A 126966-nucleotide genomic window follows, 5' to 3' on the forward strand; every position below is an offset into this window, starting at 1 on the left:
TTCAGAGAAGGGAAGAGCCGCGGCCTTGCGCACCCAGCGCACACGGACGGGCAGAGCCCGCGTCCCGCCCCGCGCCCCCTCCCCGCGCACAGGGCCTCGCAGGGCCGGTCGGACGGAAAAGCGAACGTTCCGAGGGGGCGCCGCAGAGCTTCAGCCCTGTTCCCCTGAGCCGTTAACCCACGCAGCGGTTTGTGCAAGGAAACAAAATAAACAAGAAAAGGGGAAAAAGGAGGGAAGGGGGAGAAACATCATGAATTTGTGCACAGATAACAAAAGCGCTTTGAACGAGCAAGGGCACGTGCAGGCGGGAAACACGGGCCCCTCCAGCAGCGGATTGTTCCCCTCGGGAAACCTTTAGTTGCCGTGGAAAACTTTCCTGTTGAGGTTTTGGATTTATTTTTAATTGAGTTTTGAAAATGTTTACTAATTATCATGCTTCAGAATTTGCATTTCTGTTTTAAAGGGTTTTTTAATGGCACTTTAAATACTGTGTTTTTAAAATCAGGATTGTTTGGCAATTTTGTTTACGCCTGTCCATGCCCCAGCCCTGCGCGGTCTCCCTCAGGGGCGGCCACTGCCTGGGTGGGCCTGGCCCAGCCCGGTCACCCGGGACCCCCCCAGCGCTGGCCCTGACCTTTGTAGGATGACGACCCAGTTCTGACCTTGTGCAGCAAGGAATGACACCACTTACATTAAGCTCTCATTCTGCTTGGGGGAGAAAGGCAGTAACAAATAATTTGGGTAATTTCAGATAGATGCAAGTTCGTTCCTTTCTAGTGATTGATAGAACTATTTAGCACCCCAGACTTTTCTCTGAACATTGTTTTAGCTGTTTCTGTAACTTCTAATGTGGGGTGTTGTTATTGACATTTCTCTAAATGTTCTGATGTTTAAAATTGAGGTTTTAACACAGAGCTCTGTAAGAAAATTATTTTTAATTTTCAGGTCTATTACTTTATTTTTTAAAAGATTTTTTGTTGATTTTGGGAGAGAGAGGAAGGGAGAGGGAGAGAGAGAAAAAAACACCCCTGTGAGAGGAAAATATTGATCGGCTCCCAACAGGGGATCAAGCCCACAACCTGGGCATGTGCCCTGACCAGGAATCAAACCAGCAGCCCTTTGGTGCACGGGTGATGCCCAGGGCAGGTCTATCACTTTAATTTCATTGAATTTATTGGGGTGACATTGGTTTGCAAAACCCTACAAGTTTCAAGTGTACAACTCAACAAAACGCCCTGTGCACACTGCCTCGTGCGCCCGGTGCCCCAGGCAAAGTTAATTTCCAGGGATTCCTACGTTGACTTTTTTCTACCTCAATACTGAATGTGTAGTTTTGTCGACTTGTGATCAGACCATTGTCTGTGCCTTTCTACTCTGGGGACTTAATTGATGTTTTACCTGTGGTCTAAATACATGGTCCATTTTTATGACTGTTTCACAGACTTTTTTTGCGTAGAGTTCAATGTATATTATTTAATCAACATAGGTTTCTCCATCCTTATGTGTGTTTAACCTACTTAAACTGCCTTGGCCTGAGAAAGGTGAGTTAGTGTTTCCACCCGTTACTTCTCGCATTTCTTTTCTATTTTGCTTTATGAAGGTAACGCTTTGTTCTTGGGTATATGGATATTCCGAAATGTTAAATTTATATTTTAGATTATAACTTTTAACCCTTATTCTTCTATCTCGGTTTGACTTCTTTAGACCTGTGAGATACTAAGATTGGGACCTTTCCTCTCTTATCGGCCTTTGTCCGTTTTCCTTCGATTCCCCCACCCGTGCTTTTCCGTTGCATCCCTCACGCCCTTCCTCGGCGTGGGTCATACGGACAGTGCGCCTTCAGGGGCTGCTTGAGATCAGCCTGAGAGCCTTACTGTAACGCGGTCATGTCTCTAGACTCTAGACTCTAGGGATGCCAGTCTGATTGTTCTATGGAGAAAAAAGGGGTTGGGGGCGGGCACATAGCGGATACGTCCAGCCAGAGCTCACAGCAGGCAGGCCATGGCCGAATGAGGGGGTCAGACCCTGTGACTGTCCTGCCCCCTGCTCAGCCGGCCTCAGACCTGTGGGGATCTGCGCCCCCTGTGGTGTGGGGGGGATGTTTCTGACACCAGGTGAGGACACTCGTTTGGACACCAGTGCTGACTGTCTGCACGTCTATTGTCTGCATTTCTCCTAAAACTTTGAGAAAAAGGTTAACATCTCCAAATCTAACTGTGGCTTTGTCCACTCCTTTAGTTTTCCCGTATGTATTTGGATGCTCAGGATAAAGCTGGAGCTAACTTTCCACCACACTGTCAGAAGTGTTTTCATGTATGACTGCTGGCTTTTTGAGGGTGTCTGTGTGTGCGTGTGTGGGGGTGCATATAGTGTGTGTGTGTGTGGGGGGGGTGCCTGAACCTTTTATGGGCCATGGACAACGTTTAAAATTCCCTTCACAATTTTTGGTTTCCACTGGTCTTCTACTTCTAAAATAAATTTCAGTAATTTACGTTTTCAAAAAAATATATTATCATTTCAATCCAGATTTTCACATTTTCTTTATAGATTTATTTGTAATAGCCTCCTAATAACCTTTAAAGCCCTGTGCATGATAATATATCTCCTTTTTTATCTCCAAGATAGTGTATTAATGCTTTAAGTTCTTTTAGCTTAATAATCAATGCTTCCTTAAGGTGAATTTTATAGCAATATGTATTTACCAACTCTTTGTTTATTTTTAATTATTTTTTTATCTTTTCTTAAATGTAATCAGTTGTTAGTTTTGAGGCTCTTGAATTAAGACTTAGTTCATTTATATTCATTTTCAATTATAATTTTATCGTTATTAAAAGGTATGAATTGTATGATAACATTTTATGTTGTATCATCATTCTCTTAGGAAAACAATTTTAAATTTTCCACATGGTTAAAATATTGATTTAATTGCATGTGGCCAAATGAGACCTTTATTCTTCTTACTTTGAAGAAGCTATCAAGGTTTTATTTGCGGCTGACACATAACTAATAGGATTCATTCTCTGCTAATAGGATAAGATCTTTTAAAAAATATATATCTCTTCATTGATTTCAGAGAGAGGGAAACATCAATAATGAGAGAGTCATCAATGGGCTGCCTCCTGCACGCCCCCTCCTGGGGATTGAGCCCAAAACCCTGTCACATGGCTGACCGGGAATCAAGCTGTGACCTTGTGGTTCATGGGTCGATGCTCAACCACTGAACCTTACCAGCTGGGCTGACCAATCTTTAACAAACATTTTTTTTTTTAAATGCACACTCAGAAGGCAGAACCATGAGCGGAAATTCACTACTGCAAAGAGCACTCGTGATGTCAAAGCCACCAGAGCTTCATTCCATGTGTGGCTCTCCGAGAAAGGACACACGGTTCCCGCTGCTCCTTTCAGCCTCTCCACCACGGCTGGCATTCTCTGACAATGGTGCACACTGATACAATCCACTTGCCTTCGCCTGTTATGTGAATGTTCTCTTTGACAAACTAAATTTCAGTCGGAGCAACACAGAAGAAGCTCATTCTAGGTCTTTTTAAAAAGTCAAGCGAATAGAGGAAATGGTTGGCTATTAATGTACTTACAGGTTGTGCAGGCATTGGCTTGTGAAAAAAAAGTATTTTATATATTTTGTCAGTAGCATTGCAATGCTTGTTCTGAAATAATAAAGAGCCAGGCCTGGTAAAAGACTCCAGAACCTGGAAATGTGAGATCATTTGAAAAAAAAGGATCTTTGCAGAGATAATCAAGTTAAGAATCTCGAGATAAAAATCATTCTGGATTAGGGTGGGTGGGCCTTAAACTCAGTAAGAAGTGTCCCCCCAAGAAAAGAGGAAAGAACCCGGGGAGGCGAGAGAAGGGGAGGTATCAGAGTTATGCTGCTCCGAGCCCAGGCAGGCCTGGACCCATCAGCAGGTGGAAAAAGAAAGAGAGCATTCTCCCTGTAACTGTCAGAGGGAGTGGGACCCTGCCCACACCTGGCATCCAAAACCATGAGAAAGTACATTTCTGTTGTAGTGATGTTATGGCAGCCCCAGAAAAACACACACAGTTGGGAATGTTTCCCTGTCTTTTCTTTCTCAGAATGACCTGGAAGGGGCAGCCGATAGGATGGGAAGGGTGGGACAACAGGCCAGAACAAGAGGACTGGCTTAACCTACCTAATCCTCACGGGGCACTAGCATTGTCCCGAGGGCACAGCCAACGGGGCCTAGCCCAGGATTATAAAACCTTCCTGCCCGGTGTAGTATTTCAAAGAGAAACTATGGCCTGGGCTCTTGTAGACACTTGGCTCTTGAGAGACTTTTGTTTTAAGGCTCTGATTTCCTGGTTTTCCCATCATTTAAACGCCCCACAGTAAATCCCTCAGGAAAACGGGTTTTCCTTTTGCATTGCCTTGTTTTGTTTTAGACACCTGCCCAGCCCCTGCAGGATGCTGTCCACCTAGGGCTTCAGGCACCCCCAGGCCAGACTCCCCAGAAGAAGAAGGGTTTTGCTTAGGATGCGAGAGCAGAGTTTTCCACTCCAGCTCCCTGAAGTGGCCTCTACCCCAAAGGAACAGACATCACGTTTAAAGCGGCCATAATCCATTCAACTTGCAATCCCCGTTCTCGCCGGCTGCCCTCGGAGGACTCGGTGCTCCTCTGGGAGCCCACCAGGGAGCTTCCCTCTGCAGAGACATGAAAGGGGCCTCAGACGCAGCTTCTCAGTGAGGCAGGGGAGCTAGATTAGGGTGCCGGCCCCTCCTGCCTCCCTTCTCTGTGGGGACAGAAACAGGCTTGCAGGAAGCCAGAGACAAAAACCAGCTCTGTCCAGCCCAACCAGACCCCCCCAGTCCTCTCCTGCAAATCTCAGCTCTACCATGAAAGGGAAGGGGGGAGCGGGAGGGGAGGGAAAGGGGAAGAAAATGAAAAAGGAGGGAGGGAAGGAGAGGGGAAGGAAGGGGGGGGCCCACCGTCACGGGGCATCTGTGCTGGGCAAAGTGCTCTCCTAGGGGCTGCCCTGTTGAGTCCTCGTGGCAAACTTGTGAGACAGCTCTTACCAGGACCCTTCCTACATGAGCAAACCAGGTTAAATGACTCGTCCAATATCACACAAGCTTAGCCTCTGCTGGGTAGATGCTGCTGGAAGGGTGTGTCCCAGGTAGACACCATTTTGGTGCTCAGCCCAACCGTGTGGCAAGAGATAGGTTTGTATTTGGCTGTTACCAGCATTAATTATGCTGGTATTTCATTATGCAAGAATGCAAGATCGCAAGAGAACCATCTTCAGGGACAGTTCCTTGTTGATAAATGTACCCCAGGAAAATTCTGAAGGCTGTTCTCTCTTTGGAAGCAACGGCTGTGAAGGAGAAACCATCCCCAGCAGGGTTTGGACTCTTTCCTGAGCTGAGAGCTTCTCTCCGGCTGCAGCCAGAGTCGCAGGGACAGTTTGCAGAGAGCAGAGCGTCCAGGCTCCCACCATCTCAATCAACTCCACTAATGGGCTGACTCATTTGGAGAATGACATGTTCCTCTTTTTAAAAAAGTTTCATCTTTCCAACTGCCTGACATAAAATGGGGGGGCAGCAGGATCAGCCAAAATATTATGTGACGTTGGATATGGAAGGACAAGATGAGCCAAATAGGCTCTCTGCGGAGCGGATGAAACGACAGAGAATGAGCTCACGCGACTCCTCCGTCACCCCCGCATTTCCATAGCTCCTGCCCCCCCCCCAAACACGTGAGCATCGCATCCAGCCACGACCACTCATTTACCTGCCTGCCTGACACATCTCAGTCCTCAAGAATTCTTTTTAATTTTTTCCTTTTATATCAGTCATGGAGCTACATTTCCTAACCCATTTCATCTATGCATGACTGAGCAAATAATTATTGCAAAGAGAAAGAAAGTAGAAATTGTGTTGCAGGTTCTAGCACCTTCCCCATGCCCTCTTTTCCCTCCTGTGGGCTGGATCCACACAATGAGGAGGCCCAGCGGGCCCCCAAATCCCCAACAGGGGAAAGCTGCCTGCTGTACGGAAAGACACGCCTCAAACCCTAATGGAAAGAAACCTACTTTGGTATTTACTGTGTATTAGTTAACGTTACCCGGCCTCCTCGAACTCCTAACAGAAGCACAGCCTACAGGTGAAATCTGGACCCAACGGCATCGCTCAAACGCCAGCGAGGGGTCATCTCCATGGAACCCGGCCACGCTGCTGGAATTCTAACCCGTAACTCTGCACATCAGCCTTAACTGGGCCCCAACGTTTTATACCATGGGAGTTGTTTGAATTTCACGTAAGTTTGCAAAGAAGCCATTAAAGCATTTTAAGTAGGGGGGCGACATGACTGGAGTCACCCTGTAGAATAACCAAGTGTGTGAGGCCCAACGCAGGGAGCCTAGGTCGGATGCTGCTGCTGGGATCCAGGTTCCCGGCAGTGTAGACGGAAAGGGGCAGGTGGGGGGTGGGCACAGAATGAGTGGGAACAGTTGAGAGCCGGGTGGGACAGAGAGCCTGCTGGGGAGGCTCAGAAGCAACTAAAGGCGCAGAAAGAAGACACAAGGATGTTTTGTGCCAGGAAAGGAGCCAAAGAGAGAGACTTTCCGGAGGCAGGTTGGACATAAAGCCATGTAGCGCTTAGGGGCCAGTGAGCCAGGTGGGGGAAGCAGTGCACCTGCATCTATGAGGGGGGAGCAGGCTGGGGGGGGTGCGGGGAGCTGAGCACATTTTTAAAGCTTGAGGAATGGGCATAGCACGACATGAGGGGGAAAATTACAGAACTCCCTCAGGAGGGTGGGTTGTGACAGGAGAGATAGGCAAGGAGTCAGAAAAACACGGTTGAAGGGGGTTGCTTTTTGTCTTTGTTTTAAATGGGAGAGAATTCTCCGCAGGCCCTGGGAGGCCACATCAGAGAGGAGGGGGAGCACCGGAGCGAGGCCTGGTGGGCGAGCCGCGGGGAGCACGGGACAAGGGGAGGTGGAAATTAGCTGCTGGCAAGATGAGGCCCCTCTTTCATTGTAAAAATGAAAAGGGAAAAAGAAGTACAAATGGAATTAATTTATGTTTGGCAGATTAAACATAAATGGATAATGGAAGCAAGGAAATTTATGTTTTTTGCAGGAAAGAAAAGAGAAAACATCTATTAAGCCTATTAGAACTTCTATTAGTTGAAGGGATAGCAAAATGGCCCTAGATAAGGGTGATTCAGAAAAGAAATACACGTGAAAATGGTCTAGGCAGGATCCAGAGTGAAATTTTAAGAAACTGCGTCATCATATAATCTCATGATTAAAAACATGAGCTTTGAAACAATAAAACCGAGGTTTTGCATTCCAGCTCCATTATTTAATAACTATAAGAGCTTGTACAGTTTGCATGACCCTCCTAAGACTCACATCCTAGCCCCTGCCATGTGATTATGTTATAAAAAACAATGACTGCAGAGGTAGCACATTATTAGTTATCAAAATACTTTTAGCATCATCATTATCACCTGTGCAAAGCATTTAAGAAGCTATGATCTTCATGAAACAAGCACAGAGGTGCAAGAATCACAAGTCATGATGGAGAGATTAATGGGACAGTTTCTCTCAGAATATTCAGGAAATAAACAGAAATTTCAACAAAAAGAAAGTTGATGACGATGGGAGACAGATACGAGTAACTGATGTTCCAGAATGAAAGGCCAGACAAAGAGTAACAGGAGTTCAAAGATATACGTCCATTCATCCGCTGCCTTTATGCTTCACACAGTGTGCCCACGGATTTATAAACCACCCACGTTTGCTATCCAATGCAAGATTTTTTATTGTTTTATTTTTTACTGCTACAATGCTGAATCTGGCTGTAGTCAGCTCAGAGGCATGTGACATAAAATTTTGCTCATGCATTTTTCAATTTTTAAGGTTAAAACAGAGTTTTCTCTTTAACGATATTGTAATTTGTAACAAAACTGTGTCTCAGACACATTTAACCATCGCTTGTAATTTGCACAAATACTCAAAACAAAACGAAAAAAACTGGCAGAACAGCAAACACTGATCTTACCCCTATTACCCAAATCCCTTTTGCTTTAGGAGTATTTTAAGTTTAATGGCATAATGATAGATTATCATTAGCTACAGTATATAATTACCGACACTCATTATTGATATTAACAGCTTAATGCTTGAACTTTCTTTTCCATTAATAGAAGCACAGCAGTTTTCCCATTAACATTAAGGATAAAATGTATGTGTTTTTTGCCCACCACCTAAAAGTTCGGGGCTGGTGACACTTGTATGTCAGGAGCTCGCTGTATCAGAACACTGGTGACCCGGAGACGTCTGTCTGGAATTAAGCAGCTCTCTGCAAACAGACAGGATCAATGACAAGGGTCCCATGCTAGAGCTCATCCTGGCAATTTTTCTAATTATGCAGATAAAGGAAAACCCTCTGAAGTGTTGAGGTTTGAGGGCATGGCAATGAATCAAACCTCTTCCCTGATCCCCAAACCTAGGTTGAGAAATCAAAGGAGTCCGGCCAATGGAGAATGCAAGAGCCCTACTGCTGGGAAAGCTGACCGAGGGATGCAGCTCAGACGGGCGCCCCAGGGGCACCCTGCGCCAGGGACTTCACTCCCTGCTCCTCTCGGGACAAAAAGTGAACTTACCAACCTGGCCACCAACAGAGCTGGATGACTTCATGGATCCCCAACAGAGGTAGATACTTTATACTTGGCAGAGGAAGAGAGACAGGATGTGCTAGGTGGCGAAAAGTCACACGTTGGGCATCTCAGTGCCCTGGCACAACAGCTCCTCTTTGCAGAAGACTGGCTTGGACTCCCCGGGCAGCCCAGGGCTTCCACAGGGAGGACGCAGAAACTGCCAGTCCCCTGAGCCGGGCCCATCGCTTCTACCATGTTATTGTTCAGAGCATTGTTCAAGGCCCTTCCAGAATCGAGTGGGGAGCAGAGTCCTTGCTCAGTGGAGAACGGGCCGAGTGTGCAGGGAGGGACATGACTGATGGCAGCCGAGCTAACACCCTCTGGGAACCTGAGCTGCCCCACGCTGCCTGTGACCAGCTTCAGGCCCGTCCTCGGCCCCCGTGTTTCCATGAGTGACGCTGCCCTGGGTGTGGCCTGGAGCCTGGTGCGCGCAGGGCCCATAAACCTCTCCCCGCTGCGCTCCTCACTGCTCCTCAGCCCACAGGATAACCAATGCCGCTTGTTAAGCTCGGCCGAGCCCTTGAAAAATGGGCCTCATGAAAGGGGAATCAGCACGGCGTGAAGATTTATTTGGAGTAAGAGTTTCAGATTCTTAATGCCTAAAATAATCTCATGAGTTTGAAAAGCTGTAGGAAAACCACCTTAATATATGTCATGAGTTCTTCATTTCTACATTTTAAAAAGGTGTTTTCTCATACATTTGAAACTCATCAGTCCTCTGAGATAAAGACACAAGACGGGTCGGCCCTGGAAGAGAAATTTAGGTTTCCTCCCTTTAAAATGGAATGTTTTGTTTGTAAAAAATAATAAATGTTGTAGAAAATCTGGCCATACCAAATGCTTTAAGAATGGAAAAATAAAACTTCCCCATGAAAGCTATCTGAGATAAGCATTGTTGCTCTTATGATTTAACTTCCAATATACCCTTATCAGTTTCTCCTTACCAGCAATGAAAAGTTTTTCATACATGTGAAATCACATATGCTGCTTCTCAGGGGTAATCCTATCATAAAACGACATCGAGGTATAGCTTGTTTCCCCCCCATCATTAAATGCCCTTCAAAATCTCTTCAAAATTATTTGTAAATAGGTTTTTAAATCTGGCTATATAAACTGATACAGCATAGAATATACATCAGGTAAAGAGAAGTAATAACAAATTATTTCAATATTCTCTATATGCCCACTACCCACCCACATCTAACAATTGCTATATGTTTGCTGGTTTTCCTTCCAGAAACAGAGGTCAAGGAATTGAAAGTGGCATACACATAGCTATATGTCTCTCTTTCTTTATATGTGTGTACATATTCTTCATATATGTGTGTGTGTATATATATATATATATGCACTTTATATTTACAAAATTATGATCATAGTCCACATTCTTTTATAATCGTCACTTCACTTTGACTGAACATATGGTGAATATTTGCCCATGTTTTGTCTTCCATGATACTATCGCATCTAACATATTATAAAAAACTTCAAACATTCAGAAAAGTAGAAAGACGGTGCACTGTATGCTCATGTGCCTGTCACCTAGATTCCTCAACTGATGACGCCAGTTCTCACTGTTCTTTGAGTGTCATCCCAGGAACTCTCCCTGGCACTTCCAACCCGCCGGGCAGCAGGGATGGGCGGGTGCAGACGGAAAAGGCCCTCAGGGAGCACAGGACCTCTCTTTAAGCGACAGTGGGGCAGGCAAGAGTCTCCGGGCAGGGCATTGCCAGGGTCGGCTCAGAAAGAAATGATCAATGGTTAAATGGCCCACAGTCAATACTCTACTCCACACGGTTCTTTGAAGCCCTTCTGAGGTGTGCATAGCTCTGACTTTTTCAAGGCAATTACAGCGGAAAGGTTTGCTGGTTCCAATACCAGTCAGCATGAGACCTCATTCCCTGACCTACCCGCATTCATTGTACTGCAAAGAAGCTTTTTGTTCTTGAAAATGGTTGGGGTTGGTCTTTTAGCCTTCCCACACACAGTCAGAACCCCCAAACTCCCTTGCTCTTTAAGAATGTGATGATCCACTTAAAAAGTACAGACGTTTGTACCAAAAAATACACATATGGACCATAAAAAATCCAACAGCTTGGGAAAAACACTGCACTCAAATTCTCTAAGAAATTGCCTCAGTGCCTGTAGTCCAAGTGACACCTGCGAAGAGATGGAAACAGAGAGCTGAGCTGTCTCCTCTGGCCATCACTTGCCACCAAGTGTAACTCAGGGACTCCAGAGCTGTGCTGTCGCTCAGACAGTGAGAGTCCTTACACCCTCGACCTTGACCTTGCCAATCTTAACTCCTCTTTCTCAAGGGTAAGGTGCAGCAGAGGAGAACTTTGAGCTTCTCCTTGGAAAAAACAAGTAATAACTGAACATTTAAACATCCCTTTCAACAGCGCTGTCCCTGATATTATTTCATTTACGTCTCACCACTGAGAATGTGAAAATACACTCACTGCCCGCGCTGGAGATCGGGAGACAGAGGCTCAGACCCAGGTCTCCTGACGCCCCACCTGCTGCTCTGCCCACCCCAGCACCCTCACCCCTACTCACAAGCATCTAGGAAACTGGTCAAGACGCGGGGCTGACCAATAGCAGGCAAAGCGGATTTATCCAGAAACTACTCACTGGGCAGCTTCCTCGCCCCCCAACACGGTGTCTACAGGATGCGCGAGGCCGCCAGGAGCTCGGGAAGCTCTGGCCGCCTCCTGCTCCTCACTCAGCTCCCTGCACGTTGAAAGCTGTGCTGATGAAATGACTGAAGGGTGCGGGTGTCAAGGTCCCTTAGCTCTCATTCTGCTAAAATGGAGTTACGAGGTAACTGCCCACCTGAGAAACTTCAGACAAAGTAATGGGGCAGGGCCCGTTCATCAGCGGGGCATTTGTTTACCCCCGTCTGGTTCTGGCTCTCTGAGGACCCCCTTGTCTGCCTTCGGGCCACGAAAGAACCTCAATAATTTATAGTCATAAAAATGAAAAATCACTGCATGGAAGTGAAGTAAATGAGTTCTGGGCAACCAATATGAAGGGATTTTTTTCCCCTCCCACAAAGCACTCATATCTAAGGAAAGGAAGAAATCATGACATTTCCAAAGGGCTGCTCTTACACAGGATGTCAGGCTGGGTATGGATTGACTCAGGACCCTGTCGCCTGGCCAGTGCCTGCCTCTCATGGAGAGTCCCAAGGAACCCTGTGAGGATGTTGCCAGAAGAGCCAGGGATGCCATCACATTCGGCCAGAGAGATTTTGAATCCCTTCTGCCTTAACTGTTCCTGCGTGTTTTATCTCCACAGCGGTGTGCCATCTTGATTTGGATATTAATTGGCATTTGAAAGATTAAAAGCTCCCACTTCAGCCTCTGGAACTCAGCAGCTATTCCTCCCGAGTGAAAACTCTAGTCATGAGACCACAGGTTAGACGGACAGAGACGCAGACCTTGTAGGATCTGGCTACCCTCCTGGCTCTGGGAAACGATTAACCTTTAGAAGCCCCAGCTTTCTCATCTATTAAATGTCATGAAGGACTTTTATTGGCTTTGTTGCTAAATGTAATATCTGGGGATTGTAAGTGTGCACTGCTATTATTAATATTTCATTTTTAAATGTATTTTATTTAACAAACATTTATAAAGTCCTTACTATATGTAGAGACTACTTTAAAGCTCTATAAATACTGACTTATTAAATGCTCAACCCTCTGAGGCAAAAATACCCCCTTGACAGATGAGCAGACACACACAAGGGAGAAGAAATTTTCTCAATCTCACACAACTAGCGAGCAACAGGGTTGAAATTCAAACCCAGGTATCTGGCTCCAGAGTTCCCGTTCTTACCTATTACACTATGCTGCACCATGGGAAGGAAATTATTTTTAAAAAGTTTCTTGACTTTGTATAAATTGGAAACTAAGTCGCCAGCCTCAAAGCCAACAGCCAAAGGACAGAATGCTTGCCCTCCGTTCCTCTCGATGCTGGAACTGGGAAGTCCTGAACCCTCTTCTTTCTGAGTATTAATCTTTAGCAAGTGGGAGCCTCCTAAAAATCCTGAGGGATAAGCTAAAGTGGGTTTTACAGGCGAAGCTGTGCTTTAATTGCACTCTGGGCCCTAGCGGAGTGGGGGCGAGTTAACTCGGGGCTGCAGCCCCCCCCTCCAGGGGCACAGGCTGTTTGAGCAGAAGCCACCGGCAACAACATCAGTGTGAGGTCCCAGGGTCGCAGCAGGCCTTGGGGGGGAATCTCTTGGACGAGGCCGAGGCCCGGGCGGAGTAGGGCTCTGAAACCCACCCTGGCTGTTTCCTTTGCTCACATTAACAAGGACGGCCCCTCCCCACCACGCAGGCCTGAGAACCCCAAATCATAAAACACAACAAGGCAGCAGACCGCGGCCCCGCCTTCACACAGGCCAGGTGGGTAGTCTACGACACCCGGGTGCTGGGGCCCCCCCAACCCGAAAATAAGCCAGAGTACGCAGGGCGCCGTGGTATTGGAGCTGGCGCCTAGGGGCAGGGCTGGAGCGCAGAGCTTCTATCTGATCAGTGGGCTTCCCGATAGAGAAGTCTCTGGAAGTCAGGGGTCTGCAGGAATAGATACTTTTAAAACAGGGAGCATGCCCGACTGGTGTGGCTCAGTGGTTGAGCACCCACCTAGGATCCAGGAGATCTCGGTTCGATTCCTGGTCAGGGCACAGGCCCGGGTTGCGGGCTCGATCCCCCGCAGGAGGCGTGCAGGAGGCAGCTGATCAATGACTCTCATCATTGATGTTTCTCTCTCTCTCCCCCTCTCCCTCCTTCTCTCTGAAATCAATAAAGATTTTTTTTTAAAAACAAAATAAAACAGGAAGCATGGAAGAAAGAAACAGGATCCATGTTCCCTGCAGGAAGGTCATCTCCCAAGAGAGTTCAGAGGGAGGGAGAGATAAAGAAAGTGACTCGAAGGAAACAGGTACCACTCTTGGCTCTTCCACAGACTAGAGAACAATTTCCCATACCTTTTATTGGACTGTTTATAATTTTGATTTTAAAACTTTTCCAAAAATGTAGTATTAAGAAAGAAAATCATAGAACAATCTCTCTCATGAGTCTACAAGCAAAAATTCTAAACAGAATAATAGCATTGTGTCCTGTTGGATTTACACAGGATAACCCATTGTGACCACCGTGGTTTATTCCACAAATGGTGCGTTGGTTTAACATCTGGAAAGCAGTGTAATTCAATAGCAAAGTGAAAAAATTATATGATAATTTCAGGTAGCAATACTGGAGGAGAGCAGGGCTCCTGACACTGCCTGTGGATTCTCGGTCCTGCTAAGGGGTGAGAATTACACTGTTGCTTCTAGGAAAAGCTTATCCCAAGAAGGAGAGAAGAGACTGGGCATGTGTCCCCTGTAGAACTCACTGAGCAGGCGAGTTAGTGCAGAGGCCAGGAGAATTGTGCCACTGGGTGTCCCCCTGCATGAGGGAGGGGGGCACCAGCCCCACGTCCTTACGTTGCCCGGGCCATCTTTACCTTTGTCCATTGGCTTAAGCTTCCCGCCAAGCAGGGGTGTGGCTGCTCCCTTGGGGCTGCAGGGAAGGCCTGCTCCCACCTTTATTAGCCCCTGTCCAAGCACCCACTTCTGCTTCTTGCATCCTCCTAAGACTGCTGGTGGGCAATATATAATCTGCCTCCCTAAGGCTCAGAAATTAGTTTATTGACTAGGACAACCTCAAGGTCATTCAGCGCCTGAGACTAAAATGTGGCTCTGTTTCATTTCCCGTGCCAAATTACATCCAGTCAGCACACCCGAGCTTCTGCAATAAAGACAAGTGAATAAATTTGCCAACCAGAGAGACACACCCCAAATTTGATAATTCCAACGTCTCCCTTAATCAAATTCCAGAGAGAAATTAAAGTTCAGAGATTAACAACACCCTTGCTTTGTTAACGTCTAAAATTTATTTTCTCTAATTTCAGATTCTGCGCATCTCAGCCCAAGGAGTCCCCGTTAACCTTCACCCATCTTGGCTTCCTGCCGAAGACCCCAGAGCAGTGCAGTGGGAGGGGCCCCCCCAAGCTGACTCCCTCCCTCCCACCCCCCGAGCCGCAGGGCAGCGCTGAGGCCCAGGGTCCATGGTTTGGGTCCCCACTACAGCAGGTCCCCGGGCTCTCTCGTTTTCTGTGTCTCCCCTGCCCATTCCAGCTCCCAGCTCCCTCCTTTCTTACCCCGAACACTAGAGTTAGGGTGGAGCTGGGATGCTCAGGTGTGACCCCGTCTCACTGCTTCTGTGTCACAGACTTCGCTGGATATTCCTACTTGCTCAGGAAGAACTAGCAAACCGAACATACGATACCCAGGTTTTCTGTCACCAAATAAAGATAAACCCCAAAAGTTTCTCCTTCACTTTCGGAGAAGCACAGATCTGTATGGTCTGTCCCTCCGCCAAGATGCGCTGACGTCTCCTAGCAAGAATCTACCCTCCAGCCTTCTGGAAATTTCTGAGCATTAAATATGTCCGGACCAAACACTGACCATTTTTGCTCCATGCTTCATTAAGAGAACCTTGGTACCACTGTCCTCAGGGGCCATGCCACATAATGAGACCCACTTGGTTTTGGAACATAGCTTCATAAATAAGGAAAGTAGTTTAACTTACCTAAAGCTATAATATCAATTTTTTTACTTTTCTAATCATCACAATCAATTTTGATAAATAGCTTCTGACATTTAAAATACAGCTCTCAAATCTCCCTTCTCATTAAACAGAAAAAAAGAGGAAGTTGTGGAAATAGCCATCCCTCCTGGTCCTATTAACGATGGCTCACTTTTTAAATAAATGCTTTCACTATAGAACTAAAATGTCCGTATTAAAAATCATTTGGAAAACCCAGAAAACTAGACAGAAGGAAAAGAGCACACTTAGCCTCATTACCCAAGAAAAAAACATAGTTAACATTTTATTGTTTTCATTTATGATTCTTTCTTCCTTTTCATGCTTATAAAGTATTTCTTTGGATAGAAAATAGGTCAATTACCCCATTAAATTAAGCTATTCATTTAATGTAATTCTAAATTGCTACTTTTTTTTTTTATTAGAATGCAATTCTAATAAAAATTCCCATGGGTTTATTTTAGAACTAATTCACTCTAAATGTAACCAAAAGTATAAATGGATCAGGCTACATAAGAAAAAGTTTTGAAATGGCAAAAAAAAAGAAGCAGCCTGGTAATATATATGTGTGTATATATTTATGTGTGTGTGTGTATACATGTATGTTAAAACTAAAAATGCATGTAATCTTTGACCTAACAATTCAACTTAAGGAAGCTTTTTTTTTTTTTTTAAATACATCTTTATTGGTTTCAGAGGGAGGAAAGGAGAGGGAGAGAGAGAGAGAGAAACATCATGATGAGAGAGTCATTGATCGGCTGCCCCCTGCACACCCTCGACTGGGGATCAAGCCCGCAACCCGGGCATGTGCCCTGACCGGGAATCGAACCCCAATCGCCTGGATCCTAGGTCGATGCTCAACCGCTGAGCCACGCCCGGCCGGGCAAGGAAGCTTTCTTTTTAAAGTATAGCACCATGCCCTGGCTGGTGTGGCTCGGTTGTTCGGGCATCATGCTGTGCACCGAAAGGTTGCTGGTTCGACTCCCAGTAGGGGCACGTGCCTGGGTTGGGGGCTCAGTCCCCGGCAGGGGATGTGCAGGAGGCGGCCGATCAATGTTTCTCTCTCCCTCTCTTCCTCTCTAAAAATCAATAAGAAAAAGAGCTACAAATATATATTTTAAAAATACTTTTTAAAAAAGAATAACACTAGAATGCAGAGACACAGGTCGAGGGTATTGGGGCGGCCCGTTTGTCTTGTTTGGGAACCGCAGGTACAGTGTTGAACCCATCACGCTTCTCCGTTCACGGAGCATTGAGTCGCATCGTCGCACACGGAGGGCCGGTCTGGGTTTTGGTTTTCTTACTAGTTTGTTTCCTTTAGGGCTCCAATCCTCATCCCCTTCTCCTCCTTACCCAGGAATCACACACCGTGTTACAATAACCCGCGCTTTCAGGAAGGGCACCCAAACTGCCTGCAGAACCTTTTCATCGCGAACAGCACGCAGCGGACATCCGCACAGGCCCCTCGCGGGTCAGTGAGGAAACGACACAGCAGAGCGGAGGGGCGCAGCGGAGGGGAGGGCTCAAGGGAAGTTATATGTGGGTGAAGAAGGAAGTCTGAAGAACCGGTCACTAACTTCCGAAGTTCCATCTCAACAAGCAAAAAACAAAGACAATCAGCAAATCAGACCCAGTGAATGAAAATAGAAGAAATCATAAAGATAAGAGCAAAAATCAATGAAACGCGCCCCAGGCCGGCCTGGTCCAGTGGCCGAGAGTCGGCCCATGACCCAGGAGATGACAGTTTGATGACGGTCAGGGCACCTGCCCAGGCTGCGGGCTCGATCCCCAGGAGGCAGCCGGTCAGTGACTCTCCGTCATCGACGTTTCTATCCCTCTCCCTCTCCCTTCCTCTCCGAAATCAATAGAAACGCGTGTGTTTGTTTTTTAGATCAACGAAACACACAAAAAATACAACGTAGGAAATCAAGAAAGTCAAAGCTAGTTATTATAAATGCATAATGAAATGGGAAAACTCTTAGGAAGACTGATAAAAAATAGAGAAGACACAAATCACCATTATTAGGAACAGGAAGGTGGCGCTTCCACAGGTTCGATATGCGTGAGGCAGAAAGCGTCACACGGGCAAAGATGGTACCTTCCTATAAAGAAACTGTTCTTTAAAGATCACACACTAGACACACAAAAAGTAGAAAATCTGAATCGCTTCCTATATCTCAGAGAAATCTGTTATTAAACGTATTTCCACAAAAGCCACATGGTTTTACAAGTAGATTCTTCCAAATACTTTAAAGAGAGAACACAAATTTACACAGACTCTTCTAGAAAATAGAGAACAATTTCATTTACCTTTTATTGGACTGTTTATAATTTTGGTTTTAAAAATTTTCTAAAAGCTTATTATTAGGAAGTACACGTATCGAACATTCTCTCGTGAGCATACAAGCAAAACTTCTAAATAACAGCACTGAGTCCTGTTGCATTTACATGGGCTAGTCCATGTGGCCACCTGTGGTTTATTCCAGAAACAGCCTGTTGGTTTAACGTCTGGAAATCAGTGTAATTCAGCACATTAACAGCAAAGTGAAAAACGATATGATCATTTCAATAAGTGCAGAAAAAGTACTTGATGACACAAAAACAAATTATAATAAACTCGCTTAGTAAACTGGGAATAGAACTTTCTTAATTTGATAAGAAACACCTGCCAAAGCAATCGCACAGAAAACATCAATCATAGAATTTGATAGCTTTTGCCTTGAAACTGGGAGACAAAGATATCGCGCGCACACACACAAAAGGACAATTTTTTTTAAAGAGCTGTTCTAGGTTCACAGCGAAATTGAGAAGAAAGCGCATAGATTTTCCATATACTCTCTGCCCCACCAAAGCATAGCCCCCCATTATCAACATCATCCACCAGAGGGTCCGTTTGTTACAGCTGATGAACCTGCACTGACACATCGTAAGCACCCGAAGACCATAGTTTTGCGTTCGGGTTCGCTCTTGGTGTTGTACCATCTATGGGTTTGGAGAAAGGTTTATAAAGACACGAGTCCACCATTACAACATCACTCAGTGTAGTCTCACTGCCCTAAAAATCCTCTCTGCCTCTGTGCTTTCCATGGTGGGGTTTCCACCAACCGCTTCTGCATTTTCCCAAGGCTCAGGCCCTTTGCGAGGCTCACTGGGAGGGACAGAGACATCATCAAAGATGGGTGACAGAGAGAATGGGCTGGATTCTGCCACCTGCAAAGTTGAATACAGAGAGTAACTGGCTTCAACTTTCCAGAAACCACTAGGCCAGGAATAACGACCTGGGCAGTCTCTTTCCTAGGAAAGTTCTAGAAGAAGGCCGAAGGAGATCCCTGCAGTGGAGGAAGAAGGAATGAAAGAAGCCCCTTCAGGAGAGAAGTCCTTCCCTGGAAAATAAGCCTTGGGGATACTCAACAAGGCCTGGGATAGACACGACTGATCCAACCTGGGGAACAGAGCCGGGGGCACGAGCCACTGAGCTGGCAGGTGTCCCCTGCTTTCTTGTTTACCCGTCATCTCTCAACTTTCAGCGACAGATTCATAATGAGACTGGTGTACTTAAGAAAGACACAGGTGGCTCTTCTCCAGTTGAACACCATTTCTCATGAAATGGTTCTTGATTAGGCTAAAGCCCGAGACCCCTCTGCATTTAAAAATGTGCTCCAGACCACACTGTTCCCTTTCCTTTGGTTACTTGAATCATCCAGGAACTCAGCTCTTTATCCACAAAAGAAAACTAAAGATTACGGAGATTTTTAGCCTGGTAAGACAATTCTACTCACATACCTCCTTAGGAGAGAAAAGAAACATTTTCCCTGAAACTCTTAAAAAAATTATTCCCTAGTCTCAGTAAGAAACAAATGCAAAAACCCATTAAGAACTATGTTCCCTCTTTATACAAAAGGTTACTGTAGAAAATACTATAATAAGAAAGTTGCAAATGAAAGAGAGCTCGAGATTCCCCTAATACATATTCAGTTAGCAAACTACCCCCATTGCCAGAGCCCTGTCTCCTTTATTTCCTTGCAATAAAAACTGAAACAGTAGCTGGATGAAAGTGGAGATGAAAATGAATTGCTCTGAAAGATTACACAGCCATCATCTCTCATAGAGGTCACAAATCACAAAAGGGACATGTTCAAAGTGAGTTGCCTGTACTCAGCCTGACAATTTATCATCCGTCTTAATTATCTTTGAGAAGAGAGTTTTCAAGAAAACAATGCCTTTAATGGTTTGCACGGTTCTCCTTTTTGTTCTGGTCAATATTTCTGTTAGTGACTGGGATGTGGATAGAAATACATGCTGCTCTGATAACCCTGACCAGAGATGATGGGGTGAGGGGTGTGTGGGGGCTCAGGGAGAAGCAGAGATTGTTACTACATCAGAGGGCTGAGCCGGGGCCCAGTATGGACCACCAGTCGGCTGGGAGCTGTTCCCTATCAGCCACGTGTGGGCTTATTTAGTTTCAAGTTCAGTAGCAATCAACAGTTCTGTGTGGCTTCTTGTGTGGCATCTGGAACAAGGAAAGTCCGAGCCCCAGTGTGTGCTGGGCCCATCACGGACTTCAGCTGCATGACATGGTTCGGTTCTAGATTCTTCTCACTAACAACTCAACACAAACGCTCTGGACCCACCTCAGGAGGACAACTGAGATGCGCAGAGCACCAAAGTACTGTCACCTGGGGAGCTAGCAAGGAAACAGAAGAACCTGACCAGTGTGGCTCAGCGGTTGAGCGCTGACCCGTGACCCGGGAGGTCATGGTTGGATTCCCGGTCAGGACACAAGCCAGGTTTGCAGGCTGACCCCCAGCAGGGGGCGCGCGGGAGGCAGCTGATTGCAGATGCTCTCTCATCCATGTTTCTCTCTCTCTCTCCCTTCCTCTGTCTATCAATAGAAACATTTTTAAAAAAGAAGAAAAGATGTACAGAAGAAATAACGTGTCCTCAAACGCTTGAAGGACTGTCACGCAGTGACAGGACCAGACTGACTGCTGTTGCCGAGGGGGGCTGGCCACCCGTGGGTGCGAGGTGGAGCTCTGAGCAAAGGGGTGCCCGAGTAGGAAGGGAGTGCCCCCCGCTGTGGGTTCAGACAGACGAGCGGCTTTGGGGGTCCACGGGCACTCCTGGGTTAGAAGTGGAGGCCGGGGTGCTGGGGATCGGGGGCCTGGCCCCGCCGCAGCTCCAGGGGCTCTCGGGGAGCAGGTTTCCCCCGCGCCCTCCGCCTTCCTCTCCCGGCTGAATGCAAGTTCCTCTTGCCGTGAGCCGCCTTTCTCAGTGACGCCAAGAGCTTTTTCCTCTTAAGATCCTTGACAGCGCCCCCACGTCCTGTCTTTCTCCCCAGGGGACCCTGAGCGCCGATGAGGGGGAGGGGCTCTGACTCCCTGCCGATCGCACCCCCTCTGCCTTGTCAGGAGCATGTGCATCGCTGTCAACGCCCGTAAGCAGCTCGGGAAACAGGAGAACCTGCTTTTAAGCGAAGGGTGGGCGACCTCAAGTACTCAGAGAACAAGCCGAGGCTGAAACGCTCCATTATATAAGCAACTGGCACTGCACTTACATAAAATAATTTCCTCTGAACTGGAAAATATCCTTTACATGTTGTCAGCCACACGATGGCCCAGGGATGGAAAGAATAAGAGTTGGGAATTCAGACACACAGCCTGGGGCTCCTCAGATCATTCTTGGGGCCCAGAGGTCTGATTACGCCGAGCCTCGCATATGGGACAGCCAAGCCCACAGCTGAGTATTAATTTTTCCAGAATCAGTAAATGGGACATCTTGTCTACCTGTTTCCTGGATGTGTAAGTGTGTCTACTGGTTCTGCTTCGCTGTACCTCAGGCCAGAGTTAACTTGCAAATTTGTGGGCTCCACTCTGCAGGGAGAAGTTATGAGATGGGCCTTCAGCCTCCTGAGCACTGGGGCCTGGGGGCTGTCAACCTGCCCCCATGACTTCAGAGGCTGGGAGCAACGGCACAGGTTAAGTGAGAACAGATGTTTTGAGACCAATATATTTGAGACTGTCTCAAGTCAGGCTATCAGAGCAGCTTCTTGTCATGGGAAAATGAGGATGTGTTTAGAATTAACTTTAATTTTTCAATGATTTGTATCAACATTTGTCCATGTATTTACTGCTCATCAACATCACTTTATACAGAGTAAGGGTTTAAAACAGGCAGAATAAGAAGTCCCTGACCCCTAGGAGACAATGGCCCCTGTGGGGGGTCTGATTTAACACAGCTGATGTCAGGGAATAAGAGACAGAGAAGCCTGGAGAATCACAATAATGAGCTCTCTCCTGGGCAGAGCCTGTGCTGGGGGACCAGGAGCTGCAGGGACAGGCTCTGCAAGGGTGCCTGGGCAACCCTGGGCTCAGGGCTTTAGGCAGCATTGGAGCAAAGGTTCCAAACCATAGACCAGGTGTTGCAGCAAAAGCAGCCAGGCTCCCAGATCCAACTCCATCTGTCAACACACTTCACCACCCAGCACCATGGATCAATCACCACCCATCACCATCCAGTAGCATCCAGCATCACACATCGCCATCCATCGCCATCCATCGCCATCCATCGCCATCCAGCACCACACAGCACCACACAGCACCACACAGCACCACACAGCACCACACAGCACCACCCATCACCACCCATTCCCACCCATCACCACCCATCATCACCACCTATTACCACCCATCACCATCCAGTACCATCCATCACCACTCATCACCACCCAGCACCATGAATCAGTCACCACCCATCACCATCTATCACCATCCAGTAGCATCCATCATCACACATCGCCATCCATCGCCATCCAGCACCACACAGCACCACATATCACCATCCATCACCACCATTCCCACCCATCACCACCATCCATCACCACCTATTACCACCCATCACCATCCAGTACCATCCATCACCACTCATCACCACCCAGCACCATGAATCACCACCCAGCACATACAGTACAGCCAGCAGGCTGAGCTGTCTTATGATTCTGACTGATCTGTTCATGGACAGGGCCCAGCTGGGGGGCCGGGGATCCTGGCACAGACACTTTCCCTTAGAAGGAGGGTGACAAGAGCCGGCCATCATGAGGGCAAGACCCAGGGAGACCAATGAGAGCACCAAGACGTCATTCGGTGGGTTCTTCTAAGGCAGCTGTTCTCAGCCATCTTCTCCTGGGCCATTGTGTTGGCCGATGTTCACTTGCACAGCACAAACCCATGGGTGTCACTCGACTCTGACAAACATAACCCCCCCAAAAATTATTTGGCATGGCATTTTTTAAGCATTTCAAATTTTGAAAACAATGAAATTAGGCACTTATCTCAAAAAAGTTGTCGTTTGAAAGAAAATAATAAACATAGCTGACCTCATTTTTTAAAACTTTCTATGTTAAAAAAAAAAAAAAAAAAAGTAGCGTTTGCTGCCCGTGGGCTGGCCGGGGCAGCGTGAGTGGTAGACGGTCGCCATTCCCACTGTAAGAGCTCAGACGCCCTCTCTCCCTCAGTCCGAGCGCCGACGATAGACTGATCTCTCCTCTATGTCATTATCTCTAATTGCTGATGAAATTAAAGGATTTTCACACTTTAGTTCTGGCGGAGCAGCCGTCCCCCTAACAATTCATCACAGCAACCACTGTGTTGACAAGCGTGGGTGACACGGGGTTCTGGAAGCTGCTAGACTCTCTGGAATCTCCCTAAAGGAGAGCGTTCTCTCGCGTGGAAACATCCTCGCATCCAGGGTGCCTTCTCACTGACGTCCCACTGTCCCTAAGCATCCAAGGAAAAGGTGAGACCTGAACCCCGGAATAGGTCAGAGCTGGGTGGATAGGGACCCAGTGGGAGAGACACGTTCACAGCCGAGGAGCGTCTCTCTGTCTGTGTCTGTCTGTCTCTCTTTCTATCTGTCACTCCACAGAGGAGAGGGAGGTCTTAATAACCGCATGAGATTGCTACAGATGAGTCCAATTAGTGTGCAAGAAAAGCACAATCTTGTTTTCTTCCCCACAACCTTCCTGGAAACCAAAGGACCAGGTTAATCTTTACACCCGATGCCCGGCCCTAGACACAACCCAGAGCACTGGGGACTTGCCCCTCCCTGGTCCCGTGGTTCTTTTCCAAGCCGAGGCAGGCGGCGCAGTGGTTCAACACACAGGCTTTAGCACAGGGCTGACCTGGCTCCCCCCATGGCCGAGCCGTTCACCAGCTGGGGGCTCCTGGGCCTCAGTTTTCTCGTCTGTTAAATAGGGGCGATCATTTCCCTGCACCGCGTTTCTAAAGAGACGCTCCTGTGCATGCAGTGATTAGCCCAGTACCTGCCACGCAGGAAGCACCCACTTGAGGCCACCAGGCACCTAACTATTAACAAAAGTGATAAAAATGGAGGCAGAGTGTGGGGACCCTGAAGTCAAACTGGGCTCATATCCTGGCTTCAGGGTGGTTGTTTTTTCTGTGGCATTAAGCCGGTTACTTGATTTTCTATGCCTCAGTTCTCATGTCTGTAAAATGGAGATAAAAACAGCACCTATTTTGCAGGGTGGCTATGAATAGTAAAGGAACTATCACAAAATGCTTAGCACACAGCCCGCACGCGTAGCAGCCGTTCGTTGGCACTACTGAGGTGGGGGGAGAATCATTCTTACCCTCCCTTCCCCAGTCCTACAGTTGGACTGGAAGCCAGAGAGGGCCGCTTGCTTGGGCTGATGCCAGGCGGCTTGTGTGGGCCAGTGGGTATCTCACTGGCTCCTCCACTGCCAGCGGCGACCCGCCCCAAGCCTCGTGACTGCGAGTCTCTCATCCCGCCTTTAAACTCTGGGCAGCCGTGAGGTCAGGCTCTGGGTTGCTGCCACAGGGCGCCTGCAAGGTGCGCCTTCTGGCCTCTCAGCCCCACGCTCGCTCCAGCCCGGCTCACAGCCCCCTGCTCAGGAGCTCTCCCAGGTCGAGGCTGACATCCCCTCCTCGGGGTTGCACAGCTCTCGTTCATGATTATTATAGGATTTATCATGCGGCATTTCGACTACTTGTTGATCATGTGTCGTCTTCCCAAACAGAATGTAAACGTTAGGGTGATGACTTTCATCCATCCCTGCCACCTCAAAGCTTTCCCCGTGGCTGGCGCAAAGTAGGTGTTCAACAAACCTGCTTACCTAAACTAAAAAGTAAATGCGTTCAGCATTTCACTATATTATAGTCTCAGCTTCTTTCAAGCTCATCCCACTAGCCTGAAGTTCTTTAGGGCAAAGGTAGTGTGTTTTTTTTAATCTCTGTAGCCCCAAGATAGCCGAGTACATAGTAGGTGCTTAATAATCATTTATGGAGTAAATAAAAGGATGGATTTTCCAACTGATTTACTTTGAACATAACACTTTACTAGCATATGTACTAAATCAATAATCCTTGGACCAGATAAATAAGACAATTAATCACAATTAAAGGGAAAATAAAGATAAATAGTATAATTTAATCAGAACTAAGGTAGCATCTTGTAAGTAGAATGTTTCACTGACATAATAAATCAGCAGTTGTTTAGAGATCTTAAGCCTTGCTCCTCAGGTAAACTATGGCAGTTTAAAACTCACTGAGTTTTTAGAATTTGCAATCTTGGATTCCACCCAATTTATTTAATGAATCTATTAAAAAAAAAAAAAAAAAAAGAGCTCAGACAGATTTTTGGTTTTGTTTTTGTTTTGTTTTTTCAAACTATCTCCAAGATTAATGAGAAACTGAGGCTGAGAAGCACCCTGGCCCTCTAACTTCGAGGCCCTGGGGTCTTAAGCAAATGCTTCATTTCTCTCAGGCCCAGTGCCCTCACCCATCAGCGGAAGACAATGACCACGCCTCCCTTCAAAGGTCATGTAATGTTTAAATGAAATAATCCCATAAGAAGTCCCGAACACAGTACCTAACACACTGAAAGCATGGAATAAACATTCTTATTGCTTTATCAGCAATGCAATTTTTATGATTGGCGTATGTGCCACACCACCACCCACGAGCCAGCTCTGCTGCCGTCTTGGCCAGAGAGCCTGACTGCAGGTTCCTGTCCTTTGTCTTTAAATAATTGACACTAGACCGCCCTGCCAGTCCTAACTCAACTTGTCAAGTCACAGAGAGGCTGGCTGACAGGCATTCCCACCACCCTCCCTTCTGTCAGTCTCTGCTATCAAGGCCCCGATTTCCCCTGTTATTTCTAGGAATTAAATTAGTCACCTCTCATTGCAGCATTAGGGGAAGTCAAATGCATGAGCGACCTAAGCACTGGGAATGAAGGGCCTGAATACTTACTCTAGTGTGTTCCCAGCGCCGCTGAGCGCGGGGAAAACAGCGCCCGACACCCGTGTCTGCACCTGCACGTGTGGAAGGGAGCCGGGCGGGGTGCAGGGGGGTGCGCTCCAGAGCCTGCAAACGCCTCCCGCCGAGACGCCTTCCTGCACCTGCCAGGCAACCCAGCCTCCGTCCGCACCCTAAAACAGACGTGTCGTGGCTATCGCCTTCTCCCTTTGTCTGGGACAACGTATTTGCACAGGCATCTAAAAGTCTCTCACTGTGTCCATCTCAGAAACAAAATAGATATGATCTCTCTCCACTAGAATGGGTAAACAGAAAAAGCTGCGGATCAAAGAAAACAGTCAAGAGTTCCAAAGAAACACCATCCTGAGGGGGGAAAAACAGAGTAAAGGCTTTCCATTGGAGAGAAAGTCAAGGAGAAATATATGTTGACAATTTCCCTTTATATTTTCAAACAGATTCAAGAGAAATTTGTATCTCTGAGAAGTTAAAAATCTAGGGTAAGGAACAATTGTCTTCCGATGATCAACATAATTAGGATGAAAATATAAGAGGCCGTGGATGACAAAATATTATTTTTAAACACTGAAATCGGTTCATCGTAAGAAAAGCATAAGAAATTTTCTCAGAATGGGGTAAAGAGGAATCAGGATGAGTGCGGCAAATGTGCTCAAGGCAGGCACAGTGGACCAGGAAATTTTACTCACCTAGAATAGGACTTGGAGAAGTCACGTATACAAGAGACAGAATTCAAGAAATAATCCTTTAAGAGAAAAAAATTCCCTGAGACGTAGGGAAGCTTCCACCTAGAGAACATACAGCAAGGTATTAAAGTTAGTGTTTGTCTGGATGTCGTTATTTTGCGGTGATCTGTATCTTCCAGTGATTCTAAAATAAACATAACACTAGTGACTTTAAATAACTGAATAATTGTGTTTCTGTGTTAACGAAAAGAGGAACTAGATTGCTGGCCCCTGGGATACTGGACATAAAGCTGAGCTCTCTTTATCATGTTCAGAGCCTTTATTTTAGAGAAAAACAAGAATTTAAATGTATCTTCCAATAGGACATCTGCAACCACATCTACTGACGTTGACCATCAGACAAAACGTTCAATGTATTTTTACTCGTTTGCCCTTTTCGACTCCGCCGTAATTGAAAATAATCAGGTATGTCACATCAGGCCCATTTTTATTCCTTGCCCAGTACAATATAACCATCTCTGCTAAGAACCTTTCACATCTGTTGTCACGTGAACATCTATATTCAGACGGTGCCATCCCAGATCAATACCATTTCTTTTAAAACCCGCATTCTCTAGCCTTTCGGTTTTCATATTTCCCCCCTCAAAACACTATCCTCTATTTCAACAGCACTAAAACACACGTGTTTGGCAGGGTAACCGAGGCCAGCAAGAAACGGCAAAATGAGGATCCCTTCTGCGTGGGAAACCCTCCGAGGCCGGCCTCAGCCGACTCAGCAAGGGGGCGGAGACCAGGCCAGCGATCTTTACGGAGATAATTTAGCACAAAGTAGAGAAAATGACGTGTTGGAGAACTGAAAGGAAGACGAGGGACGCTGAGGTGTGGCAGAGGCTATAGCTGCAAGAAGGAGGAACCACCCGAGGGTTGGGAAGACAGAGGAAGCCACTGGGATTAAGACTCACAGGCTCAGAGGCTTAGAGGGGGGTCCCGAGAAACTAAGACGCTGTCGCTCTGAGGGGAGGGTGCCGCCTGGCTGGTACTGGGGTGACTCCTCGAAATGTGAAATTAAGTGGTTAAGGAATTTCTAAGTCTTCCTCACAATCAGAATCCAACCCTGGTTCCAAATATGCTACACATATAATAACACGACTCTCTCGTCTTCCCGTGATTGTACACTCGGTTGACATCCTGTTTTTCCTCCTAACTCATAAGCTCTCAAAGGAAATACATGTCTTGCTTCCAACTGTATAAAGGAGATGGTTATTCCTTCTGTTGGGTAGAGGTAAGAGCTGCAGGACTGACAGCGATTGGAGCGCAGTGTGGGAATTACCGCAAACATCTAACATAGAAAGAAGCTGAAGGAAGCGCAGAGCCAGCTCCACCTAGGAGCCGCCACTGTTTCCTCGGCCCTCATGTGCGTCACTTACTACACGGTTCCCTGTCCAGTGCGGGTTTCCATGGCAGCAGCCTTAGTCCTGAAGCCAGGGGGCTGGCGACGTTCATGACGACACCCTTCGTGAAGCTGTGACTGCAATCACGGTCCTAACAGAATCTAAGCATCTGTGGCCCGGTCATCTTCCAGGCCGCACATTTAAGCCTTTAATTAGGCATTGTTTCCACTTCAAAAAACCTTATGTAGACAAAGAAAACACAATTGTCTTTTAAGGGATATAAATTTTGTTCTTTGTTGAGGTTTTCTTGACACAGACTTCTCAGAAGCCAAGTGGATCATCCATCTCCAAAATGTAGTTAGGGTCTCTTTTCCTTTTCAGTTCTAGACCCGATTAGAGAATTCATCTGCCGTCTGGCCCAGCGGGGAGAATCCCAAAAAACTGGAATTATGAATCGGGGGGAAAAAAAATCTTTAAAATAGATACTAAATATATGTTTTATTTAACTTACTCTCTTCCAAAAGGCATTTTAACTATAATGAGCAAATTGAGGCAACATGGAGCTAGAGAATGGTCACACGTGGTTCATGATTAAAGTCCCATGAGAGCAATAAAAAAAACGGGGGTGGTGGGGTGGGGGAGGGAGTCTCGTTAGAGCAAATAACTGAAAAGCAATGAGATTAATGAATCCTTCTCCGGGCCACATATGGTCTTTAACTACAACAAAGATATGATTATGTCCTATGTTTAAGAATTTCTAGTTTTTCAAAGTGTTCTAAGCAGCTCAAATTTTCAGCATGTGTTACTTCTTAGAACACATCCCATCTTTTGATTCACAAAATAAAATTATTTAGAGAAATTAATTTCATCCAGATTATGGGTAAATCTCCTTTTAAGTCAGTGATGTTTATTTCTTTCAGAAGTCTTGTCTGTCTTACTTTCCATAGAACTCCTTATATGTCCTGATTTATGTTATACATAAATGCGTCTGTTTTTTAATTTTCTAAAAACTGTGGAGCTGATATGAGGCTCACACATGACTCCCACTTTCTCCTAAAATTTTCCAGTTTACTTCCTACATTTATCAATGATGATTGATGATGGTGGTGGTGATGATGGTGACACCTTCTATTTTATCCACTCAAATGTCATTCAATAGGAGAGGCCAAATAACTAATGAAGCAGAAGTGGAAGGTATTGGAGGGGGTTTCTAAGAAAGCCCTTTTAAAAAGAGCTGAGTCCCTGTAGGAAATACAAGGCAAAACTTACAGGATTTCAATTATAAGCAAACTTGTCTGAGTCTGAAAAAAACATGTGGACAAAAACTGATAGGTAAGGAAATTGAGTTCTAAGGAACACAGTAAAATTAATAGGGTGCCCTGACACTAGAATATGCAAGCATTTGTCTGTGAGATTATTTGTCTTGTAAAGAGAATTCCACAGTTTCCGCAAAAACTAGTTATATGAAAATTTTAAAATATTTCAAAATATAGATCCTGTCTTCAAAAATAATTCAAGAAATAAAAATATAAAATTGCATTGGACTGTACAAAAATATCAACATTTGGAAACCACTCACAAGTACTTCTTTGTGAGAAGATGAAATCAAAACACACATGACAATATATTGTTGAACATAATGAAAGAGAATAATATGTATCAGAATCTAGATGACATTGCTAAAAGCATATTCAGAGGAAAATTCATTGCCTTAAACATGAATGAAAATAGTAAGCAGTTAATCCAAGAGGCCAGATAAAGGACAGCAAAATTAAGACAAGAAAAAGAATAAATTGACAAGCAGCAGCAGCAGCAACTGTACCTCAGAATCTCTTGAGGAAATGATCAGACACGTGCTCAGAAATGAACATCCAATGCACAGGTTTTGAAAAACCAGACAACTTAAGTCTCAATTATATGGGGATGATTGAACAAATCGTGGTAACATTGCATAGTAATAGCATTACAGAGAGACGCTAGACATAACCATTATATTTATTGATATGAAAGCCTACAGAATATGAACTTGAAAAGCAGAATGCAAAACCGAGCGCATGGCCTAGTCTCGTTTGGGGACTGAGGAATACATTAGCAGTAAATATAACTTCTGTCTTTGCGTGTTCAGGTGGTTACTTAGAGTGGGCAAGTTTTACAGTTAAAATGAGAACAATGCAATTCTGAGAGCATATACATCATATTTCCCCCTGTGTCCTTTAAGACGGAGCTTCTCGTTGCGTTTCTTTTGGGAATCTGTCTCGTAAATCACCGTAACATGTGCGAGCCCTCGCGCCTATTAGAGCCGCAATTACCAGATGTAATGCCGCACTTAGCTCTTCCCCAGGGTCCCGAGGATTTCTCTGCCTCCGCAGCACTTTCTCTCAGGGGCTACTAGTTTCATACTGATGATTTAGCATGGCCCCCGCCACACCAGAAAGCAGGGCAAAAATAGAGGGGCTGCGAAAGGTAGTGGGTGTGGAAGCCAGGGGGCGTTTCTTATTGCTTCTCTACTTGGAAAGTTTCACCAAGCTCTGCTTCACCAAGAGCTCTCTACGCCTTTAAAGTGGGGAATCTTGCACCCACGTTAAACTAATATGCTGGGAATTAAATGCTGTGACTCCCATCAAGCACCCAGCACAGTGATTAGGCGGGACCCCCCCTTCTCTCTCCCCATATCATCTTCACTTCCACCTGCATAACTGAAGCTCCTCTAACCAACCCAGAGCTACGGACATTCTAAAAGAGGCTCATAAAAGTCCAAGCGCAGCAGCTGTGACGTGTCCGACTCAGACGGCACGTGGGGCATTGTGACCAGCACGAGCCTAGGCGCCAGCTCCCTCCTTTGAGGCCTTTCTGCTGGAGCGGCTGCTGGCGCCTGAGGGTTCATCTCCGCAGGCAGCGGGCAATCCCGTGTCCTCGGGTGAAACCCTCCGAGGAACTCAAGTGTCCTTTGTCCGGACCCCACACATGCTCCCCATTCCCCATGCTGGTGGAAGAAGCAGCCTGCTTCGTTCAAAGTCACTAAAGACGCCAACCCTGCATTTGGACTCAAACTATGACCTTTGCCTCCTCTGAGCGCAGAGCGGTAATTCTCTCGATTAATCGCACGCAGCTGACTTGCCCACGGCTCTCCCGATTTAGCTGGAGCGCACCCGACCTCTCCAGCCCGGCCACGGACCGCCCCACGGCACCTGCCATCACCTCTTCCTCCCGTGGCAGTGGCTTAGACCGTTTATGACGATACCATTTTTCAACTCGGTACAACACCAATCTTTGAACGGGTTGGAGGTGTCAACAAACAGCTAGGACTCCGGGAAGAGACTGTTTTGAAAGGATTGTGGCAAGAGGAGGAAAGGCAGGAGGGGAGGAGCATTGCAATCGGGAGAATGTTCCACCGGGGTCTCTGCAGACACCTCAGGGGTTAGGAAAAGGGGGTTCTGAGGCTGGACGGCAGCAGGAGCGGGGGAGCGGTGTCCTGGCCTGAGGCTGGAGGGGAGAGGATTTCCAAGCAGTTGGCTGAGGGGAGGGACACAGTCTTAACCGAAGTTTGTTTACGTGGCATTTTGTTCAGATTGACCAGTGGGGACTAAACAGTTGAGCTAAACATTTATGAGGCAAAGAAAGGAATTGGAGGGTCTGTGTCTGGCCTTGTCCTGAGTGCCGATGACCCACTGGGGCGTCCGTGAGTCTGATCCCAGCCTTATGGGGAACCGCGGTTAACTGCAGTGAGCTGTTTCCGACGCAAAGAAGTGGCTAACCTCCCTGTGCTCCAGGACCACGGGGCTGAGGCTCAATGTTGCCCGAGGACACAAAAAACAAAAGGGGCAGCACCGCCCTTCAGGAGTTTGGAGACTAAATGAAGAACCCAGAACAATTTACACATGTTCAAAAAATAGCCATAATTATAAGGAGAAGGGAAAGGGAGCCTCGAACATTAATGGACAACCATTCATCCTATCATTCATTGCCTGAGGTCAGGAAGGCAGAATAAGTTACTGAACCAAAGACAACGGAAGAGGCGGAGCTGGGCAGTTGTCGCCCACACTCCCCTTCCTACCTGGAGCGTCCCCTTCCCGGCTCTGGTGACATGGCTTTCCAGGAGGGCAGTAGTCTTGGGAGGGTGATCCAACTGCACGTCTGCACGTCTTCAAAACGGAGGTTAAGCATGACTTCCCATCGCTGAGAGAGAGAAACAAGCCTGGTGGCCCCAACAGAAAGAAGTGGAAAAGTTCCCTCCGGCTCTCGCTCGGCTGAGGCCGCGGGTGCCCAGTGACTCAGACCGGGTCCTGAGGAAGGAGAGCCCAGTGGGCTCGCTGTGGGTCCCAGGAGGGCCCTCAGGGCTGGCAGGCCAGGCAGTTCGGAGAGTGGCTCCAGAATGAAGGCCGCAGGCAGGCAGCTAAGTAGAAGACTGAGGGCAGGGACCTGGAGATCGCTGTTCTCCTGGGAGCTTTTCTTCCCTGGATGCACATGAGACTCACCTGGGCCAGGCCGCCTCCCGGCATAGCCTGAGGCCTTTCAGGGCCAGGCCCACGTGTCAGGATTCTTTGGAAGCACTCCAGGTTATTTAGGGTGCAGACGGGATTGAGGAGCCCTGTCCTGGTGAGCAGTGGGCATGTCATATACAGGACTTTGAGACGGCCCCCAGTCTGTAGGGAACATAGAGACTGGAGACCTTGAATTGAACGAATTCAGCTGGTGCGAAACAGGGCCGCAAAGCAAAACCTAAACAAATAACAGTAAAATTTAAGCCCATTCCTGTCACTACTCACCTAAGCGTTTCTTAGCTTTTATTTATATAAATGAAATCAAACACCGCACATTCCTTTGTGTCTGACTCTTCTATAATGCAAAATTTATGGCTGTGGGATTCCTACCTGTAACGGTGGATCATTCTTTCTCATTAGAGTAGGTTTTGCATCCTGTGAGTGTACCACACTTTCTTTACCCCCTGCACTGTTAATGAGCACTTGGGTAGTGTCCAGCTAGGGGCAATTACAAACGGACCTGCTCTATTCCTCTTACATGTACATACATGTTCCTAGCAGTGAAACGGCTGGGTCATAGAGTATGCATATGTTCAGCTTTAGATAACACTGCCAAGAAGCTCTCCAAGCACAGCTCCGCCAAGCACAGCTCTTCCTCCCGCACGTGCTCGCCAGCACGTGGTGTTTCCCATCTTTGTGATTAAGCTTTTCTAGCGAGTGTCTCCTGGTTTTACTCTACATCCTGTGATCCATCAGTGGCTCTCTCATTTCTGTGGCATCCTAGGGATGAATTCAGGTGAGGAGCCAGATGCCATGGATGGATGGATGGATGGATGGATGGATGGATGGATGGATAAATAGATATTATTAGAAATTGGCTCATGTGATTATAGAGGCTGAGAAGTCCCAAGGTCTGTAGTCAGTAAGATGAAAAATTGATGTGTAGTTTCAGGCCAAAAGCTGTCAGGCTTGAGACCCAAAAAGAGTTGTTGTTTTAGTTTGAGTCCAAAGGCCTGAAGAGACCAATGTCCCAGCTCAAAGCAGCTGGGCAAGAAGAGTTCCCTCTTATTTGTGGGAGGATCAGCCTTTTTCTTCCATTCAGGCTTCAAATGATTGGATGAGGCCCACCTGCATTAGGGAGGGCAAGTTAATCTCATCCAGAAACATCCTCATGGACACACGGAGGAAAATGTTTGAGCAAATGTCCGGGCAACTTGCTGCCCAGTCAAGTTGATACATTAAATTAACCACCACATCTTGTCTGCATCCCCTCCTTTTAACTGCTGTATAGTATTCCACCGTGACTATATATATATATATATATATATATATATATACACACATACAGTTATATTTTATATCAATGAAAAATATGTATTATTTTATTTAATATTATGTTTGGAAGTTTTATCTATAATGTTATATTAGCTGCAGGTCATTCCTTCTCACACTATTCCATTGTGTGACCACATCGAAATTTATTTATTCTGTCTACTGTTGACGGGCATGTGGGCATTTTCCAGTTGGGAGCATTTTGTTGATATTGTCACCATAACTATTTGAGTTGCTTCTCATTTGTTGCTAAACAGTGTTGCAGAGGCAACTTTCTACATGTCTCCCATATACATACATAAATGCTTCTCTTCAGCAGCCACAGGTCAAAAAATGACCATGAGTGGAGAGAAAACTACACATTCAGAAAGCTCTCTCTCCACCTATTCCCCGTCCGTGGCATCTACCATATTATCTCGCTCCACCCTCACCACAGTAGGACTTAACCAGCATCAGTCCTCGCGCAGAAGTGCCTCACCGATTTTGTTTATTAATGTCTATTGACGTAAAGCACACCTACAAACAGTGCCTGCATTTTAAGCGTGTAGCGCAGGGCATTTTCCTAAATGGAGCACACGTAAGTAATCCAGATAAAGAGCTGGGGACTCTCCACCACGGAGAATGGAATGCTGCATACAGGACAGGTGACTTCATCTTCGCCGGTGCTGCCAAATTGCCCTGCAAAGCGACCACGTCAACTCTCTCACACAGGAAGTGAAAATATACCCATTTCTTGTCATCTCTGGAACACTTGAGGCGGTCACACCCTAGTTTTGCTCTATGGATAGGCAGAAATTCTGTCCTATTGTTTTAAGTTGCTTTTCCTCAATTTTTAATATTACTGAGCATCTTTTCGCGTTCATTCGCCGGTGGGCCTGTTTTCTGCTCACCTCGCTGTGGGGTGGTCCTGCTCTGACCCGCTCTCTGAGCGCCACAGCTGACACGTGTTTCCGCACAGCTTCCCCTCCGTGCCGCGCTTCGTTACATGGCTTAGCGCCTTCCCCCCTCCAGCACGCGGCACGCTTCCCGGGCTCCCTGGCCACGCTACAGCTTCCCCGGGAGCCTGCACGAGGACTGCAGCCTCTTAGGGTCATCAGGACGCCTGCTGCCTCTAAGGCCAGGTGTCACTGGCCAGTGGCTGCGGGTATTGGGCTCAGGGAGCGCTTTCAGTGTAAGTGGCCAGTACTGTACGTTACAATAAAGGCACCACTGTCCAAGAATTTCCAAAGACACGGGTCATCACCTCATTCCCATCGCCAGCTGTGGGGCCTGGGACAAGTCACTCTGCTGCCCAGAGCCAGACTTTTCTGGTGTAAAATGAGAAATACCCTGCCTACCTCGCAGGGTGGTTTTGGATATCAACACAGGACACCGAGGGGCTTAGAGTATTTCCCAGGCACCTGTCCCCGTCGTCACAAGCGACGTGGCTCATTGAGAAACGCAGACCGCAGGCTTCTCAGAGAGCTGCCCTGTGCAAAGCTGGGGTGGACCCGTGGGTGCGAAACGCAGCTGTGCTGTCTGTTTGCTCCAACAACGTGCAGGTACTAAGTAAACGGCTGGGTGACGATTGTAAGTCAGAAGGCAACCTTGGCTGAAACAAAAGCATAATTATGATGGGATTTCAGGAGTGCAAACATGACCTGAATCCATCAACCTGTGATTAGTCCAGATTCCTCTATTGCTGAAACTGTAGCTAAAGGGTGTGTGGGAGGGGGCCCTTCGGGAAGGAAAAGCACAACTGGGCTGCCCAGGGAGCTGCCCCTCGGATGGGGCGCAGGCCCGGGCGGGACTGTGGGGGAGCTGAGGCTGTGCCAGCTCCTGATCGTGGCTGCTGAGGAGAGAGCAGCACGTGGGTCCTCCCTGCCGTCAGCAGAGCTGAGCTCTTCAATGAAGTGGGCTCCGGGAGGGCTCTGCCTCTGCTCAGCGGAGCTCCGGCCAGAAGCCTTGGGAGGCAGGGGAGGTGCAGCTGCTGCCGGGCTCTCGGGAGGACCTGGACTCTCTCCCTTGGCTGTGGGCTCGGGGACCGGGGACAGCTGGGCTCCACGCCACCCAAGCCATGCCGGCCAACCTCACAGAGGGCAGCCCCGATGCCAACGGGACCGTGCAGACGCTGGATTCTCACTCGGCCGTCTGCTTCCCCACAACTTTTGCAGAAGGAGTGGAAGAAGAGGAGCGGGGGTCCTTCTACTCCTCCTTCAGGGTAAGTGTCCCGCCTCCCCCTTCCAGGCGGATTTTAAATAACGGGACAAGTGGAACTGAAGAGACCTCCTGAAAGTATAAAGAGCCAGGATTGCAGAGGGGGCAGTTTCTTCTCTTAAAAGAATGAAATAGAAAACCAAGCTGGTGAGCTAGAGCCGCAGGTTCTGCACACCGCGCAGGGACCTGTTTTGTAGTTTTTTATGAATAGGGGTCTTTTTTTTTCCTGCTGCTGGTGCTGAAAACGTGTGAATATGAGTGGATGATTGTTTAAAATTTCTCTCCTTTCCTTAGGCGCAAGTATGTTGAATTCATCCTATAGTCATGCTTGAAATGTCTGTCTTCTAGGGGTAGTGCTGTGAGTTTTTTGCGGGGAACGTCAGAGGGGTGTCATAGCCCACATCCCCCGGGGACAGGAGGTGCCAGGGGAGACGCAGGCCCAGGAAGGAAAGAAGGGACACACTTTCTTTACTGATTCTTTGCACTGAGTATCAGTTAAAAACAGACTCTTGGACTCTGGGTGGTGTGACTGTTGGCAACAAGTGGTCTCCTAGAACAAAGGCATCAGAGTTTGGTGACTTTCAACTTGAAAGGATGCGGGGGCCACATGGGGGAATTGATCCTCATTAAGAATTGACACTGCTCCCTTCTCTGCCACAAGGCTGTGGTCAGGGCCAAACCGGGCAGCAGGAAAACAACAGTTTCCTGCTTCTTGCGGCAGGATGCCTGAGGTGTTCAGATCATTCCACACGCTGCCCATTGGCACATCCAGTCATTGCATCAATTCCCAGGTCTCAAACGGGTCCTTTATACCCACATGGAAAACACTTGAGGAAAAACTCTAGCAGTTTTTTTTTTTAAAAAAACCCTCTTGGTGTTCTGGAAATAATTTGGTTTTTACCCAACAAGGTAGGATTACTGTAACATCCCCCTTCCTCCTGGAGCTTTGCTTTCCTGCAAGACTTTCAGCAGGGAGCTGTCTCTGGGGCCAGGCTTGAGCTCCTCAAGGCGAAGACTCATCGCAGAGCAGGAGTGAGTCACGCAGGCCGGCGGCGGGGACCCAGTCCCTCCGAGCCACCTGGTAGAGCAGGAACACGCCCAGCCCAGCCGCCAGCTCCACGCAGAAACGCACGGGGAAAGCGGGGCGAGTTGCCATTTACCGACGACTGACAATCCCGCCCGTCAACTGCCGCAGACCCGGAGCCTCTGCCCTGGAGAAGCGGCCCGCGTGCGCTCGGCTCTGCCTCCGCAGCCTCTTTGATATTTATAGGACGCGACAGCAAACAGAGCGAAGAGAGCCCGGCCACCGCGACAGGGGAATAATGGGCAAGAAGGCCTTTGTTCTGAGACGCAGGCAGTAATCACTAGAGCTGGCCCTGGCCCTGGCCCTGGCCCTGGCCGGGCGCTCAGCTGGTTAGAGCGTCGTCCTGACACGTCAGGGTTGCAGGTTTGATCTCGGGTCAGGGCACGGACAAAAACTCACCCAATGAATGCACAGATACGTGAAACCACAAATCCATGTTTCTCTCTCTCTCTCTTTCTCTATCTTTAAAAAAAAAAATCACTCTCAGCCGAAACCCTGTTTGCCGTTTTTTAAAAATTCAGCTCCTGAAGGGATATTTTGACTCTCTGGACAAACAAATCGCTGCCCACTCCCCACTGGGGTTTGTACTCTGTCCTGGCAACGTCGTCTCCGGGCACCAACAGGAATCGCCTTGTTTCTCTCTCATTCCTGTTGACATGTTTGCCATCAAGCAACTAGATCGCTGGAGGAGGGAGGCAGGAAGAGAGCAGGTCAGGCGCTCACAACGTTCCATCTCATTTTTTGAGAGGTGAAAGCATTGACTTAAAATAATGATTGTTTTTAGTTCCACACAATCCACAGTGGTGTTTTGGGGAACCCAGCTGAAATGTCTCAGTCTAACTTTCTCCACGGCCCCCTTGGAGCATAAGCAGTTCTGAGGCTCTGCTGATGCAGAAACAGTTCTGATAAAAGAAAATTAAAACACCCTTGTTCACAGGGATGCTTTTATCCCACATGCAGCTCAAGGAGAAAGTGAGAATTGTGCTTGCTTACTGTCTGTCAAGCATGGCCTTTTAATCCCCGTTGCCTTTACAAAAGCAGTTCAAATATTATAAAAATAGAAATGGCAACAGCAGTAAAAGCAGCAGAACTAATAACAACAGCAACATCCATCCATCTCATTTGCTGTGGGCTTTCTTGGTGACGGGAATCCTTGTAAATGACTTCTGAGAAATATCTCATTTAATTCTCACAATTCACAGGAATATCCTTCCACCTGGAATTGACTTCCGTTATCATCTGTGTTTATCTAAGTTCTACTCACTCTTTAAGGCTCCTTGTAGGTTGCTTCCTCCACGAAGCCCCCCTGGACTTATTCCTCCTCTGAATTCCAGTAGTGCCGTGGCATGTACCTCTCCCCTTGTGATAATCCAAGTCTGTCTTCATCTGCTCTTTCAATATCTGTAACAGTCATTAAGCTCCTTGAGTGCAAGCAATGCCTGATGTTTGTTTCAGATTCTCTCCAGAAACCAGCACCACCCTGGGCATACTCGATAAACATTTACTGCAGAAACGAAGTGTGGTGTTCTGTTCTCTCAGTTGCCTACATGTTGTCGTACGGGGAAACAGAAAGCTTGCTTTCCCCATGAGGGCGGTGGGGGTCTTATTAAACAGGCCAGCCCTGCCTGGCCTGGCCTCTACCAGCTGTACTCACCGAGGCCCTTCTCTGCAGGCTCATTCAGCACATCCCCATCTGATTTCTAAGCCAGCGTGCCCAAGGCAGGTTATAGATTCCGGTGGGTGGGGTATGGAATTGTTTATGGCACCTTGGACTGGGACCCCTTACCTGGTTCAGCCCAGGGGAGCCTGTACCCACTGCATTGCAGCCCTACCTAGATTCAGCTGTCTTGCCTCAGCCACATGCCTGGGTTTCTAACTTGGTTTCCTACCCAGCACTCTAGTTCTCCAAACCCCAAAGCTCTCTTGGCAGAAGACAAGGTATCCCTGTCTAGATCTTACGAGCCCCTCCCTCACAGGTTAGAGCCTCTTTACCCTTCCCATCTCCACCCCCAAATTCTTGCCCCGCTTCCCCCACCGCTCTAACCTACTCTGCCACCCTAAGCATGTCTTCAGATATCAGCAGGGGGCAGGGGTGAGTTCACCACTTTCTTCCTCTATCATGAGCTTCAAGTGACTAACACTCTGTGGTCAGTCCTGGGTTCAAGGTTCTCGGTTCAGGCCCTGGTTTCCTTCCCAGTTTTCAATTTCTCATACTTTCAAGGTCCCATCCAGTTCAGTTCCTCAAGTCCTAAACCTCAGCATTAAGGAATTGCCTGGGCATCAAGAATCTACCAGAAGTTTCCAAGGAAGATGGGACCTGTCTTGTCGGAAAGTAAACTGGGGACCTGAATAAAAAAACTGTCCCAGTGGAAGACAAATATGGAACAGTAGCCTCTTCATAACAGCCTTTAACTCGGCCGGGGAATTCGCTAGCAGTGAACTCAAATCCCAAATCTCTGATTCTAATGATGAGAAAATGAATTCAAAGTAACCGAGAGGGAAGCCCGGCTCCATTAGTCACTTGCTTATGTTATAAAATAATGCAAATGAACTCAGTTTTATTGCTCGTAGGTGAGGGGAGAAGCATGAACCAAGACTGCTAGATATTACCTAATGCTAATCTTTTATTAAGTCTCCTTTAGTGAGTAGTTACAAACGGCACCCAATTAGTCTAATTGTTTGTATGCAAATGATGGCTTCTAAGCGCTTGAAGGTGATTGGCCACCGTCTGGCGCCCCTCCCCCCTGCCTGCTGCCTTCCTGTTCATTTCCTAACGCATCCTTCCCCCATTCACGTAATGAACGCAAATTCCAGTCCAACCCTTGTCCCAGTTATCGCACCCTGGGCTGCAAGCAAGAACCCAGCTTAAGGAGTTTAAGTCCCCTGTGCGTGCTTCTTGTCCCTGTATCGGGGCTGTAAGGACTCACTCTCCCTACGGGACCAGCAGTTTCACCTTCAGTGGCTGTCACTCAGACTCCTCTCTGCCCACCTGCCTGCCCCCCGGAACCCTCCTCTTCTGCCACCACACCCCTTTGGGACTCGCGTGTCTCCATTCCTGCCCTGGCCCCCAGGACACCGTCAGTGATGTCCTTCCTGGAGCCCAGGAGCCCCGGGTCCCCTCAGCTTCCCGTGTGTCTCCCGCAAGTTATAACAGGGGCCTTGCACTCCCATCACGCATCTGCACCGTCTTATTGGTTCCACTCAGCATGTTCGTTTGGAGTTTCCCCGGTTGAGTCCTGCAGCTGTTCCAGGGAAATCACTGCTCGTGTCGCTGGGCCAAAGGGTTAGTAAGGGCTGCCCTTCACTGCCTGCGCCCGCCACCCAGACCTCACGCTCCACTCCCGAGTCCCCGACCCTGGCAGGGCCACCGTGCCTGACTTCACCCCGTGCCCTTGAGAAAGGCTCCGGCGTTGCTGGCTGGCCCCACGAGGATGCCGTGCAGTTGCCGAGCTCGACACCCGAGCTGTGAGAAAGGAAAACTCTATCAGTTACATTTCTCTTTGTGTGACTGATGCATCTGGTGGCAGGTCACATATTCTTAGCTAATCTAGAGTAAGCTCAGTCATTACAGAGTCTTCGGCCTTTGAAGGGTTTTCCGTTGTCCGACTGGGGAAGCGTGGGAGCCGCAGGCGGTGAGGGAGGGTGGCTTCTGCTGCGTGATCACCAGTGTGGCCGGAGGAGAGAGGGCCAACCCAGGGAGGGATCTGAGCAAGGTGGCATCGGCCGAGATGAAGGGTCCTTCTGGCCTTCAGAAGTGGGCATCCTGGTCCCCACCCAGCCCAGGCCAGGCTTGCTCTGCCTTCTGCTACAGCGCCCCTTTGTCATTCCTCCTTCAGGGACACGGGTGGTCACAGCTCCCTCCTTCCCTCTCTCCGTCCTGGCTACGTTTCTGCGTCCTTACTGGGAATGGGAAGTTTCACTTCTCCACTCCCAATTCCAGGCAGCAGAAAGCTAAGTGGGGTTGCCTCTGGTTCTTTCTGTACCCACGTGGCCATCACAACCGGACAACTCTCACACCACAACAGCTGGGGAGATCCCCGGGGCTGCCAGTCCCGGCTTCTATCCACAAGCCCCCTTCCTGCCCTGAGCCCCCACACTTAGCACTGTCATCTCCTCCTCTCTCTCTGTCTTAACCTGTGGAGGTGGCAATATAATGTCCTCTCATCAGTGTCCCCTCTCGTGACATCTGTCCCACCGTTGTACCCCCCAACACTCCCGTGTCCCTTAGCCTCTTCCTCTGTCCTGGGGAAACTGACCACACACCCAAACTTCTTATTCTAGGCTCTCTGCTCTGAATGCTCTCAGGAGGGAAAGAGCCATTTCTCCCCACGCCTTTAGGACTCCCTCCAAGAGGCATCTGAAAGCCTGAAGATGGCTTCTTTCTCCTGGGAACGGAGTGTGAAGATTTTCCCCCTCAGGGCACATGGAGTTAAGCTCTCTGGCTGCCAGGCCGGGGGAGGTTTTATCAAGGAAGCAGAGAGAGACATCCATTAATGCTCCAAGATGTCCCCCTGACATCCTCGGAATAATTTCCTGTTGACGTCATGGGCCAGAATGCTTCCAACCATGAACTTGAGTGGGCAGGATATGTGACTTTATTTTTCTGTAACTGCATTTGGCTTCTCTCTGGGCCTCTCAGTCCACCTGATTGTAGAAAATGTAGCCTGGTCACCCCCAGGTGTAAACTCAGGCTCTCACATCTTCGTCACTTTAGGGAGGCACAGATCTGACACCACCCTGCTGGGGCCAAGTCCCAGCGCCACCAGCCTGGCTACGTGACCATTGCAGTCTGCTTCTGCTGGTGCCTCGGTTTATTCACCCACAGCCAATGCTAATAATCGATTGTTCCTGGGAGGGTGGTCGTGAGAGGTTAAGTGCCCCAACGCTTGTGAATGAAGCTGCTAAGAACAGCGAGTGACCTGAATGGACGGACTCAATCAGCGTGAGCTCTTATACCCCCAGGCACTAGTAGTTCCACTCTTTCCTCAAAGCTACTTGCTGAGAGGCCACGAGCTAGCATTGTCTGCATGCAAGAGCCTCTAAGGACTCTAGGAGAGGTCACTGCAGGGTGGGACTCTCCAGAATGGCTTCCATGTGCATGAGGTCCTCAGACAGTGGTGGTGAGTTGAGCTGTTTCTTTTCTTTCAATTGGACCATAGAAAATGTAGAATAAGATATTTAGAGAAGATTCCATTTCTTACTTTATCATGCAGATATAACCTCTGATTTTTATCTAGACAATCGTAATGGCCGGCAAAAGGAAGGGCTATTTAAAGCGGTAAATTATGCCCTAGCCAGAGAAAGAATGGGCTACTCTGCCAACAAGACTCTCTAGGCCATGAGAAAGCAAAACCACCCAAGGTCACCATGGACATTTGCCCACGGAGTGACAGGTGAGAGGTGGGGGGCCTGATGTCCCATCCTGGGCGGGGGAGGCCTCCAAGACTCACACGGCACGCAGGGGACCTGGGAATGCAGGCAAGGGAACGAGAAGACACAGGGAAACCAAGACAGATGACCAACTGTGTGAACTGGGTGCACACTAACTCATGAGCCTTTGAAACTCTGCTGACCAACAAGCACCCAACTGAGACGCACAGGAAGTGAGGCCAAGAAGAGCAGCAGTTTAGGGCATTGGGGCTTGTGCGAGGCCCTCTCCGCCCCTTCCCCTGCCTGTGCTCCGCCAGATGTTCGGCGCCCTGCCCCTGCCTCACATCTGCATCTGCTTCTGCTCCTCCTCTTGCTAGCCCCCGGGTTTCTCTGCACCCGCCGCTGCTCTGGGAATCGCAGGTGGAAAGATCAGGCTGAGCTGAGCTGAGCTGAGCTGAGCTGAGCTGAGCTGAGCTGAGCTGAGCCTTGGGGGGGGGGGTGCTCAGTGACTTTCCACTGTTTATCAGCACCTCTGGAACAAAAAATAAAATCCCACGGGCTTATTTTTTAATTATATGGATCATCGGGGAGAATAGTTTCTTGATATTTTTATTCCGTAGTAATTACCTCTGTTTCTACTGCCTTTATAGAGATCTGAGCCTAATATGAACCAGATGTTAGTTTTCTATATTTGAAGGGTCTAGAACTCAAATAGCAATTTCAGTGTTAATCCCAGTTCTGGGTACACAGCAGATGCTCCGTTTGTTTGTTCAACAAATATTAATTACTGCCTGGACCTGGAGCCCAGTGGGGTTTCAGATGATTTCTTGCATCTCTGGTCTGGTGTTTTATGAGAATTCAGATGGAATCCCTGAATGTAATTGCCTCGAAGCTTCCGATACATCCTGTTTGTGATCAACCCGGAGGTCCTCTTGTGATCTAAGAATGAATCCCCAAAAGGGGCTCATGTTACAATGAATGTGGGACACTGGAGTTTCTGTTTCGGGGGAAATCCGAGGATCCACTAGTGATCAGGAAGCTGGATCAGACAGTTATGCAAAAGGAGTCCCCTGCACCCAACTGTGGTTGAAATGAGAACAATTAGGCCACAGGCGGGAAATTAACATTGCTCATGGACGTGAAAGATGACACATGGCAGCAGTGACGAAATACTCCAGATCTTATGCTCCTAACCCTTTCCAGTCGGAGCAGAAAGAGCTGATGTAGTTATTTAATACGTCCTGGAGGTGAAACTAGGAAAGAAATGTTAGGCAGCAAATGGCTTCCCTGTTCAGCCCCAGTTTGAAGGAAGTAAACCTGTTGTCTTCTGTCACCTATGATGACAGCATTGAGAGGTAGGGCAAAGGCCATCCTGGGAATGAAGACAATTAAAGAAAATTTCAGATGGGGAAGAATCTTTTCTCTTGGTAGCAGGCTCCTCTAACTCAGGACGAAGACCCAGGGTGGACTTTTCCCTGTTTTTTAAATGGTTGGTTCTCAGGACACTGGCCCCAGTTCTCATTTATATACAAGATTTTCTCTGCTCTGTGACCACACCTATTGATCAGGGACGGCCCCATCTGTCCTCTGCCTTCACTCATACTTTCGCCAGGTACCCTGTTTCTTTGCTTGGTTATTTCTACTCACATTTTCAGGCTCAACTCATATATTAATTTCTCCAGGACCTACCTTTGGACCAGCCATGACCAGACTCTTTTCAAGTTCTCCATTATAATAGGCCACATTGAAATTTTCTGTCTACATATATGCCTCCACCATCAGACTATGAGCTCCTGTCTTAGCCTTCCTTCCATCCCCAAACTATTTTGAACTTGCTACTAGATTCTCAATAAATGCCTGTTGAACTTAATTATACAGAACGCAGAACAGTATAATAATATTCACAACAATATGGTTTCAAGGACAGTTTTCCCACCTCTGGCCTGAGTATCATCCCTAAACCGCAACGTATATGCCAAGGCTCTCCCTCAGGAGAAATGCCTCCCCCTCTAAGACTACCTGAGAGTCCACAGGGTGACTTAGTCCACAACTCCCTGGAACCATCTTGGGCCACAGCCCTGCTGTCAACCTCGACAGATCCAGGCTGTGACAATACCTCCAGCCTTATTCATGTTTCTGTTCTCCATGCAGGAGCCCCTGCCAGCTCGTCCCACCAGCCCCTAGCCAGAGGCTGCCACCTGCATCCCTGACCTGGATGCCTGTAATGATATGAAAAGCTTTACCGAAATATAAAACCTGAATTCACATCCCCACATATATATAGCTTTATATCATTTTTACTTCTGGTAATAGTAATCCATTAAAATGTCCTGTTATCTATTTTTTATAATTGAATATTTGAAATAAAGACTACCCTGGGTAATTCAAGATAGGATTACCATAGCTCTAGGTAAAGCAGTTAGAAAAGGTGACTGCAGATAAGAGGGTCTGATGACAGTAATTCAGCTGTATTTGCGACGATGTCTCCCAGCTGGGTTCCTGGGAAGGGTGGTGAAGATGCGGATTCTCAAAAGGGGTGTCATGGGGAGGAGGTGGTCATGGGATGAATCCAGGGCGAGCCCTCCCGAGCAAGCCCAGCCCTCCCTCTGCCTCCCGCGTGGCCGTTCCCGGTTGCTGCCCCCTGGCAGTGCCTTCTGAGGTGGCAGGTGGGTGGGCCACAGGGAGAGGCTGGGGCCGGCTCCTGATGAGAGCTCCCATCTGGTCCGACGTGCTTAGCTCCCGGGGTTCGCCAGGGCCCCTGCCTGTTCTCACTCCCCAGGTGTAATGGGGAGTCCTAAGCTCTGCGGTCTGTCCCCACCTGTCTCACTTTAACTCGCGTGTTCTCTGTGTTACGTGCTGATTCGTCTTCAATGGAATGGGACGTTTTCAGATCCTCACTCTTGATATTTCCAACCCACCTCTGCAAATGAATGAGGCTTTGAGCAGCCGCAGGGGCTGGGTGCTGTGAATGACAGGCGGCACCCAGGTCCGGTGACAAGGCAGCACAGCTTCTCTGCCCGCTCGCTCAGGACAGAGGCTGAATTATAACCTTTCTGAGACTTCATTTCCTCCCTTGGGAAGGAAGATGTATTTGCGCTTTCCTGTGTTTGAGGTGTTACCATCTTCGACACAACAGAGATGACAATCATCATAAAATGAACCGTGGAAGTGTAAGGGGTATGGAAAGCTCTGTGGTCCCTGGGCAGATGGTGTCGCTGTATCCTGTGTGACATGCAGGATGACTGCCGTATGGAGGCCACACGTGGCTCCAGTGTCCGTCCACTCAAACGCATACTGAGCATTAACCTTTTGCTCGGCTTGGGGGAACACAGTCACAAAACTGACCCAGCTCCCGAAACCCAGCTTCACAAAAGTCAGAAGAAAAATCTAAAAGATCTGTTTCCCACTTGAAAATTGAAAGTAAATGAGGAAACTTCACCAACTCCAGCCCCAAACTGGAGCAGAAAACCAGTACAGCAAGCAAGGCATGGGCTTTCCAGTTAAGCAAAGCAATATTCCAATCTCAGCCGCATCCCTGATGAACCAGGTATACCAGCCAAGTTAGTAACTTCTCTGAGCCCCACTTCTTCCCTAAAAGACTGAGGACAGCGACATCAGCGACATCTCATTGGTCAGGTTGTTAGGATGAAATGAGCAGTAAGCAAAGCGTCTCAAACAATGCTCAGCACAGGGCAGTCAATCAACAACAACACTTATCGATCACCTACTATACAGTGCAAACTGAAGAAGTCAGGTGCTAGATTAATGGAGTCGCTCCAATAATGTTCCTGTTCATTGCAATGATTGTTAAAGATCCTTTAGACATATTATCTCCCAGTTTCCAGGACTCCACTGGGAAAGAGGGTCAGCATTCCTTGGGTTTGGGGAACCTACGCCTGACCCATCCACTTCCAACTAGAGTCACCCAACTAAATGTCCTGTGTTTCCCGAAATATTCTCATTTCAGATAACCTTGTCTGTGGCACTTCTAAGTGCCCTTGTACTTGTCACTGACCCCACAGCCTTCCTACAGATGTTTATTAAGCACCTTCCGCAGGGAGCGGTGACCCAGACCCAATGCCTGCCCTCATGGGCATCCTTTTGGCCTTGGAGACATATCCCTCGGAGTCAAATCCCAGGTTCCCGTGCTGGGGCGGCACCAGCAGCATCCAGAACACGGTACTTCGTCCCTCCGAATCCCACGTTGGGATTGTCTGGTCTGCAGACAGCGATGCCACGGCATGGCCTCAATCACTTGAGGTGGAAGACGAATCAGCCATGAATCCACAACCATGTAACCGCGTAGAAAACACCCTAGTGTTTCATCATTGAACAACTCCCAGCTTCCTCTGTTCTACTAGCATTGAGCGCCTGGCTGGAATTTTTTCTCCGGCCACCACCAGGGAGCAGTTCACCCCCAACTATACTCTGCGGTTGGACAGGGTGCCTGGGTGGAGGGGGGGGAAGGTGGGCGCCTGTCAGGCTCGGGTGAAACTCCAACAGAGAACAGGATGAACAGGGCGAAGCTGAGCATCGTTCTTAAAAGGTTGTGAGTTACTTATAAATACACGTCTCACACCTACGGGCAGCCCGCGGAACTAAGGCAGGCGACAGACCGCTTTCATTGTGTGCATGCTACGCTTCAGACGCGTCTAGAAATCTCCATTGTCATCACCGTATATATCCATCCCAGGCATCCCGAGGCAGATTTTATTTTTATCTCCATCTTATAAATGAGAAAACAGGCTCGGGGAGGTTATCAGCAACACGTCCCGTGCCTAGCAAGTAGCAAAGAATCTGGTTCCAAGTCAGGCCGGTGATGAAGCCACTTTTATACCAAATCACTCACCTGGCTGCGCTGCTCAAATGCCTCTGACCTTTTTTCCGCAGTTCCCATAATTTTCCAAGTCCTCGCGTTACCCATACAGTGGAAGGTCCCTGCTTTATTCAAGGTCAGGTGATCGTGGGTGTTAGTCACTCTAAATGCCTTCAGGGCAGCGTCACAGGCTGGTGCCTGACCGAGCAGCTAGCTGGGCGCCGCAGCGCAGCCAAGGGGACCTGCAGGCCTGACCACCCCGGGCCTCCTCAGGCTCGCCCCCTCCTCTGCAAACAGGACCCGCTCCTCAGGCCTCAGTCTTAGACTCGGGCATTCTTACCGGGGCCCTGCCCAGGCCTGTTGGGCTGAAGTCTCGTGGCTTTCCATTTGGGGCCTGCCTCTGGATCCAGGGCCCCAAGCTTCTGATCCCCAGCCCGGCCCTGTGTCCAGTCCATCGCGGCGCCCTGACCCTCTGCTCATTCTGGGCGATGGACTTTAAACAGGTGAAAACTCCGTTTGAGGGAATCATGGAGAACTTTCTGTGAAAGATGTGGCATTTTAAATAAGTAGCATTCCTGCTTTCCCCCCTGATTTTTACTAATTATGCATTATTCAGTAGAGCTTTAATATTACTATAGCATAAAACTCTGTAAAAAGAAAACGATAACCCATAACCACACTAGCCTACAATAACCACCACTGACCTTTTAGAGCACTTCAGTCTTTTTCCCACACGTATAGTCACACCCAACATGGAATTTTATCATGTTTTCCCACTTCTCGTTACGAGCATTTTTGATGTTGCTACATAATCTTTCCGGCTGTCATGGTTCATAGCTACATAATTGTTCGCTGAACTGAAGAGTTTTATTAACTTTACCATCCTGTTATCTTTAAGCAATGCCTGATTTTCTTCTTAATAAATGTGCACATCTTTGCACTGTAGTGGTCTTTTCCATCCCTTGGATTCTGTCACGTAGACTTAAAATTGCTTGGCCAAAGAATGCATGCCTTTGGGGGCTTCTTGACATAGTATTTTTAAAGGTTGCATCAATGTCGGTGTAAACAAGGACCAGGGGCCTTCGGTCTCTGGAGGGTGGAGCTTTGACAGTGGGACATGAGGCCAGAAGGAAGACCTTCCAGCGCCGAAGCCCGAGCCTTGCGTTCTGCAAAGTCCCCGGGTGCCCCAGGTGACTGGTTTGTGTCGCTCACATTTCAGACCGAGCAGCTGATCACGCTGTGGGTCCTCTTTGTCTTCACCATGGTGGGAAACGCCGCTGTGCTGTTTTCCACGTGGAAGCGCAAGAGGAAGTCGAGGATGACCTTCTTCGTGACCCAGCTGGCGGTGACAGGTAGGCCGCTGCGCGGGGCAGGGACAGGAAAGCGGCTGCGGCTGTGGGAGGCCTGAGGCTTCTCGCCCTCAATTATTTTCCCAACAGAAACGGTAGACTGTCCATCCAAAAGACATCAGCAAATTTGGGAGTAATTTCGATCGGGACCTAAAACCCATATTTGAGTATTTCTTCCAGCAAATGTAACACATTGAAATATCTGTAAGATTCCATTACAAAAATAACTCACTACACAACAGAGTTGAAAATACCAATATCAGTGCCACCAAAGGGTTCTAGAAGGTTCCACTCTCCCTATACACAGCAGCCTCCACAGTTCACTAAGGTGATACGACCACATCATACCTATGAGCTTACAGGGGAGATCCCAGAAAATGGACCAGAATGATCTCTACTCAATAATATGAGTGGTATCTCAAGCACTTTGCAGATTTAAGTCCATGGGCACTATGTTTGAAGTGCAAGTGACATGCAACACCACTGCTGGGCTTGCTATAAGGACATAAGATGATAACCAGGATCGGGATGCTTAAACGCGGGTTTGGGGAACGGCCAGTGTAGCTGAAGTATGAATGCATAGTGCCCAGAGGGGGAACAGAATGGCCTGTGAGGGAAACACCCCCTCAGAGATGGGTCCAGTTCAAATGGGTAGGAAAACACCTCCAAGGGGAGAGTCTGATTCCGCTGATCAGAGGAGGGAATGTGCAGACGAGACTCCTGGAGGGTCCAGCCTAAGACGGGCTTGAAGTCCTGAGCTCTGGGAACAAGGTGGCTGTCATGTGAGTTGAATTTGAATCAGACTGTAGGGCAAATGCAAAAATAAGTATTAAGTGCTAACAAGAGGCGATGGAAAGTGACTGTCAGAAAGGGCATCTGGTGCACTCCGGCCTTGTCGGGTTGCACTGGGTTGCAGTAATGGCAGTGGAGAGTCTCTGGGAATTGTCTTGAGCCACAATATATGAAAAATACAACAGTGCAATTGCCAAGAGAACCTCGGCCGCGCAATGTTGGTAACCTGAAAACCCCCTCTTACAAAGAGCAGCAGCCCATCTGCCCGAGCTGGGCTCCAGCGACCCGGGTTGAAAACAAGGCCCTGCCTAGAAGTATAAAGATGGCAAGAGGGGCCCTAAGAGGAGCCCGAGTCACGAGGTGGGACTTGTGATGGGAGGAAGCTACTTCCATCTTCCCTGCAAACGGGAGCCCCATTTTTCATTCCTAGGGTTTTAAGAGTAAAGGGTAATCAGGACTATCCTGCAAATACTGAGATGCAGAATCCCTGGAGGGTATAATAACTTATTTCATTATCTTTCTTCGATTACCATGTTGCAACTCACATTCTACACAGACGCGGTAAATGAGTTGGAATCAGATTTAGCCACACGTACATAAGATCCAGAGAATGATGGTATAAGGATTTGTTTTTATCTCAGGTAAGGAATTCTAGAGATAAACAATCAGGGTTCATAATGTGTTCCTTTGTCATGGGGGACCCAGGCTCTTCTTTATTTCTACTCCATGAAAAGAAATTCATCCTCAAGGTCAGCTCTTGGTAAAGAAAGTTCTTGGTTCAAGGTGGCTGCTGGAATTCCTGCCATCACACCCACATTCTAGTCAATGGGAAGGAAAAGAGAAAGACAGACAAGAGGGGCCTACGCCAGCTACCTGCCCTCTTAGCTGGCATTCCTACCACTCCAGCCCCTTAACTTTTGCTTGCATTTCATTTGCCATTTCTAACTGAAGAAAAAGTTCTGTTTGTTTGTTATTTGCTGTTTGTTTTTAACCCATTGGCCACAATAAAATCAGGTTTCTTTTCGTAGGAAAGAATGAGAATAGAGGTAAGGGGCAGTCTCTGGCATAGCGTGTCTTTCCTACTTCCATTGAGAAGGGAGCTTAGACAAAGGATGTCTGTTGACCACCCATTCCCCAACTCTGAGGATGCTTCCTCCAGGGAGCCACGCTCTCTTCTTCTGGCCTTTTCTCTCAGCAGACTGGTATCTGCCCAATCTCCATACACTGGAGTGGCCCATTAGATTGCTTCATTATGTAGGGAAATTATTATTGGCTGTTTAGATTTTTCCAAAGTAAATTTCCAAAATAAACTTCTCTCTGGGCAACTTTCAAAGATGCAATACAGTATTGTTTACCATAGTCACTGTGGTATACTTCATATTGTCAGCTGTTTATATTTTTCCAAAATAAATTTTACTATTAAAACACATCTACGCTACGATGAATATTCTTACAATTAAATCTTGTGAGCATTATTTATTATTTAGGAAAGTTTACAGACGTGGACTTACTGCCAGGCTGGTGTGGCTCAGTGGCTGAACATCAACCCATGAACTAGAAGGTCACCGTTTGATTCCCCATCAGGGCACTTGCCCGGGTTTCAGGCTCCATCCCCAGCAGGGACCATGCAGGAGGCAGCCGATCAATGACTCTCTCTCATCATTGATGTTTCTCTCTCTCTCCCTCCCTCCGAAATCAATAAAAATATATATTAAAAAAATAAATAAAATAAAAAAGGAGCGGACTTACTGCATCAAAGAAAGACACTGGTGTGGCTTTCAAATTGGCTGATGTCTTTTTAGGTCACCGAGGACTCAAAGATCATGAAAAATGTCATAAGACAAATGCTCTAGAAGCCACCACCAGAGACGCAGAGTCTTGTTTTAAAGCCTCCCTGGCTTGCAATGCTTACAGAGCCCTTACCGGTTTCTTCAGGGCAGGGATTCTCTCTGCTTATCCGTTAATGACACTTACACACATACTCAAGTATAATTTGCTTATTTTAAAAGGAGCATTTTCTTCCATGGCAGCCAGTGTATCGGAGAAGAATCCAAACCTAATTTGTCTTCTTTTGTCCCACGGCGATGACAGCAGTGCTCGTGCATTTGTGAAAACAAAGAGCACACCACTTACCAGAACATTTGGATGGAGGAGGCGTTTCAGTTTTGCACCTGTTTTAACTCACTTTCCCCTTCTCCACATTTCTGACCCATTCAAAAACAGCCTCTCTCCGAATTCTCTGTATCCAGTTGGGATTTCAGCTGTAGGGTTACTCTTGAGGATAGAAGGAAACCAGAAGATCTCCAAGTTGCTATTTCTGCTACTTCCACAATTTTAGCACTTTTGATTCTAGCGATTTTCTGGATGAATTTGATGACTGTTTATATTGATGAGCTGAAGTGCCAATTAAAATTTATTAGTCATTTATCATCTTCAAGACTTGTCTGTTTTATTCGAATACAGTAAAGAAGGGGGGCTGATGAGAGTAACTCCCAGGGAGCAGTCAACAAAGGAAATTTTGGGCACGCACCCAAATAACTTCCTTCTTCGGAAAGGGCCTCATCTTCTCATATTAGTAAAAGAAATTAGCTTTCCTCAAAGCACTTTCTGGACAGTAATTCACTAATGAACTGAGGAATTCTTCACCCTCAAACCCTCCCACTCATTATCTGAAAACAGAAAGTTTTGAGGCTCAGCGAGGGAGGTGAGGCCAGGAGCGTGGAGGTCATGTGTGGAGTTCAATGCCACTTTTCGGTGCTGATTTCATTCACTTTTTTCCCCTGGGTTTTTAAATTACTTAATTCCTTAATACTTAATTCCTTATTTATTTTAATTCTGCTCATTCATTTTTTTCACTTTCATATTTTTTACCGGTATTGAGATAAAGTTGACATAGAACATGTGTGTAAGCTTAAGGTGTCCAAAGCAATATGTATATATTAAAAAATGACTACCATAATAATTTTAGCTAGTATCCATCCCTTCACATAGTTGCAATTCATGTGTGTGTTAAGAAATTTTTAAAACTTTTCTTTGAGCTACTTTCAAATATATACTACAGTATTGTTTACTACGGTCACTGTGTTATAGTTTATATCCCCTGAACTTATTGATCTTATAACTAGGAGTTTGTACCTTTTGACCAGCTTTACTGATTTCCCCTAACCCCCACCTCTGGCAACTACCAATCTGTCCTCTGTTCCTATGAGTTTGGGTTTTTTTTAACATTTCACATACAAGTGAAATCACACAGCATGTGTCTTCCTCTGTGTGACTTATTTCACTTGGTATACTGCACTCAAGATTTATCTATATTGTCATAAATTGAGATCTCCTTTTTCATGACTGACTAATATTCCATTGTATATATCTACCAAACATTTTTTATCCATTCATCTGTTGATGGGCAATTAGGTTGTTTTCATGTCTTGGCTACCGTATACAATATTGCCATGAGTGTGAGGGTGCAGATCACTCATGAAGATGGAGATTTCACTTTATTCAGACACATACCAAAGTGTGAAATTGTTGGATCAGATGGTAGTTCTATTTTTAATCTTTTGAGGAATTTCCATACTGTTTTTCCATAGAGGCTGCACCAATTTACAATCCCACCAACAATGTCTGAGGCTTCCTTTTTCTCCACTTCCTTGCTAACACTGTTCTCCCTTTTCTTTTGTTAATAGCCATTCTATCACATGTGAAGTGATATCTCATTGTGGTTTGATGTGCATTTTCCTGATATTAGTGATGTTGAGCACCTTTCCACGTACCCGTTGGCCATTTGAATACCTTCTTTGGAAAAATGCCTATTGAGGTCCTATGACAATTTAAATGGATTATTTCTCTTTTGGTTATTGAGTTGTATGAATTTTTTATATACTTTGGGTATCAATCCCATATCAAATCGATGGTTTGTAAATATTTTCTTCTGTCTCATAGATTGCCTTTTCATTTTGTCGATCATTTCTTTGGCTCTACAGAAGCTTTTTAGTTGGATGCAGTCCCACTTATTGATTTTTGTTTTTCTTGTTCGCACTTTGGGTACCATATCCCCAAAATCATTGCTAAGACCAGTGTCAAGGAGATTCCCCCTAAGTTTTCTTCCAGGAGTTTTAAGGTTTCAGGTCTTAACATTTGTCTTGAGTCTATTTGGAGTTGATTTCCGTGGGCAGTGTCAGACAGGGGCCCAGCTTCCTTCTTTTGCACGTGAATATCTGGCTTCCTCAGCACCATTTAGTGAAGAGTTGTCCACTGAGTATTCCTGGCTCTCTTGTCAAATATTAGTTGACTGTATATGCGTAGGTATATTGAACCCACAACTCAAATCTCCATTGATGCTGCACTGACTCCGGAACTTTAAGCTACAAAGGAGAAGTCTAAAGGCAACCTGGGATTTCTTTCTTTATAAGTTATCAAATGCTATCTTTTGTTTCTTGATTTTTTTTTTTTCTTTGAGGATTTATACTTTTACTTGGTTGTATCTGTTTACTGGTGTGTTTGAGATTCTATTTGCCAAGTAAGCTCTTTTGATCTGCAGATTAAAGTGATTTCTTAGCTCATTTTATTCATGTCTGGATATTTACTGTCTTCCATTTATTTGGATCTTGTGCTCTGGAGCACTAACTATTCACACAAACAATGGTCTTTCTCTGTCATCAGTTAAATACCTTGGCCCTACAGTAGGAAGAATTATTTAAGCTTTTCCTAACATTTATTTGATTTTTATTCCACTGTTCTTAACAACATTAACCCTCCTTTTATCGTTTCTAACCATCTTCCAAGTTGCTTTCCTGTGGCCGCCTCACAGCACTCATTCCTTATGCCGTCTAGTGCTTTTCAGCTTCTCAGTATTTCTTTCCACAACTACCTAATGTCTTATTACCTTACCTTTCGCCTTTTATTCTGTAAAATGTGAAAAGAACACACAACATACCGCTTCCAATTCAGGCATGTTTCCCGAACTGAAGTGGTTTTTCGCACATATTCTTTCCCTGGCGCCCGGGGCTTCCTCTGCTCAACGCTTCCGAAGCCCCGCTCGGTGCCTCACGCACCCCGACGCCTCGCTAGCTGCCGGCTCCCGAGCCGACGCACGCGCCTCCCCTTCGGCTGTCCCCGTGGTGGCTGCACCAGGCCACCACTGCCCCTCCGGGAAGGGGCGATGTGTGTCCACAAAGGAGACCCACTGATCTGCAGCAGGAGCGAAGGGATCGTCCTATCACCGCGGGAATAATTTCACAGAGAGGAATGAGCTAGTCTCTGAGGAAGGCTTTTCCTTTTCAGAGAAACTGGGGTTCACTTTGTCCCCTGCCTCTGCTCCACCACTAGCAGCTGTGTGGCCTGGGAAAGGCACTCGCCTTCACCAAGCATTTGTTCTCCCCAGGCAGCAGGCCCCCACCTCTCCCCAGCCCCTCCCCTGAGCCGTCCTAAGTCCCTAATTCCCTGTGTCCAAAGCCCTTGCTACTACTTGCACCTAGAAAGGCTACTTTCTGACCAAATCTTACAAGTGTAGTAGGCCTGTCAGGAGAGGACTATTCCTAGTTCTTTGGGCCTTTCCTCAAGGTCCTTGGACCAATTATATGATGACCTCCCTTCCAGGAGAGGAGAGAAAGCAGAGGAAGGGGGGAAGAAATGCACCGTCTGTGAATTACCTATTTCTAGATTCCACTGTTTGTGACTCAGCTGCCCTTCATGTTTCCTGCACTGAAGTCTCAAAGGCCATGAACAATCAGAACCTTTAGCCATTAAGACAAGGACCTTTCTATTTGGCCTGATATGGGAGCACTAAGAAGTTCCCCTTGGTCTGTGAACAGCTTCAGCGGGGAGACATTAATTGGGGTCTACTGCACACAAGGTTGTCTTCTAGGCCCGACAGGGAAGAATGACATTAGTAGAAAATAGTCTTTCACCTGGGGACTTCCCTATAGCAGGGAGAAATCAAAGTTTTCATTCAACTGACACAAGACAGAGGAAAATGTCATGAGAAAAAAAATCCATAAAGGCCAGAGCTAAGAGGGTTTCAAAAAAGGCAAAATTATATTCTCATAGGGAAATCAGAAAGGCCGGTCTAAAAAAGATCGCTCTTCAGTGATGGGTGGGTTTCCCAGAGAGATAGACAGGGAGCTGCCCTAGAAAACAGGATGCCAAGAGGGATGTGTGTATTTAACAAATATTAATTTAATGAATTGTCTGAGATCACAGATACCTGTCTGAAGCTCTCCAATCTACTTTTCCACTGACATTTTTGCTATGTTTTTTTTGGTTATTGCTTCATTTTTATGTCCTTTCTTTACACTGTAGTCAAAGGGATCTTTCCAAAACTCAACTCCATTCTTGAAGCTGGGTGGTGGGGATAACAGTATATAAGATGATGTCATTAACACACATGTTAATTATAACCTTCGATCTATTTTTGTGTATGTGAGAAGGCGTCCAGAATTTATAAAGGTCCCAGAGGCTCAGAAGTGTACCCAAGCTTAAGAACCACTACTCTCGGGGTAGGTCGAGGCCGGGCTGTAGACGGCTCGAAGGACCAGGAGTTGGAGTGTAACAAAGTAGGGCACTGGGTCATCACTGAAGTCTTTGAGCAGAGGAGCAATTTAAACAGAGATGTGTTTAAGTGTCTGAGCCAACATACAGTGTATGGATGTGAGGAGGAGACTTAATTACTTATAAGAGAGAATTTATTCATTCCTCAGAGGACTGACATAATCATCTCAGTTCTGTTTCCAGTTTCCTTCCTTCCATAATTATTTTTTCTCCATGCACTTGCCCCCATAGCCTTCTATACTCATTTTAGTATCTGTCAAAGGGTCACATTTCAGTATATTAATTCTCTTGCTGAATGTTCCAGCTTGAATTCCCATCTGCCAGTTTTGTTAAAATCTAAGAGGGGAAAAGAAGCTCCTCTACATTATCTGGGCGATCCATACGAGCAGCCTGGACCCATCAGCTGTTTGCAGTGGAGACGGATCCTGAGAGGGTCTGATCCAAAGGACACAGCTCTTCAGAGGTTGTCAGAATGAAACAAGCACAGGGTGTGAGGCCCTCCCTGATCAGTAGTTAGCATTGCTAGTCCCCCTAGCAGCAGAATTCCAACAGTCAGATCCATCCTGGTAGAGCAATAGGACCCAACCATGAACTTAAAAATCGACAACATGATTTCTTTTTCCTGAGTGAATTTGCATCTTTTCCAGCAGTGAGTACGTTCATGGTTTTGCTAGCACAGTCTTGTGATATTGGGGGGCAAAGACCCAAAAATAGTCTAGAGAGAAATTAGGGAATTCAAGTTTAAAAGTCGGATGGAGCAGCCTGTGGAATCCCCCCTTTGCATGCCACCCTCACCTCCACTCCAAATTAGAACTTCTAGAAGAAAAAAACATATATTTAAAACAATAATAATTAACAGTTTAGCAGAAAGTGGAACCTTCAGCTGCCAGAAATAAAGAATGGACACTTAGGCAGGAAGGCTACGGGAGCAGAGCTCTGCAGAACTTAATGGGAATTAAATGCAACATTCAGGGGCTGTGTTTTCACATCTGTGGGGAGGTCCAGGCGGCAGGACTAGAGCAGAGAACCGGTCCTCAGGAATAAAGCTGGAACTGGGGAGGCTGCAGAGTTGGTGACCAGAAAATGGAAAATCTCCCCACTGGCTGGGAAGCTATCCATCCATCCCTGGACTTGTCCCAAGTCCCTCCACACATAGGAACCTCAAGAAATAGGATCACAGACTCACTGTGCACACGTGCCAGGCCTCATGTCCATGATACCTCGGGGAACATTATTAACATAAACTAGTCTCCCTCTTCTGGTCATTGATTGTTGCGTAACAACTTAAAACATCGGTTGATTTCCCCTCATGTTTCTGAGAATCCAGAAATCAAACAGGGTAGAGGGAGGCAGGTCCTCTTCGCTCCATGACATCTGGGGCTCAGCTGGGAATGGTCTGGAAGGCATGGCTGGTGTGTTGAGGCTGGCTGACAGCTGGGAGCTTAGCAAGGTCTCAGGCTCCTCAGTTCCTCTTCATGTGGGTCCCTCCAGAGCTTCCTTGAAGGGTGGCAGCTGGGCTTCAGGAGCACAAGGCAGGAGCTTCAAGGCCCAGGTTGAGAAGTTACCAAGTATCACGTCTGCCACTTGCCATGGGGCAAACGTGAGTTAGAGCCCAGCCAGGATTCAGAGGAGGGGACCACCCAAGGACGTGAACATGAAACATGGCTCACAGCAAGGTGGGAGCATCTCTGGAGACTAGTGAGTGACCACACTGCCGGGATGGGGCCATGAGCCAGCACTTGGCTGTGGTTGTGGAAACCCCAGTCTGAATGGAAACATGAGTTCAGAGCATGACAAGCCAATGGTGCCCTTGAGAAAGAACCAGAAAGGTACCCCATAGAAGGGCCTCCAACATTAGAGTGCCCTCAGGACTCCCTCAGAGTTCCCAATGACCATAGGTCCCCTGGAAGATGACTCAGATAGAAGGTAGGAACCCACTTTGCAGAGCTGGGATGTGAGGTGCAAGGCTGACCAAGTGGGGGTCCATGGGGCTCCCTATCCAAGACCCAGTCATGAAGCAGAGCTGGGTCAAGCCTGGATGGGTAAGGGGACTATCCAATGACTTCAGCTATGCATCAAGGAGCGCCAGTGACACCAGGAGCCAAACGAATGGCTCTTTGCTCTTACATTAAAGGACATATGACCACATGCATGTCCATAAGAAGCTGTACCAGGGTCACGAACCTTCCATCTCTGTGATCTCTGAAAAGAAGCCCAGGCCGTGCAATCCACAGTGGAGATGTGTGCTCAGGGGAAGACAGGTGACAAGCCCTCCTGTGCTCCCGGCCCTGGGGGAAGAGTAACTGGGACCCCTGCCGTGAGGGAGGGGGGGACAGAGCGAGAGGAGCCGGCTGCCAGGCGGGCTCTGTGCTTCTCGGGCTCCCCGGCCGATAGATGCTTCAGAGTAGAGCAGGGGGCGCAGGCCTCTAATCTGCGCAGCTTGAAAGGCAGTGAGGGGAGAATACCCAATTTAGTAAAATCTAGCAGCTCGAGCATATAAGGCAGTGCTGTCCCGAGCCAGCGCTGCTCTGGAAAGAAGCCAGTGGGGCTGTGATCCTATAAAGTCTTTCTCCCAGAGATCTTCTTTTGACAGCCGACCAGGCCTGTTATGAAGCAGCCCAGGCACTGAAGCCTTTAAGTCAGAAAACCCTCATATCCCTGCAGCCTCTCCGAAGGAATAGCCAGTGAGCTTCCAGAACATCCTGCGTGCCCTCACCTTAAGCTGGTGGCAGAAGTAATGCTATATGCTCACTATATTCCATTTCCTTGCCTTCCCTTCCGATGGGGGTCATGTGATTTGTTTAAGACAATGAAATGTGAGCAGAAGTGGTCCCATCACTTCCCTGGGGACCAGAGACCTCGCGGTGGAGTAAATTTGGTGCAGAGCTTCCTCTACTTCTGCCCTGAACCGGCCAGGCCCCCAAATGAGACGTACCCCCAAAGGCTCAGTGGGGCAATCCGGTCTCCTCTGAGGAAGAGGCTACTCTCAGATCCTGGGATCGCGGAGCGGATCACGGTAATTCATCAACAAACAAGAAGTAACCAGTGTGCAGTCCAGCAGGTGTGGGCTCCGGAATTGAAGGCTCTTTCCTTAGCACAGGTCGCACATGGGACGCTTTGAGTGCCACCAAGCAAGTCAGCTCCTGCCCTCTCATTCACTTACAGGATTTGGGCCCCTCTGGCCCGAGCAAAGTGCCACTGTGGCCCTTTGGGGAGGAGAGGCACCTGAATAGACACTCTCGGTGAGTCCTCTGCCTCAAAAAGGACCAGGAGACACAAAGGGACAGTCGTGATTTGAACCCAGGTTTGCTTGACCTCAGAGCCCATGCTTTTCCCAGCCCTGCTGGCTTGGAGAGAAGGCATGCGGGTCAGCAGGGGTCAGAGAGAGGTGGAGGGTGGTGTGTTCTGGAAGTTTATAAAGAGCCCCAGGCAGGAGTGAGTGTCAGCCCTGAATAACCACATGCAGGAGGAGGTGCGTGCAATGAGTGGCTGGTCACAGAGGGTTGGGGGGGTAAATGCTCCCAGCATGCAGACCCCCCCCCCCGAACCTCTTAGGGAAGGGCTGGGAGGGAGGGTTTGTCTTCTCCCCTCATTTAGACACTGATGCTGGCCCATCACTGCAAAGCGGTTTCTCTCTCACGAGGGAGATACGAGAATGGGATCAGATGGTCGATGAGTCGATTGGTCTGAGCTGTGGAAGCAGCAGGTGACCCAGAAAAGATCTGCCCTAAGAAAAACCAGTCACGCGCTGTCCCTGGATAACCGTGACACCCGGTCTCTATGCGCCGTGAAGAAGTTTCGGAAATATTATGGGAAACAAGGAAGGGGTTTTTTATACGGTTGGCACTTGACCTAATAAATGTATATTTCACACTCGATTATTTAGTGAGGGTTTAAAATGTCCCTCAATCACAGGGAGATTTTTTCCATCTCTATACAAAGATCTAGCTGGACTTCCACTTCGAGACGGTGCCTGGCTCATAGCCCGCAATGCCACCTGCCCCGTGTCTCACTTTAAAAATATGGGGGAAATGGAAACTCCTGTTACCACTGAAACCACCACTGACAGACAACCTCATATCAGAATCAGAGAGGAATTAACACCACCCACGAGGCAGGGGGAGGTGCACAGAGGAGCCAAGCCAAGGGGCCCCCTACGCCACACCCGGACTATCCTCACAAAGCAGACTGTCACCCAGTGCAAGACAGAGGCGCGCCCGGTGGCCTGATCCCACCCACCACGCAAGGACAAGCTGGTCTTTAGGTGCTGCCAGGCCACTCGGAGCAGAGGACGGGCCCTGGACCCCATTAACTACTTTCCGGAGAGGAAACCAAGCCCCGGGGCAGTGGGCAGGATGTAGAAGCAGACTCGGGACGTAATGTGATGTGTGGCCCCAAGTAAAGAGCTGGCCGTGGGAGCTGAGAGAAGTTCTCGGGTAACCGCTTTGTTGGGAATTGTGTGGTGCGTGTGTGTGTGTGTGTGTGTGGTGTGTGTGTGGTATGGTGCACGTGATGTGGTGCATGTGTGCGTGGTGTGTGTGGTGTATGTACGTGTATGTAGTATGTATGGTGTGTATGAATGCATATGTGTGTTGTGCTACGTGGAGGGGAGTGTGGTGTGTGTGTGTGTGTGTGTGTAGGTAACTAGAATAATTAAGAATCCTAAAGACTCAGGCAGTTCAAGGAGGGGGGAGAGAGGTGATAAGACCCCAGAAGCCCACAGGCGGCCCGGAGCGGGCGGTCCCGCTGGCCTGACCTCCCAGGGCCGCAAAGGGGACTTGTCACTGGTTCGCCTGGCGCTGAACAGAAAGCAGGAGAGCGAGGTCATTCGCCTTCTGTGCCTCTAATCATCACATCTGAAAAGGAGGCCCTCGTATTTGGAACTATAGAAGCAAACTTTACACCAAGCAGAAGGAAACCATATCTGGACAGCTCCGGAGGAAAGGATAGCTCTGAGAAAATACGTACCTCGATGACCAGAAAAAGACATTTCAAGGACGGGCTTTGGTTTCATCTAAGGACGTGAGAAGGGGTAATAGGAGGGGTGTCACAGGAGAAAGGTGAGTAAAGGAGAGGGTCCCGGGAATGGAGCAAGCGAAACCCTTGCGGCAGCAGCAACCAAAACGGACCGACTCACGGGGCAGACGGTCCCGTCGGTTCCTGGAAGAACCGGGTGAGAAGTTTCCAGGAGCCAAGAAAACCGACAAAACATAGTAAGAGGACGGACAGGATGGAAGACAGCGAAGAGTGCTCCTGGGCGAGAAACAAGAATAAAGGGAAGACAGACAGAACCGAACGTGTAACAGAAGAAATCTCTCCTGAGTTTGAAAAGAGAGAGAGAGCGAGGCCTGTGCAGCAGATTCAAGTCTCACCATCGTCAGGCAAATGGTTGAAGAGATGCTCCAGCCCCACTCCCGCATCCTCCAGTCACACCTTAGCGAAGCGTTTCTGTTTATTCGCTCAGCAAATACGGATTCGGTGTGCGAGGCTCTGCAGTTATAGAGGCTAAGGGCAGAGCCCCCCAAAGCTTTAGGGAAAACAAAATTGTTTACCTACGACACCCACTCGCTTGAGGTTTCTTTGCAAAACCAAATGTGGGAACATCGTGAGACATCATCTGTCGTCTTAAGGGGATAGTCTGTGGCCCAGGAGTCCATAGGCTGCCAAGTGACCTTTTGTGCATGAACAGAACATATGTGCATACGAAAGTGACGCAGGCAGAGACGCAGGCGTTGGAACCACGGCATTAATACTGAGCGCTTAAAAGCATGCCTGAGTGCATTCTACAGCCCGTGGCGAACCCAAGCAGAGTTAGAGGCTAAGACTGAAGAAGGCATGGTGTAGAAATAATTAAAACACAGAGAAGCATATTGGCACCTGTGGTTGTGAACTGAAAATACTTACATCAAATATTATACTAGAAAAAGAATCTATGCAAATGTGCATACCCTTAACTCAGCAATACTATTAGTAGAAACATGTCCCAAGGGATTATTTAAGGATGGGTCTAATGGTTTTTAAATAAGGATCTAATTTACCATGTTAGTTAAAAGTGGAAAACTTAAAATAAGAATATAAGAGTGGTGGCCTTGGTTATATAAACAATAATTTATACCTATAGTAAAACACAGTAGAACACTGTAGAGACAATCCATTTATAGGGTAACAAGCTGTGATGTGTTGTCATGCGAAAAAGGAAGTTAAAACCCAATATTTATGGTGTAATTCTATTTTGGGAAAATATATATGCGTGTAAATAGAAAATAAAGTCTGGAATTTCTACAGTTCAATGTTAATAGTTGTTATAGCTGGATGGCAAGATTTGTTTTGTATGTTGGTGTGTTTTTGGCTCAGTGGGATTTTCTAGATTTTCTGCAAGTTACATGTAAGAGATGTAAACAGAGCTGTGACATAATTAGATTTTCAAGGGCAGAGACAGGCCTGCAGGCTCAGGACGAAAGAGACATGGTCATTGGAGCAAATCAGGTGAGGGATGGTGGCCACCAGAAGCCCCACAGTGGCTTCTGGATGAGAGTGAGCAGAGCTGAGTGAGTCCAAAGACAGGAACTGATGAGGCTGGAGCCTGGTCAGACATGGGAGTGAAGCTGCAGATAATTACTGAGTTTTAAACAACAAGGGAGAGTCAGCCAGGTGGAGAGGAGGGGAAGGCCATCTCAGCCAGAAGTGGGTGTCCCATTGATGACTTGCCTCACAATGGCCTTTCCCGGCCAAATTGCAAACACTCTCCAAATTTAAATCATCCTTTTCAAAGGGAGAGGAAAGCACCGTTCCCTCTGGAAGCTCTGAGCGTGTTGAGTCAGAGTGCATCCATCCATCCTGGCTGTGGCAGTCGGTCCCCAGACAATGCGGCCCAAGGCAGCGCTGCAGAAAGGGGTATTCTCAGCTGGCTGGCTCATTAACTCCTGAGTGGAGAACCCCTGGGAGACCTGGCTCAGCCAAGCATGGCGCTGTGGCTGTTTCCCGGAAATTCTCACTTGACCCCAATGACTTACAATAGCAGAGCAATGTCCCATTGCCCAGCAATAATCACCGTGACCTTCACTGGGAAAGGAGTGTCCTTTCCCTAAGGACTGCTCCAAAACGCCATCCAGCAGAGCGAGCTCATCATGCTGACAGGCTCTCCCTGAGGACTCCACGTGCCTGAGGGTTTGATCCAATCATCCCTTCACATGAAGGACAAAGGGACAGACGTTTCCCAATGGCACAAGATGAGGTGGCCTGTAATGGCGTGCTTTTAGTTACGTTTGAAGTCAGAAGAGTCACTGGAATTTCCATTTCAAATCTTCACTGAAGTTCTTTATCAAAAGACTTCTTTTCACTTGATCTTGTCAACATTTCTCACCAGTTATAATTTATAGCAATAATCATGATAATCATGATAACATAATATGAACATTTGCTCATTTGCCAGGCCCTATTATGAACATATCTCATTTTATCTCACAGGAAGGTGACACAATTTCCCCAGATGTCAGGGAAAACTTATCCATCTGGTAGACCCGAAACCCATCTACTCCCTGCACTGAGGAATCGGGCTTTTATTTTAAAGAATACATTGTTACCCAGAAAGAACCATTATACTTTCATGTTGACCTTTGCCCTCAGAGTCATCCAAATCTGAATTACTAGATGGTTTCTCCAAAAGCATAATTAACGTGGACTTTCTTTTCATCACCTCCCATATCCAGATCTGGGAAAATGGTCTAGCTAGCCTAAAGTAAAGCCTCTAAACAAGTACAGCCATATTGCCACAGAAACAGATCCAGAAAAATAAACCTAGGAACGTGAGAGAAAGAAAGGATATTATATATATAAGCTTTTCCTCTACAGTTTGGCAGCCTTTGTTTATAGTTGGCTATAAACTCATTCAGTTCTACCAATAAGCCCACACGACTTCGCTTTCAGACATCTGTTCTCTCCTCCCAGGACCTAGAAGGTTTCTTTCTTGGGATAAAGTGTGAGATGTTTGTGGGATAAAGTGTGTTCAGAAGGGGAGAGAGAGCAGACAGCCTGATTCAATAAGCTTGGGGTGGACCCCAGAAAGCTGGATTTTTTCAACCACCCCCTCACTGGGGTGACTTGGGAACAATGGTTTGGACTCTCTGGAGTGGAGGATTCGGGGGCCATGCACACGGTGGCTATGACCATGGAGTCACAGCATCTGGGCTCAAATCCCAGCTCTACGTCTCACCCATTGGGCGAGCATGACAGTCAATTAACGGAGTCTCGATTTTCCCATTTACTAAGTGGGGATGATAATATATAAAAATGAATGAGAGCCCGGCCGGTGTGGCTCAGTGGTTGAGCATCAACGTATGAACCAGGAGATCACAGTTCAATTCCCGGTCAAGGCACATGCCCAGGTTACCAGCTTGATCCCCAGTTGGGGGCGTGCAGGAGGCAGCTGATCAATGACTCTCTCTCATCATTGATGTTTCTCTCTCTCTCTCTCTCCCTTCCTCTCTCTGAAATCATAAAGACTTTTTTTTTAAAAAATGAATGAGATAAGGTATATATGCAAAGTACGTACTTAGCAAAGTGTCTAGATTATAGAAGGTAATCAATAAATGAAAGTAATTATCATCATTATTACATTATATGCAAAGTACAAAACAGTGCTATAAATAGGATGCGGCAAAGCCCTCACAGCCACCTGTGGAGGTAGAGATTGCCACACTTTATGGGGATGCTCTGAGGGCTTCAGAGGAAAGACCACCCTGGAGGAAAAGCTAAAAAGAAGGCAAACTTGTGACGTTCACAGCAGGGCCATTCCTCTCCTTTCTAATCCCAGAGCCCTGTTCCTCGCCTCTGTCTTGCTGACTTTGATAGATGAATAAATGAATGAACGAATAAATGACTATATATTTGGGTCTTACACATATGCTCCCCACAGATGCCACACCAGCCTTCCTTCTTTTCTCTGAAATATAAATTGAGTGTTTATGGGACTGTCAGAGCTGAAAAGGGACAGCTCTCAACTCAGGATCCAGAGAAAACAGAATGGGCTGTGAAAAGTAATGCTTAATGAGTTGATTTCCAAAAGCACAAGACAGAGCTTGAAAAATGTTCATTTCTTTACAATAGTAGTTAAGGTTTTGATAATCTACCCCGAGGAAGTCAGCCAAAACTGCTGATAAAGCTTTTTTGGCAAAGATTTTCATCACAGGGCTATTTATAACAGCAGAAAATTGTAAACAACTTAAATGGCCAACATTGAACAAACAGTTAAGTAACATATGCTACATCCCCTCAAAGCATATACTCTACCATTAAAAATAATGTTAATAATAAATTTGTAGTAATATAGAAAAAAACCTCATAAAGTAAATGAAAAGGAAGATAGAAAAGTATATGTGCACAATGAACTCCAGCTATATAAAAAGGTAAATGCCATAGACATATTTAATTAATCTTTCTCACATCCTCAATCCCTCTACCCTGCCTCTTTTATCACACTGCTTGGCAAAACCACAGCCTTGGTGAAGTCTCCTTTTCCATTTCTTGGCCATCTCTAGGTAAAGCAGGCTGGAAAAACAAACTAAACCACACAATACTGCCGACTCTCCTTAGTTTAATAACTTAGAACTCATACAGCCATTAATCTGCCCAGTAACCATATGCCCATTCCCCTATGGTTCAGTGAATTCTCCAAATAAAAATGTCATATATCTACCAAAGGTTGTAATGGGATTTTTAAAAGTATTTGCACTTTTTCATATGACCTTGTGATAGGAAAGCTGTATCTCATACTAACTACACGTCTCACTCTCCTAAACTATCTCAAACCTTCTCTCTCCTCCAACTTCCAGCACCTTCTCTCTCGTCTCCCCTCCTACCAAATGACTTTGCTTCCTGCTCCACTCAGAAAACAAGCAGCAGCAGGACACTCCCTCTTCACTCTCTTGCAGCCCTGTTCCTGCTGCCCACACCAGCCTCCAGATCTGCTGTCTTTCCACCTGGGAATGTGGGTAAAGGCTCCATGCTCCCCAGACCAACCCATCTGCTCATGCTTCAGACATCACTTAGCCACTCCACTTCATTAGTCCAGAAAATTAAATTCCTTCCACCCTGATTGTTTTCCCCTTTCTGCTAGATATTAACTCATCTCACTCATTCCTCCGGCTACCACTCTGCTTCCATACCACCCTGTATAGAAATATGTCTTGAGGTAGCTGTCTGCATGCATTGTAAGCGATTCCTCTCCTCCCGTTCCCACTCAAATCCATGCCAGTCAGGCTTTTGCCCCTACCACACTCATAGAACTGCTTGGGTTAGGCCTCCTCAATGACCTTCATATTCTAAACCTAGGTGCCAATGATCAAGCTTCAACTTATTTAAACTTACAGTAGTATTTGACACAACTGATCATTCCCATTTCCTGAAGATATTCTTTTACTTGGCTTCTAGCCACCAAAATCTCCTGGTTCTGTATCTATCCTATATACTGCTCCTTCTCAGTCTCTTTTATTGGCTCCTTCTCTTATTTCATATCAGTAGAATGTCTTCAGCTTTGAGATCAAAGATTTGATCTGCACTTGGCATCATCCTGTCTCATGGCTTTTAAAACATCTCTATGCCAATGATGCCTCAAGTTTTATCTCTACCCAGGAGTTCTCTCTTGAGCTCAAGTTTCCTAAGAAGTCCAACACATGCTATGTTTAATGACTATACCCCACCACTAGAGTGTAAATTTCATAAGGAGAAGATTTTTATCTATCTTATTGATTCACCTAGAAGAATACCTGGCACATAGTAGGCATTTAATAAATAATTGTTGAGTGAATGAATTAGTAGTGCCATACTGACTCTCTTTTGGTTGCTGTTTGCATGGAATGCTTTTTATATCCTTTTAGTTTCATCTTATTTGTGTCTTTGAATCTAAAATGAGTCTCTTTAAACAAGGTGTAGTTGGATAATGACTTTGATCAATTCTTTGTCTTTTAATTGGAGAGTTTAATCCATTTACATTTAAAGTAATTACTGACAAGGAAAGATTTCCGTCTGCCATTTTGCTGTTTGTTTTCTGTTTATAGCTTGTTTTCTCTGCAATTAAGTTTTTGACATCCAGAGAGTAGGAGTTTATACTAGCAATTAATTTCAGTTTTAGAAGATGGGACATATTCTTCTTGTACAATTACAAACAAAAGTGTAATGCTTGCTTAGATTCCAGAATCCCTTAGCAGGTGTGACAGGTGGAGGAAGGTGAAGAGGGATAGAGGAAAGGGATCTGGGTACCACTGCCTCCCTGCTTTTTCTCTACGGGGACCACATCTCAAATGAGGCTCACTGTGGCTGTAGGCATGTTTACTGCCTAGTTCTGCTCAGCAAGGCTCTCAGCCAGAGAGCATAATAGATGTGCACAGAGCCAGGGCTCTTGCCAGCTCCTGGAGCAAGGGCCTCTAATTCAGAAAAAAAGGAATTGGGCCTCTGCCAGTCATGCACCTTTTATGCTTTCATATGGGCATCAGTCAGGCCCTGATTTCAGTTTGACAAATCAGGAAAAATAAAACTGTCAGCATCCAGGCATGTTCTTTACTGGGACTGTTAGCTTGGTAATGGAAGGGAATGTTATTGCTCTAGGCATTTGCATAATATCTATTGATCAAGCTTCCTACTATTTTTCATGCTAGGCTCTGGCAGTAAGGGAGGACTGGTTAGGTCTCGCATCACAGCCTCTTCACACTCAGTCTGGGCCACAGTCACTAACACAGCTTGAGAATGAGGCAGAAAGTCTCCAGTGTGAACAAAATAGAAGCAGCCTCAGGCAGGGGCAATTGTGTGAGACTGGGAGTTGGGACACTGGGTTTTATTCACAGCTCTGCTACCACCTTGCTGTGTGACCTTGGGCGAGCTGCCAACCCATTCTGTTCCTCTCTGCATTCTGCACTTCCTGGAATCCCTCCATTAGAGTGTCTCTCTGGGGCCAAAGTTTGATGCCCTCATTAAAATAAAAATGCTGTTAAGAGAGTAAGTGGCTTTAGCCATTAGCCTTAGAGAATTAGGATTAATTTTCAATCAGTTACATTTACTTACAACTGAGAGCTCTTTGGTTTTGGAGGGCTGATGTGGGGGTAGGGGTGGAGCTGGGGATGGAGGTGGGGGTGGGGTGGGAGCGGGTGGGAGAAGGCTAACTGGAGTGTTGGGAATCTTCTGCCTGGGGGCGGGGAGAGACACACAGGAAAGGAGCCTAGTGAGTCATTATGAAATCATGGACGAAGGTCTACGAGACTAGCTTGGGTCACTGCATCCATCTCCCCCTAGTGCCCGAATCCCTAACAAACAAACTGAGGATCTTTACATAATCCCTTCGAGGAATGGGGACAACCGCCTTCCTCTAAAGCAAGCTACTTGGAGGCACCAAGATATTACAGAGAGAGACCCTGCGCCCAGCTCCACAAGAGTCTGAAGTCTAATGTTTCTCCCGAGTGACAGCTCTTGAGGGAATACACAGTAAGGGCAAGAGTGTGACCTTGAATCTTCTTCCAGATAAATGTCTTATCTTTTCTCTGCCACAGGGGCAACCCCAACAAAGGTGAGCCCCCTTGTGGCCAATTTCAGCCTGATGTTGTGCCCCAAACATCCCACTTCAGCCTTAACAAGATCTCCCAGTAGCCATGACGTTCGTCAGTGGTGATAAACTGCATGAAACACTGCAAAATGTCTTCAAATTCCTCTTTATCTATGTGTTTCTCTCTCCCAGAGTCTCCAATGGATGCTCAAAATCTCTCTAATTCTCTATCTCATAGGCTCTCTTCCCAAAAATTTCTTCTTAAACTTTCCAAGGAAAGAGAGAAGGGGTAGAGAGGAAGGAAAGCTTACATTATTGAGAGCCTGTTATGTTCCAAACACTTAAATGACATTTAATCTTGACATAGTAAGTATAAGTATCTCAATTTTATAAGGTAGCCACTAAGACTCAAGATGTCTAAGTAAGTTACCCAATGTCACAGAGCAATTGGCAAACAGTGGATTCAGATAGTGACTATGTCACAGGCCAGGCCCAATTACACTCAAATTAATTCATACCCTTCTAAGAGCCTGAGAGCCAAGCCCTGAGGCCCCGGGGCTGGGGTGTTGAGTAGGGCAGAAAATACAGTTTGGCCCTGATTATAATCACTGCTCCAGTTAAAGTTCAGTTTCATGTCCTGAGGTTTCCTTCATAATCCAAGTCTGATGGGAAGTTCACGTTCTTCAAATGGAGATCTGTTGAATATTTGAAATTGAGGTCCTTGGTTAAATCTTCTAAGAAGACTCTTCCTATATTTGCTCTTAATCTTCTCTTTCTATGTAATTTTAGTGTCCTGAATTTTCCTAGGTGTGTGGGGGAGTGGAGGCCAGAGAGGACTAATCTCTGAGCCTTACCCATGAGTCTCGCACAATCTAGTTGGAAAGATAGTGAACTAAATGGCATAGTACATGACAGGTGGCAGGCAGCATGTGCTTCTTAATTCCATGTCTCCACACTGCTCTCCCTGCCTGGGTGCCCCTCTCGAGCTCTGTTTTTTTATAGCAAAGCCCTGCTCACTCTTGAAGATACAAAGCTCAAGGGGCACCTCTGGGAGCCTGCCTTGTCCTCTTGGTTCCTACTCTACAGATTTCATCAGTCGCCCCGTCCTTTGTATAGATATTACGCAATGTTGTGTTTAATTATTCTTCATGACTCTTTGACACTAGAAGGTGAACAAGTTGAGCGCGGGGATGGCATTTTCTTCTTTGTGTGACAAGTGTGGAACTTGCATTGGGTCTTAGAGGATGAATAGTACTTGGGGTTGTTGATGCTGCCGAAAGTCACCAGCTAGAAGGATAAGACAAAGAGTCCAGAAACACAAGGATGCCTTCGCCGTGGTCCTGGGCCCCCCACCCCACCCTGTCCTCGGACAGTCACAGCAGCTGAATGAGAATGGCTTCCCGGAGAAGGCGGATGCTGCTCTCACTCACGAACCCTGCACATGCCAATCCTTTGCAAAGCAAACAAAAAACAACTTCGCATATGCTTTCTCATTTAATCCTACAAATTACCCAAACTGTAGATACGCTCATTCCTCCCATTTCCGACTGTGGAAACCGAGACTGAGAGGGGTTGGAATAATTTGCCCAAGATCAGTGATTGGAGAGCCACCGTGCAAACACAGGTCCCTGACTATAGCTGCTTTCAACCTCCAAGGTCACAGCCTCCACTAGATGGGATGGGGCCAGGGCATCGGGGAGCCTGTCCGGAGTGGGAAGGGGGAGCTGGACCCACAGCGGCTCAAACTGCCCGCCCAGCCCAGCCCAGCCCAGCCCAGCCCAGCCCAGCAGCAAGGCCTATTCTTTCTTCTCCTTCATGTCCTAATTAATCAAATCCTTCTGAACACGAAGGAGAGTGAGATTGGATTTTTGTTGAGATGAGAGCGAGGAATCTGTTCCCATCTGGTACCTTCAGAGCTCTCCTGTGCGGGCCGGCAGGGGGGACTCCCATGCAACCTGCCTGGAATTTAATAATCCCTTAGGAACGCCAGGAGACTTGGCGAGGTCACACGGCATCTGGGCCCACCCGTGCTCGGGCTTAACGGCCAGGTCAGGCCCTGAGGGCAGGGCAGGGGTCAGCCAGCTTTGCCTGCAAAGGGCAGAGAGTAAGCATTGTAGGCTTTTGGGCCATCTGGTCCCCATCTCAACCACCCAGCTGCCACTGTAGCACGAAGGCAGCATGGACAAGACGAGAGCCAATGGCATGGCCGTGTCCCAACAGAACTTCATTTGTCGATACTGAAATTTGAATTTTGTAAACTTTTCGTGCGCCACAAAGTGTTTTTCTTCTTTTGGTTTCTTTCGATCATTAAGACATTTTAAAAACGATTCTTCATTTAAAAACTACAAAAACAAGGGGTGGAGTCTGGAGACCAGGGTTTGAATCTTGACTCTACCATTTATTACTTCTGTGGCTTTTGGCACATTACTGATATTCTCCCGGCTCCATTTCTCTCCCGGGGAAGTGAGCAGAACAGGGGCCTGCCTGTGGCTTAGATGCTTCGCTTAATTTAATCCGCATCATAACCCCCAGATGTAGAAATTATATTATTGCCCTTCCTTTACACAGGCACAATGATGGAAAGACACACACACACACACACACACACATATATACTGAAGCTGGTTTTTCTTACTGTATGCAGAAGCCTCTATGTTGATTCAATGACAGTGCTTTGGCTTCTTCTAAGATGCTGTGATTTTTTTGGAGTATCTGTAGTTGTACTTAGGGTGAATTGTTTCATCCAATTAGAATTATTCTATTCAGTTAGAATTACATAAAAGTCTCATTTATACTCCCAATTTCACTGAGCCGAGTATCGAATGCACACTCTGAGTGGTCACTAATTCTATTTATGCTCACCGTAGCGAGTTCAGCTCAGGTTACACTCATTAAAGCACTGCATTAAATAAGATACTGCCACAAAGGAAGACAGCCGATGTGTGTCCCCACCCTCCCTAGTGACAAAGACTAGACTCGGGGAGCTATTTCCTGGGAAAGGAGTGTGTCATGTGGAAGGATGAGGCGAGGCCTTGTAAGGCACACTGCAACAACAGCTTTTCCCAGGAAATCAGCGCAGAGGGTGGGAGTCCCAGCTCCGAAGCCCCGCCAGCTCTCTTGTTCCCAGCTGACCCCTCAGTTTCTGCCGTAATCAATCACCCAGTTGGCTGGGCACCCCTTCCTGTCACTCTGCTCTTCCAGTGACCCAGCCAATATCCTCCACCCACTGCTGGCCCTGCCACTTGGTTCTGCTCCTGTCCCCGCCTGCCTTCCCATGTCTCCTCTGAGCTTTGGCTTGGTTCTCAGGGCAGCACAGGCAACTCACTTCTGCCCCAAAATATTATGCGGCAGCTCAGACTCTTCTGAGTCATGCTGATCTCGGACACCTCGGCCTGCTGTATGAGAACAATCTGGAAAGAACAGTTTTATTGCCCAGAGCCCTCAAGGGGCAGGATAGCAGAGTGGTGAAGGGAGAGCCTGGGCTCCCGAACTCTCCCTGCTGGTTTTGAATCCCGGCTCCTGTACGTGCTCACAGTTGAGCCAGTTCCTTAGCCAGTCTCTGCCTCAGCTTCCTCATCTATAAAACAAGGGTTATAATAAGAGCATCTACTTGAGGGTTTTGTGGTGAGGGCTGAATTCGTTCTCCTCTGTGGGCACTGTCTGTGTTCACGGTTGTGACTGTTTGCTTGCTATTGAATAGCATCTATCCCTGGGCCCTAGATTGGCCCCCCAACCAGAGTGTACAGTGTCGCCCGGGCCCTAAGGAACAACCACCAGCCAGCCTGCAAGTCATCCTCTGAGCAAATATTAGACACACACTGCGTAGGAGCTCGCCAGGAACGAGGAAAACTCAGCGAACGGTTCCGAAACTCACTCCCCAGCTCGCCGCTCCCGGCCCCGCGCCCACGGCGCCCGCGGGCTCTGCCTCTGGGCTGAGCAACCACATCATGTGTCCTCCCAGCAGGACATTTCTTGTCTTGACATAATTTCTGGATTACAGAAAATCTTCAAGAAGAGTACAGAGCAACCCCACGTACCCTGTACCACAGTCCTAAATGTCCACGTCCTCCACATGTTTTATAATCTCACCCATCCATCCACCCACCCATCCACTCATTTATTCATCCATTCCTCCATCTATACGAATATGCACAACTATGTAGTCTACAAACGTCTACAAACGTGACAATTTGTTTTACATTTTTATTGAATTTATTGGCTTGCCATTGGTTAATAAGAGTATGCGGGTTTCAGGTGTACGATTCTACAACGCAGCATCTGTACATTGTACTGTGTGCTTACCGCCCAACTCAAACCTCCTCCATCACCATCTCCGCCCCTGTACCCTCTTCTACTTCCCCCCACCCCTCTGGTCGTCACCAGACTATTTGTCTGTGTCTATGAGTTGATGTTTTTTAATCTCTTCACCTTTTTTACCAATTTCTTTTCCTTCAGAGCAAAAGAAAACCCTGAGTCATTTTTGTATTTGGTTGTCATCTATCTTTAGTCTTTATCTGGAACAGTTTCTCAGCCTTTCTTTGTGTTTATGGCATTGTATAAATAAATAGTACAGGTCAGGCACTGTGTGCAATGTCCCTCAGTTTGGATGTGTGTGATGTTTCCTCCTGATTTGATTTAGGTTACACACTTTTGAGATACATACCACAAAAACAGCTCCGTGTTCCTCTTGGTATATAACATCAGGAAGCACAGAATATCTTTTTATGTCATTACTTGGGATGTTATTGCCAGATTTCTCCAATGTAAAGATACCACGTTTCCCTTTGCAATTAACGAGTATTTTAAGATTGCATAACCATCCCGTATTTCCTCAAACGTTCACTCACAACTCTTAGCATCCAGGGTGGATTCTTGCCTGAATCAACTGTGAAGGTTTCCAAATGATGATTTTCTAATTCAATCATTGCTTCTACATTTAGTAGCTGGCTTTCTGCTGCAAGGAAGAGCTTCCCCTTCTCCCCCACTTATTTACTTCTATCAGACTGGGCTCACAATTCTTATTTTACTCAATGGCTTCTAACTCTCATTTATTTTGATGACTAGATGGCCAATTTGGCCACAGAGAGCCGTACAATCTGGCTGTGGTTCCTTTGGAAATGTTTCTCAACATTGGCAGGGTGCTTCTTTACTTCCTGGCGCAAGACGTTCCAGACTCATCTTGTACTTTTCCAGGCCTGGGCTCAACCGTCTCCAGGAGCAAGTAGCCCAGGACACATCGGGGTGAAAGGGCCACAGGCAGGCTCATGATGAGGCGTAAGGTAGGACTATTCTAGGGACCAGGCTCTATTTTCCATCTAACCCCGGGTCCTTCCATAATTCGGCGATTCTCGGTGGAGGCAGTCCTGGGCCTTTGGAGTTATCCCGCAGCCCAAGGATGCTGGCTTTCCTGCGATGCACAGGGCAGCCCAGCCTAAGAATCGCTCCACAAACAGCACCCTTGACAAACAGTGGTCCAGTCCCCGAACCACTCATCACAACTAGTCTTCCTTGTGTTCTGTTTACTCGAGTTTTGACTTGGTTACATTCACCCTGACAGCCAATCAGTTAATTGAACCACTGCTGTCATCCTAGTGAACGTCAAACATGCCAAATTAACTAGCATGCACTATAGCGAATAGAATGGCCTGTCTTTACTGTAGATCTAGTTCAAACAAAGCTTCAACTTTTTATTTATAATTTTCCCCCGAAAACTATCTTCCAGAAAACTGGCTAAAAGCTCGGGATTTTGGTGAAACTCACCCTCTCATTCCAGTCTACACAGCTCTCTGTCTACTTACTCAGTTCTATCATTACATCGGCACCCAGATGTCCCAAGGGTTTGTGTGCCAAGCATTTTACTACTCAGAACTTCACATGCACTATCTCATTTAGCCCCTGCAGTAGCCCTACAAAGCAGGTGCTCTTGCTACCAAATGCTTACAAAGCACCTAACTCAGGGTGGTTAGTAACATGCCCACAGTTATTCCGTGGCAGAGCCAGCATTCAAAGTCCCGCAGCCAGGCTCCAGGATGCACGCTGCACTCACTGTCTAGACAAGTGAGACCACACCCAACAAAGTGAAAAATGCAAGATAAGAGGGCCATAGAAAATATGCAGCAATAACTACAGAGACAAAAAGCTAGGCTCTGAGGCACTACCAGGTTTCTGCAGCATATTTCATTCTGTGCTTCCCAGTGGCCGAGACGAAGGGCAATCGTGCTAGCCTTGAGAAAAATGCCCAGCAAGAGGTTTCCTGATCAAGAACATGGATTCTGTGGAGCTTTATAGAGAGGACTTTGCTACTACATCAATAAAATATCCACATCCGCAACCCTACAATGAGTGAGTCGGGTTTTCACAGGCCTACAATACCACGGGGCCTGAGCGCAGACCAGCCCTCTGCGTGACGAATGGGCTCTGAGCGGGGAACTCATTACCCGTAGCAGCTCCAGATCCTAGTAGCTTTCACAGTGGCTTTATTTTTGAGCAAATAGGGTTTTTTCTCAGATCTTAGATTATCCAGAGGCAGCCTTTAAGACCATCCTTAGGCAGTGAATGATAGATCTGTGTCCCTTTCTGCTTTCTCTCCAATTGCATGTTGGACTTTTTGGGAAACAGATGATAAAACAGAATTAGCCATGCAAAAGTTTTGGGGAAAGTAACATCTATGGAAAGAAAAGGGGAGAAGCAGGAGAGAAAGACCCATCAGAGCACAGTGGCAGCCTACCAGGCTCTGACAGCTCATTAAAGGATTCCCAGGTTGGGTGGAAATGACTAGACCCGTCTCCACGCGCCTCGCTCAGTCATTGTCAGAGTTTGCACTAATAATAGCATAGGCTCAACAGAAAGCTGAGGTAAACCCCTAGGAATCTACCAGCTGGAGGGTGCCTGTGAACCGCACTCGCAGCTGACAGTGAGGTTTTTTTCCTGAATAGGTACCTGAGCAGGGAATCTCCACATCTGCCTCATCTCCCTATGTCTAAGCCTGTACCTGGTTGCAGGAGGGTGAGACGGGAACCAAGTATTTCTTGTCACGGTCTACCACGCCCACCCCTACCTGCTCCAACTCAGCTGTCCTGGGGCAAGGACTGCAAAGAAAAAAGACATTCAAAGAAATCATATTCTGAATAGCCACAAATGGAACTCTCCTCTCCTCTCCTTCACTTGGATTTCTAAACATCCAGACCATTGATTTCGATTCTTCTTACCAGGAAAACAAAAATCTCATTAAAAGGGGAAACAAGTTGTCTGTTTCTTCTGCATACGTCCAGAGCACACTTTGAGCTCCGTGTTGTACAACGCTGATTCTGTACAATGCTTCAGGAAATTTCACCTTAGAATGAACTGAGGAGGAGAAATGGTACTAACTCTGATTTTCCCTGGTACTGTGCCTGATTTTCCCTCATTTCAAGGAAGCACTTGCTCTTGCTGAACCCATGTTTGCGCAAGAATGTGAGAGTTCTTCAACAATTCAGCCACGGCCAACGACCCAGGCTGGCCAATTGGCCTCATTCAATGAGATTCTTAGCCTTTGCATGCAACAGAAGCCAAGAGAATAGGTTTTAGGAGGACTTGGGTTACTTTAATTAGATACATGATTTTTATTTTTGGTGGACCAATGGACAAAGAGAGATACTAATGACGTTTATGACTTGTTAAGACTAATTAAAAATCTCAGGAGCAAAGCTTTCTGTGAAGGGACTGCTCTAATGAGAACGGATGTGATGATTATTTGCCTAATGGAGCAGTAATGACTGAGGTGAGAGACACTTTCTGGGGATTAATAAAGGGTTGGGGAGTTGACAGTTTAGGCCATTTAGCTCAGCTGGTGCTTAATCTTGGTGAAAGATACAGTGCCAGAACTCTATTGGTATTGTAAAATGAGCCTCAAAGCTACGGACTCAAGAGCTTACTTTTTTGGGAAACCATTTTAACTGGCAGTTGAGAACCTGCCAACAGGTTGGGCAATGCAAGTTCTATCCTTAAATGAACTTTCACATAAAGTCTTCAAATATTGTTCCATTTAGAGTGTCCTCAAGCATATGGTTGTTAAAAAAGAAAAGTGGGAGAGAGAGGGACCCTTAGCAACATCAAAAATAGTTCATTGTGCAGCTGCAAGCAAACAAGCTGTTATCACCTCCTTTGCTTTAAAAGCAAAACCATCACTGGAGACATTGAGTTGAGCTGGCAGCATTGTATACTCTGGAGATTCGCAGTTGACATTGTTGCTACCCACAGTGTCCCTCCAGGAAAACCAGAGTGCCTCTCAGCCGTAACACTACAGTCAGAGCTAAAATGATCTTATATTATTAGAGATGTCAATGTCACCATAAAAACTCTGTTTGCATTCAATAGCCCCCTATCTAGTGCCATAAATGTTCATGTGCTACTCGCTTGCCGAGAAAAAGAGCTACTCGGATTGCTGGGTGTTCATTATTTCTACAGTTCTGCTCTGTGTGGAAAAGTTGAAATATCAACCGAGAGCACCTAGGAATCTCAGAAATGGTCTTCAGCTTGCTCTCCGTGCAGGGTGAGTCCTACACTAGCGGCTTTGTATTTTCAAGAAGTTTGCCAATCTGTTGAGGAGGCCAACATTTCCTCCTTTATCTAGCAAGCATTAAGAGCATCTTGCGCGACCCTGAGAAAAGGGATGAGCCTGTGAACATGAGTCAGGGACAGTCGCTGCCAATTAGGAGCTTACAATCCTGCAGAGACCCTGGAATCCAGAGAGCTCTTCTAGAAATCTGCTTGGGGAGCAAAGTTCCCAGTCATGGCCTTCCTTTCAGCATCTTGATTCTGTGACCATTGTCTTAGTCCACTTGGGAGAAGATGGTCATGTGGCTCAGTCTGCTCCGGGAAACCAGTTCCGCCAATGCAGCAGCAGCAGAACATAGTCCACCTAACAAAGTTACCGAGCTCTTATTGTGTCATAAGACAATGCGAGGATCCGGAGGCATGGGGTGAATATAAATCACCTGTATCCGCCCATAGTACAGTGGAATCAGAGAGGGATACGAAAAAATAAGATGTGTCACTGTGTTATAGGTACTTTGATAGTATGGTAGGGAGAGGCCCAGAGGAGGGAATCAGCCAAACTCAGTAATCAAAAGAGGCTTCATTAAAGAGGTAACCTTGAACTCAGCCTAGAGGAGTGGGGGGATATCTCAGGTAGAGACGTACAAAGAACCTCCAAGTGAAGGGAGCAACACAAAGAGAGGGGCTGGCCGAGCGAGCCGCTGGGGGTGCCCGGGAACAGGAAGGGTTCCCAGTAGAAGCTCCTCAGCTGCTCTTCTTAAGTGCCCCACCGGGGCCACCAACACTCTCCATTCTCTCTGCAGAACACGCAGGCTGCTGAACACCCATGACCAGCAGGATAGTCCCCAAAGGGCCCGTCCATGTCTGTTCCCACCTCGTGGGTTCTGTGAGTCAGAGGTGTTTGTTCCCCAACCAGCTTACGCTCATTGTACTTGTCACTGAAATTCTATAAATAACATAAATAGCACTGAAGAGTGGTTGTCTCTGTAAAAGTTCATTTGGATGCTTGGGCAAGGCTTGAGTTTGTTGCTGTTGTTTTGGTTTTTGTGTTTCTTTGACTGAGTCACCTAAAAAAGCTTTGGTAGAATAAAGCTCAGGGGGTGCAACTACGAAAGAATGGAGGGGGTAAAAATCCCCATGGTGAGGCTCAACTCAGATTGTTCACGGATGCTGCGAGGCCTCACTCCAATTTAGAGGCTGACACTAGAAATCATAAAAGATGCATTATTTTATGCACATAAAAAGGTGTATCCAATAAAGTCAAAGTCTTAGCCCTGCTTTAAAGAAATGACACACGAATGCACATTGCTGCTTTATGTTAAAATGTTTAAATGTGAGTGTATGTGCTGCTTTCTTTAACCAGTGTTTCCATCAACTAACCAGCTGCCAGTAGGAATATGACAGTTGAAAGGGTTTCATTTATAGTATGAATCTGGGGTCAGATGAGAAAAGGGGAGACTGAGGAGGGAGGCGGGAGGGCTTCAAAAATCACAATAAGGCATTTGGGGTTCATCTGTGGGCCAGGGGTTGGCAAACGCCAGCCCACGGGCCAAATCCAGCCTGAAGCCCATTTTTATAAATAAAGTTTTATTGGGACACAGCTGTGTGCATTCAGCTAAAGGACTGTCTAAGGCTGCTTCCACACTCCAACAGCAGAGCTGAGGGGTTGTTACAGTTTCCTAACTGTTATAACGGTAATTTCAGTATTGGATCTACCAAATTGACCCCCAGCCCCCATAACTAAATGAATCCATTCAAAACACGTGTTTAAACTCGTAAACATTCCATAGCTCCCACAGTACACAGGAAAAATAATGCCCCTTTCACTGGCACACGAGGCCCCAAAAGGCCTGGATCTTGTCTCTCCAGCCGGTTTCTCACCCCTCCCACACTCCTGTTTGGGGCTTCGGCAACAACAGACTGAGGTTGCTTCATGCCCATGAGCCATGTGGTTTCTCACCTCCCTTTTTCTCACCGCAGTGCTTTGCTCGTGGTGTCATCTGGGCCTAGAATCAGCGTCCTTCGCTCCCTTTCCCGCGGCCCTGCCTTACTGACCCTTCAGGGTTCGGCTCAGGAGCTGCTTCATTCCGCACTCCCCCCTCCGCCCATATTCTTGCTCAACTGGGAACCCACGTCGCCAGCAGTTGCATCAGAGGAACAGTGAAGCCTGCTGCGAGCCTATTCAGGCTTCTCTGAGACTTACTGTTTACTAGGACCTTTCACTGAATAAAGTTTTTAAAGCAGGAGTAATAACATAGACGTGATTAAGCCTTTAGAGGTCCCCTTTGTTCCCCAGATCCTGTTAGTTACCATTTAGGGAAGGTTTATTAGCAACGCACTCGATTACTTAGGTAACTAAATAGCTTCCTACTGATTAGGCTGAGCAGCATTTGCTTAACAGCAAGTAACAATGCTTATTTCCACTAGAGTCTGCTCCCAGGTATGGGTTTATTCGAGGCTGAGCTCCAGGGGAAAAAAGAGATTTTATTGGAGTGCATTATAACTGTTCACGTAGCCACTTTGATCTAGAGAAACATGAGTTTAGGTTTCCCCCCATTATTTTAAATTAAGGAAAAAGTAAACCCAGAGAGAATATCCCAGTTACTCCAGTGTCCGCTCTACTCACTCATCCAGGTCATTCCCACAGGGAAAAGCTCCTGAAATTCCATGAGATCCGATCCCAGCGAGGACTCGGGCCCTGTTTCAGGCTGACCTCAGGGAGGCCGTCTCTGACCCCCCAGAGCTGCCATGAGGTTGCTAATCCAGACTCTGACACTTCTGCTGTCGTCCCCATGGGCTTGCCAGTGCTTCTAGTTATTGTTAGTCACGGAGAAACCGAGAGGAAGAGACAGGCAGGCGTGAGACCCAGGGCCCCGTGCCTTTCGGGGGGACCGTGCTGTGTGAGTGGGCAAGGAAAGCTGCTGAGGGGCCGTGAGAGCCAGACACGGGCCGGTGGACAAGATCCCTTCAACTGGCAAAGGGACGGAGGCCGTTCCAAGCAGAGGGGACGCGCGTCCGAAAACACAACCGCGATCGATGTGGTGTCTGATCTGAAACCGCCAGCTGGGGGTCGGCCAGGCCAGGGGGTGAAGGCGCTTATGCCAATCTGGGGAGGGGGGAGAGGGGAGGCTCTATCCTGTTCGCCGTGAGGACTGAGGAAGGGAAGATTTACCTCCCCGGCTATCTAAAGGAATAAATGCTACTTCTGTGGGTGGTGTGACCCTGTAATACAAGGGGGCAAAAGAGAGACCAGGGCAGGAACAAGGGGACAGGAGGACTGATGCCTGCACTTTAGCCGAAGTAATTAAAGAGGGTAGACGTAAGTATAAAGGAAGGAAGGAGGAAAGAGGGAGGGAGGGGAAGCAAACGGAGAGAAGTTCAAAGAAAACACAGGTCGTGTGGAGAAGCCCATGAACACGGATATCCAGGAGTCTGGGTAGCAAACCTGGCTTCCCCTCCAACTTGCTATAAGAAAATGTTCTAAACACACTTGGTTGATTCATTCATAAAATGGGGAACTTATCTTGTAGTTTTTTGTTAGATTAAATGCTCTTTAGATATTTCAAATGCTTAGAGTCTTGCCAAGGAGAGAATAACTGCTTAATAACATCCCGTAAGATCCCACTCAGTGTGGACTGAGAGTAATAATTCTCTAAACCACGGAGCGAGCTCTAGTTACGTAAGATGTCACCATTGGGGTAAGCTGGGTGACAGGGACATGAAATCTCTTGGTAATGATTTCACAGCTTCTTGTGAATCTAATTATTTCAAAATAAAAGGTTTAATTAAAAGGAAATGCCATGGTGCCTTTTCCAAACCACGGTGACAATTCATTCGACAAGTATAGTCTGAGCACCTACTATGTGCCACACTCGCTTAAGATGCCAGCCTCCCTTCTGTCCTAACATTAACAAACTGTGTTTTCCAGTGTTCGCTCAAGTAATTCACCAAATGGCAGTGTGATGTTCAGCTCCTGCCATTCCTCTTTAGCAGGAGCATGGCAAAGGAACACAAACCACTAGAAATGCAGGTCTGAGTGCCCTGGCTCCATCCCCGAAGGTGGAGTTTCTTTGTTCAGTTTTCTGAGCACCTGAATGCAGCCAGATGCGTGCTCTTGACTTCAGAGGAAGGTTCTGTGCAACCCTCTGCCTGAGAAGCTGACAGCTACCATCAGAGCAGCTGCCTGTCTGAGCTGTGAGCCTGCAGTCATCTCCAAGGCCCATCCCGTTTCTGCAGGGACCACGCATGAATTGACCAAAGATGAATTTGCCTTTTATTGATCCTCACACAGCCCTTGTTTTAGCACAGGGCTAACCCCCCTTGAAACTTCTCTTCTGGGTCTTAAAAGGCCAACTCTGTGATTAGGACAATTCCTCTTCAGTCATTACCTGAATCCTTCCTAGGTGGCGACACCTAAGTGGCAGCCAGCTGCAGTAATAAAAGCCAAGGGACTCCTGTGCTGCCTTACTTTCTCCTCAACAGCCTCCTGATAGGTCAGAGAAAAATATCTCCCAGGAATTCATTTCTGCTGCGGCGCATGGCTGCCCATTTGAAAGAGCCTGAAAGTAATGACCTGTGTGTTTCTGTTAGACTCTTTCACAGGACTGGTTAACATCTTGACAGATATCATTTGGCGATTCACTGGCGACTTCATGGCACCTGATCTGGTTTGTCGAGTGGTCCGCTATCTGCAGGTATGTAGCACCCTCCCAACATGATGAGCTGACCCCCAAACCAGCTCTGGGATTCTTCCTGGGAAAATAATATAAAACCTCACACTCCCACACAGCAAACTGCTCACTTCCTTCTAGTTAAAAGGAAGAGCAACATTTGTAAGATTTTTAAATATATTTCTTTTGCTAAAAATAAGACCTACCTAAAGGAAGCGCAAATAAGCAATGATAAGAATTTCAACATTCATAGTTCAAGCCTGAAATAAAATTTCCAGGTCAATGTGAAGGCTTTTACATAGTCTGGCTGTCTCTGTCCATTCAGGGTGTTATAATAAATATACTACAGAGCAGGTGGCTTGTGAATGACAAACATTTATGTCTGGCCGGGAGAGTGAGATCAGAGCACGGCCTGGTGAGGCCGCTTTCAGGCCGCAGACTTCTCATGATGTCCTCGTGTGGCCGAAGGGGCGGGGAGCTCGAGGGTCTTCTATAAGGGCACTGATCCCATTTGTAAGGGCTCCACCCTCATCACCTAATCACTTCTCAAAGGCTCCGCCTCCCAAGGCCATCAAGTTGGGTTTTAGGGTTTCAGCATGTGAATTTGGGGAAGACTCAGACATTCAGACCATACAGAGCACTAGCTAACTAATCTCCAGGAAAATTTCCAATTTCGTTTTGCTTTTTTCTCCTCAAACTAACCCAACATTGGTAATTATTCTTTTTGGAAAATGTTGGCAGTTTGTTAGAAAACAGGTATTATCTCTAGCTGTTTTAACTTGCATTTCTCCCTAAATTGGACCTTTTAAAATATCTATTGGCATTTGAATTTCTTCTCCAAATTGCTAAGTATCTTTTTTCAATTCTTTTATAACCAGCGTACTTATTTTCTCAGTTATTGCTAATATCTCTTTTTAGATTAAAGACATTTACACTTTGCCCATTGAATATCCTTCAATGTAAAAATATAATTGTAAAAAATATATATTTGTTGTAAAATATTATCTATGTACCATATAGATATATTTTATTATTAACACATCAACCATGTATGTGACATAGATTAAAACACTTCAACCTAGTAAGGAAAGAATGGACTATTTTATAGCTGGTGTTAGGTTCGATGTACTCTACTCCTGCATTCTTGAAAAATAATTTTCCGTTAATATATTTTATTTCTGATGCCAGCACTTCAGGTCTAAATTATAGCTTTACAGAGGTACAATACATTTCTGGAAAAACTTACCATTAAACTCCATTTGTTAGTATGATTTTTTTGAATCTTTGCATCTATATTCATAAGTGAGAGTATGATTTACACTTGTTCTGTCATTTTCAGATCTTGGTAATGGAGTTTTTCCATCTTCCGAAAATAGAGAAGAGTTACAATTAAAAACCTCCTTCTGCGCTCTGAGCCTAACCTTGAAAGTTTAGTAGATGTGAAAGAGCCCTTATTTCTGTCTGGGGCTGGTATTTTCTCAGGGGAAATATTTTAAAACATATTGCTTCTCGAGGGTTTTTGCTTCCTTGTAGATAAATGTTTTCAACTGCTTACTCTATCAATTGCTGAGAAACAAATCACGCCAATACTTAGTGGCCCAAAACCATAAACATTTAATATCTCACAGTTTCTATCAGTCAAGAATTTAGCAACAGCCTGGCCTGGCACAGCTGGCTAAAGGCTCATCACAAAGCCCGCTCAGATGCTGCCCAGGGCTGCAGTCACTGGAAGGCTTGGCCTGGTGCACAATTCACCTTTGAGGGGGCTCGCTCACGTGGCTGGCACGTTAGTGCTAGCTTTTGACAGAGTATTCAGTGCTCCACCTGGGCCCTTACAAATATCCCTTGGTGTCCTCACAACATAGCAGCCACCTTTGCCAAGGATCAGCCCCCCAAGAGCACAGTAGAGACACATATCTTATGAACTCGTCTCAAGTTTGGCATCATCACCTCCGCAGCACTCTATGGGTCACAGGAGTCAGCGCTGAGTCAGAGTGGAGGTAACGGAACCGCAACAGGGAGTGAAATCAGGAGGCGAGGGTCCCTGGGGACCTCTTGGGGGCTGGCTGCCACCCTTCACTTAACATTTTTCAAAAACACATTATAACCTATGTTTTCTCTAATTGCTAACTTAAAAATATCTTTTTTCATCAGTCATTTTATTTTATTTTTTTAATTTATCTTCATTGTTGAAAGTATCACAGATGTCCACTTGTTTTCCACCCATTGATCCCTTCACCCTGCAACCCCAGGCCTTCCCCGCACTATTGACTATGCATGGGCTATGCATGTATGTGTATATGCATATAAGTTCTTTGGTTAATCTCTCCTCCTCACCCCTTCCATCTGAGCTTCATCAGTCTGTTCCATGCTTCTGTGTCTCTGGATCTAGTTTGCTCATCAGTTTATTTTGTCCATTAGATTCCACATATGCGTGAGATCAAGTGACACTTGCCTTTCTCTGACTGGCTTATTTTGCTTAGCATAATATTCTCCAGGTCCCTCCACGCTGTCCCAAAGGATAAGGGATCCTTTTTTTAAAATGTCTTTTTGATCCAGAGTTACGCATTTCAGTAATATCCCTTCTAATAGTATGTATAATGAATATCAAAATAACACTATATGTAAAATATATTCTAGTAACATAGTAAAGATGGCCGAATAAGAAACTCTGATGTCTCTACTCCATAAAGACAACAACAAAAAACTTAAAAAATTGTCAGAATCAAAATTTTAAGCACTCTGGAAATGAAACAAAGGTTTTTAACAATGCAGGAAGCATTTATTTTAAAAATGGCTGAATCTCAGCAAGAAAAATGGTATTTGTGGTGTTTTAGCTTCCACTAGTCTCATCCTCCTGTCTCCAGCTTTGTGGCTGCCTTGGAAATTAACGGCTTGCATTTACAGTGAAAACAAATCATCGGGGTGCCATTAGAGAGAGCAGAAGAGGGCCAGAGCTTTTTAAAGCCTCATTCCTGGGAAATCATCTTTATTTGATTGTCTGACTGTTCTCTGAAAGACCCCACTTGCAAAGCTGCCTGTATTTTACTTGATTCAGAACTCACCCATGTGAAAGTCCTTCTCCTGGAGGCCTTTGTCAAAAACAATTACAGGCAATTGATTAACCTGGCGGGTGCCTGAGGTATTGGATAAGAGCTGGGGGAAACAATAAACTGACCAGAAGCTTAAAAAAATAAGCTGACTTGACTTGGGATGGTGAGCACACAATGCAATATACAGATGATGTGCTATAGAATTGTACTCATGAAACTGATATAATCTTATTAACCAATGTCACCCCAATAAAATTTAAAAACAGATATAAACCAAATTTTTAAAAAATAAGCTAAGTAATGAGGTATTCAGGGCAGCTTTGAAAATCTCTAACAGAGTCCTGAGAATCTAGAAGACCAAGAGCATGCTCAGGACTGTGCCCATGCTCAGGAAGAAACAGAGAAGGCCCTGAGCTCTTACCTTTGGCTGACCTTGAAGCTTTGTGCAAGAGGGAAGTGAAGGCAAAGTCAGAGCCATCGGTTTCCTGGCTGTGTCAAAACTATGCCCCAACATTCACAAAGAGACTCTGCAATGACTGGAAGACATACTGGTTCCAGGCACCTGTTCATTGATTGCCACACTCCTGTGTGGGGTTTTGATAATGAGGGAGCCCCTGTGTGGGGGCTGTGAGTTTATGGGAAGTCTCTGTACCTTCCACACATTTTGACTGTGAACTTAGAACAACTCTAAAAGGTGTGTATTTAAAAAAAATGGAATGAAATATCCAAGAACTGTGGGACAATTATAAAATGTGTAAAAAATTGATTAATGTCATCCATTACATCAAAAAGGTAAAGGAAATTTATATGGTCATATCAATAGACACAGAACAGCATTTGAAAAAATTCAACACCCATTTGGCTTTTTTAAAAACTCAGCAAACTATGCATAGTGGGAAACTTCCTCAACTTAATAAAGAATAGCTATAAAAAACCCACAGAGAACAGCATACTTAATGGTGAGAGAGTTTTCCTCCTGGGGCTGAACAAGTCAAGGATGTTTCCTCTCACCATTCCTATTCAGCATTGCCCTGAAAGTACCACCTAATTCAACAGAACAAGGAAAGCAAATAAAAAGAATAGGAGTTGGAAAAAATTAAAAATAACTTTGTTCACAGACGACAAGATTGTCTACATAAACAATCCAAAATAATAAACAAACAACTATAGGACTATTAAGTGGAAATAGCAAGGTTACAGAATACAAAGTTAATATATAAAGTCAATTGTTTTTATTCATATATTAGCAATAAAAGTTTTGAATTTAAAATTAAAAACACATCTGTAATATTTTCAACAATAAAGATAAATTTGGAAAAAAATTAATAAATAAACTGAAAGGCTTAATTTAAAAAACAAAAAAAAACAAGAGCATTTATATTAGCACCAAAATACTAAATACTAAGGTATAAATGTAACAAAACATATGCAAGATAAACATTTAAAAACCAAAAACTCTGATGAGAGAAATCAAAGAACATCTAAGTAAATTTACAGGTATTCCATGTTCATAGATAGGGAGACGCACTACTGTTAAGGTGTCAATTCTGCCCAAAGCGATTTACAAATTTGACGCAATCCCAATTAAAATCTCACCAAGTTATTTTATAGAAATAGATAAACACAAGTTTATTTGGACAGGCAAAAGGCACAGAGTAGTCAACACGATACTGAAGAAGAAACACTCTGGAAGACTGACATTATCTGATTTCAAGACTTACTATAAAGCTACAATAATCAAGACAGCATGGAACTGGTGAAAGAATCAACAAGTAGATCAATGGAACAGAACAGACACCAGAAAAGATGCACACAGCCAGTTGGTCTTTGACAAAGGAACAAAGTCAGTGCAATGGAGAAAGGATAGGACCTGTTAAAGAAATGCTGCTGGAGTCAATGGGCATCTATCTACATATACAACATTAGGGAATTGCACATTAGAATGACAGTGAGATACCACTACATGCCTATTAGAATGGCCAAAAACCAAAAAACTGATCACATGAAATACTAGAGAGAATGTAACAGGAAGTCTTTCATTCCTTATGGGAATGCAAATGGTACAGCCACTTTGAAAGATAGTTTGGCATTTTCTTATAAAATTGAATATACTCTTACCATACTATCTAGCAATTGCTTTTATAGGTATTTACCCAATTGAATTGGCAACTTATGTCCACACAGAAACCTGCACAAGAATCTTTACAGCAGTGTTATTCATAATTGGCAAAAACTGGAAGCAAGATGTTCATCAAAAGCTGAATGGGTAAATAAACTTTGGTTCATCCATGTGATAAAATATTATTCAGTGATAAAACAAAAGGAACTATCAAGCCACACACAAAAAAAATAGAGCATAAATAGACTATGGTATATGCATATAATGAAATACTATTCAGCAATAAAAAAATGAGCTTATTAAGACATGAAAAGTCATGGAGAAATCTTAAATGCACACTGCTAAGCAAAAGGAGCCAATCAGAAAAGGCTACATACTGTGTGATTACAATTACTCGACATTCTATAAAAGGCAAAACTATGGAGACAGTAAAAAAGATCAGTGGTTGCCAGGGATTTGGAGGCACTGAATAAAGTAAAAAGCGTGGGGGATTTTTAGGCCAGTGAAACTTTTCTGTATGATGCTGTAATGGTGGACACAGGATAATAAGCTTTTGTCAAACCCAGTAGAATGTACACCAAGAATGAACCTTAATATAAACCATGGACTATAGTTAATAATAATGTGTCAATATTGGTTCATCAGCTTTAAAAAATGGACCACACTAATGTAAGATGTTAATAAATAAAGGGGGGAGTGGGGCTTAATATGGGAACTTTCTGTACTACCTGCTCAATTTTTTCCATAAATCTAAAATTGTTCTACAAAAATAAAGTACATTAAATTTTTTAAAGTCAGTCCAGGGATCCTCTTCCTTTAAATCAATCCAGTCTGGCAATTTAAAAAATAAAATTTCTCTAAATTTTCTCTAAGTCTCACATCTCCACAAGATTTTATTTGGTTTCATATTTCCTAGGTCATTCTTGTCAGAATTGAGGGGTGGGATAGTGAGAATTCGAACATATGTCCTCAAACTGCCTTCTGTTCTCCAAATGGTAGCCCATATGTTGTTGATGTGTAGAATTTTCTTTGTTGACATTTATGAATCGACTATAATTGTACTTTGATTTCCTTCTTGACTCAAGTTAATTATAAGGGCATTTAAATTTCTAAGTGGTATTAAAAATACATACTACTAATTTCAGCTTTTGCTGCTTGTTTTAAATATGTAAATTGCCACAAGTTCCACGTTTTGGAATCTATTGAGGGTTTTTTTTTCAGTTTCGTTTATGATTACAATAATGTGTTCTATTCTTAAAGTTCATTATTCTTAAAGTTCGTTATCTATGTGTTATTGTGTTTTTTTCTTCTGTAAAGCTCTGGACACTTCAGTAGTTTATATTTAGTGTTATGTTACTTGTTTCATATTAGCTTATTAATATTCTCTTGCCATGAAGTATTGTATCTTTTATTAATATAGATCATTCCTTTATCCCATGCAGTGCTGTTAGCCTTAATTAGTCTAAAGGTAGCACTGCAACGAATGCCTCCGTCTAGTTTTTAGTTGCTTGACCTACCTTTGGCCATCACTCCATTTGTAAACTTTGACAATCATTTGGTTTTAGAGATTTCTCTTCGAAACAGGATACAGTTAGATTTGGGGGAACAATTCTGTAAACAGTCCATGTTTTAGTGAAGGAGCTCAAGCCATTTCTATTGCTTGCGACAAGTGATGTTTGGTGTTATTTCAGCCACCTCATTTTAATCTTTCCGTGTTAAACTTTTATCCTATTTACTTGTGTTTTCCTCTCTATTGGGTTATTAATTGTGGTAGACTGAAAAGTGGCCCCCAAAAGATATCCAAATACCTCTGAAACCTAAGCATGTTACCTTAGATGGCAAAAAAAAGGGACTTATCAGATGTGATTAAGATAAGGACCCTGAAACGGGGAGATTACTCTGCTTTATCCTGGTGAATCCAAATACAATCACTTATATCCTTAGAAGAGGGGGGCAGAGGGACATTGTAACCATGGACTCAGAGGAGGGATGGGTGTGGCCACAAGTCAGAGAACGCTGGTGGCCACCTGCAGCCAGAAAAGGCAAGGTACCAATGCTCCCCTAGAGCAAGCGTAGTCCTGCGAGCACCTTGATTTTGACCCCCTGTCACTGATTTTGAACTTCTGGTCCCCAAAAATGCAAGAGAATAAATTCATATGGGTTTAAGCCACAAAGTTTGTGGTGATTTGTTACAGTATCCATAGGAAACTAAGAAGATTTTTTTTCTCCATTTTTATTTCACTCTATGATAGCTTATCTTTAATTTTAAATTTAATACATCTCTATCAAAGTAAAAAGCAAAAGGGATGTCTGAATGTCTAAATGGAAATGTAACATGACTTCCTGCCTCTCCTCTCTCCTCTCACTCAACTCCCCAGATTTTTTTTATGAAATAGCTCGAAACTATATTCACTGTTATTTGCAAACATTGTGTTTTTCTGGCTCGTTGCTTACCGGGGCCATTATTATTCAGTCCCCTTCCTTCTTTTTCAGAAGGAAAAGCAATTCCCCATCGGCAGAAATGTTTCCTCAAAAATATTTTTCTGGAAGAGGGCGTGATGTTTTAGTCTCTCCTTCTTGTATAGCTAAGAATAATTCTGTGCTAAGAATAATTTCATAAAAACATATTTATAAAATCCTTGGATCATAATTTTCCTTTCGAAACTCTGAACAACATGTTTTTATACTGTTTTCCATTTAGTTTGTGGAGAAAAGCATGACAATTTGAGGTGCATTTTATTTAAAGGTAACCTTTAATGGTTTTTTACCCTGCCTGGATGTTTTAAGAGCCCTGAAATTAAATACCCTTTTTGACGGTGTCTCAAAGTAGCTCCCTTTTGGCTAAGGCGGCCTGTTCTCCGGGCACTAGTTAGCATCATCTTCCTTCCTGCTCCAACTGGAGCTGGTGTCAGCCCCTCACTCAGCACAGTCTCCTGTGCCCGAGACTCACGACCTCACCTCCTCGCTGTGGGACATCTACCTCCTAGAGTTTTGCCCTCAGGAGCTCCCTTTCCCATCCCCTCTGATGTCCCCTCCTCAACTGTGCGCGGCCAGCCCTAACAATTATGAATTCATGGGCCACACACAGAAATCCCAACTTTCTCTGGGGAGACAGTTGTCTGACTTTTAAAAAAATGTGTTTTTATTGATTTTTAGAGAGAGGGGGAGGGAGAGAGAGAGAGAGAGATAGAAACATGGATGAGAGAAAAACATTATCGAACAGCTACCTCCTGCGCGCCCCTGCTGGGGATGGAGCTCAAAACCCAGGCCTGTGCCCTGACCAGGAACCGAACCTTGACCCCCTGGTTCCTGGGTCAGCCCTCAACCACTGAGCCACACCGGTCGGGCGGTTGTCTGATTTTTTTGGTTAAGCTCGGCCATCATTTTTCTTTCTGTCCCTATATCACCTTCTTAGCAAGAAGAGAATTTCTCCTTATATTCCTCACGGAGCCGTCAATCTCTGATCAGTCCTCAGAACCCCCTCCCTGAGACACCTTCCGACATATTGGTGCTGAGATGCCTTGTGGTGGTGTTATAGAAATACAAATAATAAAGCACAGCAATGGAGTTGCTTGGTATTTGTTTGATCCAGGGGAAAAACAAAATGGTACAGATTCAGACAGAGGTTATTGCCAGAGTCATGTTACTTCTATTTCATTTTAGAAAGACTCAGACACTCACCCCTCGGCGTCAGTCTCCTTGTTTCTCTTCTACACGCTCTGGATTTGACCCGAAGGTTGTGAAGCAGAGATGTGGCTGGACTCCTAGTAGAAATGAGGCTCAAAGTTAGCTGACAGTTTTCCACCCTGTTCATCCTGCCAGAGCTATTTCATTTAATTACATTTTTGAGTATGCTCTTCACATAAGAGATATTAAGGTCTTATGTCCCAATTTCCTTCTCTGCAGAGTATGCAAATAACAGTGTACACAGGATAATTAAGGGCAGGAGTGAGGTTAATAAAAGGGGAGGGAGGGGAGGGGAAGAGGAGACCCAAGGCCCTACCACGGGGAACAGCTCTGCTGGAGAAGTAGATGAGGAAGGGGAGCCCCGAGTGTCAGCTCAGATGATGCTAAGGGATTTAAACCAGCGCATTTCAGCCAAAGCCCTTCTGTCGTCTCTCAACAACTCCCACAGATAAAAGGCAAATGAACTTTTCGTATCTAATTATTCCAGAATGTCCACTGTGACAGAGAAAATTAGATTTGGCTTTAAAAGTCAATCACCAACAAATGGACCATGCAGATGTCCAAAGAGGGACTGACTCTGAAATGTGGAGTCTCCACGAAGCCAAGCGAATGAGTGAGCCAGTGTGGGCTGGGAGCACTGTCAGCCGTCACCACTAGCCACGCGACGTCCGGCGTCAGGAACAGCAATGCGCCTCCGAGAACGGAAGCCAGTCTTCCTCTCCCTACCCCAACTCATCCCTCCCTGGGTTCAGCGCCCAGGTTTCCAAACAGTACAGAACACTCCTCTTCCCACCGCGTGCCTTCCCTCGCCTCGGTGGTCACACAGCTCCTGTCATTTCTGTCATTCCACAGGTTGTGCTGCTCTACGCCTCCACCTACGTCCTGGTGTCCCTCAGCATAGACAGATACCATGCCATCGTCTACCCCATGAAGTTCCTGCAGGGAGGTGAGCTGCCTCACCCAGCTGCTGCTTCCTCGGGAATCACCTTGGGGGAGGGTGGGGTTGTTTTCACCGGTATACTCTTAATAACAATTCTCCCCCCCCCCTTTCTCTACCTCCTCCTTCAATTCTGGGTCTGATTGTCTCCAAAAAATGTAAAAAGAAAGGTTGGTGCCCGGGGAAATGCTGGTGGTTCCCACAGGTCGCCAAGAACTGCTGGGGAATGTGGTTTGATGACCATTTACCTTGATGCTAAAGCCTCTGGATTTTTCCTGTAGAGCAGTGTTGATGCACATACCAGTCCAGGAGATGAACACTCCCACTTCAACTTGTTCATTTTCCAGAAACAACACCTTTCCCTCTTCACGCCCAAGCCCCAAACCATAGAAATCATTGGAAAGATGTTTTTAACTGATAATCATACTGGAAAGAAGGAAAGCCCTCCTTGACCCAGGGCTAGTGAGGAATTCCCGAGAAAAGGAAGCTCTGGGGCGGAGGAAGGCTGGGACTGTGCGCCCCATAACACCCACAGGTGATGCTGCAGCAACGGGGGCGCGGCTGAGTGCTTCCTGAGTAGATCGTGTAAATGCCCAGGGCAGGAAGGACTCCGGCAAACCTCAGGGAGATCCCTGGAGCACAGTGAGGAGGGCTCATCACAGCACGTCTCCCTGCCTGCCGCCCTCCCCCTACCCCCAAGGATGGAGGCCTCTGCTTCCAGAGAGTGGGGTGCTGGATTTGAAGAGACCGAGTGGCATTCTTGGAAGCCATGATGCCCTGGAGGGATGGTGGGCACCTAATCATGGGACTAAGTTCGTTACTCTGCCCACGGCAGAGCCCACCCTTCTCTAGGCCCCTGAAAGCTAAGAGTACAAACCCAACATTTAGTGACCCTTACTACACTCTCCAAGCAGGCTGTGAAAACTGATAAAATGAGGACCCTAACATAAAATCTTGACTACAAGGTGTAATCAAATCTCATTAAAAATGTGACCAAAGCCCAGCTGTGGAAAAGAGATGATGTATTTAAAATATCGTTCTGCAGAATTTACATCCCAGGAAATAAAGTTAATAGAGCGAGCAGAACTTTAGAATAAGTAGAATTAATGTCATCAGATACTGTTGAATACATCAGAGAGTATTGGAACAGACACTTAGGCAACTTAACGATATCTAATTAAATATAAAATGTGTAGCCCTTTGACTTAGAAATTCTGCTTCTTGCTATCTTCTCTGGACAAACACCCACACGTGTGCATGTGTACGTGTGTTGTGATTTGTCACATTGCTGAGAATAGCAGGAATTCAGTGCTACCCTTGGTGTCCCTCAATGGAGGAATGGCTGGTTATCCTACAAAGAAGTTTCAGTGGCTTAGGTGTGTGGATTACATGCTCTGTGCCATTCATGACTCTAAATTCTTTACATATGTTAAGTACTTTAATCCTCACAACAGCTCTGTTTAGGTAGGTTCTGTTATTATCTGCATCTTCCAGTCTGGGCAGTTATAATTCAGAAAATAAAAGTAACTTGCCCAAGGTCACACAGCTAGTGGGTGCAGGAGAAGGATTTGAACTCACATGGTGTGGGTCTAGCTCAGCTGCCCTTGAATACTACATACCTGTCTCTCTCAATGAGGGTTGGTGGAGCCATGGGCAGCAATGTGCATTGACATGAAAATATCTGCATCTCGTTTTCAGTGATAAAACAACATGCAGAATAATCCATGCAGTGTGATCAGATTAATGTAAAGAAAATTCAAAGCAGTGCTACATATTGGGGCGGGGTGGGGAGAGAGAAGGAGAGAATGGAAGAAAAAGGGAGATCCCAGAATGATATTCAATTGCCTGCAAGGACACAGCCCACCTAGTCCTCACTTCTGCGGATGGGAGTTGGACGAGCCATAGTGACCACAGGGACTTACATGCAGGAAGGTAATCTTTAACCAGAAACGTATCAGTGTGTTGTGAGCAATTCAAAGTAATTTAAAAATAGAACTTACATCTGTTTCTTAGGCTTTATGTAGGGTGTGTGTGCATGTGTGTGTGTACCCAGAACCAAGCTTTCCGGACACAGCCATGCCCTAGTGATTATGGGGGAGAAGGGGGCAGGGAGTGGGGTGAGGAAAATGGGGGAGACATTCTAAGATACATGTACACAAAGGTGTGATACCCTTATTCATCCATCTATTCACTTGTGCCCAGTGGGCTCCTGGAAGGATTGAACATGGTCTATAAAAAGACCCTCCACCAAAGTATTTTAAGTAGGAGAGAGGGGAAAGTAAGTATCAGAAAACATGTGGGGGTGTCTCAGGACACCTGCTGGGGGTGGAGGGCCTGGGATCCACAGCCAGGAGGGGAACATGGTCAGTTACACATCTCCCCATATTCACTGGGTGAGAAAAAAATGCCACTGTTTAGCTCAGGACAAATATGATGTGCTCTGGGAGACACTGTGCAATATTCTGAACAGTGTCCTAAATTACAGGAAAGGCAGCGATGAATATTATAGTGTTCTTTTAAATATGTAAAGCCATTTATCTCCTCACTACAAAATTAATAGAGGCTCCACATAGGGTATATGGGACAGGCTGAGCTCTCCGATATTGTAAGGATGGATGCATTAATATTTCAAGTCCAGTGGGCAAATCAGGGAAGGAGGGAAGGAGAAATTGGGGAGCACAGACCTTATGCCAGGCAGTGGGCCAGCTTCGGGGCAAACATCCTCTCTTAACCCTCGAATCAGCCCCAGAGGGAGGGTCTGCGATCCCCATTTTACAGGTGAGGAAACTGAGGCTCTGAGAGATCCACAGCTCCTCTCGCACAGTGATCTTCTACTACACTAGACTCCAAGTGTGCCCCCAAAGAATGTTCCCAGATGCCCAGCCCTCCCTCTCTTCTCTGAGCAGAAAAGCAAGCCAAGGTGCTCATCGCCGGCGCCTGGAGCCTGTCCTTCCTGTTCTCCACCCCCACCCTGGTCATCTTTGGGAAGAGAAAGCTCTCCAACGGCGAGGAGCAGTGCTGGGCGCTGTGGCCCGACGATTCCTACTGGACCCCGTACATGACCGTCGTGGCCTTCCTGGTGTATTTCATCCCGCTGACCATCATCAGGTAGGCCCGCAGGCCAGGCTCCCTCAGGAGCGCCCCGGCTTGCCACCTGCCACTCTCCTCCCCTACAGGTCACTAACTGTTTCTCGTGGCCTTGGGGGAACTGGCGGGTCCACACAATTTTATCGAAAGCTTGTGCTAAGCCCAAATCCTCCAAAGGAGAGTAAGGGGCAGGGGATGAACCTTTTCTGAGTGTGTACTATGGGTTAGGTATTGTGCTAAGTGGCCAACGATTACCCCATTAACCACGCTTAACCCCATGAAAAAACTAAATGATAAAACTCAAGCTCAGAGAGGTTAAGTAACACACCCAGCATCACACAGGATTTGAACCCCCGTTTGTCTGATTTCATATCCTGTTCTCTCTGGGTATCTTTCAAATATAAGCATGGTACCAGTTTCAGGGATCTTATCATTGAAAAGTTAGACGTGCTTGAAACAAAATTGAATAAAAACCACAGCAACACAAAAAATATGCTAGAGTATGTGTGCAGGAAGTCAGGTAACGGTGGAGCACATTTCTTGGAAGCCACCATTGAAAGAGAGAAGAATTCAGACAGGAGAAGGGGAAAGCAGAGGACAGCTGGCTCCCTGGAGATCTGAGGTGAGAGTGAGTGTGGCAACAGGAAGGACAGGCAGGCAGAGCCAGTGGGAGAGAAGTTGACAAGAAGCTCTTTCTGGGTGGGCTGCAGCTTGGTTATGGAGCAACCAAGTCATAGGAGACTCCCTTTGTCCTGCGGCCAGTGGTGGGCCAGAGCTGGAGAAGACCACAGCCACCTGGACAGGGCAGGGTCTCCCTGGTCCTGTGGCAAGGTGACCTCTGGAAGGGTGGGTCTGCATGGGTGGGGGTTCAGTGTGCATGCAGGCCATGCTGATCCTGTGACTCTGCACCCTTTGAATATTCCCTTGAGTCTCTGATCAGTTCCTCCGAACTCATGCTAGTGGCATTGCTGGATTGATGACGCTCATCCTAAGACTGATGCATATTCATCAACTGTCCTCTAGGAAAAGGTATGTTCCTGCCAACAGCAAGTGAGAGCTCTGGTTTTTCTTCCCCCCACCCGATGGGAGGTGGTACCGTTTCTTCATTAAATCTTTGCCAATCATGGAGTTTAAAGAGAAATGATCACATTGTTTCAACATGATCTCTTTGATCCTTCAGTGGTTAGGTATTTTCCAAGTGTTTTCTGATATTTTGGGAACCACTTGTTCTTGCTCTTTGCTCATCTCTAGTCTCAGAAAATACTAACACTGGAGAAATGGTATCCATCGCATAGTCCAGCCCCTGAATTTTTCACAAGGACAGACTTAGAGCTAAAAGAAGCAGGATGACCAGCTTTCCATCAGAGGTCAGGCTGGGCAGAATGATCCCCACGGGCCAGCTCAGCAGCCTTGCTGAGGTTGGAGGTTGTCCAGTCTCCTCTGCTCAGTCGATAAATTAGCATCGACAGTCCATTTCAACTCACTGTGCTCCCCTCCGCCAAGCTGAACTGGGGAGGAATCTTGGAGGAAAGATGAAGGTTATTTAGACAACCAATTAAAAGCAAGTCATAGTGACGTTAGAAGGGGGGCATGGGTGAGGAGAGATGCCTGCCCCGACCCCGAGAAAGCATTTGGAAGGAAGCAGCTCAGGCCGTCAGGGGACTGACGGGTCAATGTCAGCGGCGGCCGCAGGTCCCTGCTTCTCTCCTGATTGATTTCCTATCAGCTCCTGACGTCAGTCAAACCCCTTGCTCAGCAGGGCGGGCACTGTGTGAACCGTGCGGCTGGCACTGGGCTCTCCAGCCAGGTCTGTCACGTGGATCTCTCACTATCTGAAATGTCCCCCATTAATTTGGCCCCTTCTTCCCACCAGCACTTCTCCTCAAACTTGCCTACAGCCCAACTCCTGTGTTTTTGTGCTGTCCTTGGACATAGCAAAGCATAATTTGATGATTAAAGGGGGTGATTTCAAAACTGGGTTTTACTCAGCCCTCATCAAGCAACTAAGGGCTCCTTAAATCCTGCTCCCTGCTTCCCGCCCAGGCAGAACCAGGACTATTCCGTGACCTCCCTCTGCCCGTGAGCTTCTCTGCAGTGTCCCATCTGCTCAGTCGTGACCTCCACTCCTACGCAGTCAGGCCCCTTTGTCAGAGAAGGCGCCCCTCTCTGGTGGGTGTGGCACCCTCGGCCTCCATCACCGCCTGCTCCCTTCTTGCAGCAAGACCAGGGTCAGAGGGAATTTCCCAACTGCTTCCTGGGACAAGTTGCTACGATTTCGTATCTTTCAGAGCTGAAGTTCAACTCTTTTTTTCTTTCTTTCTTAACCACACTTTGGCTCCCCGAGCTTGATTCTGTTGCTTGTGGTTGTTTTAGATAAGATTAAACTTTTTTTCCCCCTTAGGAAATTGCCCCTTCCACATACTTATCTATGCTTTGATTTAACTTTTCTATGATTTATTACATTAATTATTTGAAAATAATTTTAGTGTTGGGAGTATGTTAAATATATCACTTTAAGAAATATACTTGATCCAATTTACCAATTGTCCCAGTGTCACTCACTTTTGGTGTTAGATATGAATTAGAGATCTGTTAAATCTGGTTTTTTAATACACCATCATTTACCCCCAACACCACTTACTGAATAATCTTATCTTTTCTCCATGGTATGAAATGGCAATTCTATCAAAAACATTTATATTATAAATACTGTTTCTGAACTTTCAGTCTATTTTGTTTTTATTTTATGTATTCTCTACCTTGAGAGAGACCCCTTATACAATAGCCTTTTAAATGTGTTGTAAATATTTCCCCAGTTTGCCATTTCCTTCCTAATTTTGAATATGTTTTACTTTATTTTTAGTTAATAGCGATCGACATACTTAAGGAGAGAACACACAAATAACTGAGTTAGTGGCCTTTCTGCCTCTGATACCACATTGTTTTCATTATCGTAGCTTTATATACATTAATATCTGCTAGGACAAGATCGCTGTCCCTTTCAGGTCCCAGCTGTTTCAGGAGAAGCTGGGGCCACGCTCCGGGCACCGGGCCCTCCAGCCACGACAAGCCTCCGTTGCCCCTGACACCCCGCGTCCTCTCTCCGGCTGCCTTTGTGAGCATCACCCTGCGCTGCTCTTCCTCCAAACCCCCCCCACCCCCCATCTCCCCCCCAACCCCCACCTGGCTTCCGGCAAACTGCTCCCCTCCTCGGCTCTCACATCAAATGCCAGCTCCACAGGGGGCTGTCCGCCCCGAGGCCGAGCCGTGCTCACCGCTTGGACCCTCAGCGTGTCCGGGTCGCCATGAAGGCTGTGAGCCAGTGTCACTGCGGCCTGTGTGGCTCTCTCTCGAGTGGAGGAACTGTTGTCTCTTAACTTCTGGATCCCACATACAGCATACAGTGGGCACTTCGTAAATGTCGGGGTGAATGAACGGCGCAGGCCCGCTGACCCGCTGCACGAACCACAGGACACGGGGTCTTGTCACTGTCTCAGTCACTGTCACACACACACAACATGGACATTTCTGGCATATGGCAGATCCTCCAGGGAGGGAGGGAGGGAGAGAAGGAGGCGGGGGGGAAGGAGTCATATTGTCTGGCAGACTCATGAGAGAGCTGTGCATGAACAGATTTAGCTGATCCGTCATTAGTTAAATCAGGTTCCCAGGACCTGAAATCATAGCGAGTGACAATCAAGTCAACACAATGTTTTTCTGGGTCAACACAACTTCCGTTGTTTCCAAATTCACTTGTCACCGCTGCCTAACTGTGGCTGGGAGGTCGTCAGACCCGGCGTAATTGCTGTGCTTAGCTGTGGCTATTTCCCTGCTCCCTAACTGATTCCTCATCCCACTGTCGTCTCCTCTCCGTGACACCAAGACAGCGGCTAAGGATCCACGCCCGACCACCGCGAAGGAGGAGGCGGGGAAGAGCGCGTTTGCCGTGGAGCACCGATTCCCGTCGTTGAAGCGAATCCATCTGTTTTGCTTGGGGACTGGGGGTCACACTGGGAAACCCATGCGGAGGCCGGCACAGGCCTGTGGAGCGCAAAGCCCTGTGGAGCTCAAGGCCAGGGGCCCAGGGGCCCAGGGGCCTGGCCAGCACAGCCCATGGGCGTGAGGTTCGAGACCAAGGACGACCCACCACATCCGAGAAGGAAGTGACTTCCTGTCACTGTTACTTCTGTGCCTCTTTCCATTCACTCATTACTTCTAGAAATACCTGAGGGCACCCACCCTCCGGCAGGCTCTGGGCCAGCAAGGGGGACACAGAAGTGACCAGACATACGTGGCGTCTGAGTTCACGAACCTTCTTGTATGGCAGAGGAGGCAGCCGACGGAGAGAGGAGTTGTAACACGGTGATGAGTGTTACTGGGGGGTGAACAGAGGGTCCCAGGGGACCCCAGCAGGGGGTGCTGGGCTGGTCGAGAGCATTCAGGGAGTAACTGGCACTACAGGGCATGTGCAGCCCAAGTGCAGCCTGTACCCCGCCCTCGCTGCGAGCGAGACAGCCCGCGTGCTGGCTAACAAGCCTGCAGGCAGAGGGCCAGGCTCCGGCCCCCTGTGCCAGCCTCCAGCGTGTGACCTCCGGTCGTGGGAGCTCTCCAACCGCAGCCTTCCACCTGGAAGACACGCCAGCGCCAGCGCCAGCGCCAGCACCGGCCGTATGAAGTTGCCGGAGGGGTCAAATGAGAGAATTTCCCTGAAGGGTTTGGCACAATTATTGGTTGACTGTGAAGGTGAGCAAATCACTGTTACTGTCTTCACAGCATCACACCCGGGCTTTGGTGGCCAGTCTGGTCTCTGACACTTCGGCCTTGTCATCCCCACAATGGGGACAATAAACTCTTCCCCCCATTGTTCACATATAAAGTCACAAAATAAGAACTTGTAGGAAACAAAAACTGTAATCGAGATGTGTTGAGCACATACCACACGGGGCCCAGCACCCTGTTAACCGGTGGAGTTAATGAGACAGGGTGTCGGGCACTTTGCAGAGGGACCGGCACAGAGCAGGGCTAACGCTGCCAGCTTCCCTCCTGAGCACCCCCTCGTGGGCACTGGGGTGAGAGGCGAGGCACATGACTGTTCCCATCCAGGATTCCTGCACCAAGGAGCTGCAGTTGCTTCTGGAGTGTATTCTCACTCCCTAACTTTAGGCCACACCGTGTAGTCATTTCGCCCAGAGACGGAATAAAATCCCAGGACAACGGAGCCGGCACACACTCCCAGGGTGGTTACCATCGTTCCTTCTGCCCAGCGCAATAGCCACCTATCTATTCTCAGCTTTTAAGTTCCCATTCCACACGACAGTCAGAGCCATCGGTTCATTTGGAAAATCGCTAAGCATACAGCAGAGTGTGAAATGAAAAACAAAAATATTCCTCCCACTTCCCCCTCATCCCACTCCTCAGAGGCAAAGAATTTCTTGTATATTTTCCCAGGACGGTTCAGCTCAGGTACCAGCCCCTACATCTAGATAGAAACAACGCATCCATACCGAAAAATGTGTGACACTGGAAAAAACTGTTAATCCATCATTTCACTTTCCCGATTAGAGCCCGTCGGTACATTTCCACTGTTTCAGGATAAAGGTCATGACCTCTAACTTGTGTACAAGGCCGCTCTCATCTTAGGTCACACCCACACTGTCTGCACGCAGGCTCAGCCTTCTCGAATGCGCCATCCTCCCTCCCGCCTCGGGGCCTTTGCACATACTGTTCCCTCTGTGTGCGTGATCACTCCCCTCGGCATTTACACACCATTTAACCCTTCAGCTCTCAGCTGGAAGTTCACCTCCTCCGGAAGGTGTCCCTGACCCCAGAGCAAGTCAGGGCCCCTATTATATACTCGTGTATCACCCTACATTTTATCTTCATAGCATTCTGCTCCTTTGTAATCATATGTAGTATGTTATGTGAAATATACTGATGTATTATATGATGTGTGTAATTTACGATTCTGGGCAGGAAGATAAGGTGAGGAAGGCGGAGGAAGACGAGGGGAGGCTCTGGCTGCCCTGCTGAGCCCAGGGCGTCCTCTGCCCTGGAGCCCCAGCCCCGACGGTGCTGGGAGCATTCACAGGGGCAGCAGGGGGGAGGTCTTCGAGGGTTACGGCAATGATCAGGCAAGAGACCATACGGGCGCTCGCTTGGGCAGCAGGCATGGTGAATTAGAAGGGACAGGGCAGATGGGCACGGCCTCTGGGTAAGAGTGCCATCAATTCCGGAGGCTGGCCATGGTTTTGTGTTCAGGGGGTACAGAGTGTCAGCCTGGGAAGATGGAAAAGTTCTGGGAATGGGCAGTGGTGATCGCACAGCAACATAAATGTACTTAATACCACTGAGCCGTCCACTTAAAAATGGATAAAATGGTATATTTTATGTTATGTTTATCACAATGAAAACTCACCAACATATATAAAAAGAGGTTGTAAGGGTTCTGAAGAGCAGGGATGGAGGGCGGGACAGGCAATGGGGACATTTTGAAGGGACAATGCACAGAACTTGCTGATTAATTAGAAGGAAGGGATGTGGAAGAAAGACATACAGTTCCGAGGTCTCTCTGATGCGCAACTGGTGCCCTCTGAGAAGTGGCCTGATTTGGGTAATAAGTTAAAGTGGCGCCCGACTTAATAGGCATTTTCCTGGCTCACAGGAAAGTTGGGACTGACTTTCTACTTGCCTGGCGGGTCCTTTCAAGATGAGGTGGGGTGACTTAGGCCTGAACCCCTAACACATAGGCCTTTTTTCATTTCCACCGTGTATGTGGTTGATGGTCATTAAATATTTGAATTACTGATCAATTGTCAATAAATATTTGAATTACTGATCACTTAAGTAGTGGGCTTGCGATTGCAACACACAGCACTCCCTGTGGCTGTAGCCTTTCCTTGCTGTCCATTTACCTGGGGAGAAGTTTCCCGGCTCTAACAAATGCTCAGCCTAGAGGAAGAATAGACTCGCTGGTCAGGTTTGCCCTCATTTGTTTCTTCCGTGCAGACACACAGGTTCCAAAGAAACCCCTGGGCAGGTAAACGAGCAAAGGGGGGGTGTTCCGAAAAGGCCTCGAGCCTTCTCGGAGCGCTCAGAGGGGTTGGCTGAACAAGACAGGAAGAGCATAAAGAAGCAGGGCATTTTACCAAGTCATTAATTACGTTATATTCTAAAGATCATTAAAGCAATTAGTGCTTTGTCAGCTGCTGCAAATGGGAGCTCTGATTTCTCTCTTAACCAGTGGCTCTCAAGAGGGAAGTTGGTGTGGTTTTAAAATAAAGTGGTGCTTCCTCCCCAAGTTTTTAGTGGAGATACTTAATATATTTGAAATGTCAAATAACACGAAAGAAAGGCATTAATTTTTATATTTACCAAAGGGGACATCAGGCACAAATTTTGCTGCTGCTTTTGAGTCACTGACACGTTGATTTCCTGTTAGGCACAGGTTACATCCCAGGAGAGTAGATGTGGTGTGATGTGAAAAATGGGGAAGAAAGAGGGACAGAAGATAACATTTACTGAGTCTAATTTTCAAGCACTGTGCTCGGCACTTTAAATGTTGTCACATTTGATCCCTAAAAAATTCTCAAGAGGTTTGTATTGTTAACTCCATTTTACGGTTTCAACTGGGGCTCACTGTCTGTTCCTTTGGGCTGCTACAACCAAATGCCACAGGCTGTACACAACAGAAACGCATCTCTCACGGTTCTAGAGGTTGGGAGTCTGAGATCAGGGTGCCAGCAGGGTTGGGTGAGGGCCCTCTTCCAGGTTGCAGGCTTCTCTCTGTGTCTTTACATGGTGGAATGGGCTAGGGTCTCTCTTTAGAAGGGCACTAATCCCATCCATGAGGGCTCCACCCTCATGACCTAGGCATCTCCCAAAGACTCACCTTCATATACCATCACATTGGACATTAGGAAGTCAACATATGAGTTTTGGAGGGACACACAGAGTCAGCCTATATCACACAGTGTATTTGTTATCTATTGCTTGATACATGATCATGAACCTGGTGACTTAAGCAACACACTTTATTATCTCATATGTCTTGTGGGTCAGAAGTCTGTACACGGCTTCTCTGGGTCATCTGCCGAGACAAGGTGACCATCAAGGTGTCGGCCGGGGCTGGGGTGCCCATCAGAGGCTCACTTGTAGAAGGATATTATTCCCATCTCTCATGGGGTCTTAGCAGAACTAATTTCCTGGGGCTGTAGGACTCACGGTTCTGCAGTCCCAGAAAATTGATTCTTCAGAGCAAGGGATGAAGACAGACGCTAGTAAGATGCTACACTCTTGTGTGATCATGAACATCCCATCGCCTCATCCCAATGCACCAATTAGAAGCAAATCCTAGGTCCCGTCACATCCAACAAGAGAGGAACACACAGAGGCCTGCACACCAGAGGCAGGGATCACGGGCCACAGGAAAAACTAAAGCCAAGGTCATACAACCAGTAAGCAGTAGAGCCGGTTACAAATCTAAATCTTCCTGACCCTGAGCGCTGTGTTTGGATGCTAACCTCAGCTCTACCTCTAACAACTGGGGTGATCTTAGAGAAATTTAACTTCACCAGCCTTAGTTTCCTCACTTAAAAAAGAAGTAGCCACATTCAGCTGACTTCCTAGGGGCTTTCCGTTTCCATCTGCTGGGATTCTAGAATCAGCAAATACAGGGCGACCCTCCCTCCACACCTCACGCTCAGGAGGTGGGAGTGGTCCTCCCCCTGTGTCTCCCGGGGGGACCCCTCAGCCATTCTCATCTTACCTGTGCTCCTTCCCACAGCGTCATCTATGCCATTGTGATCCGAACCATTTGGATTAAAAGCAAAGCCCAGGAGACGGTGATTTCCAACTGCTCAGGTAAGTCTCTAATCTCGGCTCGTTTTGCCTCCTCAGAGGTTTTCCTCTGGCAAATATGAGCTTGGGCTCTGGATACAACGAGCCTGCACTGATATGTCCAGGCCCAGCGGGCAGCTCAGACCCCCAAGTGGCTGTCCCAGGCAGGCCCTGCCTTCTCCCCCGGCGTCCCTGGAACTGGGGGGGACTGCGAGCCTGGCCAGGCTGTACCAGCAGAGGGTCCCGCCAAGCAGCCTCTGAGCCAGAATGCGGGGTCACCCCGGTCTCTCGGGCCTGGTCACGAGGAGGACACTGGGATGAAAAGAGAGGACTGTCCAAGAGAACACCTTCCATTCACCGAAACACCAGAGTACACATTTCTAATGGACTTAGTCCACAGACCGGGAAAGCCGCCATCCATCCTCAGGACAATCCTGGACCCTAAGCCAGTCGAACATGGTTCATGCTGTCCCCCTGTCCCAACACAACAGCTCCCCCAAGACAGGCCTGAGGTGGGCACTGTTAACCACCCCCACCCCACCCCACCCCACCCCACCCCAATCCCGTTTCAGTAAAACTGCACCCAGAGCACCTACCCGGCTTGCACTGAGGTGGTTAGAGCCGGGCCTGGGTCTCGGGTACAAGGGTTCTTCCCATACTCCCACAGGCAGCACTTAGTCACATGACTACACCCTGCTGAAAGGGAGGCTGGGAAATGTAGTCCAGCTGCGGGCCCCGGGAAAAGGAAGGGATCTGACGAAAGCTGAGCGTCTCTGCCACAATGATTTCAGGCTTGTCAGGGGTCCTGGGCCTGCCCCAGCTGAGGAGCTGAGGAACAGAAAAGGCTTGAGCTAGGTGAGCTAGGTCAGACCTCCTCCTCGCTAACCGTGACCTCCGATTTGCCAGAAAGTAAAAAACAAAACAAAAACACCTAGCGAAGGAAGTGGCCATAGTTCCACAGTTAAGCAGATGAGACTTCATGTGCTAAAAATATGTACCATGCAGGTCATATTTGTAGATAAAGAGGCCATTAATGATCAGAAATCAAAAACGAATTTCAAGTTTTAAAAATTTTAGAAATCAGAAATACCTTCTAAAAACGTTTAATTTTTTAAATCCATCTGAAGTATATAAAAATCCCAACATATGAAAAATATTTACTCTAAAATATTACTCGGCAGACTTCCTCGTTAACAAATAAATCACCTGCACTCATTCAAGGGCCACAAATGGCTCCCCCTCCTGGCAAGGAATAAATTCTGCCTCATTTGAAAATCCCAGGATAACTGCCTTCCTGCCCCCCCTGCCCCCCCCAGTGACTCCTTGAGGGGCAAGATGTGGGGGGGAGGCTGGGAGCCTGAACGGGCCTCTTGGAACCTAGTTGCCAGCGTGGGCCCCCTAGGGACTCATACTTGAGCTAAAACAGCCTGGGGCGGTTTGCAGAATCTAATGGACCCGCTGCCTCCAGGCTGCCCAGCTATTAATACACAGTGACAGCTGAATTTAACTGCTCTTCACTCAGGCTCTGCGCCAGGGCCGACAGAATTAATCCTTTTATCTCCCAATAAAGGAGAATTACCGGCCCTTTGTAGCCGGCAGCCTTTGAAGAGCCATCCTTAGGAGCTGGAGGCTTTGCATTTCCCGGAGTGGTCAGATTAGAGATGCTTCTACTGATCTCATTGGGAGACTGAAGGGCAGGCAGTTGATTACATTGTCACCCAGTTGCCCTGTGGAAAGGACAGAAAGTTTCCATTTTAAGCAGATTTCAGAGCACAAATGTCATTCTGGGAACTTTTCTGAAAAACCAACCCAGTCTTCAGAGTCTACAGCCTAGGAGTCAGCTGCTTCTCCAGCAGAGGGGATACTGGGAAAGGATAGTTTGGTCTGCTGGCTTTTTGACTTGCCTCCCATGGGTCTAATCCCCCCTGATAATTTTTCGGTGTATCTAATTCCTATACACAGATAACAACATTGTATAATAAACTGTCTAAATGTAGTCATACCTTCTGTTCACGTCCATAAAGGCAGCTTGTATTCCCCCTGAAATACCGTTAAACCTCAGTCACCCCAGCTAGTAAGAGAATTGACATACTCAGCATGGGACTTAGCATCTCAACTACATTATTTTTATTTTAATCCTCAAAATAACTGAATTTGGTGTTTCACGTATCATTGTTAAAATGGGGAAACTGAGGCTGGAAATAGTGGGCAATTTGCCTATGGTGACACAGCTAGTAATTGGTACAGCTGAGGATGTATTCAGGTCTGACTCGGACGCCTGTATCTTTCCCAAGATGACACCTTAGCAACCAGGGTTTTCAACCTTGGCACTGTCAGTGTTTGGGGCTGGGTGACTCTTTGTCGTGGGGGAGATCTGTGCATTGAAGGATGTTCAGCAGCATCCCTGGCTTCTACCTACTAGATGCTAGTAGTCACCTCCCGCCACTGGGACAACCAAAAATGTGTCCAGACATTGTCAAAAATCACCTCGGGGGCAATGGTGTCCCAGCTGGGAACCACAGCTGTAAATGTTTCTTACACCATGTGCTTATACCACTGACTTTTTGTGGTTCTGAAATGCACAGAATAGCGTGGTCTAAGCGTGGTCTCACAGGGTATGCATTAAGAAATACCAAATCAATTATAATTAGCATTTCAGCTCATTGCCCATAAAAAGCCCCTTGTTCCTGTATTTCTGATAGCGGGGGGTGGGGGAGGGGGGCTCTCTTCTTGTCCATACTTGGTTTTGTCTCTCTCACGCCATCCAGCTTAGTGGGGCAGGTGTGATCTTTCACGCTGGATGGAAACTCCTGGGGAACAGGGCCTCTGCCTTCAAGCCTTTTGTTCGGCTCTTATCTCTCAGCAGATGTGCTGGGCTTGTCAGATTGGGCTGCAACGGATGGAGAGGGGTCAGAATAAATAGTGCAAAGGTGAACGTGCCAGTTCCCAAGGGGATGAAAGTCACTTTCAAACGTGAAATCTGAACAATGTAGTGAGGACGAGTGAGGACAGGAGTTGCCTCTAGGGTACAACTGCCCTGCCCCATATGACTCAGGCACCCTGGCAGGGCCTCTGGCCTGGGCCACCAGGAAGGTTGTGCCTGTTGAGCCCAATCACTGGCTGCCAGCTGCAGGTGCACGGAGCCGGCATCCTACCCATGCTGCCCTCACTGAGGTGCGCTCTGGGGCGGGGCTGCACCATCCAGAGGAAGGGCACCCTTCCCCAGTTCTCACAAAGGTGCATGTGGGCTGTCTGAAGCCCCCACAGTAAAAACTCTTCCACAACATCAAGGAACCTTGCATCCAACATCCCCACCCCTGAATCTGCCAGCTCTCTAGCCCTCCTACTGAGAGCTGTTGCGTTGGATTCTGCCCCCTCAATGTTTACTTTACCCCTGCTCAACTGGAGAGAGGTCTGTATTAACTCATTCAACAAATATTAATCACTCATTAAGTTCAGAGGATACCAGAGTGAAAAAAAACTAAAGTTCCTATCTCCATCAAGCTGATGTTCTCATGCACTCTTATATTTACCCTCCAGGATTTTTTTTGGTTTTGTTTCTGTTTTTATAATATCCTTGGTTTGAGCTTTTGTCGAGACTGGAGTTTCTGAATGAGATGAATGAGTTAGTCTGGGGTAACTATTCTTTTTTTTTATTTTTAAATATATCTTTATTGATTTCAGAGAGAGGGAAGAAGAGGGAGAGAGAGAGAGAGAAACGTCAATGATGAGAGTCATTGATCAGCTGCCTCCTGCACGCCCCGACTGGGGATCGAGCCCGCAAGCCGGGCATGTGCCCCAACTGGGAATCGAACCCTGATTGCCTAAATCCTAGGCCGACGCTCAACCGCTGAGCCTCGCCAGGCCGGGCTGGGGTAACTATTCTAAGAAAATGGCTTTGCCCTGGGTTGCTGAAGCAACTAGATGGGTATCTCAGCATCACCCTCCGTGGTCACTATGACTGACTTCAGCTTCAGCGGACTCAGGACTCAGGGCATCCAGCCAAGCCTCTTGAGAGAGTCTGGATGTCCCAGTACATTTGCATTTTATATTAAGCTACAAACTGAGCAGTTTCCAACATCCAGCCCAGAACCAGCCACCTCCATTCTAAAAATGTCCAAGGAGGGCCTCCTGGGCATGGGCGAGCAGGATATAAGTGGTTCGGTGACAGCTGTAAGGGACTAACTTACAATATTTGCATTGATAGAAACAGCACTTCATTTTACTGTTCCCTTTTTCTATCTATAGATGGAAAGCTGTGCACCAGTTACAACAGAGGGCTCATCTCAAGGGCAAAGATCAAGGCCATCAAGTACAGCATGGTCATCATCCTTGGTAAGCAACGTCCCTCCTTGTGTCACAGAACTGTGTGAACATCCCAAGAGCAAACTTGCACCAAGACCAGGTGGTGGCGACCCGCGGGGGAGAGGAGTTTGTTCACAGACACTTCCACCTGTGTGATTGGGGAGGAATGTGTGAAACTGATCAGTCCTTCAAAGGGTGACCTTTGGCTCCTAATCTCTGTCTTCATTAATCTAGACTCCCACCAAGGCCCCGGGGTGCACAGTTTGGAGAAAATCTCACCACTAGCTGGTCTTCTCCTATTTCCTCGGCAGAACAGCCCACGAGATTGTTTAAAATGTAAAGCATACCTTGTCGCTATCTTGCAGATCCCCCTACAGCTTCCCATTGAGTTGGAATAATACCCAACTTTGTTCCATGTCTTCCAAGGCCCGTGAGACCCATCCTCCCACCATCTGCGCTCCCTTCCCTCTGCGCTCCTCCTTGCTCGTTCAATCCCAGCCACTGTGGTCTTGCAATTTCTTCAGGATGTCACCTTGTTCTGACCTTGAGTCCCTTGCCGTTTCCCACCTGAAACACTCTGCCCCAGATGGGGGCATGGCGTAGCCCCTCACGTCCTCACTTCCCATCAAAGCCACCTCTCAGAAAGGCCTCGACAAGCCTGACACAGCCCTCCTGCAGCCTCCGCCCGGCCTTAGTTTTCCTCACATTCCTACTTGCCCCGACATTATAAGATAGGTATTGATCTGCGTATTGTCTGTCTCTCGGGCTGGAGAAATAATTCCACGAGAGCAATGACTTAGGCCTTGTGTTCCTTACAATGCTATCACCAAGGCCTTGAGTAGGGCCCCCAAACACTGGGCGCCTGATTAACACCGCTGAGTGAACTGATAAATGAGGTTGGATATGCAAGAAGGAAGGGGAATTGTGCTGTGTCCTTTTTTGTAGCTCAAATACGACCCTCCCTGCCACTCACGCGGCCCTTGGAGCTCCGAGAGAGCACAGCCCTCCTGTTAGCTGCATGTCAACTCACCGAAAGTCAATCTCACCTTTATAAACACAGCAGCAAAATGCCAACCCGACCACACGCAGCGGGACTCAGCCAGCAGAATGTGGGCACACAACAATGGGGATGGGGTGTGTGCAGCCCACCAGGGCTCAGAATCCTGTCCCAGAAGCTTCTGGAATTGACCAGCCTCTCTTGCCTTCCCAGGCAATCGGGAGCATGGACACAGGCTCCCTGGGGCGGAGTCAGGAGGCATAACTGGTACGTGTGTCCCAGAGCCAAAATGTCCCTCCGTGACCAGGAGCTAAATGCCCAGGCCTGGGGGGCTCTGTAGTCAGAGAACAGAGAAGAAGCCCATGAGAGGGTCAGCCAGTGTCAACGACCCAATTAAACCAAATCAGCCCTTTCTCTACCAAATACCCTGCAACGCCTCTTGCCCACCCTGATACAAAATGTATCCATAAAACTATTGGCCTAATGTAATTCATAAACAATCAATACATAATAATATCAAGGAGGAATAGAAAGAAAGTAATTTATAATAAAATGATAGAGATTTCAGTACCTAAGTACTTGAGCACAGCTCCACAGGTGAGGGAGGAAGCAGCCATCAGTTCAAACCATGCAGGTGCACGTTCACGGAGACACAAAACTGAGCAGCCCGCTGTCGGTGACTGGGTTTCCCAGCAGGTGCACAAACCCCGATACAGTTCCAAATGGAACAAGTAATCTTTCCTCATTTGCATGGGAATTACATTTCTTTTTTTTAATCCTCACCTGAGGACATGCTTAGAGAGAGTGAGAGAGAGAATCGTATGCTCCCTGACTGGGGATCAAACCTGCCACCCAGGTGTGTGTCCTGACTGGGAATCGAACCAGCAACCTTTGGGTGCACCGGACAACACTTAACCAACTGAGCCACTCTGCCCAGATGGGAATTGCATCTCTGGAAAATTCCGTATTTATTAAAAATACTGTGTTCCTATATAAACTAGTCAGGTTTCTTCACCGGAATACTTACAAACAGGGTCTCTGCTCCGTGAGTGTCCAGCTGGGAGCTCAGAGGATGTGTGGGATGTCGGTGGGACTTCCTGCTCCAGGCAGGGGGGCTGGCCTCCCTGGGAAGCCAGAACCACACCCCAACACACCCCCTTCAATACATCAGCACGCACATTGTGAAGTGCTCCAAAGAGGCGATTTCACGCCTCCATGCCCAGCGGTTCCCCAGCTCTCAATAAGGAGTCACACAGTCGTCAAATGGGACCTTGTCTGTACAGAGAGAGAAGCTTCAGGAGCTGTCTGTGGGATGTGTACGTGTGTGTGTGCACGCGTGTGTGTTTAAGTGAACATGACATTTGGTTCACGAGCAAATCTCTGGAAAATTCCGTATTTATTAAAAATACTGTGTTCCTATATAAAATAGTCAGGTTTCTCCACTGGGATACTTACTGTTTTAAGTATTTCTGAGAGATCCCGGGTGTAAGGCGCGTGCCCTGGGCTGGGCGCCGTCGGGTGCTGACTGCCTCCCCCCCCCCCCAGCCTTCATCTGCTGCTGGAGCCCCTACTTCCTCTTCGACATGCTGGACAACTTCAGCCTGCTCCCGGACACCAAGCAGCGCTTCTACGCGTCTGTGATCATCCAGAACCTGCCGGCCCTGAACAGCGCCATCAACCCCCTGGTCTACTTCACGTTCAGCGGCTCCTCCTGCCTCCCCCGCCGCGGGTAAGGGGCACCAGCCACTCCCGTGGGGCCGGCCTCATCCCAGAGACCCCCTAGCTGAGGGTCAGGGTGAAGCCCAGGCCCAAGCCATGGCCTGTGCTCTCTGCCTGGGACCACAGCTCAGCAATCGTCTCAGCAGGGCACAGGAAGGCCCTTCTTTGGCTCCAGGCATGTCCCCCTGAAGTGCCTCCATACACAGCAGGACACGGAGTACGGGGACCACTTCACAGATAAACACACGGGGGCTCACCAGGCCAAGTGACACTGCTGAGGTCAGAGAATGATCAGAAGAGCTGACATGATCTCCCTCCGACAGCTCCTCAGTCATTTTGTTTTTCAGCGGTTTCCTGTACAAGCTAAGGGGGAAATTCACAGGAAATCGACTCAGGGCTGGATCCCGGTGGCTGGGGTGCAAGTCCCGCCATTGTGGATTCATAGCTACCTGTGACCTCCGACAAGTTAGTTAACTTCCATAAGCCTCAGTTTGCTCACCTGTATAATGGGGCTAAGAGCAGTGCCCGCCTCCTGGCCGGTGATGTGTGTTCACTGGGCCGGGGAAGGGCTGTAACTGGTGGGGAAGGAAGGTCAGGGGTGTTGCTTAGCAGGGTGTCTGATGCCTGATACATTCTCCATTATTCTCATCTCTTAACGGTCCTGCTCCCCTTTCCACTAAGTCAAATGATTTCCCCTCTCTGCTTTGTTCTTTCTCCAGGGAGCAAAGATCAAGGGATTCCAGAACCACATGTCGCGAGAGGATCGAGAGGCACGAAATGCAGGTCGTGTCCAAGCCGGAATTCATCTAGACCCCGGGGCAGCGGCAGCTCTCCTGGGTCCCTGTCCCTGTCCCCACCCCGGCATGCACATGGAGCCTGAGCCGAATGCCCTGGCTTTTCAGGCGTGGTGTTTCTGCGGGCTCCTCATTGTCTCTGCGTATCGCCGGCTGCTGTTATCTCCCTCACACCTCGGCCGGGAAGCGCTGGTGGGTTTATTTTGACAAGTCTGGAGACCGGTATTCATCAGCATCATCCCAGTGAAATATGACTAAATGTTTTCTAGTCCATTTTTACCATCGGATTTTTCTGTAAGTGGAAAAGGAAGTATTTAATTTGATTATAGATAGATGCCCGCCCACAGCTCTGGGATGCGCGTGAGCCTCTTATTTTTAGTCCCACATACATTCTTGACATTAAAATCTCCTTGGCAAAATCCTCCTTCCACAAATTATTCTGAGCTCAACTTTTTTGGGGGCCTACTGCTGGTGGACTCATTAAAATGTGCGGTATATTTTAATAGCGCTCCGTTCCTCATTATGGTGTTGACCCCGAGACTGCCTGCTTAAGGTCACAGTGGCATTTTTTTCCATAAATTTCTCTTCTCAATTCCATGTGGCCTCGGGGAAAGTATCTCTTTAGGCAGAAATCAGATCCCTGCATCACTATCTTTCTGAGAATTTTTTTTGAATCTGAGAGCCTGAATAATCTCGTTTAATACCAAGTTTTAAAGGCTGCCTTCCTCTCCAATGACCTAAGTGTGAGCAGCCCTGGAAGCTTGGAGTGGCAGAGAAATACTTTTCAATGTTTCTCTTTAAATCAAGATGGGCCACGGAAGACCCACAGAATTGCTGCTAAGCCAGGTGCCTGCATGGGTGCCAATTAACAGAGCAAAACCTGGCCAGCGTCCTAGATGGCAGAACAGGAGGCCTGGGTCCTCCTGACAGTTTTCTTTTTTTAAAAAATATATCTTTATTGACTTCAGAGAGAGGAAGGGAAAGAGAGAGATAGAAACATCAATGTTGAGAGAGTCATTGATCAGCTGCCTCGTACACACCCCCGACTGGGGATCTAGCCTGTGACTCGGGCACATGCCCTGACCGGGAATCAAACCGAGACCTCCTGGATACTAGGTCACTGCTCAACCGCTGAGCCACGCCGGGCCGGGCCTCCTAACAGCTTTCAATCTCCGTCAAGCTCTGGTCTGCAAGAGACATTCCATGCCTACCTCGCCGTCACTCGATCCTGAAAGTTAAGGAGTGTGGGAGGGGCTCTGTGCCCTTCAGAAACCGTGGACGTGACGCTGGGTGGCAGTGCTGTCTCTCCCATTCCCCTGGCAGACTGGGGGTCAGTGGGATAATGGTGCAGGTTGCTGTCGGTGTGCATTCTGGAATCCTCATTTCTGTGCATTTGCTGAGCTTGGAGAAGCAGGATGAGCCTCCTGAGAACACTAGTCATTACCAGTCTTATGACTTTGGACACATCATTGAATGTTTCTGGGCATCAGTTGTCTCATCTGTCAGATTGAGGCAGGATAGTAAGAAGTTAGGAAAATTCCTTGGCAAGTGGAATGGGGAAATGAGACAGACAGCTGAACAAACTGGCCAAACAATTTACAGCAGATACAGAAGGTCACGAGGCAGAAAGCCCCTGGTGCCTAGCAACGGGCAAAGCTAACACTGGACCTAGTCCCCAGGGTGGCCTTTCCTCCTCTGGCATATCGCTAGTCAGGCAGTTTGGACCCTTGACCTTTAACATTGCTGGTCATGCAGTTTAGACCCTCCTGACCTTTCCTCCCTAGAGATAACATCTAGGCCTCAGTTATATTTCAGCTCCAGGCCTAGAAAAGCAGCAAAACCAGGTGGACAACGCCAAGACCGGCTGCTTGACTAATGACCCCCTGCCCTGGTGCTGACCAATCAGTAGAGACCAAGACCTTGAAAGTGTGCACCTGGAAAAGCTGATGAATATTCTTTTGAGATCCTCCCGTAAGACCCCCCCCTAGACACCCAGACTTTAAAACCCTCAAGAAAAAGGACCCAGCTCACGCTCTCCCTCCCCGGAGCACGCCCGCACCTTTCCCGTCTCCCTCTTCTTCCTCCACAGGCACGCATCGTCTTCCTCCACAGGCATGTATCTTCTAAACTCTAAGGGACCCCAGGAGACTTGCAACTAGGGAAGCAATGGGCAGCAGCAGCTTGACTCAGGCTTACCCCCTGAACCTGTCCCCAAGGCCCCCTTTCCTCTGACTTCCCCGTGAGCTGACAGCACCCCACCGTGGCTCACTTTTTTCCTATAATGTTTCTAGAGAACCAAAGCAGCCCCTCCTAGGCTCTCTCTTATTGGTTATTCTACCCTAAGCCCTTTCTTGTTTCACTGTCCCAGTGTTAATAAACATGCTCTCAAAATCACCTGGACTTGATTGTGAAATCTTTCCTGCACGAAGTCAGGAACCCACATGCTCCCAGCCAGCCTGAGACACCCTGCTCAGGGCCAGGTCTCCTTTCCAGAAACGAGATGAGAATAGAATCAGGCTGGAGCAGAAGACTGTGTTTTCGTTACAGGTACAGGTTCTGAGATTGAAATGAGTTAAATTATATCCTGAGAGTCAGAGCTGGAGTTCTTTCCCTGGGGGCCCAGGGACTCGGCGGCTCAGCGCTGACTCACTTACCTTTTAGAAGTTGTAGATTCCCCACCGTCACTGTGAAGTCAGAGAGACATTGCCCAGTCTAGGATACAGGTGGAGCTCTTGAAGAACATGGGAAGTTTGTGCTGCGATGTCACCATCTGTAACCTTGGGTGCCACATGGGTTCAGGGAGTCAGGGGGTGCTATGCAAAATAAAGAGGTTTCCTTCCCACATCAAGATATCGAAGAAGTCTCTGCTACATTATCACGTAGCACAGGCACAGGTGGGAACTTAGGATAACAGGAGCAGGTGTGCTTAACATATGTAGCCACGCTGGGGAAAGCAAGTGCTTCCACTCTACTGGACTAAATTAAATATGAACGGTAAAAACTTCTCTGCTTCCAGGGCTTGCGGGAAGCATAATTTAAATGAAGTTTAATCTCACCAAGCAACATCTCCCACCTGTTTTCCCCCAGAAAGTGGTAACACCTTTTCAATGGCTTAACTTGTGATTAATCATGAGAGAAAAAAAGCATCCCTTTTAAACCAAACAAACATGGGGTTTAAATTGTCTTCCTCACTGTATTTGGACACACATCCAGAAATGGCTTTGCCTCTTCCTTCTATAGCCGCAGTGTGGAAAGGGACCACAAGCCTGGGTCTGCCGAGGAAATAAAAACATGTTTGGCAGGAAATAAAGTAATTCTGCTCTTGTAGAATCATCTTAGGTGAGCCACAGAGCTGCTGGCAACTACAGTTCTTGCAGTGTCATTCGAGTGTATCTCATTTTACATGCAGGCCTGCCAGTGTTCCCGGGCGCTTCCAATTGCATTTGATGGAAAGGAGATGGCTCCCATTGTTTAGGTGCTAACCTCCTTGCTCTTCTAGCTCTTCCAGAGCCAGGGATCAAAAGCATGTGGGTGGTTAGAGCCCAAAGTTCTCAGGGCCAAGAAGTGGGTAGGCTCCCTTTGCTCACCTCCATCCAGTTGTCCTGGGTCCAACCTGAGGACAAATGTGTTCTCCTAAGAGCCACTTGATCGATCACCTTGCAACTCTCCAGCTATCTGTTAGGTAAACCCAGGACATCTCTAATTTCTTCTTCCCACGCTGGATTAAATGCATTTTTTTCTCCATTAAGATGAACATTAATTCAAAGTGGTTGTACAAGTATACAGACACCCGAAAGAGAGTCAGGTGGGGAAGTGTGACCAAGTGTCTCTGGGAACAAGGAAGGATGCCCCTGAACAGGTGTCTGGGGCCTGTAACAACACGTGGATGTGACATCATATCAGCCCCTGGAGAGCAGCCTGTCTTAAACATGTTGTCTCAGGACCGCTTTGCATTTGTTTATGTGGATTATACCCATTGATATTTACTACATTAAAAATTAAAACTGAAAAAAATGTTTAATATTTACTTATGAATTTGTTTATAAATCACAATAATAAGCTCATTACATATTAACATAAATATCTCTTATACAGAAAGTAACTATATTTCTTAAAAAAAAAAAATCCAGCAAGAAGAGAAACTGTTTGAACTTCTTTGCAAATCTCTTTAAGCCTGGCAAACAGACAGCTGGATTTCCCTGTCCTCTCCATTCAATCTGCTGCAGTATGTTGTTTCGATGGAAATATATAAAGAAAATAGGGCTTCCCACAAATACGAAGTTAGGCAAAAGGCAGTATTTCAATCTGATTCCGCAGTCAATCTTTTGCGCGGTCACATGCCACACCACCTCTGGAAAATTCCACCACACAAAACAGAGAATGAAAATGAAAAAGGCAAGTAGCACCCTAGGCTGCCATGAAAATAATTTTGACCTCAGGCTTCCCCTGAAACGTCCTCAAAGACACTGGCGTCCACCCGCCAGGTTCAGGGCCACACCGAGGGCTGCTGCCTTAAAGAAAACAGTGCCCATTCCCTTGCCAGCAGCATTGGCCGTCGCTGGAACACTGCCAGGCTCGGGCGGGGTGGGTGGCCTAAGGCACCCCTGGCATCTGTTTGCAAAGCTGGCTGAAGCTGTGACTACAGGCAACTCTGATTGAGGCTTCGCTCCGAGACAGCCCCTCTGCCGGCGAACCTGGTGATAAGACCTGCCTCCCCTGCGGGCCAGAGCCACAGTCCTTCTCACACAAGCCGCTGGGGCATGTCCAGGACTGGGGACAAGTGACTGGCCTGAGGAACAGAATGACCAACATTCACTTCAGCTGGACCCAGGGCAACTGCACGGAGTAAGCAGGGGCGTGTGTTAAGGTTCCGAGTAGCGCCCTCATTTGCTGAGTGAGGCCGCCCAGGCCGGACCACATCGCTCAGCCCTGCAGCTGGAAGCGCAGCAGTCCCAAACCCCTCAGCATTTTCTTTTCTTTGCACTAGCATTTGTTGCCTCCTCATAGATTATATAACACATTTACTGGGTATGTTTTTTATTTATTTTCTCTGTATCTCATGAGACAAGGACATCTTTGTCTGTTCGGTTCCCTGTTGTAGCCCCAGGACCAGAACAGTGCCTGGATTACGAACAAGGTGCCAATAAGTGTTAGTTTTCTGAATGAACTGGTAAGACTGACGCATGAGGGGTGGAGGAGAACATCAGCTTCCTGCAGGCAGCCTGTCACCCGCCTCCCCACCCCCTCACCCCCACCCCCCGGCAAGGGAAAGGCCTTGAGCTGAGCATGCCCAGTTTATGCTCCCAAATTCATGACACAGATAGAAGTTGGAAATGTGGCACCTCCACACAGAAGGAAACATCAGGAATGGAGAAGAGCCATCCACCATGACTTCCCCGTTGTTTGTTCTCAGCCCACCTGTGCTTGACCAGTGAGCCTGTGATCAACCAGCTGTGGCGGTCCTCAGAGGAGGGGAGCAGCTCTACCAAGATCTCTGCTCCTCCCCATGGCATCCACTGCATCTATTCTTTATTTTAAATATTTTTATTGAATTTTAGAATTTCAGAGAAAGAGGAAGGAGCAGGAGAGAGAGGAACATTGATGTGAGAGCACAACATTGATGAGCTGCCCCCTACATGCCCCATACTGGGGATCAAGCCCACAACCTGGGCATGTACCCCAACTGGGAATCAAACTGGCAATATTTCGGTACACAGGATGACACCCAACCAAGTGAGCCACACTGGCCAGGGCATGCATCTAGGTCCTTTATATCCCTACTATTTCTCAGCTTGGAGCCCACCCTTAGGTTCTACTCTTGACACTGGGGCTAGGAACTCTGCCAACCACATTTCCCAGACTCCCTTGACAGTAGGTTCCTGCTGGGTAGGGTCTGCCAAAGGGAGACAGGCAGGAGATTGGAAGGACGGACAAACAACTTGAGGAGTATGGGGGGCTTCCTTCCTGCTCTCCAAGCACCAGCCTTGCCATCTACTCAGCATTACAAGCAGCAGCCAGGCCTCCCCTTGCCTCAGTTGCATGGAGCTTGCCCCCAGGGATCCTAGCATCCACCCTGAGGGCTTTCCTCTGAGCTTGTGGGATAACTCCACCTCTTTCCTTTAGTTCCCCGTGTCTTAGCAATGCTAAGAGCTTCCTGTAGTTATTAATCTGTACGCTACTCTTCATTTTTGCTCTCTCAGCCCTCCAATACCTACACTGAATTGTACTCAATTCCCTGCATTGAGTCCCCTCTGTCTGAAATACCTACTATGGTTTCTCTTTCCCCAGCTGGATGGCCCCAGCTGGATGGCCCCTCTGTGGGTCCTCCTAGGACCACTGGTAGACAAGTTAGAATTGATCCCCAAAGGGCTCTTATATGGGTCAGAAATTTTTCATTAATTAAATCTACTACATTCGTTGCTGGAAATTCATTCCCTATTCCATTTCTAATTATGTCCTTCCACATTGTCCAACAAAGCTAGATGACCATACATCCCAATGCACTCAAAACAGACCAGGTTTATGCCAGTTGTCCCAGTGTAATTATTAATAGGGCCTCCTTTCTCTCTCAAACTAGCCTAGTTTGGATGATGAATTATATGGCCACTCTAAATATAGACCATTATATGTTCTACAATGAAATTAAATGATGTTAAGATACTCCAGCAATAAAATACCAATTACAAAATGTTCCAAATTTGAATATCAACCCCTTCTCATCATGAATTTTCTGGGAAGAAATTAAAGTTCGGTGATTAAAGTCAACGAGTAAGTTAAAGTCCAAAGACTATTTAAGTCCAAAGGCTGTAAAGTCCAAAATTATATTCTCTTTCCCTTGTGATTTAGGGTTCAAAGAAAATTAGAGCCCAAGCTTCCTCCCAATTTGTTATTCAGCTCCTGTGTTTTATTTCTCAGTGCTCCAAGGCCATGCATCAATTGTTGGAGTTGAGGGGCCCCAAAATAGCCTCTCTCTTTCCCATGAGAGCTTTGAACAGATTATAAAATAGAACAAAGGATGACAGGAAAGAGAGAAATAAGACCCTTATTATTAATAAATGTGGCTGGTACCTACTGCACAAGAGAGCCTACCAATAATGAGCTCTAGAGTAGGCTCCTCTACTACTCACCAGTATCTGAATTCACCCCTCCCCTGAGCATAGCTGCTCTATGTACTCAGCCTCTCTTACAGTTAACTCTGGTCATATGACTTTTGGCCAATGGATTGTGAGAAAACTCTTCCCACTCTTCTAGCATGATCCGTAAAAACTTCCCATGGGTGCTTCTCATGACTCCGTCCCCCACCCTCCCCAGCCCATCTGCAAACTGAATGGGGAGGACTCTAATGGTTTAGAAAGAGATGAGGCTACTAAATTTCAGGAATTGCTTCTCACATCGAGTAGCCTACCTTGTGTGATATACCCACCGAGTTCTTGGAAGCACCTTCCCAGGACAGGAGTTCCTGTGGCAGGCAGTTAGCTTCTCTGGTGAGACAATGAAAAGCAGAAAAGCTCTTCCCCCTCTCGACAGCCCAGGCCCAAGAGAAAGAGGGGGAGGCTAGTTGAACATGCACCTAACAGTCTTCCCACCTTCAAACCAACCAGATCAAGCCCCACCCCGTAGGAGTGAGGGAGCCTCTTCCCAGAGACTAGGTGATCACACCTCCACCTGGAAGGAAACAGCTCACCACCAAAAATGTTTTTTCTTCTTGTGCACCCCTTATTTGCTCTCTAATAATCTTTCCTTTGTTCCCCATCCAGATTCATTGGCTTTCCCAAGACACGCCCCTCCTAGCTTCCTCAACAGGTGTCAGACAGAGGGAGCAGCCCTGCTTCTCTCTTGTGAGTAGCCTGTGGGTCCCAGCCAAATAGTCCTCTTTGGGCAAAAGTGGGCAGAAGTTAAAGGAGCAGCAACTCTTCTTGACGTCCCTCCCCACCTGCTCTAGATTCCAGAGTCCACAGAGGGTTGTTCTCAGGAGATTCTTGGCAAGTTCTGTTTTGTTGTAGTTAAAGAATAAGGCTTTTGCTTATGGATCCCTAGGCTGTTTCTGAGGGACGTTTGTGCCCCGGGCCACTCGCAGAGTCCACCTGCCATGGGGAGTGCCTTCCTTTTCCTACCTTTACTTAAAGTGGACAGACAAAAGCTGAGACCCTCAGCATAGCAAGAACAAAGTTGGGGTGGGCCCGCATTAGTGTGCCTGCCACGCCCACAGTCCCTTCTGAGGGACACTGCCCTGCACGACTCTTAATACTTTAGCCAAGGTTGGGTTCCATGTGGTCCAGCACCTCCTGGCCAAAGCAGATGAGAAGACCAAGGTAGACCCCCAATCCATGGGGCTCACCTGCACCCTGGTCAGCGAACTACAGCCAAGAGACTGAGCCGGTTAGTGGGAACTGAAACCCAAAGTCCATGGTACAGAATTCCAACAGGAGAGGTCCCATGGACCCCCAACTCCATAAGCAGAGTTGGCTGACATGGTGCAGCTGTGCAGAGAGATACAAATGGGAAGAGGGAGAGACAAGAAAGAGAGAACACAGTTTGGAGGACCATCCATAGAGGTATCTTGGATCCGTGCAGTTGTTCAGGTCTTTCCATGTCTGCCTTATAATCACTCCCTTCCCCTCTCCCTGACCGCGGGCATCACTGCGCTCCATCTGATAGAACTTCATTTCCACACTGTGTTACCAATACATCAAGCTGCTGGTAGGAAGCTGGGGCTCCACGTGGGGTTGAGACCAGCATCTCCTGAGGAACTGGAAAAGTGTCACACGAACAGCTCACTCTGCTTAGCATTTAGGGTCAGGTTTCCAAGGAAATGAGTCCCATCATGACCATGGGAGGAAGATGACCCATCCTGCCTCCCTCTGAGACAGGCCTGACAGTAAGGTAGCAGGCAGAACTGCTCCTGAGTGACACCCTCTGGAACCTCAGGGAGAAAGTGGCCTTCATTACCAAGTGAGGGCAAAAATCAGTGACACAGAGACTGGACAATAAAGCAATTCAAGTGAAACAATAAAATAACTCAAGGGGAGAAAGCACAGGCCCATTCATTCATTCATTCACAGCGATTATCCTGAAATGCAGATTTGGTGACATCAGATCCTGTTTAACATCGCTGCTTCTCTCCATCTCCACCCCCCCCCCCCACCACCCACCCCCCCGCTGTGGCTCAGGCCATAACTAGGCGCTGCTGGGATAATTGCAGTGACCCTCTAACTGCTCCAGCCCTTCCTCATCCCCCCTGCTGCTCTCGGGAGTCACACCTTGAACCCGTCAGGGCTGGGGAGGGGGCGTATTAGTCACAGGTAATAAGCAGCGATGACTTTCTGAACTAGAATTCGTGTTTTGTGCCGTGTGCTGTGCTAGGTCCTTCCTTATGCTGTGTTTCATTTATGTCATTGTCACATCCCTCCATGAGGCAAATGTCAGCATCTGCATTTCGCAGTCAAGGAAGATGAACTCAGAAAAGCTACACAGGATGCCTGAGCCACATCATAAGTGGGGTGAGGAGTTTGAACTTGGCCTTCCTGACATCCTGACTCATGGCGGGGGGTGGGGGTGGCAGTGGTGACATTTTCCTGCCCTCACCTGCCCTCCTTTCCTCAAAGCTCTAGTACATCATCTCTCCCCTCATCCTCTATGGTCTCTGCCCTAACCAACCCTCACTGTCACCTTCTGTCCTACCTGTCCTTTGCCCCTTCATCTCCCTGCCCCCACTGGCCCTCCCAGGTCCTGCCAGAGTCTGCTAAGAAGCGATGATGAAACCAGGGTATGTCTGAGGCCCACAGTATTTCTGAGCAAGGAGCGGGCCCAGGCAGGGCCGTGAGGACAGTGGCGGTTACAATAGGGCTTTTGGGGTCAGAGAAGGTCTGTGCACACAATGCCTCACATTTTGTCTCTTCATCAGCCCCTGGCCCATCCGGCTGCTTCCTGCCATTGAAATCCTGTATCACCCGCAGAATAAAGAGCCATTGTGCTTTTCCCCATCATTCCAAATGCAGACAGGGCCCGGTCCTTTTAGTCATCGTTTGCAGTGCCATTGTCCCCATGGTCCTATTCTTCCCTGACAATAGCAGCCAGGTCCCGCCAAGAGCATGAGTTGGAGCAGCTGGAGGCCCCAGGAAGCGCTGGGACATGACACCCTCCTAGAGGACGGCTTGATCCCTTACCTTAAACCCGGGGGGCTCGGGGCCAGTCCAGGGTGGAGGACAGGCGTCTGTGGTAATGCGGGGTCTGCTGGCTGAGAGGTTTGGGGCCTGATTCCATCCTGGTGGGAAGAATAGGCTCCGACTCGACACCACCTGAGGAACTGTGGGAGGGGGGAGGGCGGTCTGAGGACTTAGGCGTCCCTGGCTTGTTCTCTGCCTTACTCACTCAGGTGATTGCTGCTTCCCTGCCCCTCATGGCTGCCCACAGCCTCTGCTTCCCCATCCGCTCGACCCACAACCCCCTTCTCTCTAAGCTCCACAAGCCCCTTCCTACCCCCAGTTTTCATTGCCCATTATTCTTCTCATTATGGGTCATGTTGTCTTGCTTTTTTTTTTTTTTTTTTTGGCATCTGATAATCTTTGGTTAGATGCTAAACATTATGAATTTTATCCTATTTTGTGCAGCATAAGAAATCAGTAGAAACTGACCGAGAACTGACACAGATGGGAGACCAAGCAGAGAAAGACATTAAAACATATAACTGATTCCAATATGCTCAGAAGTTATATAGAGACATGGAAAATGTAATACACTAGATGGCATCCACAGATGATGAGACATTTCAGAGGAAAAGATTAGCGAATCTGAAGGCAAAGCAATAGAAACTACCCAAAATGAAAGAATCTAAAGAAACCCTCTCTCCTGACCCCCAAATGAACAGAGCATCAGTGAGCCACAGGACAATTATAGGCAACCTAATATTTACATAGCTGGAGGCTCCAAAAGAGACAACAGAGAGAGAGAGAGATGTGGACAGAAAATATACTGTAAGTGAAGAAATAATGGCTGAAGATTTTCTAAATTTGATGGAAACGATAAGCTTGTGGATAAAATTTTTTAAAATCTTAATGAAACCCAAGCACAAGGAAGATGAAGAAGATTAGACACATCATAATCTCATTGGTTAAAAGCAGTAACAAAGGGCAAATCTTAAAAGCATCCAGAGAATGCGAACGTATTACATACAGGGGAGCAGAGATAGGAATTACAGCAGATTTCTTCTTGGAAATGGTGAAAGCAGAAAGACAATGGAGCTTTAAAGTGCTGAAAGAAACTGTCAACCTAGAATTCTTTACACAGTAAAACCATATTCCAAAACAAGGGAAAAATAGAGACATTTTCAGTCATACAGAAGCTGGAAGGATTCATCACCAGCAGACTTGTACTATAAGAAATGTAAAAGGAAGTCCTTAAGGTAGAAGGAAACTAATCGATGATACCCAATGGAAATATGGAGCCACACAGAGGGCACTGGAACTAGTAAGGACATGTGCAAAAATGTGAGTTTTTTTCTTTTTTTTTAAATTTTAAGTCACTCTTCATTCACTTAGTCCTCCATGACCTTTCGCTCTTCACTGAAGCCCTTAATAGAAGTGCAGATCCGTTAAAGTGCCTTTACCCAGCTCTCCTTCTAACGGAACATCCTTATTTCTATTGATTTTCATTCTCATGGGACTCACTCTCTGTACCTTCAGGATTTGTGCTGCTCTTCTTTTTACCGCCTTCTTGAACTGTATCACTAAATGTCCAGAACAAGCGTCATTAGGACCAATAAAGCTGTAAATGGCTTGAGTGCCACCTGCTCCACTAAAAGGCTCTTGATACATATGAAAACTTGTACATTATTTCTGTCCTGGGAGGTCATGGTGCATATCAGCATTTTAAAGCTTCGCAGGAGGTCACTGCTGAAGTATTCTGTCTTAAGTCATTTATCCCTGTATTTCCTCAACTTACTGACTACAGGATCCTTGAAACACAATTTGAAAATTATTGGTCCCATTCAATGTCCTCATTTTATAGATGAGATAACTAAAGTCCAGAGAAGTAAAGTCATTTGCCCAAGATCACACAGCATGTGTGTCAGAGCAAAGACTTACGTCTTGGGGAACAAGTCCAGCGTTCTTCCCTGAGCTTTCGCCCAGAAACCTTGGGGTTCCTGACACTTCCTTAGGAATTTCCTATCCTTTCCAAACCCATCTCACAGCCCACAGCTTTGTCTTTCACTCACAAGGCTTTTTCCAGTATAAAACTCTCAGAACCAGTAGACGCCTGGGCATTTGGACAGGCACCAAATCTCCAGATCACACATAAGCCTGTGTGGAGAGAGAAAGCTCACTGTGAAAATGCCATCGGGAAGGACAACACTGCGCATAGATGTGGCGATTCTCCTTGGAATTGGCAGCCATTTCTCTGTCATCACAGTCATTTTCCTGTTCAGCAGCGAAGGCAGCCCTGGCTCTGCCGGGAGTGACAGACACTCTGCTAAGCAGAGGCCCCCCGCCCAGCCCGCCCAGCCGAGCCCACTTTAAGCAAAGGCTGAGTGAAAGGGACAGATGTAGAGACAGACTATTTTGACAGGGGACTGATTCTCTCCTCCCTCCCCCCAAAAGCTTTTTTTTCTCTCCTTATGTTCAGATGAATTATTCCTAGTCTCAATGAGAAACAAAGAGGAACAGCAAGAAATTATTCCGGAGGGGATGGGGAGACACCTGGGGAGAAACACACACCCACAAAAAAGCCCTCAGAGGTTGTCAGCATTAAAAATGGTTAGTGATCAGATCCCCCCCGATTTGCTCATTTGTGCTGGGCACCATGATTGAGGGTGGGGACGGGGAGGGAGATGTTATTTTTGTAAAGCTATTTGCTATATAAGCTTGATAGAGAATTCATTTCAGGGAGAGTCCTGATCCCCTGGTTGGGAAATGAGCTAACAGACACGTTTGATTATGAATGTGAGCCCCTAGGAATAGATGGCCTAGATAAGCAGGTCAGACAAAGAATGAAATTGGGGTCTCAGCTTTAGCGCTCCCGTGTTCGCTGCATTTACAATAGCTACGGTGAGAACCAGCCCGGTGTCTACCAGCAAATGACTGGAGTTTTAATGTGATATATGCATGCAGACATGGCAGGTACTGTTCTGCGTACTTAGGTTACATCCGTGAATAAAACAGACCGAAAAGCCATGCCTCCTGAAGTTCGTGCCCTATTGTCAGTCCCTGGGAATGTCCTCCATGCTGGGGTAGAAGGTGTATTCTTCATTCTTTTGGTGCAGATTTTCTACATATGACCATTAATTCAGGATTGCTTATTTTATTACTCCAATCACATATATCCTCACTGATCTTCTGCCTGCTTATTATATCAGTTTCTAAGGGAGGTATGCTAAAATGTGCTGTCGGTGCAGGTGTTTTTTTTCTTGGTTTTAATTACCACCCTAGGAGGCATATCCTTTTGAAAGATGAGACCACTGATTCTCAAATTAAGAAACATGTCTTATCTCACAACGTTTGTAAAGGATGGATCCAGGATTCCAATTTAGTTGTCCCAATGTTGACAATATTAATTGCGTGGCTGCCGTCCTCTGTTGTGTCTAACATCTTCATCTAGCAACAATATGCCAGTCTCTCCCCATCCTTGGGGAATGGGACCAAGACTGGCCATCACAGCATCCTGGGCCACACAACCCAAACCCGGCCAGTGAGACAGACACCTGTCTTTCCTTCCTCTAGAGACAGACACCTGTCTTTGCCACGCTGCTTTCCGGTGGTTCGTTGGTTACTAGCCATGTCTGAATGTACCAAGGTACCTAATCAGGATAGGAGCTTATTTTTGTTTAGCTGTTTATCAAGGACATTTTTTTCTCCTGTATCTATTCACCTCAACAGAAGATGTCCTGCATTTCCTAATTATTTCACCACCATATCTGGAACACATAATCTTCCATTGCTTTTCGTGTAAAAAATACTGAGTGCTATCTGAAACTTACTGCATTGTTGCAGAAAGATTGACTTATTTCTAAAATCATTCAGCATCACTACTTGCTGGGAACTGTGCTAGGTGGCATTGTGGGTTCGGATTGGAATAGACACAGGTCCAGTCTGTGAGGACGCAACGCAGCAGAAAGAGTCCTGTGAAATGTATGGAACGTAGCGATTATAGGAACATGGGCAGTGGGGGCCGTTCACTCAGTAGGGGTAGGAAGTCAGGGAAGGCTTCACAGAGGAGATGATGCTGGAATTGTATCTTGAATACTGATCAAGAAAGCATATTCCAGGAAAATAAAAAAGCAAATGAAAAGAGGAGAAACATGATTCTCCATACCAATGTTCAACTGACAAAGTGCCTGTTAAAGTAATTTATTTTTATTCTTTATTGTCACTGCTACATTCCCATTTCTTGACACTCTAATCAGGGTTTGCAAATATATGGGACCCATCCTGCCACTCCCCCACCCCCACCCCACATGGCAAATATCTCCAACCGAACACAGACCTCTCTCCTTAGAGTCTACTCAACACTAGGTCCCATGATTAACAGAAATAAAGTGGACACAATCATTATTAATAAAAGAGTGTGTACTGGAGAGAGACTAGCTTACATTTGTCATTTGGGTGGAGATGCGAAGGGTGGCTACCCAGAAGTGAGGCAGGGAGGCCAGGTCCTCAAATGTCACCTGGGCAATTTTAAAAAAAGTTCCAAACCTTAAGCCACAGCCCAGGCCAATTAAATCCCAAACCCTGGGGATGGGGAAAGGCTTCAGTATTTTCCAACCCCCCCAAGTAATTTCCAATGTGCAGCCAAGACTGAGAGTGACTGCTGTAAGGGGGCTTGGTTAGAAAAAGCCAAATTCATCACAGATTTAAAGGGCCGCAGGGGTTGCTGAATTGCTCTTGCTAGGAGGAGGATGCTCTAGGGCAAGAGGCCAGCCTCTGCGTCCGGAGTCTGCTCAATAAGCAGACACCAGGAGTGCAGACCTGAGCAGGGCCCCACCACCCAGAGGGCAGAGCCAGCCTGGGCTGGTCGGAGCTGAGCTCAGGGTCTGGCCTTCAGCCACCTTTGTTGTTGTTTTAAATCAGTTTTGATGGCCCGATGCCAAATCTTCTTAGAATCGGTCATTTCTTATTTTCATTTCTGTTTTTGTAGAAACAGGTAAGGACTAAAAGCTTTAAGGGCAATCAGAGTAACAACTCAATGAGCTTAATTTTGCTACATTCAACCCTCTTTCAAGCTATTACATTTGCATCCCGGAAAAACCTCAGGTCCTTAAACACCAGTGAAGCTGTTTCGTGCTGAACTGAAAGGAATGTGCCGCTTCACAGGATCCTCAGTGGCACTACCATCTGTGTGAAAGTCACTCTGACAACACGTTGCTTATTTAATTAGAATTTCAGGCCACAGACCATCGAGTACAGAAAACATCACTTTGAAAACAGAGCCAATATCAATACTATCCTAACCTCTTTATAAAAAAGTGAAGAAATCTGTTAAATTATAGCACAGTGACTCAAAACCTTAAAGAAAGCCTTCGATCCTCCTACTCATTCAGAATTATAAGACCTGTCTCACGGAGGAAGGGTGAGAGGAAAGCATTTTCAAGACCTTTCGATACCCCAATGACCTTTTTGACTTCAAATGTAAACACGTACTTGCACTGACACGGCACTAGGATATAAAGACCAATTTAAGGATGTAATGAAGTTTAAAAGCAGCTCCCCTGTTCTTGCATAAGGAACAATTTCACTGATTTCAATTAGAAACTTCCAGTTGGGGGAAGGGGACAGCAGAAGAGAAGCTGGGGATCCCAGGCCCAGAGCCGACCCTCACCTGCGCTCTAACAGAGGGAGAAATAAGATGGAGCATTTCTGGGATCAAACAGAAGCAGTAAAGTGGAAAGTGAAGTTTTAAAACCCACACACATCACTAAATTACCTACTTTCTTCCAGGCAAAGTAAGTTTAAAAAGGACGCGCGATTTCAAAGGATTTCACTCTTTTTCCATCTCTAAACTGA

At 46.9% G+C, this 126966-nt stretch overlaps 1 protein-coding gene across 1 annotated transcript; it reads left to right on the forward strand.

The window, feature by feature from the left end:
• The first annotated feature begins 35440 nt into the window (after positions 1–35440).
• On the forward strand, positions 35441–113358 carry NPSR1 (neuropeptide S receptor 1). The gene is made up of 9 exons (XM_081146937.1): positions 35441–35748; positions 48234–48366; positions 81359–81462; positions 91150–91243; positions 94141–94342; positions 103104–103180; positions 107405–107491; positions 110004–110187; positions 110897–113358. Exons 1-9 carry the CDS (start codon positions 35605–35607, stop codon positions 110985–110987), a joined length of 1116 nt encoding a protein of 371 aa, XP_081003063.1. The 5' UTR covers positions 35441–35604; the 3' UTR covers positions 110988–113358.
• Positions 113359–126966: the final 13608 nt, after the last annotated feature.

The sequence above is a fragment of the Miniopterus schreibersii genome (genome assembly GCF_964146895.1).
Source record: "Miniopterus schreibersii genome assembly, chromosome: 9".
Lineage (NCBI taxonomy): Eukaryota > Metazoa > Chordata > Mammalia > Chiroptera > Miniopteridae > Miniopterus > Miniopterus schreibersii.

Bases quoted from the DNA above. Each gene is read 5' to 3' on its own strand.
- NPSR1 (XM_081146937.1), top strand. From the start codon at position 35,605: ATGCCGGCCAACCTCACAGAGGGCAGCCCCGATGCCAACGGGACCGTG. The intron at 81,463-91,149 runs GTATGTAGCACC...GTCATTCCACAG, and splicing joins GAGTGGTCCGCTATCTGCAG to GTTGTGCTGCTCTACGCCTC. The intron at 107,492-110,003 runs GTAAGCAACGTC...CCCCCCCCCCAG, and splicing joins CAGCATGGTCATCATCCTTG to CCTTCATCTGCTGCTGGAGC.